The 137,747-nt window shown below is 35.0% G+C and overlaps 8 protein-coding genes, 1 long non-coding RNA gene and 1 pseudogene across 14 annotated transcripts in view; 5 read left to right on the top strand and 5 right to left on the bottom strand.

The window, feature by feature from the left end:
- The window catches only part of LOC145123929 (uncharacterized), a 5,441-nt gene extending 3,720 nt beyond the window's left edge, over nt 1-1,721 (bottom strand). The window contains exon 1 of the long non-coding RNA XR_013715413.1: nt 1,468-1,721. This is a non-coding gene — a long non-coding RNA (uncharacterized LOC145123929). The remainder of the gene's footprint in view (nt 1-1,467) is intronic.
- A 16,348-nt stretch (nt 1,722-18,069) lies between these two features.
- Nucleotides 18,070-21,191, top strand: LOC145126721 (uncharacterized). Its single transcript, XM_079062031.1, has 5 exons — nt 18,070-18,321; nt 18,385-19,440; nt 19,933-20,332; nt 20,412-20,415; nt 20,507-21,191. The coding sequence occupies exons 1-5, from the start codon at nt 18,070-18,072 to the stop codon at nt 21,189-21,191; spliced, it is 2,397 nt and encodes a 798-aa protein (XP_078918157.1).
- A 12,846-nt stretch (nt 21,192-34,037) lies between these two features.
- LOC145123807 (mitochondrial ATP-independent inner membrane protease subunit 1a-like) lies at nt 34,038-36,325 on the top strand. 3 transcript variants are annotated; one of them, XM_079059015.1, is made up of 6 exons: nt 34,038-34,159; nt 34,709-34,863; nt 35,003-35,227; nt 35,311-35,421; nt 35,497-35,562; nt 36,106-36,325. In XM_079059015.1, the coding sequence occupies exons 2-6, from the start codon at nt 34,744-34,746 to the stop codon at nt 36,118-36,120; spliced, it is 537 nt and encodes a 178-aa protein (XP_078915141.1). In that variant the 5' UTR covers nt 34,038-34,159; nt 34,709-34,743; the 3' UTR covers nt 36,121-36,325. The 3 variants fall into 3 exon arrangements, with proteins under 3 accessions (XP_078915141.1, XP_078915139.1, XP_078915140.1); XM_079059013.1 differs by lacking the exon at nt 36,106-36,325 and having other exon boundaries at nt 35,497-35,834; XM_079059014.1 differs by lacking the exons at nt 34,038-34,159; nt 36,106-36,325 and adding an exon at nt 34,177-34,225 and having other exon boundaries at nt 35,497-35,839.
- Nucleotides 36,326-36,655: 330 nt separating this feature from the next.
- LOC145123591 (tobamovirus multiplication protein 1-like) lies at nt 36,656-40,395 on the bottom strand. Its single transcript, XM_079058799.1, has 13 exons — nt 40,031-40,395; nt 39,372-39,422; nt 39,142-39,175; nt 38,964-39,050; nt 38,801-38,852; nt 38,547-38,724; nt 38,362-38,457; nt 38,206-38,266; nt 37,870-37,934; nt 37,432-37,506; nt 37,265-37,340; nt 36,972-37,138; nt 36,656-36,888 (listed from the first exon to the last, which is right to left on the bottom strand). Exons 1-12 carry the CDS (start codon nt 40,196-40,198, stop codon nt 37,005-37,007), a joined length of 1,077 nt encoding a protein of 358 aa, XP_078914925.1. The 5' UTR covers nt 40,199-40,395; the 3' UTR covers nt 36,656-36,888; nt 36,972-37,004.
- A 2,028-nt stretch (nt 40,396-42,423) lies between these two features.
- On the top strand, nt 42,424-45,917 carry LOC145124383 (LRR receptor-like serine/threonine-protein kinase FLS2). 2 transcript variants are annotated; one of them, XM_079059707.1, is made up of 3 exons: nt 42,424-44,171; nt 44,255-45,054; nt 45,151-45,917. In XM_079059707.1, exons 1-2 carry the CDS (start codon nt 43,002-43,004, stop codon nt 44,276-44,278), a joined length of 1,194 nt encoding a protein of 397 aa, XP_078915833.1. In that variant the 5' UTR covers nt 42,424-43,001; the 3' UTR covers nt 44,279-45,054; nt 45,151-45,917. The 2 variants fall into 2 exon arrangements, with proteins under 2 accessions (XP_078915833.1, XP_078915832.1); XM_079059706.1 differs by having other exon boundaries at nt 42,424-45,054.
- Nucleotides 45,918-55,916: 9,999 nt separating this feature from the next.
- LOC145124385 (mitochondrial ATP-independent inner membrane protease subunit 1a-like) lies at nt 55,917-58,204 on the top strand. 3 transcript variants are annotated; one of them, XM_079059711.1, is made up of 6 exons: nt 55,917-56,038; nt 56,588-56,742; nt 56,882-57,106; nt 57,190-57,300; nt 57,376-57,441; nt 57,985-58,204. In XM_079059711.1, the coding sequence occupies exons 2-6, from the start codon at nt 56,623-56,625 to the stop codon at nt 57,997-57,999; spliced, it is 537 nt and encodes a 178-aa protein (XP_078915837.1). In that variant the 5' UTR covers nt 55,917-56,038; nt 56,588-56,622; the 3' UTR covers nt 58,000-58,204. The 3 variants fall into 3 exon arrangements, with proteins under 3 accessions (XP_078915837.1, XP_078915835.1, XP_078915836.1); XM_079059709.1 differs by lacking the exon at nt 57,985-58,204 and having other exon boundaries at nt 57,376-57,713; XM_079059710.1 differs by lacking the exons at nt 55,917-56,038; nt 57,985-58,204 and adding an exon at nt 56,056-56,104 and having other exon boundaries at nt 57,376-57,718.
- Nucleotides 58,205-58,534: 330 nt separating this feature from the next.
- LOC145124384 (tobamovirus multiplication protein 1-like) lies at nt 58,535-62,274 on the bottom strand. Its single transcript, XM_079059708.1, has 13 exons — nt 61,910-62,274; nt 61,251-61,301; nt 61,021-61,054; nt 60,843-60,929; nt 60,680-60,731; nt 60,426-60,603; nt 60,241-60,336; nt 60,085-60,145; nt 59,749-59,813; nt 59,311-59,385; nt 59,144-59,219; nt 58,851-59,017; nt 58,535-58,767 (listed from the first exon to the last, which is right to left on the bottom strand). Exons 1-12 carry the CDS (start codon nt 62,075-62,077, stop codon nt 58,884-58,886), a joined length of 1,077 nt encoding a protein of 358 aa, XP_078915834.1. The 5' UTR covers nt 62,078-62,274; the 3' UTR covers nt 58,535-58,767; nt 58,851-58,883.
- Nucleotides 62,275-64,302: 2,028 nt separating this feature from the next.
- Nucleotides 64,303-67,676, top strand: LOC145124386 (LRR receptor-like serine/threonine-protein kinase FLS2; annotated as a pseudogene).
- An 8,508-nt stretch (nt 67,677-76,184) lies between these two features.
- Nucleotides 76,185-76,880, bottom strand: LOC145126720 (uncharacterized). The gene has a single exon (XM_079062030.1). It carries the CDS (start codon nt 76,878-76,880, stop codon nt 76,185-76,187), a length of 696 nt encoding a protein of 231 aa, XP_078918156.1.
- A 1,608-nt stretch (nt 76,881-78,488) lies between these two features.
- LOC145126719 (uncharacterized) lies at nt 78,489-80,661 on the bottom strand. The gene is made up of 7 exons (XM_079062028.1): nt 80,490-80,661; nt 80,296-80,392; nt 79,666-79,804; nt 79,371-79,450; nt 79,143-79,263; nt 78,791-79,018; nt 78,489-78,677 (listed from the first exon to the last, which is right to left on the bottom strand). Exons 1-7 carry the CDS (start codon nt 80,659-80,661, stop codon nt 78,489-78,491), a joined length of 1,026 nt encoding a protein of 341 aa, XP_078918154.1.
- Between the last annotated feature and the right edge of the window lie 57,086 nt (nt 80,662-137,747).

Genomic DNA, 137,747 nt, shown 5'->3' with positions numbered 1-137,747 from the left:
ATTTAATTGCTTATAATACTTTATGTTGTCATAACTTGTTAAAAAAATATATAATAATTATGATATGTAACTAACTATTATTTAATTGGTTGTAATACTTTATGTTGTCATGTTAAAATAAATATAACAAAAATTAAATATGTATTAAATTTTTAATAAAGGAAAATTGAATAATCTAACCACTTTTTGGTGTATTTTTGAAAAAAAACATATTTAAATCGTTTTTTGCAAAATAATCTTTCTATCCAGAATGGGCCGTTCTGGAAACAATTTTGGACTCCATATATGTTTGGTCGGCCCATCAAGTATCCTCCAGAATACCCATTCCGGAGTAACAGTACATATCCCAGACTTCCATTTTCAAATTCATTTTCCGGAATATATTCCGAAAAAATCTGGATCTCGATTTCATTTTGGATCTCGATTTACAAACGCATTCTGACTTTCCGATTCCGATCTCCGACACGCTCTCCGGCATTCCGACACACTTCGACTTTCCGATTCCGATCTCACGCATTCTGATACACTCCGAATTTCCAATTCCGATCTCCGATACGCATTCCGATGTGAACACGCATTCCAGAACATATGCAATAAAACCCGACGTCGTCAAGACTTCTGAAGTTGGCATTGTAGACTTCCGATCACCGACGTTTGGGGGGTGTTCATTTCAGTGATGTCGGGTGGGGTAAGTAAGAAATCAAGAGTGAAATCTGATGATTGATGGAATAAACCAAACCTTTACAGAAAAAAGTATCGAGAGTTTCATGTTGGGAAGAAATTCCACGTAAACCCTAATGTTTTTCCTTCTTTGTTACTATTTTTCTTGATTCCATTCTTTTGAGTAACGTGTGGCGTGTTTGTGATCATCTTGGTAAAAATTTTAACGTGTTTATTTCGAATAATAGGTATGGGGAAACGTTTTGGATTTATCATATTCACAGGTGTTTGTAATAATGATTATATAGTTAAGTAATTGTGTGAGGTTTGGTTTGGGTATTATAAGTTGTTTGCATCTGTTCCAAGATTCTTTAAAAATTATACCACTTTGTCTCATAATCATGCGGTTCCATCCAAAGTGGAAAGATTGATACCTCGTTAAACTCTTATGTTGGCGTTGTTATGGGCCCTCCTATATTCAATCATCGTAATGAAGTTGTTGAGGAAGTCTTGGATCTTCCTTCCGAGGATTTTTTAGTGGAGAAATGAAAATGTGCATGGCTTGTTAAAGCTAGGGACTTATGTACGTTGGATAATCTCCTAATTCTTTGTTTTGATGAAGGGTGTGATGATTTTGACATTCGCTATGTGGGAGGTTTATGGGTAATGTTTGAATTTAAAAGTGAAAATGCATGCAAGAATTTTATGTCTAGTAATGTGATGAATCATTGGATTTTGGAAAAATATGGATTAGATAGAAATTTTGTTCCTTTGGAAAGCTTGTTTGGGTTGATGTTGAAGGCTTACCGGTGCGTTCTTGGAGCAAAGATGCATTTAGGAAAATCATTGCCAAATGGGGATGTATTGCACACCTTGAGGATGATCTAGGGGAGAATGTCTATAAGAACCACCTTTGCATCTTATTTTCTTTTCAAGGAATCATATCAGATGTTGTTAAGGCTCGGGTTGATGATGTTCTGTTTTCGGTTAGAATTAAAGAAGCCTTCGGTTGGACCTCCTTGTTTTCTTCTGAGTTTCCTAAATCTACTTTCGATAATCATGTTGCTCATGATGCTTTTGAAGAGGAAGGCATCCTTCACTTTACGCATAATAAGGAATATATCTCGGAAGACACGTTTGGTATATATGAAACTATGGAAAAAATAGGGAGTGATGAGGAGGAAAATAAGGTTACGAGTGGGTATAAAGGTGATGATGCATGAAAACAGTTTTAGGAAGGTTATGAAGAGATGGAGGGGCATTTTTGGAATACATATTCTAAAAAACAAAAATAATAGCTCTACTTAGAAGGTTGTTGTGGATGTTGTTGTTACCTTCTCTCTAGCACATGTTATTGTACAAGTGGAAGACACGGCTCTTGTCTCTATCACCGCAGCTTCACCGGCTTCTGGTGAGAGTCTTCCAAGAGCAATAGTTGCTGCCACTGCTTCAACCGCAGCGAATAAGCTGCTTGCTGCTTCTGTGTGCTTGGTAGCTTCACAAATGGGTACACATGCTATCATCAATAATGATGGTGGTGCACCTGCTGGGTTTTTGGTGGTTTTGGACATATGTTGGGTATGGTATTTCGAAGGATAACTTGTCTCACTCCCCGGGTTTTTTTAATTGTATGGGTGAGGGTGGATTTTAAGAAGGGTCATTTAACGTAACAACCCGTTCTTTTCAAGTCAATAAAAGTCAATAAAAGTCAAACTTGCTAAATAAAAGTCAATTTGTCAATTGGTTAAATTTATAAGGTTTAAATATAATTTAATATCTAGAAATTTTTTTATTTATTATAATGTTTCAAGTATTTGGGAATAAAATCACTTAGACCAAAAACCCTAAACGAATCCATGCGAACCGAAAACCCTCGCATGGGCCACCCTCTTCGGACCGAAAACAGATTTCGGTTAGCACCGAAATCTCTCTCTTTTGGGCTACTTTTCGACCGAAAACCTCACCTATATATATATATATATATATATATATATATATATATATATATATATATATATATATATATATATTCAGCCGCAAACATACTTCATTTCTCATTTTCCAAACCAAAATCACCCTCAATTTGCTCTCAAAACTCATCCAAAATTCTCTCAACTATCATACAAAATCATCATATCTTCAAGGGATTTTACCCAGATCTTTTTAATTTCCCCAAGAACACCAAGAACACCAAAAACAATCTTCAAATCTTCAAGCTTACACCGAAAACACCCAAGCACACCGAAAACGCCTAGAATACCTTCAAATAATTCCTAAGACTTTTTGTAAGTATTTCTTACATAATTAAGTGTTTTTTTAACACTTTAAATTATTATTTATTATTTAAATTAATATCTTATTAATTTAAATACGATATCGTGTATAATTATTATTAGGATACAACTACTCACACGGGTTCTAACCCGAGGATCATCGCTACCACTTCTCATCCAAACACGAACATACATTGAGGTGAGTTCATATCCCTACGTTTTCACTATTTTCCATGTTTTTAGGGGGGGATACAAGTACAATACAATTAAATTTTGTGTTAACATCCAAATGATATCTTACAATTTCAGACGTTTCAAACTATTTCAAACTGTTTCAAGCTATTCTAAATTATTTCAACTGTATAAACTATTGTTTTTACCAAAACACACACACACACACACACACACACATATATATATATATATATATATATATATATATATATATGAGATTCAACAGGCTTAGGACTGGTGTCTTCGCATTAACTCCTGTTCCTTGTTTGGTTGTGGGCTTAGGAAAAATTCACTTGTCCGACTGTCTTTTTAATTTTAATTATATATGCCCTATATATATGAGTACAAACCGTTAAACCTTTGTAACATGTTGCGCAAAGGAGAATTTTCAGAAATATTTTCATTACAAATGGAACACACTTATAAACTATAATAAGTATAATTTATGGAACATCCTTACTACTCTACTAATTCAAGAAACGATAGAAGTGTTGGATTAGGTGTCTAAGCCCATAACTATAATTGGTATGTACTTGAATTGATAGCAGCACAGTCCTTTTGGGTTGCCCTCAACCTAGCAACTGGACAAGGAAATTATGAAAGGAGAGATATTAATTTATAAGATTAATAAATTAATATATATATATATATATATAAATGATTTATTAATATGTTAATGGATTAATATATTAATTAGAAATCATTATGTTTAATTAATTGTTTAGCCAGAAATTAATCAGAATTGATTTTGGGGTTAAAAGAATTAATTATAAGGTGCAGGGACTAGTTTGCAATTATCTAATAGTTGAGTGGAAGGCTCTAGAACCCCCTTGGAAGAGGGTGGACGAAATCTTTAGGGGAAACCCTAATAATTTCGTCCATAGGGGCTTGGATAAGGCCTTTGGGTTTGCTTAGGCCCTAAGCAAAGGATAACTAGGGTTTCCCTTAAACCCTAGATCCCTCAGCTATATAAGGAGCCTCCTGGTTCATGTTTTTGGTGACTCTTTCTTTTGAAGAAACCCTAAGGCCGAGATTTTGCATACTCCCTCTCTCCTCTCTCTTCTTCTACTTTCCTTCTTGCTAGTCATTGGGTGTGATTCCATTAGAGGCATTACACTTGTGGTGCTAAAGCTTCCAAGAAGATCAAGATCAAGATCAAGGGAATATCAATTGTTTGCTATAACAATTGAAAGGTATGTAAACCCTAAACCCTAGTTTGTTAATTTCGAAATTAGCCTCTCTCCTCTAGGGTTCTTGTTTAGCAATTCAAAGTTGTATGTTCAATAGTTAAAACATAGATCCAAAGTAGGTTGCATGTGAACTTAGGAATTGTTTTCTAGTTTATTTGTTGTACCTAAAACCCATCAGTGGTATCAGAGCCATTGTTGTTTTAAATTGAATTGCTACAATTGTTGAATTGCAAATTAGGGTTTATAGCTATTAAACCCTAAAGGCCAAATTTTCGATTTCTAGGGTTTTGGATCAAAGGGTTTTTTCGAAAACCCTAGCCTCCAAAGAACCCTAATCGAAATTAGGGTTAGGGTTTTGAAAACCCTAGCCTCCTCCCTTATGAATTTCGAAATATGCTAGAGGATAACTAGGGTTTCTTGTTTTTGGATAATTGTTACTTAATTAGATTAATTGGATAATTATCCTTACCCTATTTTTCGAAATTTAGAGGGATAAGGATTAGGATTAAATTAATGGATTAATTTAATTAGATAATCCTTACAAGATTTAATAATTTGATTAATAGTTAATTAAAAGATAAATATTAAATCTAGTTAATTGGTTTATTTAAATTTAAATTTAATAGCTTAAATTTCGAAATTTATAAACCCTTGAAGTTTTAAAATGTTTTAAAACACACCTTATATATATATTATAATTAAAAGTTTAATATTATATATGTATAAGAATATGGTCAGTCAAATCGCTAGTATGCCTCATTCACGAAGCTAATCTATAAGGGGGGTATAAGGAAACTGCCTATAAAATGGTAGTTGAATGGGTGTCCACTCTCACCCACCGCTTCCTTGATTAGTGGAGGGTCGTTAGCAGAACGGATTTGATAGGACAACTACTTCTCATTAAAAGTATAATGATATTAAAAGTACTAGAACATTATTTTCAAAAATCCCAACTCTAGTTACTTTAGGAAAAATGTGAAAAGTATGCTAATCCATGAAATTGCACATTATGCTTTATTAGTCGTTAGTGGAGCGTGTGTGGTTAACCAGCACACTAAAAGGCACTAATAAAGAGTAGTAATGGGTATCTCATAATTGTCATTTTGATGGAGCGTGTGTGGTTTACCAGCACATCAATAGTTAATGATAAAGACAATGAGGTTACCAAGCACATTTGCATGGTTATTCACATCTTGTTTGTGATCCTCGGCATCCCAGTCACAAATAGAAGAGCATAATCTGAGATTAAAACATGCCATTGAATAGTTTCAATGTATCTCAAAAGAATTAGGAATTTCACTTCGTTTGTTTCGTCTAATGGTGGAATTGGTGAATCGTCATTCACCTACCTTTATGAAATTTGCACTTGGATCTCGGCATCCCATTTCTGAGTTGTGAATCTTCATAGTTGGATCCTAACCTTGATATTATATCTTTGGGTTATTCTATTAAGGTATCTTGAAATCTAACTAAAACTTTCTTTCTTTTCAGATGTCTACTCCTGGAAACTCTTATGCTTCGTCCTCCTCCAACCAAAACTTCTCTTTGCTCAATATTTGCTCCAAAGTCGTTATGGATGGCTCAAACTATAACGATTGGATGCGCAACATCAAGATGGCTCTTCGTTTCGAGAACAAAGAATATGTTCTTGAAAAGGAGCTAAAAGAGCTTGATGAGAATGAAGCTACTCCTGAAGATCTTGCTGCCTACAAGAAACATTACGATGATGCTACCAAAGTGGCATGCATCATGGTGGCAACTATGTCCCCAGAACTGCAGAGGTACTATGAGGACTACTGGCCTTTCGAGATGAACAAGGACCTTATGGAAAAGTACCATAAGCGAGCTCGTCAAGAAAAGTTCGAAGTAGTCAAGTCACTCATGGCTTGCAAGATGAAAGATGGGGAGTCGGTTGTCTCACATGTGCAAAGAATGCAACGCTACATAGAGCGTTTGGTCAAGCTCAATATTCACTTTGATGAGGAATTGGCCATTGACATGGTCTTGAACTCACTTCCTGAATGTTATGGTCAGTTTATTCTAACTTACCATTTGAACAATACTGAGCAGACCTTGGCCCAATTGCACAACTTGTTGCAGACAGCTGAGGCAGGGATGAAGGGTAAAAGTATACCCTCCACACCTACGAGTGCCCCTGTTTTGGCTATTGGACAGGGAAAGGGGAAAAAGAGGAAAGGTCCTCCCAAGCAAAACTGGAAGAGCAAGGCTCAAGCTGGGTCATCTAGTAATGGCCCAAAGGCTAAGCCCAATGGTTCCACTCCCCATGTTTCTGATCCAAAAGAGGCAGTTTGCTTTTACTGCAACCAAAAGGGGCATTGGAAGAGATCTTGCCCACAATATCTGCAAGATATCAAGGATGGCAAAGTGAAGCCATCTTCGGCAGGTATTTACACTATTTCTACTAATAACTCATTATCTTCTCGTTCATGGGTCCTTGATACAGGATGTGGTTTTCATATCTGTTCTGATTTGCAGGGTCTAAAGGAAAGTGAGGAGATAGAGCGAGGAAGGATAAACCTGATCATGGGAAACAGAAAGTCTTCACCAGTAACCAAGATCGGAGTTTATCAGCTTCTGCTTAGTAATGATGTTAGATTAGATTTAATAAATTGTTGCTATTCGTCTGAGATGACGAGAAACATTATTTCATTTCATGCATTGTTCAGACAAGGTTTTACATATTCTTTTAATGATTTGAATGGTTCAATTTCTGTTTATAAGAATGGTGTTTTTATGTTTGAAGCTTTGCCTTGTAATGGTGTGTATGAAACAGTGACTTGTGTTGATAGCTTAGGAAATAGTGTACTTAATATTGACTTGTCTAATAGTGTAGACAAGGCATGCTTGTGGCATTGTCGTCTTGGACACATTAACAAGAAACGCATAGCCCAACTCCAAAAGGATGGAGTGTTGGAATCATTTGACCTAAAGTCAGATGATATGTGTGAGTCTTGTCTTTTGGGAAAGATGACAAAATCACCATTCACAGGGTCTTGTGAAAGAGGTGAAGGTCTGTTGGATCTCATACACACGGATGTGTGTGGGCCCTTCAGATCAACTACAAGAGATGCTAATCGATTCTATGTGACTTTCACTGACGATTATAGCAGATATGGATATATCTACTTGATCAAGCATAAGTCAGAAACTTTTGAAAAGTTCAAAGAGTTTAAGCATGAAGTCGAAAATCAATTGGGCAGAAAGATAAAGATACTTAGATCCGATAGAGGCGGGGAGTATCTTAGTATCGAGTTTAACGACTATCTGAAAGAATGTGGGATAGTCTCACAATTGACTCCTCCTAGGACACCACAGTTAAATGGTGTAGCTGAGAGGCGCAATCAAACCTTGTTAGACATGGTTCGTTCTATGATGAGTCGGGCTTCGCTTCCTATTCACTTCTGGGGGTATGCCTTAGAGACAGCCGCCCACATCCTCAATCTTGTCCCTACAAAGAAGGTTGCCAAAACACCTCACGAAATGTGGACAGGGAAAGTTCCCTCGTTAGCACATATTAAAGTCTGGGGTTGTGAAGCTTTCGTAAGATGAGAGACTCACGACAAGCTAGCAGCTAGAAGTGAGAAATGTGTTTTCATTGGTTACCCAAAGCAGTCTTTTGGATATTTGTTCTACAGGCCTAGTGAGAACGTGGTCTTTGTAGCACGAAGAGGAGTCTTTCTTGAAAGAGAGCTCATATTCAAAGAGGACAGTGGGAGCACTATTGACCTTGAAGAAATTCAAGAGTCAGCCAATGAAGGAACCTTAGATGACACTAGCACTCAACCAGAGGAAACAGTTCCTGTTGAACCAATTGATAACTCATTACCTCTTAGAAGATCCACTAGGGTGAGTGTGCCACCTGAGTTGTATGGTTTTCATATTACTTCAGATGGTGACACATTCATAAGTGACAGAACACTGGTAAACTTAGATGAACCAGTCACTTATAAGGAAGCAATGGCAGGCCCAGAGGCTTCCAAGTGGAAAGAGGCAATGGACAGCGAGATTAAGTCCATGTATGACAACCAAGTTTGGAATTTGGTTGATAGTGCACCAGGTCGCAAGACAGTTGGGTGCAAATGGATCTTCAAGAAGAAGACAGACATGGATGGGAATGTGCATACATTCAAGGCTCGACTGGTTGCAAAAGGTTTTACTCAAACCCCAGGGGTTGACTATGATGAGACTTTTTCGCCAGTGGCTAAGATTAAATCTATTAGGATATTGCTCGCCATAGCTGCCTTTCATGATTATGAAATCTGGCAGATGGATGTCAAAACTGCTTTCCTTAATGGGAAGTTGGCTGAAGATGTTTACATGAGTCAGCCAGAGGGTTTTGTTGATGCAAAGTTTCCCAATAGAGTGTGCAAGCTTGAGAAATCCATTTATGGATTGAAACAAGCATCTCGCAGTTGGAATCTTTGCTTCCATGAGAAAGTCAAAGAGTTTGGTTTCTCTAGAAGTGAAGATGAGTTTTGTGTGTATATCAAGGCTAGTGGGAGTATAGTAACTTTTCTGGTGTTATATGTCGATGACATATTACTCATTGGTAACGACGTTCCAACCTTGAAAGAGGTTAAGTCTTGGCTTGGAAAGTGTTTTGCAATGAAAGACTTTGGAGAAACTGCCTATATTCTTGGGATTAGAATATTGAGAGATAGAAAGAAGAGACTAATTGGACTTAGTCAGAGCACATACTTGGATAAGGTACTAAAGAGGTTTAGTATGGAAAATTCCAAGAAGGGAGAGCTACCTATCCAGAGCAATACCAAATTGAGTAAGACTCAATGCCCGAGTACAGATGTTGAAATAGATGACATGAGTCGTGTACCTTATGCTTCCGCTGTCGGATCGATCATGTACGCTATGACATGTACTCGCCCTGATGTGGCATTTGCTTTGAGCATGGTCAGTCGCTATCAGGGAAACCCAGGTAGAGCTCATTGGATAGCAGTTAAGAATATACTCAAGTATTTGCGAAGGACAAAGGACTGGGTCCTTGTGCTTGGTGGCAGTGATACTTTGAGAGTAGATGGTTACAGTGATGCCAGCTTTCAGACGGATAAAGATAACTTCCGTTCTCAGTCAGGCTGGGTGTTTTTACTGAATGGAGGAGCAGTTACTTGGAAGAGTTCCAAGCAAAATACGATGGCTGATTCTACTTGTGAATCAGAGTACATAGCAGCAAGTGAAGCGTCGAAAGAAGCAGCTTGGTTGAGGAACTTCATCGGGGATCTCGGAGTTGTTCCAACCATCCAGGAGCCTATGGAACTGTTCTGCGATAATGAAGGAGCGGTTGCCTTGACAAAGGAACCGAGAGATCATGGTAAGACCAGACATATCGACAGAAAGTACCATTTCATCAGACATAGAGTTGAAGAAGGCCATCTTATAGTAAAGAGGGTGTCATCTGAAGATAACCCAGCAGATCCCCTCACAAAGGGTCTGAGTAGGGCTAAGCATATTCAGCATGCTCGGAGCATAGGACTGAAAGATGATATTAGTTTTAGTAGTTAGATTAGTTTTTGAAACTTGTAACAAAGTAAATGTAATTGACCTTTGGTGATTAAATAATAAAGTATTATTTATAAGTTTGGCTACTACCTTTTGTCGATTGTTTATTATTGTGTTTCATTTTTGCATGTTTTACTTCCTGAATAATGAGATTATTCAAACTCCACAGTCGCTCGTACTCTTGGAAGTAAGTAGTGAATTAAGACTGTCATGAATTGGATTGCAAATTGTCTAAGGATAGACATGGCAATAGAATTGCTGCAACGTTCATGAGTACTCAGAAATTGAGATTTGAGTATTGGATAAACCCTCGCTCAGAGTATTACTTCATGGAATTCATCACGAGTAATACTGAGACGATAATATCTTATAATCTTGAAACGAAGATATATGAGTTGTAATTTACAAGTCGGTTGTGCATTGGTGATACGAAAACGCATCAGTAACTTGGTGTTATAAAACGTATTGTCATGCATAATTTGATGAGTAAAAGATACAAGCATATGAGTCAACGTTTATTCGTTCCTTTTGCCCTAACAGGAAAAGCGATATCTGTGGGCCCCTCGATGATTTGGTGTTGACTTATGTGCTGGGCCCAGCCAGGACTAAATTGATGTGTTCGATTAGAAGTCCTACATCATCACAAATCAGGAATCGGGAAACATAGATTCTGGACAAACAGATTGATTACATTCCATGCCTTTTGTCTGGGGATATCAAGCAGAACGAAGGGTTATATGATCACTTATCTTAGGACACGTAACTGACTGGGTCAGAGTTCGGCAGCAACTTTTTGGAAGCTACAATTTGCTGGTCAAATTTAGAAGGCATACTAGCAATTATAGTTACAGACTTATCCAAGTGGGAGACTGTTGGATTAGGTGTCTAAGCCCATAACTATAATTGGTATGTACTTGAATTGATAGCAGCACAGTTCTTTTGGGTTGCCCTCAACCTAGCAACTGGACAAGGAAATTATGAAAGGAGATATATTAATTTATAAGATTAATAAATTAATATATATATATATATATATAAATGATTTATTAATATGTTAATGGATTAATATATTAATTAGAAATCATTATGTTTAATTAATTGTTTAGCCAGAAATTAATCAGAATTGATTTTGGGGTTAAAAGAATTAATTATAAGGTGCAGGGACTAGTTTGCAATTATCTAATAGTTGAGTGGAAGGCTCTAGAACCCCCTTGGAAGAGGGTGGACGAAATCTTTAGGGGAAACCCTAATAATTTCGTCCATAGGGGCTTGGATAAGGCCTTTGGGTTTGCTTAGGCCCTAAGCAAAGGATAACTAGGGTTTCCCTTAAACCCTAGATCCCTCAGCTATATAAGGAGCCTCCTGGTTCATGTTTTTGGTGACTCTTTCTTTTGAAGAAACCCTAAGGCCGAGATTTTGCATACTCCCTCTCTCCTCTCTCTTCTTCTACTTTCCTTCTTGCTAGTCATTGGGTGTGATTCCATTAGAGGCATTACACTTGTGGTGCTAAAGCTTCCAAGAAGATCAAGATCAAGATCAAGGGAATATCAATTGTTTGCTATAACAATTGAAAGGTATGTAAACCCTAAACCCTAGTTTGTTAATTTCGAAATTAGCCTCTCTCCTCTAGGGTTCTTGTTTAGCAATTCAAAGTTGTATGTTCAATAGTTAAAACATAGATCCAAAGTAGGTTGCATGTGAACTTAGGAATTGTTTTCTAGTTTATTTGTTGTACCTAAAACCCATCAAGAAGAACATACTTATAAACTATAATAGGTATAGTTTATGGAACACTTATATCATTGTTACTAAATTCAGAGATACAATACAAACGAACATATAAACTATAATTGGTAGTTTATGGAACATAGGTACTATTTTTACCAAGTTCAGATTTCATTACATTAACAAACATATAAATTATATTAGGTATAGTTTATGGAACATGCATACAGTTATTCATTACAAAGTGATTTTCAATTATTCTACACGTAACCGTCAATATAGCTTTGTGAGACACACTTCAAGTACTTACCTAAGTACCAACCAAGCCCTGAAATTATAATCAGAGTCTCCTGGAGGGAGAGCGTGAATTTGTGTATAGATCTATACGGGACTGATAATCTCGCACCTTAACTGTTAGCTATGGTTAGGCCGGCTGGCCTGGGGTGACATGTCATAACTATTCCGACGCCTGAAGAATGTAGTTTCAGTCCATCTTAGGTCAACAAGTATGGTTATAATAACTCACAATTTGGTATTGAACAATAAGATTAGTGTAAGAATACATAAACAACTTCAAGTAGTTTTATTAAATAATGGAACTACAATACAATATTTTACATTACAGCTGGTGGAATCCAGGCACATACACTTACAAAGTTTTCATACAAGAACATTACAGTATACCATTTTCAGTACAGAGAAACTTACATTCCAGAGAAACATTCGATTATACTTAGTTTTATTTAAATAATAAGACTACGATATACTATCACTGAGTACAATAACACTTACATATTTTGGTTTTATGGTATTAAGACTACTATTCACTTACAACAGAAAATATAGGATTTTCAGGGAGAACATACTTACATTTTCAAAGAACAATAGACTGATTTCAAATACAAACATGCTTATGAACTCACCAACTTAAATGTTGATACACTTTCAAAATCACTTGTATTCTCAGGGAACCAGTAGACAGGTACACTACATGTTTTTGAGAAGACGGAGCATTCATGGTGTCACATCTTATAGTTTTTGCCATACACCTTTGATGTCATACAAACTATGTTATGAACAGATGTAAACACTATACTTTATCAATGCAATTTGTGTGTTTACTTTGACTACTATTATACAGTTGTTGTGATACTGTACATGACGTCCTCCGCCCCGAACGTTTCCGCGTTCCGGTTTGGGGGTGTGACATTTAATAATCAATATTTTTTGAATGAAATTCAAAAAACTTTGGACATCGAAAGATCTTTGGGATATAATATAGATGGGTACTTCGATCAGGTAAAAGAGATTGTTGAAGGTCACGAGGGTAGACAAGTTTTTCAATGAATTGTCTCTCCATTAATATCCAAGGAGTGGGTTCTAGTGATAAGTGGGGGTGGGTTAGAAACTTATATAATGAACATAAGGTGAATTTCTTAGCTATTCAAGAAACAAAGTTGGAAATTATTGATTTGGGTATGGTTCGTTCTTTTTTGTGGAAATGTATCGTTTTCTCACACTTTCTCTCCTTCTCATGGGGCCTCAGGTGGTATTCTCCTAATTTGGGATCCGAATAGATTTTCCCAAAGATGGTTATTTATTTCTGAATATTTTGTAGCGGTTGAGGGAGTGTGGTTGATTTATGGTTTAGAAATTTTGGTTATTTCGGTGTATGCTCCTTAAGAAGTTGAGTGTAAGAGGCAACTTTGGTTACAACTTCTTCACATGATTACTTCCTTTACAACAGATCATGTTTTGATGGGAGACTATAATGTATTTCAGGATGAATCAGAGAGAATGGGGTATCAGTTCCACTCGGTACCAGCTAGTATTTTCAATCACTTTATTGATCATGTTGATTTGATTGATATTCCTATGGGATGTCCTCAATTTACTTGGAGTGATAAGTGGGGTTCTAAATTTAGTAATTTGGATAGAGTTTTTCTATCACGAATGGCTTTCTAGATTCTTTTCTGTTGAGAAGTGTTATTTTTATATTTGTTACAAACCTAAACATTAATTATAGATTATTGGGTAAGTATTGTATATTTGTATATTTGTGGGGGTGTATTGTGTTATATTTGTGCAGGTTGACGGGTTTACCCGCGGGTTAGTGATCATACCCGATGGAGTTATGACCCGGTGTATATGAAGCTTAGTCTCAGCCTCATTTGTCGTTAGAGTGTAGATATTTTTAGTGTGTGAGACTGTTCATTCTCTCTACGCTTCAGTTTAGGGTTTCAGTTTATACATCGTGTTCTTGAGTAATCTGTAATAGATTACGAAAGTGAGAGTGAGTAATTCTGTAGTGAGGTTTGATTTGTATTTGTTGATGTAAACCATCTGTTTCATAGTGAATGAAATGATGATGTTGGGAAGATTTTGTGTTGATTCAGTTTCTTTAGATGGTATCAGAGCATAGGCCTCTTGTTCCTGTAACGATCATTGAGTTCTTGTTGTTCCTGTGATGATCGTTGAGTTCCGCCTCTTTCTCGATCGATTAGGTAACTTCTGAATCTCTCTTTCTTCCCGTTTTTTTATCTAATTTACACAGTTTTTGGTTACTTGGAGTGTTCTTCTGAAATCTATTTACGCTATAAACTGTGTTCTTCTTGGTATTTGGTTCGGTTTATTGAAGAAAAACCCTAAATCAAAACAAATACCTGTTTTGGTTCTTTTTGTTTCTAGATCTTGGCACTGCGAGTGTGTTTGTGATCTTGCAGGTTCTGCTGTGTGATTATCGATTGCAATACTGCTCTTCGGTTGGAAACCATAAACTTCGATCGATCGATCTCTTGTCTGAAATAACTCTCTATGGGTCGGATTTTATCACCGATAAACCCTAGTAGAGAACGGACTAAGAGAGTCGATTCCTTGTTATCTCCTCTAAAATCTCTGTGAGGTTTTCTCATTCTTTATCCTTTTCTATATCTATTCTGGGAGATCTTGGTGTCTTGTGTACCCCAGTTATTGTGTTCTTTTGCTAAGTTGTCTGTTGTTTTTCTATTGTTCTATTATTCTCTCTGTACAGATTGTCTTGGGCCCCGACATACGTGGTGACCATCTGGACATAAGATCTGTATAGGGACTTGTTTTCTTGCTGTTTTTTGTTGCTCTTGATTTGTCACACCCCCGAACCAGACGCCGGAAACGTCCGAGGGCTCGTGTGACTTAAATTGAAATATCATCACAATGAATATACATGAAACCTAACATAAACATCACCATGCATTAATACATTACAACCGTCATTTTTCACATCAAGTACATTGTTTACATTACATAATCCCAAAACATAAATTGTTTATCAAATGACATCATAAAAGACATTCAGACACAAGCTTGATAATTCTTCATTCTAACGGTTACCTGAGAACACAAGTTATTTTGAAAACGATCAACATATATAATGTTGGTGAGTTCATAAGCAGGTTTGATATGAAAATGTTTTGTATTGTTTGTAAAACCCAGAAAATCCGATATTTTCTGAAACAGAAATTGTTTACGAAAAAGGTGTGATGATCCATAAGTATACGTGTAAATGATTTCAAGACATGGAAAAGTGAAATGTTTTTCATAATAATTTCGTGTATTATAGTTGTTGTAAGTAAAAGTGAATAATGTTGTTTCCCCGGAAAACCCGATGTTTTTCGATATAAATAGCATGATAGTTTTGTATTATTGTATCGTCACAGCATATGAACATGATTTCCCAATGATTACTTAGATGGTAATGAATCTCTATGTGAGTCGTTATAACCATGCATAATAATGACTAATTCGCCTGTCTTGGCATTCTAGTGAATGCCAGTATTGAATTAAGATTTTTTTGTCACCCTAGACTGGCCGAGTCTAACTGTAGCGAACAACTTAGGTGTGGGGGAGTCACCCCCGTATAGATCTATACACAAACTCTCGCTCTCCCTCCAGGAGACTTTGATTATAACTACAGACTACGACCGACACTTATTAGTGTCGCCCGTTATTTCTCACTAATCCAAAAGAAATTGTATAACATTGTTTCACGACCCGATTTATGTTTACTTGAATAAAGGTAAGCCTAACAAACGAAGAGAAGAGAACTACGGAGGCCCACTAACTTTGTATGTTATTACAGACTGTCGAGTATGCTACGGACACGTTATAGCCCATTAAACATATTATAAAGGTTTAAGGTCTTATTAGCAATACAAGTGGACCATTAAAGTCCAATAGTATTTTGAAGCTAATAAAGGCCCACTGGGTATGTAATTGGGTCACCGGAAGCCCAATAAACATGTGTGATTATATTGGGCCCAATAATCAGGATATTGGGCCATAAAGGCCCAATAGCACGAATATAAGATATTTGAGCCCAACCATTGAATCATTTATAATTTATTGATCTTAAGTTCGTAATGTAGCTGTTTGTTGTAAGTGAGATGTTTATTCGAAGTGTTAAAATGTTTTGACGTTTGATTTATAACGAAGCTTGGTTATACGTATATATATATATATATATATATATATATATATATATATATATATATATATATATATATATATATATATATTTTAAAACCATGCGTTATAAACTTAATATTTTTAGCCCAATAATTTAATATTTGTCTACTTGGCCCAAAAACATTTAGTTTGACCATTTCAGCACCTTTTATGAAAATTGACATTTTTGGTCCTTAAACCGTTTTTCTTGACATTTTAGACCCAAACTTTATTTAAATAATAATTTCAGCCCAAAACTATTGTATTTGCCATTTCCAGCCTTTGAAAAGTTTACACTTTTGGCTCAAATTTCGTAAGTTTTACAATTTTGACCCCAAAATCAAAAACTTTGCATTTTTAGTCCAATTTTTGCATCAAAGTCATTTTCAGCCCCTAAAAATAGTTTATTCACGTTTTATAGTCATAGTTTGTTAAGTTTTCCAATTCAGCCCCTCAACATCTCATTTTTTCGCAACTTTGGGCCCAAAAACTCGCGAGGCCCAAATTAAAGCCCAATAAACTAAAATTTATGTTTTTGACCCCTAGAAAAGTGTTATTTTCATAAAAGTTATATTTCTATGTAATTAATACCATTTTGTCCTTATAAAACCGAAAATTTCATATTTTATCCAAACTTTGATTATTTTTGCAAAAATGACACTTAAAAGGACTTTGACTTTGTTTTCACTTCTTAAGCCTAAAGATCCTTAGATCTTTGAAGTAAATTGTTTATTATGTACTTTGTTTATGTATTCTTCACACTTTAGCCACAGATTTCAAGATTTAGCAAATAACATCATATTTTCACAACATAAACCAAAGAAATCACATATAACAACATACACACATAGATCAACACATAGTACTTGTATTCTCCCCCCCCCCCCCCCAAAAAAAACAAGTAAAAACCGAAAACAAGGGGGTATGAACTCACCTTGGGTTTGTTATTTTGGTTTTTGTGAAGAAAAGATGGAGGTTTCGGCCTTGATCACTTCTTGAAGAGAGTTTCGAATCCAAGATGATCTTTTGAAGCTTAAATCACGAATGAGAGTGGTTTAAAGAGAGATTTCTAGACTATATTTGAATCAAAAGTATTGGAGTTACATAATAACTTACCAAAGATTGGAAATACTTGATGAAGATCCTTAGAACTCTAGCAAAATTTTGAGATATTGGAAGAAGAAGAGAATGATCTTTGAGAGTGTTTGGAGAGGATTTGGATGGATGTGTGTGTGTGTGTTTACTTCTTATTCTCGGCCGAAGGAAGAAAAGAGAGGGAAGAAGAGAGAGATGTGAGTTGATGGGTGCATGGGGAAGTGTAAGCCTTGCATGGATGTATGGTGGACATTAGGGAGGTGACACCTCCTAAGTCAACCCTTATCACCATCCTCTTTTTCCTTTTTTTTTTGATGTTGGGCCGAGTTGGGCTTGGTAAAAGAAACATGGATTAATTTGGCCCACTTCTAGCCTAAGTTCGAAACTATGAGATTCATAAAGGAGGTTTTCGGCCCATTGGGCTTCTTTGGATGGTTCACGGCCCATTTAGCATAATAGAATAGGTTTGTGGCCCATCAGGGCTAATTAGATTAGTCATGGACCAATAAGGCTTATTGGAGTAGTTTATTCCATTTTAGGCTCAATATGGCCCAAAATGTTAAATCTCATGAAAGTGGGTTGAATTAGAGCCCAATTAAGAGTTCTAAGCCCAAAATAGTCAAATTGGAAGCTTATCGTCCCATTAGGCCCAATAAGAAAATCCTAGCCCATATTGGACTTAAACCGGGATTTTTAGGGTTTCCAATCTTTTGTTGACTATTTAAAGTGTTTGCATAGAGTGATTGATGGAACTCTGGTGTTATTGAATAAACATCATGCATACTTTCAAGTTTTAGTGACAAATGTTATCATTGTTAATGTTTACAAAAGCATTAGAATTCCTAGTTGTGACACGATTGTTTCTATTTGCATCTATGGTGGGTGGTTCAACTGATCCACCTAGTGGAAGTGGAAAGGATGATCAAATTAATTTTGATGATCCTCTCTACATTCACCCTTCTGATAATGCTGTTACTTCTATTATTACAACCAAGTTAACTGGTAATGAAAATTTTAGATTATGGAGAAGTTCCATTTCTAGGGCTCTTAAGGCAAGAAACAAATTAGGATTTGTTGATGGTTATTATAAAAGAAGTAATGTAGATGAGTCTAAGAAAACTAAATGGGTTAGGGCAAATGTTGTTGTTTGTTCTTGATTGTTATCTTCTATTTCTGACTCCATTTATCAGAGTCAGGCTTATTCTGAAGTTGCAGAGGATATTTGGGAAAATCTTTTTGAAACTTACAATAAATCTGATGGGTCCGTTGTTTTTAACATTCATCAGCAGATTAATTCTCTTAAACAAAATGGTATTTCTCTGTCTGATTACTTCAATAAGCTTGATTCCTTATGGAAAGAGTTTGATGGTCTTACTAGTTTAACTGAATGTACATGTGATGCCTCTATCAAATTGAAGGATCACTCTAATCTCATGAAACTTATGCAGTTTTTGTCTGGTCTTGATGATTCATATGGTCAAGTTAAAAGTCATATTTTGTTGATGGACCATTTACCTAGTGTAAAAACTGCTTTCTCTATTGTGTCAAGAGAAGAGTCACTTCAAAGAAATGGTTCTTTGACTTCTCTCCAGTCATCTCAGTCTGTGACTAAATCTCAGTCTTATGCTTTTAATAGCAGGTTTAATAATAGAAATAATAAGAATAAGAATAAGAGTCAAATAGTTCAATGTAAGAACTGTGGTGTGAAAGGTCATACCATAGAAAAATGTTTCAAGTTAATTGGATATCCTAAGGATTTTAAGTCAAGAAGTGAAACAAATAATCAAAATAATTTTGTTAAATTTTTTTCTGCAAACTCAACTACTACTTCTCCTGGAAGTACTGGCATAAATAATTTTTCTGACTCCATTGGGGATTCTGAGTTTCATCAACTCACTAAGGATCAATATGTCAAACTTTTACAACTTATTGGTGATAGGCAAGTCAATAAGGAAGCTTCTGCTAGTGCAAATATGGCAGGTACTTGTTTGTTTAAAGCTTTTAATGCTTCTGTTAATAGTCAAAAATGGATAGTTGACTTAGGAGCTAATCAGCACATGATTGCTTCTGAGTCACTACTTCATGACATTGTGGATGTGTCTAAGTTAGATTTACTTGTCAGTCATCTTAATGGTACATCATATAAAATTGATAAAATTGGTAATATGAATTTGTCTAGTTCTTTGACTCTATTTGATGTTTTTGCTGTTCCTAACTTCAATTTTAATTTGTTATCTGTGCATAAGGTTTGCAAAGACATAATTGTAAAATTCAGGATTTACAATCAAAGGTGATGGTGGGGAATGGTAGAGAGTCTGGAGGTCTCTATTACAGTGTACCTTCAAGTAATATATCTAGTTCTTCTATTTCCTCTTCTGTTTGTTATGTGTCTAAACTAACTTGGCACAATAGACTTGGTCATCCTTCTGATCAAGCCTTAAGTTCCTTAAGGAACAAACTAAAAATTGGAAATGAAAATCTTCCACCATGTGATGTTTGTCATAAAGCTAAACAGACCAGAGAACCCTTTCCCATTAGTCAACATACTACTTCTAAACTTGGTGAGTTAATTCATTTAGATGTATAGGGTCCCTATAGAGTGACAACTACAGAAGGATTTAGATATTTTTTTGACAATTGTGGATGACTATACTAGGGCAACTTGGGTTTATCTGTTGAAGTCCAAAGATGAAGTTTATAATTGTGTTCTTATTTTCTTTAATATTTTACTTAATCAGTTTTCTGTTAAAATCAAGGTTGTGAGATCTGATAATGGTACTGAATTTTTAAATAGTAGGATGAGACAATTGATTGAGTCCAAAGGAATTTTACATCAAATATCTTGTGTTCACACTCCACAACAGAATGGTGTTGTGGAGAGGAAACACATACATATTTTAAATGTTGCTAGGTCATTAATGTTTCAGTCTGGTATACCAATCAAGTACTGGGGAGATGCTGTCTTAACCTCTATTTTCCTGATTAATAGGACTCCTACTTCTGTTTTAAATGGTGCTTCTCCCTATGAACTTGTTTATAATAGTACACCAGTTTTTGATAAACTTAGAGTTTTTGGGTGTTTATGTTTTGCCACCAAGTTAAATAATTTAGATAAGTTTTCTGAAAGGGCTGATAAATGTATTTTTCTTCGTTATTCTTCTGATAAAAAGGGTTATAAAGTGCTTAGTCTTGATTCCAATTTTGTTTTTGTTTCCAGGGATGTAAAATTTTATGAGTCAGTGTTTCCTTTCGAGCTTAAATCCTCATCTACAACATGCTTAGTCTTGATTCCAATTTTGTTTTTGTTTCCAGGGATGTAAAATTTTATGAGTCAGTGTTTCCTTTCAAGCTTAAAACCCCATCTTTGACAGATAAATCTGTTGTCACAGTAGACTCAAATGACCTGTTTTCCTATGATGACTCAATTGACTCTAGTTTTGTTCTAGATAACACTAGCATAGAAAGCTTGATAAGTGACCATCAGTTGGATGGTGCTAATGCAGACCATAACCTGGATGAGACTTGTCCCTATAATGTATGCAACCAGAATGGTAAGGCATATGTGCCTCCTTCTGGTAAGATGCTTCCAAGCTCTTCTGCATTGTCTGAGGAAAATGTTTCACTTAATTCTGGTCCTTCTGATAGTTTGTCAACTAGGGTTACTAGATCTGGTCGGAATGTTAACATGCCAGTTAAATTTAGTGACTATGTTGTAGAGGGTAAGCATAAACATGGAACTGAAAGATCTGTTAACTATTCAACTCTTAATAAGGATAATTTTTGCTTTGTTTCTCGTCTAAATAAAACTGTTGAACCAAAATCCTATAGTGATGCTGCCTTGGATCCTAATTGGATCAAGGCCATGAATGAGGAAATGGAGGCTCTCTATAGAAATAATACCTGGGAAATAACTAACCTTCCTAAAGGAAGAAAAGCCATTGGATGTAGATGGATTTATAAAATCAAGTATAAATCCAATGGTGATATAGAAAGATAAAAGGCCAGACTTGTTGCTAAAGGTTATAACCAAAGATAGGGTATAGATTATGAAGAGACTTTTTTCTCATGTAGCTAAAATAGTAACAGTTCGTGTTGTTATTTCTATGGTTGTTAATAATTCTTGGCCTCTTTATCAGTTGGATATTAACAATGCGTTTTTATATGGAAATTTGTCTGAGTGTGTATATATGAGTCAACCTGAAGGTTATCATTCTAAGGATGATGTCAGAGTTTGTAGGTTATTAAAATCTCTTTATGGACTTAAACAAGCTCCAAGAAAGTGGAATGAGAAGTTATGTTCTTCTCTTTCCAGTTTTGGGTTTAAACAGAGCATAAATGATTATTCCTTATTTGTTAAAAATTTTCAAGATACATTTGTTGTTCTCCTTGTCTATGTGGATGATATTATTTTAACTGGTAATAATGAAATTGAATTGAATAATGTTAAGAGTTTCCTTAAGTCTCAGTTTTTAATCAAGGACTTAGGTGATCTGAAATATTTCTTAGGTATTGAGGTATTAAAAACTGAGAATGGGATTTGTCTTAGTCAAAGAAAGTATTGTATGGAATTACTTCATGAATTTGGAATGCTTACTTGTAAACCTGTTAAAACACCACTTGAGCCTAATTTGGTCATTAAAAGAGAGTATGATTTGGAAAAGTCTGATTATTTGGTCAATATCACTGAATATCAGAAACTTATTGGGAAATTGAGTCAATACATGCATAAGCCATACAAATCTCATGTTAATATTGCATTCAGACTACTGAGGTATTTGAAAAATAGTCCAGGTATGGAAATTCATTTGACAAAGTCTAGTTCTTTTACTTTGGTTGGTTTTGTTGATGCAGACTGGGCTAAATGTCTGATTAGTCGAAGGTCTGTATCAGGTTATCTAGTGTACTTAGGAGGATCTCTTGTTTCATGGAAGAGCAAGAAACAGAGTACTGTTTCTCACTCCTCTACTGAATCTGAATAAAAGGCTTTAGGTAGTGTAACTTGTGAGATAATATGGATTTTAAAGTTGCTTTATGATTTGGGTATAAAATCAAACTTACATGTGAATGTTTTTTGTGACAATGAGTCTGCAATCAAATTAGCTCTAAATCCTGTTTTTCATGAAAAAACAAAGCATTTTGAAGTTGATCTTCATTTTGTTAGGGAAAAAATTGAAAATGGAATTTTAAAAGTGGATAAAATTGTGTCTTCAAATCAAAATGCAGATATACTTACAAAATCTCTTGGTAGTATTCAGCATGGGTATATTATGAGTCGGCTTAATATGATTGATGTGTTTAAAAATGATGGTTAAGTACATGTTTTCTCAAATTAATGTTTAGTTATAGGGGGCATGTTGAGAAGTGTTATTTTTATATTTGTTACAAACCTAAACATTAATTATAGATTATTGGGTAAGTATTGTATATTTGTATATTTGTGGGGGTGTATTATGTTATATTTGTGCAGGTTGATGGGTTTTCCCGCGGGTTAGTGATCATACCCGATGGAGTTATGACCCGGTGTATATGAAGCTTAGTCTCAGCCTCATTTTTCATTAGAGTGTAGATATTTTTAGTGTGTGAGACTGTTCATTCTCTCTACGCTTCAGTTTAGGGTTTCAGTGTATACATCGTGTTCTTGAGTAATCTGTAATAGATTAGGAAAGTGAGAGTGAGTGATTCTGTAGTGAGGTTTGAGTTGTATTTGTTGATGTAAACCATTTGTTTCATAGTGAATGAAATGATGATGTTGGGAAGATTTTGTGTTGATTCAGTTTTTTTAGATTTTCCACATCTTACTGGTTTGGTTTTGAAAAAAAAATACCCCTAATCACTGTCTGATTCTTCTTTTGGAACATAGAGTCGACTATGTTCCATATTCGTTTCGTTTATTCCATTCATAGTTCGATATAGACGCTTTTGATGATGTGGTTCGGGATTATTGGTCGCAATTACCTTTGGGGGTGGTTGGTGATAATATGTCGGTTATTTTTAAGAAAAAACTGTAATTTCTTAAAGCTAATCTTTGAATCTAGAACGCTAATAGCCGAGGTTGGGTGGGTTCCAATATACTTGAGTTGCAAGAGTTTCTTGAGTTAATTGATGCTCGTCTCATGGCTAATGGTGGTTCATCTATTCTACGTAAACAAAGGATTACGATTCAGAAGAAGCTTACGTATTTAGATCATATTTCTCAAGTGGATTTAGGATTTAGATTAGAAGGCAAATATACGGTAGGGTATTGAGGGTGTCGAGAATTCAGGTTTCTTCCATGGTACAATTAATAGAAAGAGGTGGCATTTGGCTATACGTGGTGTGTTTAGGGATGGAGTATGGGTTGATGAGCCAAGTTTGGTCAAAGAAGAATTTCGACTGTATTATTAGACTCTTTTTCCAAACAGAGAGGGACTCGCCTTAAGACTGAAGGAAGCCATTTCTTTACTTTATAGGATTCACAAGTCCGACTTATTCAAGCTCCTTTTTTCAGAGACAAAATTAAAAAGGCGGTTTGGGATTGTGGTTCGTTTAAGGCGCAGAGTCCAGATGGTTTTTCCTTTGGGTTTATTAAGCGTTATTGAAATCTTATTGAGGATGTTGTGGTCGCTTTTGTCACGCATTTTTTTAGTCACTCGTCTATTCCAATGGGGTGAAATGCTTCTTTCTTATAGTTATTCCGAAAGTCAGAGACCTGAAGATTGTTAGAGATTTTAGGCCTATTAGCCTAATCGGTTGCCAATTTAAGATTATTGGTAAACTTTTAGCTAATAGGTTAGCTTATGTTATTGATTCTTTTGTGAGTTTGGAGCAATCTACTTTTATTAAAGGCAAACATATTTTAGATGACCCGTTCCTTCTTAATGAGGTTATAGCTTGGTGCAAGGCTTCTAAAAATCCTCTGTTTTTTTTAAAGGGGATTTTGAAAGAGCCTATGATTCTCTTTAGTGGGAATACCTTCTTGAAATCATGCTGATTATGAGGTTTGGTTCGAAGTGGTGTTGTTGGATTTTGTAGATGCTCCGTTCCGCAAGAGCTTCGGTTTTGGATAATGGGTCCCCTACACAGGGATTTTAGATTTATATAGGTTTGAGACAGGGAGATCCTCTTTCTCTGTTTCTTTTTATTTCGGGGATGGATGGATTACATGTTGCCTTGGTGAGGGCTCAACTCGCTAATGTCTACATGGGGATTTCTACAAGTGGCATTGAGATATTGCATCTTTTTTATGTTGAAGATGTTGTTTACTTTCTCCTTGGGACTTGGAGAATGATATTCATATTGCTCGTATTCTTCACTGCTTCATCTTGTCTTTGAGTCTTAAAATCAATTTGCATAAAAAAAATTGTTTGGGGTTGGAGTTCCTTATTCACAGGTGGTGGTTGTTGTTGAGCATATGGGTGTGCCTTGGATTCTCTCTTTTTTTCTCACCTTGGTGTTTCGGTGGGTCAAAATATATCTCAGGTCAATGCTTGGTCTTCTATTGTGGATGTATTTCGGAGCATATTGGTAGGTTGGAAGGCTAAATGCCTTCCGTTCAATAGTCGCGTTACTTTGGTTAAGTCAGTTTTGGGTTCTTTAGGTAGTTATTTGACGTCGATGTTTCCTACGGTTCTTAGAGTTCTAGAATCCATGAGGGCTAGGTTTTTTTGGGGAGCGAATTTAGATGATAGATGCATGCATTAGGTCAGGTGAGATAAAGTTTTGGCTTCTAAAAGCAATGGAGGGTTGGGAGAGGGGAGTTTGTTTTCTTTTAATTAGGAGATGAATTTTCGATGACGATGGAGATTTTGTCATTCTACAACTTTAATTTGGGTGCGGGTTGTAAAAGCTATTTATGGTACCGATGGGGGGGGGGGGTTGTGGTGCTTTGAATTCATCGAGATCTCGGACGGGTCCTTAGAATAGTATTATCCGGATGCCGGCTCATCTTCGTGATTATGGGATTGATTTTCACTCTCTTTATCCGATTCGGGTGGGTGATGAGGCTTCTACTTCTTTTTGGCAGGATGTTTGGAATTGAGATATTCTTCTTGCAGTGACGTTTCACAGGATTTTTATCTGGATAATCACACGCATGTTTCTGAGATCGGGTACGTTTCGGCTGGGGTGATGATAATTACAAGTGTTTACCTAGGGGTGGTATTGAGACTCAGTGGGACGAATTCATGGTGTTGATGTAAAATCTTGAGTTGCAGCCTAGACCAGATAGATTGGGGTGGATTTATGATGCTTCGGACATTTATATTGTTTCTTCACCTCGTTTTTCTTGACAGTAGTTTCCTTTTAGCAGGTGGTATCGAGACCAGATCGAATAATTGGGTTCCTATTAAACTCAATATTCTTATGTAACATCCCAAAAATACAACCCAAAAATTTTCGTTTGAAAACTTTACTAAATCATCACATCAAATATTAAAAGATAAATCCATGGATCATGTGTCTCAAAATGTCATAATAAGTTTCTCAAATCAACTGATGTCAAAACATATCAAAATATCTGAATAAAACTCCCAGGATAAACTGAAGCTGTGGTGTGTGCATGCCATCATCCCGAGCTCTTCCCCTTACTAGCGGAAGTACCTGAAACCAAAAAACTGAAACTGTAAGCACAAAGCTTAGTGAGCTCCCCCAAACTACCACATACCATACAATAACATATAAAGCAACTACTGGGCCTTGCCCACTGCATCGGACCAAAGTCCAGAAACTGCATCGGACCGAAGTCCGGAACTAACCATGGCCTTGCCCTCTGCATCAGACCGAAGTCCGGAAACTGCATCGGACCGAAGTCCTGAACTAACCAGGGGCTTGCCCTTTGCATCGGACCGAAGTCCGGAACTGACTGAACATAGCATAGCATAATCATAACTACTCGCATAAACACATATACTGCATACTGCATCAGACCAAAGTCCGGAACACATAACACAAAGACATGCTCGAATCACAAAGACATCAAGCACAATGAACTACTGCATCATACCGAAGCCCGAAACTACTGCTAACTAAATGGGCCAGCATTGTGGCTGTAGACCCGTTCCTACTGGAAGGAAACTCACCTCGTAACGCTGGCTGCTGAGGTGCTAAATCTGGAACTGTCTGACTGCTGCTTCGGAACTCCCCGGCTACAAATCCCATAAACACTAAATCAGATACTGATAACTAATCTCAGGGTAAAATGACTATTTTACCCCTGGTCCAAGTCAACTTCCTGGTCAAAGTCCACTTTCCAGTTGACCGGACTCGCCGAGTTGGGCCGCCAACTCGTCGAGTCCCTGTTCTCATATCTAATTCTCTGCCCGCTACTACTCGTCGAGTTTAGCATAGGCTCGACGAGTTCCACTTCGATGCTAATAACCAGTCCATCTTCAACTGACTCACCGAGTTGTATGAACAACTCGCCGAGTCAGGGCGCAGACTCGCCGAGTCCCTTCATTACTAGATCTACGTCTCAACTCACTGAGTCCAATTCCCACTCACTGATTCCACTCGCAAACTCTCAAAGGGGAAATATCGGGGACTCGCGACTCGACTCGTCGAGTCTGAAGGACAACTCGCCGAGTCCCAAGCATGCCATTACTATACAGTCGATTTCTCTCGATTCCAATGCATCCAATTCGTAGATCTAGGTTCCTAGGACTGATTTCACACGTAAAGTATCTAACTTTACGTTCATGCATGCTCAAGATAAGCTAAAATGCCCAAAAAGGAGTTAAAAGAGGAGATCTAGGTTTGGAATGGGAGCTTAGCTCAATAAAGGTGGCAACCTTGAGCTTAAGGAGTCCTGAAATGCTTAGATCTGAAACCCATTCGACTTAACTACTCAAAAATCGACCTCAAAGTCTAGAAAAGGCTCAAAAACCACACTAGCAAGCTTTTAAGGAGATCTACATGATGACAAGCCAAGATTCAAGCTTTATACCTTAATGGAAGCTGGAATGACACAATAAACTCAGATCTTCTTTGCTTCTCTTGAGAACTCCTCTTCTCCCTTCTTCTTCTAACTTCAAAATGCACCAAAATCCTCCACAAAATGAGAAATATCCCAAGAATGCTTAAAGGAAGGCTAGGGTTTAGTAAGGGACGTTCTGAGGGTGATGGAGGCTGGTTTGGGGCGCATAATAACGTTTAAATAGAGTGCAAACCCTTGAAATTAGGGTTTCATCCAGACTGGCAGACTCGCCGAGTCCGAGGATATGGACTCGTCAAGTTGCCAACTTAAACCGCGTGCAAATCCCGTCTCTACTCGACGAGTCGGGCTACAGACTCGTCGAGTACCCCTTTAAGAAATGAAAATTACTTTAATTAAATCACATACCAGAAATGGGGCGTTACATCTTATTTAGAGGCTGTCTTTTGCAGAGTGTTCCCACTCGAGAGAGATTATCGTATATAGGTATTGAGGTGGAGTCGAATATCTGCCCAATATGTCATACTGTTGTGGAGACAATATATCATCTCTTTGTTGGTTGTAGTGAGTTGCTTGATCTGTGGTCCCATATTGCTATTTGGTGGGATGTGCATCTTCCTGATCAGATTTCTGTTCAATCCTTACTTTCTTGGTCAGACGTTGTTTCGTTGAGGGGAGGTCAACGAAAGGCTTTTGATGCAGTGGTTTTAACTTGTTTTTTGTGTCTTTGGAATTTTCGAAATTCCACTATTTTTGTAAAGGTTTTATCAAGGAAATCTCTTATTTTTTATAATGTCATAGATATAGATATGACGTATTTTTGGATTTTTAATAGGTGTAGTAAAGCTAAGATTGGTTGGAGTGTCTTGCTTTACAAACCTGCTTTAGCTTCTACTTTGTTGTAGTAGGTTATTTCTAGCTTCTTGCTAGTTTTTTTATAATACATCCGTCGTTCCAGCAAAAATAATAATTTTAATATCATTTAATATTATTAAAAGGTTATCAAAAACCAACTATGTAGAAAGTTTTAAAACTACTTATTATTATTCATTATAAAACATTTTATTACTATTTATTATTATTGTTAACTAATTTTAAAAGTTATAATTATATGTCTAGATGGAAAATTTTATTCTCTTTGACTTATTTAACAGTAATTAAGCGAAAAAAAATCATTATTTTTTTTGCACTTATAGAGTTTAAATTTTGAAAAATTCATGTTATTTAAATTATCATTGACATTAACTAAAACATAATTAATTTTACACTAAACTGATGTATAAAATTATAACTATTTTGAATGATATCTATTAAAATTACAGCAATCAATGATCTCTAACTGCGAGCGAGTTGTGTGTGAAAAACTAAACATATTTCTTCACCCTAAAATATGGTTTCAAATAAAATGATAACAACACCCCTTGACATTTTTCACATCAAGTTGGCTCAGTGTAAACAACATCATCACCAAGTATTTTGAGTTTCTCTTTTGCTTCATCTCACATGGGGCTCATTCTATATGTACTACATCTTAGAATATATTTGTTTATTTTTATTCTGTACTTAAACTGAAGTTAAAAGATTAACCTATTTTGATATTCCTTTTAGTGAGGTCGAGAGAGTATATGGGTTCTATATAATTTATATTGTCATGTTACTCGCTCCATATGAAAGTAAATTAGTGAGTACTATGCTTAAAATTAAAAGTTAAGAATATATTTTATGGGTTGGTAAGTAATTTACTACAAGCTACCACTAATATATCATTTACAAGAACCATAATCATTTCGTCAACAAGTATTCAAAGTTGTTATGTTTTCTCAATTAGAAATGGCACGCCCAAGTAGTAAGCATAGAGGTGAAGATGATTGTTGAGTCTGCTATCTATTATCTAAAACAGCTTATTTGATTCCTAAACAGTTAGATACCATAAGCCAAAATAGATTATCAAGACACGAAAAATTAACTAATTAGATAATCCTCGTAAATATGCTAAAAAGATGATGTCTAATTGAAATCATGTGCTATGGCACCTTCTGATACTAAACAACTTTTCGTTGTATGAAGAAGTAAGGCCTTAAGCTTCTCCCTACAAGAACAAGAAATGGCTAAAATGCAAGAAAGAGCAACATACTTTTATTTATTGTTTATTATAGCATCATACTTATATTTTTTACAATTACAAAATTCTTTTGTTGAAAGATCAACCCAATTATGGCAATGTCATCCAAAATTCCAAATACAAAGATTTTCCACTTTTCTAATTAGTAGATCTTTCAAAGTACATTCTCCTAATAAGAAAAATAAGTTGAAAGTGTAATGTTATGATTGGGTGGATATGGAATTTTCAAAGTACAAGGTCATAATAAGAAAAATAATTTGGAAGTGCAATGTTGTAGTACGAACAAATAGAAGTATGATGCTATAATAAACAAATAAATGGAAGTATATATAATTAGGTAAAATAGCAGGAAGCTACTTGTCATTAGATGCACCGATGTCGATTGCCTATATGACAACATAGAAGTTGTAAATTGGATGAGAACACATAAGTTATAAATTGAAGATGGTAATGGACTTGAGACACTTTGTACGTGATGAGGAACCAATAAAAAAATGTTAGGTTGAAACCCGATGCTCCAAAATCTCCCTTACATATAAAAATACTCGTAATTGTGTTCATGTGTTTATTTTATTCTTAGTATGTTCTCCTGCAACATATATATAAATTAATTTGACACTACCAAATATGAATATAAAAGAAAGAAATAGGTAAAAATTATCATACTATACCTTCTATGATTTAGGATTATGATAATGGGGAAATTACTAGACTTGCAAGTTTTCTAAAATGTGAACATGCATCTTTCCCTTTTATTTGTTTTGGCTTACCTATTGGCTCAAAAATGAAACTTGCTAAGAATTGGGAGTCGATTGTGTATAAATTCAAGACAAAGGTTGAGTAATTGGATCATTTGGTGGAAGGTTAACTTTAGTTAAATTGGTGTTGGGTAGCCTTTCCATTATATTATTTTTCACTCTTCAAAAGCCCCAACAAAGATCATTGATGTTCTTGAAGGTTTAAGAAGAAGATTTCTTTAGGGTATGTGGGGATGAGAATAGAAAATAGATGTGTCGGGTTGCATGGCAAAACAATAATTATGAGGCCTACAAAATATGGTGACCTTGGGGTTGTAAGTCTTAGATTGTGCAACTTAGCCTTACTTACGAAATGTTTATGGAGATTAAAGATCAAAGGTAATATGCTACGGTCGAGGTGCTTTGAAAATAAAAATAAAAATTGATAATGATCGTGATTGAATTATTTGGAAAAAATAGTGTTTTTAGGGAAAAAAACAAGCAGCATGTGATAATTTTTACATTGAGATTGTTTAACTTTATAAATGATTTGCTATAGAACAAAAATACAATGATTAGACTTAATATTAGTCAAACTATAATAGCTTTTATGTTAGTCTCCCTTAAAATTATTTGTTGTTCTTGTTTGTGGGTCTTATGGACCAACACACATCCTTTTTTCTTTTTTTTCGTTTTCATATGTTGAAATTTGGATTGTGGCATAATGTCCCATGATGTTCTTGTGGTCTGTCCCATTATGTTCTTGTGGTCTCATGTAGACACAAAAGTAGATGAGCATCACATGGGTAGATTACTAACTTTATTATTTGCATTTAAGTTTGTCGTCTCTATTTTGAAGGGTCTTATTTAAGAATCATTACTTTCATACTTTCATTAAAGGAGGCGTTGCTACAACCAACATTATTACGTTATAGTTCAAATACAATTATAATTTGATAATATGATAAACTTCATTAACTCGAAATAGTTAAAAACATTACATAGAAAGTAAAATGACACTAAAACATAACAATACTTAAAAAAAGCATAGTTAATATAACTTTTTTTTTTTTTTTTTCTGATTTCGGCTTTCATCCATAAAATAATATCGAGTTATTCTCCAGAAAGATGGTTGATGTTTTGTATCAAAAAAATTCATATATTTGAGACTTTTTTTTAACTCGCTAGTTTTTTGTTTATCTTCGCATGAGTTTTGCTTTTTTCTTCGCATGATTTTTTTCTTTGCCAATCTATATTCCTCAAATTGCAATCGCTCGTTAAAAATTAAATTTCTATTGTTTGAAGTTAACTGGCATCTTTAGTTTTTTCTCCGCTTAATCCCGATGCATTTGACGAAGATGATTTCTTTTTCGTTGTATCCCTACCTATTGGGCACATTATTTCTTCGAGTTCAATTTCTTCATCGTTGTTCAGGTCTAACCCGATACGAGCATCCAAAGAAATTGTGTAACTTGTCTCATATGTTTTGTTCTTTTTGAAGCAACATTTTCCTTCTCTACCTTCAATCATTTTGTGCTACACGATACAACTTTCTATAGCTCGACATATTAGAGCGGTTGCCCTTTATTTTGAGATTGATGTATTTCTAGCATGTCGCAAAAATATTTTCATAAGTTTATCCACTTTTATGTTATGTTTTTAAGTTGTTGTACAACTCGTTGAACTTTGTAACTACCTTGTTCATTCATGATACTTGCTCGTCAAATGGTGTTTTGTATGGTATTAACCCGACCCATTTTCGATGTGAAAATGTATGGTAACATGTCTCCAAAGAATGATCATTCTCTTACGCATTTCCGATCTTCGGGTCCTATAATAAGTCAACCTATGAACAAGCTTATGTTTTATGGCTTATGGCTTATGGCTTATGGCTTATTGTTTATGGCTTATGGCTTATGGCCTATGGCTTATGGTCTATGGCTCATGGCTTATGTTTTATGGTTTATGGTTTGTGGTTTATGGTTTATGGCTTAGAGCTTATGGCTTTTGCAAATGGCTTAGGGATTTTAGCTTATGGCTTATGTTTTAGGGATTAGAGCTTATAGCCTAATGCTTGAGGCTTAAGGCTTATGACTTGTGACTTATGACTTATAACTTATGGTTGATAGTGTATGATCTATGGCTTATGTCATAGGACTTAGGGCTTAAGGCTTAAGACTTAGCGCTTATGGCTTATAGTCTATGGTTTATGACATATGGTATATAACTTATAATATATGGTCAATGACTTATGGCTTAGGGCTTATAGATTATGGTTATGGCTAAAGGATTATAACTTATGGTTATGGCTAAGGGATTATAGGCTTAGAATTTAAGGTTAAGGGATTAGGGCTTAGGGGATTGTAGCAGTTGAAGACTAACGATGAAGATGAATGATATATGTTGACTTTGGCATTTTCGATTCTTGTTGGCAAAATTCATAGTAATTCTCATGTTCGATTCTTGTTGAAAAAATAGATAATAATTCACATGTCTTATTCTTGTTGATAAAATGCATATAAAAATCTATTTACATGATGTTTATAGATTATAGCAGGTGAAGACCAATAATTCAAACTGGCTTGACATTTTATCTTGTTTTAAGAATCAAACATAAATATAACTTTTGAACTTCAAACGGTCTAAAATACCAAGTCAACTTAGATCATTGTTCTTTACATTCTACAATCACCGAGCATCTTGGAAATATATTTTTGATATGTATTTTGCCAACAAAAATTGGACATGACATCCTTTCTTTTTGTTTTTGATTAAAAAGAATAAATGTTTCATTTTAAATTTTAATATTGAAAACTATCAAGAACATCATAAGCAACAACAAGATTAAAAATAAAAGAATTACGAGCTAAAACAAAAAAGTTGGTATAACAAAAAATTTGCAAAATTTGAGAGCTTTTTTCGAGAAAAAAAAAGAAGAGTTTTTTTTTTCAAAAAGAATTATATAAAACTAAAAGATTAATAAATCTATTAAAACGGTCAAATCAAAAACAAAATAAAGCATGCAAGGGATTTTCAAAAAAGTAAAAATAAATTTGATGTTTAATCGTGAAAAAACTCAATATCTAATGTTTTTATGTGGTTTTAATGTAGTTATCATCAAATGTTTTTATAGAGTATTATGTCTTTAATAAAAAAAATTAAAGTTTAGTGTTTAAATCATAAAATCTAATAAAATATTATGATTTTTTTTTTGTACTTAGCCTTATAAATTATTAGGATTTATTTTTGAACTTCTAAATTTTTTTTAATGCAAATCTAATTTATATACTATATTAACTGGTCACTAGAAATAGTATATTTTGTGTGTTTTAAGATTTTTCCACAATACATCTTATAATTTGACAGTTTTAGTCCATATTTTATATGCTTCAAGATTTTGCCACAATATTTTGTATAGTTTGACAATTTAGTCACTTAGATGTTGTAATTAGAGATTGATTCATGCCTTTTAATATTTGTCACTTTAAGTCCCACTATTTTGTATGCTTCAACATTTTGCCACAATATTTTCTATAGTTTGACAATTTTAATCATTGGTATGTTGTAATTAGAGATTGACCACTTGTCTATTAATATTTGTCACTTTAAGTCCCTTTGACCATTTTGGCGTTCTTTTTGTCTTTTTTTTCGTATTACTACTTATATTTCATTACAAATTGGCCATTTTGTCTTTTTTTCCTATTACTACTTATATTTCATTACAAATTGGCCACAAGTGTTTTAATATTTCTCACTTTCAATCCCTTTAACCATTTTTGACATTCATTTTGTCCATTTTCCGTCTATCGACTTGTGCTTCTGTTTTGGGTTTCGTTTTCTCATCGTCATTCTTTATGAATAGAACAAAACACATCTCATTGCCACAAAGGTGACCCGTGGTTCACCACAGGCCCACCCACTAGTTTATTTCTAAATTATTATGAATTATTAGTGTTTTCTTTTCTTCTTCTTCTTCTTCTTCTTTTTTTTTTTTTTTTTTTTTTTTTTTTTTTTTTTTTTTTTTTAAATAAAGCTCATGAAAGTGTACCGGGTCATTTTTGCATTTTATAAAAACGATCGGGTTTTATTTAAACATTCAGACCCAACTTCATCGGGGTTTTTAAGCTTCCCCAAATTTCCACAATACGACGACGCTTCTCTCGCCGTCGCCGGCGACAAACACTTCCATCTTGTATAAGGTAGGTCTAATCACTCCATTTATATCGCCTCACTTCTATCAGTTTAAGTTTTATCTTTGAGCCTTGGTAAGATACTTAAAATAAGTTTATTTCTCTAAAGTTTCACTTTGATCATATCTCTATAGTGATCACCCCCTCCCCTGAAATTACAACCTCGGTGTATCAATTTTGTAATTTCTCTGGCACTGTGAATTTGATATCTTGATCTCCTGTTTCTATAATTTTGTAACTGTTTTAGGAAAAGGAGTATTGCCTATATAAATATGTCGTTTATTGCTTATTCTTTTAGAAATTTGGTAGATTCATTAGTTTAATACTTTGCTAAGCTTAATACAATGTTAGATGTTGTAAGTGAGTTGCTTTCTTTCTTTATTTGACTTCAGTTATATCTCTGTGTGATGCTCTTATACTCATATTGCATTCTGGATGATCTTTTTTATCAAAATTTCTACTTCAAGATTCGCCTACAACCTGCTCGATGAAATGCTTAAGAGAAACTTATGGTTGCTTCTTTATCAATATTAATATCATTATTATTTGTTAATTTAGGTACAATTTTCCGGAAATATTTTCAAGAGAGAGAGATGAGCTTGTTTCAAAGATGGGCTTACATAGTAAAAGAAGCACTTGACAAAAGCTTTTCAGTTGCCAAATTCTTCTGTGCAATTCATGTCACCAATACCTACCTCTTCTCCACTGCTATGGTAAACTCTAAAGGATCCTTTTGATTGGATGGCATGGAATGAGTCATTCCATTCCATCAAACAAAACAAATATCTTCATTCTATTCCTTATGTGATTCCATCATACCAAACACTACCTAAAACAATCGTCTACATGCAGGTCCAAGGTCCTAGCATGCTCCCCACTTTCAACCTCAACGGTGAGATTGTCCTACTTGACAGAATCTCAACCCGTTATGGCAAAGTGGGCCCCGGTGATGTCATCATAGTCCGGTCACCTGAAAATCCAAGAAATGTTGTCACCAAGAGAATTATTGGCATGGAAGGTGACAGTATCACCTACATTGTGGACCCCACACATAGCGATAGAACCGAAACCATAGTTGTATGATTAATCTTTTTTTTTTATTAAATTGTGTGCTGTATAAATAAATAAATAATAATGTTTTGGTATTTTTATATGTATAGGTTCCAAAAGGACATGTTTGGGTTGAAGGGGATAACATTTATAATACTTATGATTCAAGGAATTTTGGACCTGTTCCTTATGGACTTCTTCAAGGCAAGGTTTTTTGGAAGGTAATTATTTATTTATTTATTTTGGGTATAGGGTTTAGGGTTTAAGAAAAATGCTTATTTTTATAAATGTTACAGATATGGCCTACAAGTGCATTTGGATCAATTGGGAGGAGACCACAAATTGGTAACCCTGCCTTTAAGGTACTTTCTGTAAGGCTTTGTTTGTTACACGGGACATGATGACTAACAAGCTTTCTAGAGCTATTTTTGGTTATGAGGATTAGGAGGGCATTTTCGTCTTTTGCACGACTGGAGATTGAGAATTATTACCTCTCCATACATAAGCTTTAAGCCTTGATTTCAATAATCAAATACTTATCCTTATCTATTTGAAATATGTTATACCCCTCCCCACTATTTGTTGTTTTTAAGAACACATTATAATTGATATTGATATTATTTTTGTAAAACTATGTAGTTATAAAAAAGGCAAATTTGATAAAAAAAAAGTATAGTACTTTTTTTTTTTTTTCAAAAAGTCACTACATAAAACTTTGAATTCTAAAAAAAAAACACTATAGTGATTTTTATGGAATTTTACCTTATAAAAATATAATATTTTTAATATTTAATAAATTAGATTAATTAGTCAGAAATTAACAAAAGTTAAATATAAAGTATGATTAAAAGATTTTTTTTTTCTAGTTTTTCTTGAATTTTATGTGGTATGTGTTTTGGTTACAGGTTGTGGAGCAGTGACACATTTTTGACTTGTAAAATGATGAAATCTTATTGAACAAGGCAGTTTTTTTTTGTTTTGTTTTTTTTTTTTTTTTGAGCTACAAATGGAACATCATTTGTTTGTCGTGGGGGCATATTTATTTATTATAGCACTCTTCATGTTTGGGAATAATACGATTTGGGCTTATGAATGTAGACAAGGACATTTATGTCTTTTGCACAACATTGAGAGTGAGTAGATTGTTACTTTTTTTAGGTAGGATAAAAAGATTATAATTTTTATCTCATTAACGTTAACTCCTGTTTGCTATGATAATGAAGAATCAAAGGACTTTGAGTTTGAGCTTACATGTAGTCTGTTTCTATAGTGCATAAGCGTAGAAATAAAACAAGATGGAGATGAATATCATAACATTTAATTTTCACTTTTATTGGGTTAACGCCCTAAATGGATAATGGAGATGAATATCATAACAAGATTATAATTTTTATTTATTTTCCTGCAACACCGTTGGTTGGATATGATAACAAGAAAAGAAATTATAGTATAATGTTACAAAATATAATATAATAATTTAATAAAAACATAAAAATGTACAATGTTGTAACAGAAAAAAAATACATATCAAAGAAAAAAAAAAGAGATTGTATTTATATATACAAAAAACCTAAACTATCAAAATCCCTCCACTTTTGTTTTCACCTTTGTTGACTCGACTCGAGCAAGTAAGAAGTTGTTAAATATCGTTTGGTCAACTTGAGTCATATCGGACTTGCCCTTGATCCCTACATTAAAAAAAAAACAATTGTTCTAGATTCTTCCGGAACATTAACATAAAGATTAAAAAATAAATAAAAAGCATTCGAACCTGATTTTGTGCAGTTGTAATACTAGTCCAATGTTATGGTTGTGTTGTAGTAGCCGGATAGTCACTTACATAAGCAAGTGTTCTAGATTCTTCCGGAACATTAACCACAACCAAAGGTGGCAATTCTCTCATTACCCACAACACAAAACCTGAAGGTACGGATGAACCTGGACAAACATGGTATCCAAAAAGAGTTAAATGCAAGAAATAGCAATGTACTTTCATTGACTTTTTCAAAGTACAATGTTGTAATAAGTAAAAAATGAAAGTAGGATGCTAGTTTTTGCATATACCTATGAAGTAGTAGACAATGAGTAAAAGAGAAGCATACAGGCCTCCGATTCCCCCCCAATCACAATGATAGAGAACCTGTGAAAATCAATGACGTGGGCCCCACCTACTACATTAAATTAAGACATTGAGGAAAATGGCTGAATGAATTAAGCAGAAAAATACTCACGGGTATATTTGTAAATATAGCAACAACTGAACTTGAGGTGAAACAAACAGCAGAAACTATCGCAAGTCCAGCAACCTGAAAAACAGAAAAAATGTAAACTATAATAAAGACATAATTACACTTTTGGTCCTTGTGTAATTGTAATTTTTGTAATATCGATTCTTTTTGGATATTTTTTTGCATTTTTCGACCCTATATACTATTTTGGTCCGTGACTTGCACAATGTTTAGAAATGGGTGTTAAGCACGTGTAAAATTACCATTTTGCCCTTCAAATTTTGTACTTTTTTATTGATTATGATTATTATTATTTTGGCGGAGCAAAGGACTTTTGGGGTTCTAGTTAGGGATTTGGAGAGGGGGACGAATGAGTATGAGGGGCAAAATGGTCATTTTCATAAAATTAACGAATCGGCTGTTAATTAAATGACCACATACCTTCCATATTTCGGAAGAAGCCCTCTCAGATCTCACTTTACTCATTTTTGATACCAGCACATATCCTGTACATTTTTTTATAAAAGCAGATGAATTCAAATAAACAATAAATCAAAGAAATAAATACAAAAAAAAAAAAAATGGAAAAGTACAATGTTATAATAATAAGAAAAAAAATCAAATGTACAATGTTGTAATAGAAAGAAACAGAATAATACACAAATACGTTGCTATTTCTTGCATAAAGAGAAGAAATTTGTAGCATTAAAATATTTAAAACTAAAAAAATTAAAAATAAAAATAAAAATAAAAGTAGCAGATACCAAAGATGCTGACCATAGTATGCTAATGCGCCACCTAGGACAAGCATTACAACAGCAAAAGTATCTACATACACCTGCAAGCTTATAAGAAAAAATAGCATCATACTTTGAAATTTATTAATAAAAAATAAAAAAAAGTAAATATTAAATAAAAACCAATAATTTATACCCTTGCCACAACTGAGGAATCAATAGGATTCTTTCCAAGGCCAATCCAAATAAGCACAGCTGATGTCAGCATTAACACAAGTATCAACAAAGTCACCTGTTAAAAGAAAGACGAAAATACCCCTGGGTTAAAAAAAAGGACAAATTGTAGATAGGGGAGGGGCAAAATAGTAATTATGAATATACCAATATGACAATTTGTTGACGGATGCCAACAGGGAAGACTCTAATATTGCAACATCTTCTGCGAGTGTAATTAATAACCTTCAAATTCGGCTTATTTACTTTCTCTACCAAAGCTTCATGAAAACTACCTTCTGATTCATCTTCATCTTCATCATTTGCTTGATGACAAAGGTCAACCCTACGATTGTTGACCATGAATTTTAAAAGGGATAAATCTATCAAGATTTTCATAAATTTCACACACTGAAACATACCAGAAAGATAGAAGAAGAAGAAAAGCTGCAAGAAATAGAATCTTGGGCAATGCTACAAAACAAAATATGAAAATACTTTTTTTTTTTTTTTATAATTATCCAAGATGTGTAGTTGTAAATTTTATAATATAAGAATTTCTTGAGTTATAATATAACAACATACCCATAACAACAAAACCACATGAATTTGACCAACAGATCCACTTCTTACAAGCAGCAACAAGAGTTAATATAAAATAAACACCATAACCTGTCACAAAAAAAAAAAAAAAGTTTGTTGGAAATATAAGGAAATTTAATGTCTTAAAATTAATACAAAGAAAAAGTCTTAAGTATCATACCAGTGTTGGAAAAACCAATCATTAGATGAAACACCTGAAATTAGATTTTTAAATGAGTTAGTATAAGTTACATTTGATGACATTGTAAAGTAGAAAAATTTATGTAACAAATAAAATATATATTGCGCATATTGGTAGCAAAATAACAATTTATAAATGTGTTGCTATTATAGAATGAATTCTCATGAAAATCAGTGACAAATAAAAGATATTTAAAGGGTATTACTTACTTTCTGTCGAGTCCAACCCCTTTGTGGATTCCTAGAATGAATTCTTATCAACTGACGCAAGAAAGTACAAAATATTAGTATTAAAGAAAAAATCTTAATTAGAATTTAAGTATTGAAATTTAAATAAAAGAACATCAATCAGAAACTTTTTGATTTACGACTATGCAGTGAGTTTATATTAGAAAGAACTACAAAAAGTCAGAATGGCATATTCTCATTTCTGATTCTGATTCTCATTTTTTTTAAAAACAAACACTCCCATTAACTCCTGAAGAATCAGCATCTTAATGTACTAAATAGTTACAGAAGAATGCTTTCTTATGCAGCTCTAGCTACTAGTTACTTCCACAACGATATAGGAACTACATCTTACAGCATTATGAAGTGAAGTTAATTCTTCATTTCTTCATTAAGGGTAAGCAAACAAATCCCATTGTCAACCAATTCACGAAAAGAAGAACTCGTTAACTCAGAGGCGATTAAAGCAATTTACCCTATTGTGAAAATTGGCATTACGTTTGACATATTGGAAGTGAATTTTCGATTTCTTCAATCCAAACAACAAATCATTTGAGAAATGGAGAGTTATAGCAAACCTAATAACCCAATTTGAAAAGTCAAAATGTAGAGATTGATTGAAATTTGAAAAGAGAAGAGACCTGGTAAAATGCAAGGAGGGCAATAGCGACATCGAGAAAAGCAAGAGCAAGATTGACAGCCACTAAGGGCTTTGAGTAACAACCAGGCTCTGTTAACTCCCCTATCATCATCTCGCTCCTCAAGCATGCGGACCCCATTATTCGAGAGCCTTCTTTGTATTCATACATGAAGAATTGGAGTCTCAGCCTCTCAGGGCTTGGGTTGATGGAGAGTGTAGGGTTAGAATTTGAAAAACAAAAATCTTGTTGTTGCTGCTGTTGCTGAGGTATCTATCAATGGCGGATCTGCTAATTGATAACCGTCTTCTTTATATACCACTACTTAGCTGTCTCTGTAAAATGAAATGTCTTTGGTAGTGAGTGCATCTTCCGTATATTTGCACACGTATGTAATGATGTGACGTTGTCTGTCGTCATATTTTGAACCGTTTGGTTTTATGAAATCCTCAGGCCTTCCGTACCCGGTTTTCATCCAACCCGGTTCATGTATTTTATTAAAGGGATATTCTCTAAAAAAAAAAAAAACAACTGTTTTTTTGGATGTTATATTTTGGCCTTATTCTTAAAATTTTATAGTTTTTTTATACATATTTTAAAAATTCTTTTTAACTATGTTTGAAATGTCAATTTTCGAAGTGTGGAACATTATCTTACTAATATTAGACAACTCTGTATGGTATATATTTTTCATTTATTATTTTGTTTAATTTTTTAGTTTGTTGTAATAAAAGAAGTTTTTTTTTCTTCAAAATTCCATAATCGTTCGTCGGATTTCATACTTATTCTTGAAATTCCGAAGTTTCTTCAAACTCAATACAAAACACATAGATTTGAGCGGGTAAGAGTTTATTAAATGAAATTTTTAATTAAATGAAAGTTCTATAATCTTTATTAAAAAAATAATAAGTTATAAAAAAAACTTTAAAATGATATTTTGGTCCTATTACATAATTTACTTTCCAATTCATTTGACAAATTTGCAAACCAAGCAGAAAACATATTTTATTTCATGTCAACTAAACACATTACATATCCTAATTCTTTTGATAGATTTCATTTCTTCCAAAAAAACATTCTACAAACGACACGTTCCCTTAAAGTTTTGGATGATCATTTGAGACTTTGAAAAAAAAGAGAGAAATTATGTGAAATATTGAGGGCATTAATGTCGGGGAACACTTATTTTCAAATTGAGAATCATTAAGAAGTGTCCAATCATATTGGACTAACTATCGAGCATTGAAGATATTAACAAAAATTCCTTAACTTCATCGCTGAATTTAAACTCGTTCATGTGATCCGTAACCGGCATATCTTCCTGCATCTTCATATTCACCAGAGATGGAATCAAGAAAATTTTATTAGTTGTAGAGGGTTTTTTTTGTACATATTGGATAACGTCGTGATTAGGCCAAACAGTGTCTTCTTGTTAATGAAAACCTAACCATCCCAAGTGTATGTCGATCTAACAATACCTGATCCTCTTGCTTTATCGATTCATGTTTATTTTCTGATAATGGTTGATCAGTGGCGGATCCATAACTAAATATAAGTGGGGTCCATTTTCATAAAAAATATATATAAAAAGATAAAATTCAAATTTTTTTTTTGGTTTTTCAGGTAAATGAAATGTCAATTGGTGCATTTTAATGTACAAATAGGTGTTAAGGAGGGTGTTTTTAGTAAAAATATGATTTTTGAAGGGTTTATTAGTAATAAAAATGGTGGGACCCACTTCTAAGTGGGGTCCATGCACCCCACTAAACGGGGTTGCATCCGCCACTGTGGTTGATGCATATAGTTTTTTCTTGTAGAGATAGTCTTCTGCATCTTCCAAAAGCCAAATAAAAATGCAAAAACATGACAAAAGAATTACGTGATTCACATTATTAGTATAATTGTGTTATGTCTACCGACAAAATAAAGATATTTATTATTAATATCAAGTGGAAGTTTACGATTACATTGAGACTATACACAAAGCGAGGTATAGACAAATAAAAATACATGTACACAATATGGGACACTTGACAAATGTCACCCTTGGTTTGCTATTCATATCCTTCACATTCACCATTTACAATATTTTGCCAAAAGCAATGAGTCTCCACATCTCAACAATAAATATGCAATATTAGTATCTATTCAATATATTTTGACAAATTTTTTTAAACACAATAATACGTTAAAGTTAATGTATAGTCAGCTATATATTATAACATCTATAATCAGTGCAATAAAATAATAAAATCATAAAATAAAGTTACATATATAATATAACATCTATAATTTGATAGGTTATATATAAATGGAGGGGAGTATAATTGACGGTTGACAAGTATCAGATTGATATTGTACACTGATATTTTATCTTCGAGACTAAGTGGCACTATTCCAATTTCCACGTCAAATGCAAGACTTCCAGCTTGTGGAATTTATGTAATGGGAAAGCACTTACAATAATCGACCTCTGATTGAGTAATATATAACCAACTTCATGCTCATGTGACTAAACCCACTTAAAAATCAACAATGGTGTTCAGAACCTTTGTCCTTGTATTTTTCCTAGTACTTGGTGTTCTATCTGCAGATTCTAGCTTAAAAGATGAAGTTGATGCTTTGAAACATTTCAAGAACTCAATCACAGATGACCCAACCGGTGCACTCCTGGATTGGAATGCTGATTCCATCCACCACTGTAACTGGACCGGAATCCAATGTGATGATGTCTCACAACGTGTAGTTTCCTTTTCTATTCAGCAAACACAGCTCAAAGGCCAAATCTCTCCTTTTCTTGGAAACCTTTCCAGCCTCCAGGTTGGTCAATTTGACGTACTTAAGTATTAGCTTAAACTCCATCACAGGTGTAATTCCTTCAAGCATCGGGTCGCTTCATAATCTGCTAGATTTGTCTCTTAGTAATAATCTTCTTGAAGGGTCTATTCCATCAAGCATCACAAACTGCACTAATATGCGTTGGATAGATTTTGCTAGAAATAGGATGACAGGAGAAATGCCTCAGGGTTTAGGGAAGTTGTCAAATCTTACATATCTAGTTGTTAGTGACAACAAAATGCCAGGAAGAATCCCGGATGATATCTTCAATTGTTCAAGTCTTGTGATCTTAGATATCGCACATAACAATTTCAGTGGGTTGTTAAAACCGGGTACCGGTAGACTTTCTAATCTCCAAATTCTGCAAATTCATGACAATTCCTTTTCAGCCCCCCTCCCAGGTGAAATCGGAAACCTAACTAATTTGATGTTGTTAAACTTGGGACAAAACCATTTTTCGGGTACGATTCCTGTAGAATTCTCAAACATTTCTTCCCTTCAAAGCCTTTTGCTTGGTAACAATAATCTTCAAGGAGAGATTCCAGATGAAATCTTTGAGCTCAAACAGCTTACAGAACTGTACTTGATGAACAACAAATTTGTGGGTTCTATTCTGAATTCTCTTTCAAAGCTAGAGCAGCTTTCTCGGTTGGATCTAAGTGGAAACAGGTTTAACGGATCAATCCCTGATAGTTTAAGAAAACTTAACAAGTTGATTTCCATAGACCTCTCACACAACTTGCTCACAGGGTCGATTTCAGGGTCCGTGATTGCAGATATGAAAAATACACAGATCTTTCTCAACTTCTCCAACAATTTTCTTACAGGAAACATCCCAAATGAATTAGGCGAGCTGGAGATGATACAAGCCATTGACATCTCAAAAAATAATCTGTCAGGAAGGATTCCGGTGACGCTTCAAAGATGCAGAAACTTGAGAAGTCTTGATGTGTCTGGAAATCAGCTTTCAGGTCGTGTTCCAGAAGAAATATTCCCTCCTCTCGATCTGCTTTCCAGCATAAACTTTTCAAAAAATCAGTTCGATGGAGAGATCCATGGAACTATGGGGAATTTGACCTATCTTACCTCTATTGATCTTTCACGCAACAAATTCAAGGGTTTGATTCCGGAAAGTTTAGGCAACATTTTGGATTTGAAAAAACTCGACATTTCTTTCAATCAATTAGAAGGTCGTGTTCCCCATAGTGGTATTTTCAGAAACATAAGCGCAGTTGCATTAGAGGGAAACCCATCTCTGTGCGTTGCCAACAACACCAAATTATGTGCCACCCAAACTCGATCAAAGGTTGTGTTGATGTTTTCAATACTCGGATCAGTTGCATTGCTTATTGTATTCATTTTTGTAACACTATGTTGTGGCCATGTTAGAAAAACGAAAGTCAAAGCGCCTGACTACACCCCAGGGTTGACTCTCAGAAGATTTGATAGAAAAGAACTGGAAGATGCTACCGACAACTTCAGTGAAGGAAACATTTTGGGTACAACTAGTTTAAGCACTGTGTACAAGGGTAGACTATAAGATGGGAGGATGATAGCTGTAAAGATTTTGAACATCGCCCAGTTTTCAGCTGAATCTGACAAGAGCTTTAACAAAGAAATGAACACATTGGGGAAACTGAGGCATAGAAATCTAGTGAAGGTACTTGGCTATGCATGGGAGAATGGGAAGCTAAAGGCTTTGGTTCTTGAATACATGGAAAACGGTAATTTGGATAGGATTATACACGACTCTGGGATTGATAGATCAAGACGGGATTTGTCTGAAAGAGTAGATGTTTTGGTGTCTGTAGCCAGAGGATTGGTGTACTTACACTCGGGATATGATTTCCCGATAGTTCATTGTGATTTGAAGCCTTCTAACATACTTCTGGATGAAAAGTGGGATGCTCATGTAAGTGATTTTGGCAAAGCTCGAATTCTTGGGATTTGTCTGAAAGAGTAGATGTTTTGGTGTCTGTAGCCAGAGGATTGGTGTACTTACACTCGGGATATGATTTCCCGATAGTTCATTGTGATTTGAAGCCTTCTAACATACTTCTGGATGAAAAGTGGGATGCTCATGTAAGTGATTTTGGCAAAGCTCGAATTCTTGGAGTTCATCAACAGGATGAAAGCAACATCTCTTATGCTTCCACATTTCAAAGGCACCATTGGTTACTTAGCACCAGGTAACACATTCTAAATTTCTAACTTGTAAGTATCTACAACTGTATTATTACCTTTCACCTTGAATGTCACACTAATGCACTTCTGTTTTTAACCAGAGTTTGTATATATGACAAAACTTACAACAAAAGTGGACGTATTTAGCTTTGGAATAATAGTGATGGAATTTATGACAAGAAAAAGACCGACATATGTCCTTACTGAAGAGGAGGGGATTTGGCTATACGTGGTGGAATTTATGACAAGAAAAAGACCGACATATGTCCCATAGTCGAGAATTCAGGTTTCTTCCATGGTACAATTAATAGAAAGAGGTGGCATTTGGCTATACGTGGTGTGTTTAGGGATGGAGTATGGGTTGATGAGCCAAGTTTGGTCAAAGAAGAATTTCGACTGTATTATTAGACTCTTTTTCCAAACAGAGAGGGACTCGCCTTAAGACTGAAGGAAGCCATTTCTTTACTTTATAGGATTCACAAGTCCGACTTATTCAAGCTCCTTTTTTCAGAGACAAAATTAAAAAGGCGGTTTGGGATTGTGGTTCGTTTAAGGCGCAGAGTCCAGATGGTTTTTCCTTTGGGTTTATTAAGCGTTATTGAAATCTTATTGAGGATGTTGTGGTCGCTTTTGTCACGCATTTTTTTAGTCACTCGTCTATTCCAATGGGGTGAAATGCTTCTTTCTTATAGTTATTCCGAAAGTCAGAGACCTGAAGATTGTTAGAGATTTTAGGCCTATTAGCCTAATCGGTTGCCAATTTAAGATTATTGGTAAACTTTTAGCTAATAGGTTAGCTTATGTTATTGATTCTTTTGTGAGTTTGGAGCAATCTACTTTTATTAAAGGCAAACATATTTTAGATGACCCGTTCCTTCTTAATGAGGTTATAGCTTGGTGCAAGGCTTCTAAAAATCCTCTGTTTTTTTTAAAGGGGATTTTGAAAGAGCCTATGATTCTCTTTAGTGGGAATACCTTCTTGAAATCATGCTGATTATGAGGTTTGGTTCGAAGTGGTGTTGTTGGATTTTGTAGATGCTCCGTTCCGCAAGAGCTTCGGTTTTGGATAATGGGTCCCCTACACAGGGATTTTAGATTTATATAGGTTTGAGACAGGGAGATCCTCTTTCTCTGTTTCTTTTTATTTCGGGGATGGATGGATTACATGTTGCCTTGGTGAGGGCTCAACTCGCTAATGTCTACATGGGGATTTCTACAAGTGGCATTGAGATATTGCATCTTTTTTATGTTGAAGATGTTGTTTACTTTCTCCTTGGGACTTGGAGAATGATATTCATATTGCTCGTATTCTTCACTGCTTCATCTTGTCTTTGAGTCTTAAAATCAATTTGCATAAAAAAAATTGTTTGGGGTTGGAGTTCCTTATTCACAGGTGGTGGTTGTTGTTGAGCATATGGGTGTGCCTTGGATTCTCTCTTTTTTTCTCACCTTGGTGTTTCGGTGGGTCAAAATATATCTCAGGTCAATGCTTGGTCTTCTATTGTGGATGTATTTCGGAGCATATTGGTAGGTTGGAAGGCTAAATGCCTTCCGTTCAATAGTCGCGTTACTTTGGTTAAGTCAGTTTTGGGTTCTTTAGGTAGTTATTTGACGTCGATGTTTCCTACGGTTCTTAGAGTTCTAGAATCCATGAGGGCTAGGTTTTTTTGGGGAGCGAATTTAGATGATAGATGCATGCATTAGGTCAGGTGAGATAAAGTTTTGGCTTCTAAAAGCAATGGAGGGTTGGGAGAGGGGAGTTTGTTTTCTTTTAATTAGGAGATGAATTTTCGATGACGATGGAGATTTTGTCATTCTACAACTTTAATTTGGGTGCGGGTTGTAAAAGCTATTTATGGTACCGATGGGGGGGGGGGGTTGTGGTGCTTTGAATTCATCGAGATCTCGGACGGGTCCTTAGAATAGTATTATCCGGATGCCGGCTCATCTTCGTGATTATGGGATTGATTTTCACTCTCTTTATCCGATTCGGGTGGGTGATGAGGCTTCTACTTCTTTTTGGCAGGATGTTTGGAATTGAGATATTCTTCTTGCAGTGACGTTTCACAGGATTTTTATCTGGATAATCACACGCATGTTTCTGAGATCGGGTACGTTTCGGCTGGGGTGATGATAATTACAAGTGTTTACCTAGGGGTGGTATTGAGACTCAGTGGGACGAATTCATGGTGTTGATGTAAAATCTTGAGTTGCAGCCTAGACCAGATAGATTGGGGTGGATTTATGATGCTTCGGACATTTATATTGTTTCTTCACCTCGTTTTTCTTGACAGTAGTTTCCTTTTAGCAGGTGGTATCGAGACCAGATCGAATAATTGGGTTCCTATTAAACTCAATATTCTTATGTAACATCCCAAAAATACAACCCAAAAATTTTCGTTTGAAAACTTTACTAAATCATCACATCAAATATTAAAAGATAAATCCATGGATCATGTGTCTCAAAATGTCATAATAAGTTTCTCAAATCAACTGATGTCAAAACATATCAAAATATCTGAATAAAACTCCCAGGATAAACTGAAGCTGTGGTGTGTGCATGCCATCATCCCGAGCTCTTCCCCTTACTAGCGGAAGTACCTGAAACCAAAAAACTGAAACTGTAAGCACAAAGCTTAGTGAGCTCCCCCAAACTACCACATACCATACAATAACATATAAAGCAACTACTGGGCCTTGCCCACTGCATCGGACCAAAGTCCAGAAACTGCATCGGACCGAAGTCCGGAACTAACCATGGCCTTGCCCTCTGCATCAGACCGAAGTCCGGAAACTGCATCGGACCGAAGTCCTGAACTAACCAGGGGCTTGCCCTTTGCATCGGACCGAAGTCCGGAACTGACTGAACATAGCATAGCATAATCATAACTACTCGCATAAACACATATACTGCATACTGCATCAGACCAAAGTCCGGAACACATAACACAAAGACATGCTCGAATCACAAAGACATCAAGCACAATGAACTACTGCATCATACCGAAGCCCGAAACTACTGCTAACTAAATGGGCCAGCATTGTGGCTGTAGACCCGTTCCTACTGGAAGGAAACTCACCTCGTAACGCTGGCTGCTGAGGTGCTAAATCTGGAACTGTCTGACTGCTGCTTCGGAACTCCCCGGCTACAAATCCCATAAACACTAAATCAGATACTGATAACTAATCTCAGGGTAAAATGACTATTTTACCCCTGGTCCAAGTCAACTTCCTGGTCAAAGTCCACTTTCCAGTTGACCGGACTCGCCGAGTTGGGCCGCCAACTCGTCGAGTCCCTGTTCTCATATCTAATTCTCTGCCCGCTACTACTCGTCGAGTTTAGCATAGGCTCGACGAGTTCCACTTCGATGCTAATAACCAGTCCATCTTCAACTGACTCACCGAGTTGTATGAACAACTCGCCGAGTCAGGGCGCAGACTCGCCGAGTCCCTTCATTACTAGATCTACGTCTCAACTCACTGAGTCCAATTCCCACTCACTGATTCCACTCGCAAACTCTCAAAGGGGAAATATCGGGGACTCGCGACTCGACTCGTCGAGTCTGAAGGACAACTCGCCGAGTCCCAAGCATGCCATTACTATACAGTCGATTTCTCTCGATTCCAATGCATCCAATTCGTAGATCTAGGTTCCTAGGACTGATTTCACACGTAAAGTATCTAACTTTACGTTCATGCATGCTCAAGATAAGCTAAAATGCCCAAAAAGGAGTTAAAAGAGGAGATCTAGGTTTGGAATGGGAGCTTAGCTCAATAAAGGTGGCAACCTTGAGCTTAAGGAGTCCTGAAATGCTTAGATCTGAAACCCATTCGACTTAACTACTCAAAAATCGACCTCAAAGTCTAGAAAAGGCTCAAAAACCACACTAGCAAGCTTTTAAGGAGATCTACATGATGACAAGCCAAGATTCAAGCTTTATACCTTAATGGAAGCTGGAATGACACAATAAACTCAGATCTTCTTTGCTTCTCTTGAGAACTCCTCTTCTCCCTTCTTCTTCTAACTTCAAAATGCACCAAAATCCTCCACAAAATGAGAAATATCCCAAGAATGCTTAAAGGAAGGCTAGGGTTTAGTAAGGGACGTTCTGAGGGTGATGGAGGCTGGTTTGGGGCGCATAATAACGTTTAAATAGAGTGCAAACCCTTGAAATTAGGGTTTCATCCAGACTGGCAGACTCGCCGAGTCCGAGGATATGGACTCGTCAAGTTGCCAACTTAAACCGCGTGCAAATCCCGTCTCTACTCGACGAGTCGGGCTACAGACTCGTCGAGTACCCCTTTAAGAAATGAAAATTACTTTAATTAAATCACATACCAGAAATGGGGCGTTACATCTTATTTAGAGGCTGTCTTTTGCAGAGTGTTCCCACTCGAGAGAGATTATCGTATATAGGTATTGAGGTGGAGTCGAATATCTGCCCAATATGTCATACTGTTGTGGAGACAATATATCATCTCTTTGTTGGTTGTAGTGAGTTGCTTGATCTGTGGTCCCATATTGCTATTTGGTGGGATGTGCATCTTCCTGATCAGATTTCTGTTCAATCCTTACTTTCTTGGTCAGACGTTGTTTCGTTGAGGGGAGGTCAACGAAAGGCTTTTGATGCAGTGGTTTTAACTTGTTTTTTGTGTCTTTGGAATTTTCGAAATTCCACTATTTTTGTAAAGGTTTTATCAAGGAAATCTCTTATTTTTTATAATGTCATAGATATAGATATGACGTATTTTTGGATTTTTAATAGGTGTAGTAAAGCTAAGATTGGTTGGAGTGTCTTGCTTTACAAACCTGCTTTAGCTTCTACTTTGTTGTAGTAGGTTATTTCTAGCTTCTTGCTAGTTTTTTTATAATACATCCGTCGTTCCAGCAAAAATAATAATTTTAATATCATTTAATATTATTAAAAGGTTATCAAAAACCAACTATGTAGAAAGTTTTAAAACTACTTATTATTATTCATTATAAAACATTTTATTACTATTTATTATTATTGTTAACTAATTTTAAAAGTTATAATTATATGTCTAGATGGAAAATTTTATTCTCTTTGACTTATTTAACAGTAATTAAGCGAAAAAAAATCATTATTTTTTTTGCACTTATAGAGTTTAAATTTTGAAAAATTCATGTTATTTAAATTATCATTGACATTAACTAAAACATAATTAATTTTACACTAAACTGATGTATAAAATTATAACTATTTTGAATGATATCTATTAAAATTACAGCAATCAATGATCTCTAACTGCGAGCGAGTTGTGTGTGAAAAACTAAACATATTTCTTCACCCTAAAATATGGTTTCAAATAAAATGATAACAACACCCCTTGACATTTTTCACATCAAGTTGGCTCAGTGTAAACAACATCATCACCAAGTATTTTGAGTTTCTCTTTTGCTTCATCTCACATGGGGCTCATTCTATATGTACTACATCTTAGAATATATTTGTTTATTTTTATTCTGTACTTAAACTGAAGTTAAAAGATTAACCTATTTTGATATTCCTTTTAGTGAGGTCGAGAGAGTATATGGGTTCTATATAATTTATATTGTCATGTTACTCGCTCCATATGAAAGTAAATTAGTGAGTACTATGCTTAAAATTAAAAGTTAAGAATATATTTTATGGGTTGGTAAGTAATTTACTACAAGCTACCACTAATATATCATTTACAAGAACCATAATCATTTCGTCAACAAGTATTCAAAGTTGTTATGTTTTCTCAATTAGAAATGGCACGCCCAAGTAGTAAGCATAGAGGTGAAGATGATTGTTGAGTCTGCTATCTATTATCTAAAACAGCTTATTTGATTCCTAAACAGTTAGATACCATAAGCCAAAATAGATTATCAAGACACGAAAAATTAACTAATTAGATAATCCTCGTAAATATGCTAAAAAGATGATGTCTAATTGAAATCATGTGCTATGGCACCTTCTGATACTAAACAACTTTTCGTTGTATGAAGAAGTAAGGCCTTAAGCTTCTCCCTACAAGAACAAGAAATGGCTAAAATGCAAGAAAGAGCAACATACTTTTATTTATTGTTTATTATAGCATCATACTTATATTTTTTACAATTACAAAATTCTTTTGTTGAAAGATCAACCCAATTATGGCAATGTCATCCAAAATTCCAAATACAAAGATTTTCCACTTTTCTAATTAGTAGATCTTTCAAAGTACATTCTCCTAATAAGAAAAATAAGTTGAAAGTGTAATGTTATGATTGGGTGGATATGGAATTTTCAAAGTACAAGGTCATAATAAGAAAAATAATTTGGAAGTGCAATGTTGTAGTACGAACAAATAGAAGTATGATGCTATAATAAACAAATAAATGGAAGTATATATAATTAGGTAAAATAGCAGGAAGCTACTTGTCATTAGATGCACCGATGTCGATTGCCTATATGACAACATAGAAGTTGTAAATTGGATGAGAACACATAAGTTATAAATTGAAGATGGTAATGGACTTGAGACACTTTGTACGTGATGAGGAACCAATAAAAAAATGTTAGGTTGAAACCCGATGCTCCAAAATCTCCCTTACATATAAAAATACTCGTAATTGTGTTCATGTGTTTATTTTATTCTTAGTATGTTCTCCTGCAACATATATATAAATTAATTTGACACTACCAAATATGAATATAAAAGAAAGAAATAGGTAAAAATTATCATACTATACCTTCTATGATTTAGGATTATGATAATGGGGAAATTACTAGACTTGCAAGTTTTCTAAAATGTGAACATGCATCTTTCCCTTTTATTTGTTTTGGCTTACCTATTGGCTCAAAAATGAAACTTGCTAAGAATTGGGAGTCGATTGTGTATAAATTCAAGACAAAGGTTGAGTAATTGGATCATTTGGTGGAAGGTTAACTTTAGTTAAATTGGTGTTGGGTAGCCTTTCCATTATATTATTTTTCACTCTTCAAAAGCCCCAACAAAGATCATTGATGTTCTTGAAGGTTTAAGAAGAAGATTTCTTTAGGGTATGTGGGGATGAGAATAGAAAATAGATGTGTCGGGTTGCATGGCAAAACAATAATTATGAGGCCTACAAAATATGGTGACCTTGGGGTTGTAAGTCTTAGATTGTGCAACTTAGCCTTACTTACGAAATGTTTATGGAGATTAAAGATCAAAGGTAATATGCTACGGTCGAGGTGCTTTGAAAATAAAAATAAAAATTGATAATGATCGTGATTGAATTATTTGGAAAAAATAGTGTTTTTAGGGAAAAAAACAAGCAGCATGTGATAATTTTTACATTGAGATTGTTTAACTTTATAAATGATTTGCTATAGAACAAAAATACAATGATTAGACTTAATATTAGTCAAACTATAATAGCTTTTATGTTAGTCTCCCTTAAAATTATTTGTTGTTCTTGTTTGTGGGTCTTATGGACCAACACACATCCTTTTTTCTTTTTTTTCGTTTTCATATGTTGAAATTTGGATTGTGGCATAATGTCCCATGATGTTCTTGTGGTCTGTCCCATTATGTTCTTGTGGTCTCATGTAGACACAAAAGTAGATGAGCATCACATGGGTAGATTACTAACTTTATTATTTGCATTTAAGTTTGTCGTCTCTATTTTGAAGGGTCTTATTTAAGAATCATTACTTTCATACTTTCATTAAAGGAGGCGTTGCTACAACCAACATTATTACGTTATAGTTCAAATACAATTATAATTTGATAATATGATAAACTTCATTAACTCGAAATAGTTAAAAACATTACATAGAAAGTAAAATGACACTAAAACATAACAATACTTAAAAAAAGCATAGTTAATATAACTTTTTTTTTTTTTTTTTCTGATTTCGGCTTTCATCCATAAAATAATATCGAGTTATTCTCCAGAAAGATGGTTGATGTTTTGTATCAAAAAAATTCATATATTTGAGACTTTTTTTTAACTCGCTAGTTTTTTGTTTATCTTCGCATGAGTTTTGCTTTTTTCTTCGCATGATTTTTTTCTTTGCCAATCTATATTCCTCAAATTGCAATCGCTCGTTAAAAATTAAATTTCTATTGTTTGAAGTTAACTGGCATCTTTAGTTTTTTCTCCGCTTAATCCCGATGCATTTGACGAAGATGATTTCTTTTTCGTTGTATCCCTACCTATTGGGCACATTATTTCTTCGAGTTCAATTTCTTCATCGTTGTTCAGGTCTAACCCGATACGAGCATCCAAAGAAATTGTGTAACTTGTCTCATATGTTTTGTTCTTTTTGAAGCAACATTTTCCTTCTCTACCTTCAATCATTTTGTGCTACACGATACAACTTTCTATAGCTCGACATATTAGAGCGGTTGCCCTTTATTTTGAGATTGATGTATTTCTAGCATGTCGCAAAAATATTTTCATAAGTTTATCCACTTTTATGTTATGTTTTTAAGTTGTTGTACAACTCGTTGAACTTTGTAACTACCTTGTTCATTCATGATACTTGCTCGTCAAATGGTGTTTTGTATGGTATTAACCCGACCCATTTTCGATGTGAAAATGTATGGTAACATGTCTCCAAAGAATGATCATTCTCTTACGCATTTCCGATCTTCGGGTCCTATAATAAGTCAACCTATGAACAAGCTTATGTTTTATGGCTTATGGCTTATGGCTTATGGCTTATTGTTTATGGCTTATGGCTTATGGCCTATGGCTTATGGTCTATGGCTCATGGCTTATGTTTTATGGTTTATGGTTTGTGGTTTATGGTTTATGGCTTAGAGCTTATGGCTTTTGCAAATGGCTTAGGGATTTTAGCTTATGGCTTATGTTTTAGGGATTAGAGCTTATAGCCTAATGCTTGAGGCTTAAGGCTTATGACTTGTGACTTATGACTTATAACTTATGGTTGATAGTGTATGATCTATGGCTTATGTCATAGGACTTAGGGCTTAAGGCTTAAGACTTAGCGCTTATGGCTTATAGTCTATGGTTTATGACATATGGTATATAACTTATAATATATGGTCAATGACTTATGGCTTAGGGCTTATAGATTATGGTTATGGCTAAAGGATTATAACTTATGGTTATGGCTAAGGGATTATAGGCTTAGAATTTAAGGTTAAGGGATTAGGGCTTAGGGGATTGTAGCAGTTGAAGACTAACGATGAAGATGAATGATATATGTTGACTTTGGCATTTTCGATTCTTGTTGGCAAAATTCATAGTAATTCTCATGTTCGATTCTTGTTGAAAAAATAGATAATAATTCACATGTCTTATTCTTGTTGATAAAATGCATATAAAAATCTATTTACATGATGTTTATAGATTATAGCAGGTGAAGACCAATAATTCAAACTGGCTTGACATTTTATCTTGTTTTAAGAATCAAACATAAATATAACTTTTGAACTTCAAACGGTCTAAAATACCAAGTCAACTTAGATCATTGTTCTTTACATTCTACAATCACCGAGCATCTTGGAAATATATTTTTGATATGTATTTTGCCAACAAAAATTGGACATGACATCCTTTCTTTTTGTTTTTGATTAAAAAGAATAAATGTTTCATTTTAAATTTTAATATTGAAAACTATCAAGAACATCATAAGCAACAACAAGATTAAAAATAAAAGAATTACGAGCTAAAACAAAAAAGTTGGTATAACAAAAAATTTGCAAAATTTGAGAGCTTTTTTCGAGAAAAAAAAAGAAGAGTTTTTTTTTTCAAAAAGAATTATATAAAACTAAAAGATTAATAAATCTATTAAAACGGTCAAATCAAAAACAAAATAAAGCATGCAAGGGATTTTCAAAAAAGTAAAAATAAATTTGATGTTTAATCGTGAAAAAACTCAATATCTAATGTTTTTATGTGGTTTTAATGTAGTTATCATCAAATGTTTTTATAGAGTATTATGTCTTTAATAAAAAAAATTAAAGTTTAGTGTTTAAATCATAAAATCTAATAAAATATTATGATTTTTTTTTTGTACTTAGCCTTATAAATTATTAGGATTTATTTTTGAACTTCTAAATTTTTTTTAATGCAAATCTAATTTATATACTATATTAACTGGTCACTAGAAATAGTATATTTTGTGTGTTTTAAGATTTTTCCACAATACATCTTATAATTTGACAGTTTTAGTCCATATTTTATATGCTTCAAGATTTTGCCACAATATTTTGTATAGTTTGACAATTTAGTCACTTAGATGTTGTAATTAGAGATTGATTCATGCCTTTTAATATTTGTCACTTTAAGTCCCACTATTTTGTATGCTTCAACATTTTGCCACAATATTTTCTATAGTTTGACAATTTTAATCATTGGTATGTTGTAATTAGAGATTGACCACTTGTCTATTAATATTTGTCACTTTAAGTCCCTTTGACCATTTTGGCGTTCTTTTTGTCTTTTTTTTCGTATTACTACTTATATTTCATTACAAATTGGCCATTTTGTCTTTTTTTCCTATTACTACTTATATTTCATTACAAATTGGCCACAAGTGTTTTAATATTTCTCACTTTCAATCCCTTTAACCATTTTTGACATTCATTTTGTCCATTTTCCGTCTATCGACTTGTGCTTCTGTTTTGGGTTTCGTTTTCTCATCGTCATTCTTTATGAATAGAACAAAACACATCTCATTGCCACAAAGGTGACCCGTGGTTCACCACAGGCCCACCCACTAGTTTATTTCTAAATTATTATGAATTATTAGTGTTTTCTTTTCTTCTTCTTCTTCTTCTTCTTTTTTTTTTTTTTTTTTTTTTTTTTTTTTTTTTTTTTTTTTTAAATAAAGCTCATGAAAGTGTACCGGGTCATTTTTGCATTTTATAAAAACGATCGGGTTTTATTTAAACATTCAGACCCAACTTCATCGGGGTTTTTAAGCTTCCCCAAATTTCCACAATACGACGACGCTTCTCTCGCCGTCGCCGGCGACAAACACTTCCATCTTGTATAAGGTAGGTCTAATCACTCCATTTATATCGCCTCACTTCTATCAGTTTAAGTTTTATCTTTGAGCCTTGGTAAGATACTTAAAATAAGTTTATTTCTCTAAAGTTTCACTTTGATCATATCTCTATAGTGATCACCCCCTCCCCTGAAATTACAACCTCGGTGTATCAATTTTGTAATTTCTCTGGCACTGTGAATTTGATATCTTGATCTCCTGTTTCTATAATTTTGTAACTGTTTTAGGAAAAGGAGTATTGCCTATATAAATATGTCGTTTATTGCTTATTCTTTTAGAAATTTGGTAGATTCATTAGTTTAATACTTTGCTAAGCTTAATACAATGTTAGATGTTGTAAGTGAGTTGCTTTCTTTCTTTATTTGACTTCAGTTATATCTCTGTGTGATGCTCTTATACTCATATTGCATTCTGGATGATCTTTTTTATCAAAATTTCTACTTCAAGATTCGCCTACAACCTGCTCGATGAAATGCTTAAGAGAAACTTATGGTTGCTTCTTTATCAATATTAATATCATTATTATTTGTTAATTTAGGTACAATTTTCCGGAAATATTTTCAAGAGAGAGAGATGAGCTTGTTTCAAAGATGGGCTTACATAGTAAAAGAAGCACTTGACAAAAGCTTTTCAGTTGCCAAATTCTTCTGTGCAATTCATGTCACCAATACCTACCTCTTCTCCACTGCTATGGTAAACTCTAAAGGATCCTTTTGATTGGATGGCATGGAATGAGTCATTCCATTCCATCAAACAAAACAAATATCTTCATTCTATTCCTTATGTGATTCCATCATACCAAACACTACCTAAAACAATCGTCTACATGCAGGTCCAAGGTCCTAGCATGCTCCCCACTTTCAACCTCAACGGTGAGATTGTCCTACTTGACAGAATCTCAACCCGTTATGGCAAAGTGGGCCCCGGTGATGTCATCATAGTCCGGTCACCTGAAAATCCAAGAAATGTTGTCACCAAGAGAATTATTGGCATGGAAGGTGACAGTATCACCTACATTGTGGACCCCACACATAGCGATAGAACCGAAACCATAGTTGTATGATTAATCTTTTTTTTTTATTAAATTGTGTGCTGTATAAATAAATAAATAATAATGTTTTGGTATTTTTATATGTATAGGTTCCAAAAGGACATGTTTGGGTTGAAGGGGATAACATTTATAATACTTATGATTCAAGGAATTTTGGACCTGTTCCTTATGGACTTCTTCAAGGCAAGGTTTTTTGGAAGGTAATTATTTATTTATTTATTTTGGGTATAGGGTTTAGGGTTTAAGAAAAATGCTTATTTTTATAAATGTTACAGATATGGCCTACAAGTGCATTTGGATCAATTGGGAGGAGACCACAAATTGGTAACCCTGCCTTTAAGGTACTTTCTGTAAGGCTTTGTTTGTTACACGGGACATGATGACTAACAAGCTTTCTAGAGCTATTTTTGGTTATGAGGATTAGGAGGGCATTTTCGTCTTTTGCACGACTGGAGATTGAGAATTATTACCTCTCCATACATAAGCTTTAAGCCTTGATTTCAATAATCAAATACTTATCCTTATCTATTTGAAATATGTTATACCCCTCCCCACTATTTGTTGTTTTTAAGAACACATTATAATTGATATTGATATTATTTTTGTAAAACTATGTAGTTATAAAAAAGGCAAATTTGATAAAAAAAAAGTATAGTACTTTTTTTTTTTTTTCAAAAAGTCACTACATAAAACTTTGAATTCTAAAAAAAAAACACTATAGTGATTTTTATGGAATTTTACCTTATAAAAATATAATATTTTTAATATTTAATAAATTAGATTAATTAGTCAGAAATTAACAAAAGTTAAATATAAAGTATGATTAAAAGATTTTTTTTTTCTAGTTTTTCTTGAATTTTATGTGGTATGTGTTTTGGTTACAGGTTGTGGAGCAGTGACACATTTTTGACTTGTAAAATGATGAAATCTTATTGAACAAGGCAGTTTTTTTTTGTTTTGTTTTTTTTTTTTTTTTGAGCTACAAATGGAACATCATTTGTTTGTCGTGGGGGCATATTTATTTATTATAGCACTCTTCATGTTTGGGAATAATACGATTTGGGCTTATGAATGTAGACAAGGACATTTATGTCTTTTGCACAACATTGAGAGTGAGTAGATTGTTACTTTTTTTAGGTAGGATAAAAAGATTATAATTTTTATCTCATTAACGTTAACTCCTGTTTGCTATGATAATGAAGAATCAAAGGACTTTGAGTTTGAGCTTACATGTAGTCTGTTTCTATAGTGCATAAGCGTAGAAATAAAACAAGATGGAGATGAATATCATAACATTTAATTTTCACTTTTATTGGGTTAACGCCCTAAATGGATAATGGAGATGAATATCATAACAAGATTATAATTTTTATTTATTTTCCTGCAACACCGTTGGTTGGATATGATAACAAGAAAAGAAATTATAGTATAATGTTACAAAATATAATATAATAATTTAATAAAAACATAAAAATGTACAATGTTGTAACAGAAAAAAAATACATATCAAAGAAAAAAAAAAGAGATTGTATTTATATATACAAAAAACCTAAACTATCAAAATCCCTCCACTTTTGTTTTCACCTTTGTTGACTCGACTCGAGCAAGTAAGAAGTTGTTAAATATCGTTTGGTCAACTTGAGTCATATCGGACTTGCCCTTGATCCCTACATTAAAAAAAAAACAATTGTTCTAGATTCTTCCGGAACATTAACATAAAGATTAAAAAATAAATAAAAAGCATTCGAACCTGATTTTGTGCAGTTGTAATACTAGTCCAATGTTATGGTTGTGTTGTAGTAGCCGGATAGTCACTTACATAAGCAAGTGTTCTAGATTCTTCCGGAACATTAACCACAACCAAAGGTGGCAATTCTCTCATTACCCACAACACAAAACCTGAAGGTACGGATGAACCTGGACAAACATGGTATCCAAAAAGAGTTAAATGCAAGAAATAGCAATGTACTTTCATTGACTTTTTCAAAGTACAATGTTGTAATAAGTAAAAAATGAAAGTAGGATGCTAGTTTTTGCATATACCTATGAAGTAGTAGACAATGAGTAAAAGAGAAGCATACAGGCCTCCGATTCCCCCCCAATCACAATGATAGAGAACCTGTGAAAATCAATGACGTGGGCCCCACCTACTACATTAAATTAAGACATTGAGGAAAATGGCTGAATGAATTAAGCAGAAAAATACTCACGGGTATATTTGTAAATATAGCAACAACTGAACTTGAGGTGAAACAAACAGCAGAAACTATCGCAAGTCCAGCAACCTGAAAAACAGAAAAAATGTAAACTATAATAAAGACATAATTACACTTTTGGTCCTTGTGTAATTGTAATTTTTGTAATATCGATTCTTTTTGGATATTTTTTTGCATTTTTCGACCCTATATACTATTTTGGTCCGTGACTTGCACAATGTTTAGAAATGGGTGTTAAGCACGTGTAAAATTACCATTTTGCCCTTCAAATTTTGTACTTTTTTATTGATTATGATTATTATTATTTTGGCGGAGCAAAGGACTTTTGGGGTTCTAGTTAGGGATTTGGAGAGGGGGACGAATGAGTATGAGGGGCAAAATGGTCATTTTCATAAAATTAACGAATCGGCTGTTAATTAAATGACCACATACCTTCCATATTTCGGAAGAAGCCCTCTCAGATCTCACTTTACTCATTTTTGATACCAGCACATATCCTGTACATTTTTTTATAAAAGCAGATGAATTCAAATAAACAATAAATCAAAGAAATAAATACAAAAAAAAAAAAAATGGAAAAGTACAATGTTATAATAATAAGAAAAAAAATCAAATGTACAATGTTGTAATAGAAAGAAACAGAATAATACACAAATACGTTGCTATTTCTTGCATAAAGAGAAGAAATTTGTAGCATTAAAATATTTAAAACTAAAAAAATTAAAAATAAAAATAAAAATAAAAGTAGCAGATACCAAAGATGCTGACCATAGTATGCTAATGCGCCACCTAGGACAAGCATTACAACAGCAAAAGTATCTACATACACCTGCAAGCTTATAAGAAAAAATAGCATCATACTTTGAAATTTATTAATAAAAAATAAAAAAAAGTAAATATTAAATAAAAACCAATAATTTATACCCTTGCCACAACTGAGGAATCAATAGGATTCTTTCCAAGGCCAATCCAAATAAGCACAGCTGATGTCAGCATTAACACAAGTATCAACAAAGTCACCTGTTAAAAGAAAGACGAAAATACCCCTGGGTTAAAAAAAAGGACAAATTGTAGATAGGGGAGGGGCAAAATAGTAATTATGAATATACCAATATGACAATTTGTTGACGGATGCCAACAGGGAAGACTCTAATATTGCAACATCTTCTGCGAGTGTAATTAATAACCTTCAAATTCGGCTTATTTACTTTCTCTACCAAAGCTTCATGAAAACTACCTTCTGATTCATCTTCATCTTCATCATTTGCTTGATGACAAAGGTCAACCCTACGATTGTTGACCATGAATTTTAAAAGGGATAAATCTATCAAGATTTTCATAAATTTCACACACTGAAACATACCAGAAAGATAGAAGAAGAAGAAAAGCTGCAAGAAATAGAATCTTGGGCAATGCTACAAAACAAAATATGAAAATACTTTTTTTTTTTTTTTATAATTATCCAAGATGTGTAGTTGTAAATTTTATAATATAAGAATTTCTTGAGTTATAATATAACAACATACCCATAACAACAAAACCACATGAATTTGACCAACAGATCCACTTCTTACAAGCAGCAACAAGAGTTAATATAAAATAAACACCATAACCTGTCACAAAAAAAAAAAAAAAGTTTGTTGGAAATATAAGGAAATTTAATGTCTTAAAATTAATACAAAGAAAAAGTCTTAAGTATCATACCAGTGTTGGAAAAACCAATCATTAGATGAAACACCTGAAATTAGATTTTTAAATGAGTTAGTATAAGTTACATTTGATGACATTGTAAAGTAGAAAAATTTATGTAACAAATAAAATATATATTGCGCATATTGGTAGCAAAATAACAATTTATAAATGTGTTGCTATTATAGAATGAATTCTCATGAAAATCAGTGACAAATAAAAGATATTTAAAGGGTATTACTTACTTTCTGTCGAGTCCAACCCCTTTGTGGATTCCTAGAATGAATTCTTATCAACTGACGCAAGAAAGTACAAAATATTAGTATTAAAGAAAAAATCTTAATTAGAATTTAAGTATTGAAATTTAAATAAAAGAACATCAATCAGAAACTTTTTGATTTACGACTATGCAGTGAGTTTATATTAGAAAGAACTACAAAAAGTCAGAATGGCATATTCTCATTTCTGATTCTGATTCTCATTTTTTTTAAAAACAAACACTCCCATTAACTCCTGAAGAATCAGCATCTTAATGTACTAAATAGTTACAGAAGAATGCTTTCTTATGCAGCTCTAGCTACTAGTTACTTCCACAACGATATAGGAACTACATCTTACAGCATTATGAAGTGAAGTTAATTCTTCATTTCTTCATTAAGGGTAAGCAAACAAATCCCATTGTCAACCAATTCACGAAAAGAAGAACTCGTTAACTCAGAGGCGATTAAAGCAATTTACCCTATTGTGAAAATTGGCATTACGTTTGACATATTGGAAGTGAATTTTCGATTTCTTCAATCCAAACAACAAATCATTTGAGAAATGGAGAGTTATAGCAAACCTAATAACCCAATTTGAAAAGTCAAAATGTAGAGATTGATTGAAATTTGAAAAGAGAAGAGACCTGGTAAAATGCAAGGAGGGCAATAGCGACATCGAGAAAAGCAAGAGCAAGATTGACAGCCACTAAGGGCTTTGAGTAACAACCAGGCTCTGTTAACTCCCCTATCATCATCTCGCTCCTCAAGCATGCGGACCCCATTATTCGAGAGCCTTCTTTGTATTCATACATGAAGAATTGGAGTCTCAGCCTCTCAGGGCTTGGGTTGATGGAGAGTGTAGGGTTAGAATTTGAAAAACAAAAATCTTGTTGTTGCTGCTGTTGCTGAGGTATCTATCAATGGCGGATCTGCTAATTGATAACCGTCTTCTTTATATACCACTACTTAGCTGTCTCTGTAAAATGAAATGTCTTTGGTAGTGAGTGCATCTTCCGTATATTTGCACACGTATGTAATGATGTGACGTTGTCTGTCGTCATATTTTGAACCGTTTGGTTTTATGAAATCCTCAGGCCTTCCGTACCCGGTTTTCATCCAACCCGGTTCATGTATTTTATTAAAGGGATATTCTCTAAAAAAAAAAAAAACAACTGTTTTTTTGGATGTTATATTTTGGCCTTATTCTTAAAATTTTATAGTTTTTTTATACATATTTTAAAAATTCTTTTTAACTATGTTTGAAATGTCAATTTTCGAAGTGTGGAACATTATCTTACTAATATTAGACAACTCTGTATGGTATATATTTTTCATTTATTATTTTGTTTAATTTTTTAGTTTGTTGTAATAAAAGAAGTTTTTTTTTCTTCAAAATTCCATAATCGTTCGTCGGATTTCATACTTATTCTTGAAATTCCGAAGTTTCTTCAAACTCAATACAAAACACATAGATTTGAGCGGGTAAGAGTTTATTAAATGAAATTTTTAATTAAATGAAAGTTCTATAATCTTTATTAAAAAAATAATAAGTTATAAAAAAAACTTTAAAATGATATTTTGGTCCTATTACATAATTTACTTTCCAATTCATTTGACAAATTTGCAAACCAAGCAGAAAACATATTTTATTTCATGTCAACTAAACACATTACATATCCTAATTCTTTTGATAGATTTCATTTCTTCCAAAAAAACATTCTACAAACGACACGTTCCCTTAAAGTTTTGGATGATCATTTGAGACTTTGAAAAAAAAGAGAGAAATTATGTGAAATATTGAGGGCATTAATGTCGGGGAACACTTATTTTCAAATTGAGAATCATTAAGAAGTGTCCAATCATATTGGACTAACTATCGAGCATTGAAGATATTAACAAAAATTCCTTAACTTCATCGCTGAATTTAAACTCGTTCATGTGATCCGTAACCGGCATATCTTCCTGCATCTTCATATTCACCAGAGATGGAATCAAGAAAATTTTATTAGTTGTAGAGGGTTTTTTTTGTACATATTGGATAACGTCGTGATTAGGCCAAACAGTGTCTTCTTGTTAATGAAAACCTAACCATCCCAAGTGTATGTCGATCTAACAATACCTGATCCTCTTGCTTTATCGATTCATGTTTATTTTCTGATAATGGTTGATCAGTGGCGGATCCATAACTAAATATAAGTGGGGTCCATTTTCATAAAAAATATATATAAAAAGATAAAATTCAAATTTTTTTTTTGGTTTTTCAGGTAAATGAAATGTCAATTGGTGCATTTTAATGTACAAATAGGTGTTAAGGAGGGTGTTTTTAGTAAAAATATGATTTTTGAAGGGTTTATTAGTAATAAAAATGGTGGGACCCACTTCTAAGTGGGGTCCATGCACCCCACTAAACGGGGTTGCATCCGCCACTGTGGTTGATGCATATAGTTTTTTCTTGTAGAGATAGTCTTCTGCATCTTCCAAAAGCCAAATAAAAATGCAAAAACATGACAAAAGAATTACGTGATTCACATTATTAGTATAATTGTGTTATGTCTACCGACAAAATAAAGATATTTATTATTAATATCAAGTGGAAGTTTACGATTACATTGAGACTATACACAAAGCGAGGTATAGACAAATAAAAATACATGTACACAATATGGGACACTTGACAAATGTCACCCTTGGTTTGCTATTCATATCCTTCACATTCACCATTTACAATATTTTGCCAAAAGCAATGAGTCTCCACATCTCAACAATAAATATGCAATATTAGTATCTATTCAATATATTTTGACAAATTTTTTTAAACACAATAATACGTTAAAGTTAATGTATAGTCAGCTATATATTATAACATCTATAATCAGTGCAATAAAATAATAAAATCATAAAATAAAGTTACATATATAATATAACATCTATAATTTGATAGGTTATATATAAATGGAGGGGAGTATAATTGACGGTTGACAAGTATCAGATTGATATTGTACACTGATATTTTATCTTCGAGACTAAGTGGCACTATTCCAATTTCCACGTCAAATGCAAGACTTCCAGCTTGTGGAATTTATGTAATGGGAAAGCACTTACAATAATCGACCTCTGATTGAGTAATATATAACCAACTTCATGCTCATGTGACTAAACCCACTTAAAAATCAACAATGGTGTTCAGAACCTTTGTCCTTGTATTTTTCCTAGTACTTGGTGTTCTATCTGCAGATTCTAGCTTAAAAGATGAAGTTGATGCTTTGAAACATTTCAAGAACTCAATCACAGATGACCCAACCGGTGCACTCCTGGATTGGAATGCTGATTCCATCCACCACTGTAACTGGACCGGAATCCAATGTGATGATGTCTCACAACGTGTAGTTTCCTTTTCTATTCAGCAAACACAGCTCAAAGGCCAAATCTCTCCTTTTCTTGGAAACCTTTCCAGCCTCCAGGTTGGTCAATTTGACGTACTTAAGTATTAGCTTAAACTCCATCACAGGTGTAATTCCTTCAAGCATCGGGTCGCTTCATAATCTGCTAGATTTGTCTCTTAGTAATAATCTTCTTGAAGGGTCTATTCCATCAAGCATCACAAACTGCACTAATATGCGTTGGATAGATTTTGCTAGAAATAGGATGACAGGAGAAATGCCTCAGGGTTTAGGGAAGTTGTCAAATCTTACATATCTAGTTGTTAGTGACAACAAAATGCCAGGAAGAATCCCGGATGATATCTTCAATTGTTCAAGTCTTGTGATCTTAGATATCGCACATAACAATTTCAGTGGGTTGTTAAAACCGGGTACCGGTAGACTTTCTAATCTCCAAATTCTGCAAATTCATGACAATTCCTTTTCAGCCCCCCTCCCAGGTGAAATCGGAAACCTAACTAATTTGATGTTGTTAAACTTGGGACAAAACCATTTTTCGGGTACGATTCCTGTAGAATTCTCAAACATTTCTTCCCTTCAAAGCCTTTTGCTTGGTAACAATAATCTTCAAGGAGAGATTCCAGATGAAATCTTTGAGCTCAAACAGCTTACAGAACTGTACTTGATGAACAACAAATTTGTGGGTTCTATTCTGAATTCTCTTTCAAAGCTAGAGCAGCTTTCTCGGTTGGATCTAAGTGGAAACAGGTTTAACGGATCAATCCCTGATAGTTTAAGAAAACTTAACAAGTTGATTTCCATAGACCTCTCACACAACTTGCTCACAGGGTCGATTTCAGGGTCCGTGATTGCAGATATGAAAAATACACAGATCTTTCTCAACTTCTCCAACAATTTTCTTACAGGAAACATCCCAAATGAATTAGGCGAGCTGGAGATGATACAAGCCATTGACATCTCAAAAAATAATCTGTCAGGAAGGATTCCGGTGACGCTTCAAAGATGCAGAAACTTGAGAAGTCTTGATGTGTCTGGAAATCAGCTTTCAGGTCGTGTTCCAGAAGAAATATTCCCTCCTCTCGATCTGCTTTCCAGCATAAACTTTTCAAAAAATCAGTTCGATGGAGAGATCCATGGAACTATGGGGAATTTGACCTATCTTACCTCTATTGATCTTTCACGCAACAAATTCAAGGGTTTGATTCCGGAAAGTTTAGGCAACATTTTGGATTTGAAAAAACTCGACATTTCTTTCAATCAATTAGAAGGTCGTGTTCCCCATAGTGGTATTTTCAGAAACATAAGCGCAGTTGCATTAGAGGGAAACCCATCTCTGTGCGTTGCCAACAACACCAAATTATGTGCCACCCAAACTCGATCAAAGGTTGTGTTGATGTTTTCAATACTCGGATCAGTTGCATTGCTTATTGTATTCATTTTTGTAACACTATGTTGTGGCCATGTTAGAAAAACGAAAGTCAAAGCGCCTGACTACACCCCAGGGTTGACTCTCAGAAGATTTGATAGAAAAGAACTGGAAGATGCTACCGACAACTTCAGTGAAGGAAACATTTTGGGTACAACTAGTTTAAGCACTGTGTACAAGGGTAGACTATAAGATGGGAGGATGATAGCTGTAAAGATTTTGAACATCGCCCAGTTTTCAGCTGAATCTGACAAGAGCTTTAACAAAGAAATGAACACATTGGGGAAACTGAGGCATAGAAATCTAGTGAAGGTACTTGGCTATGCATGGGAGAATGGGAAGCTAAAGGCTTTGGTTCTTGAATACATGGAAAACGGTAATTTGGATAGGATTATACACGACTCTGGGATTGATAGATCAAGACGGGATTTGTCTGAAAGAGTAGATGTTTTGGTGTCTGTAGCCAGAGGATTGGTGTACTTACACTCGGGATATGATTTCCCGATAGTTCATTGTGATTTGAAGCCTTCTAACATACTTCTGGATGAAAAGTGGGATGCTCATGTAAGTGATTTTGGCAAAGCTCGAATTCTTGGGATTTGTCTGAAAGAGTAGATGTTTTGGTGTCTGTAGCCAGAGGATTGGTGTACTTACACTCGGGATATGATTTCCCGATAGTTCATTGTGATTTGAAGCCTTCTAACATACTTCTGGATGAAAAGTGGGATGCTCATGTAAGTGATTTTGGCAAAGCTCGAATTCTTGGAGTTCATCAACAGGATGAAAGCAACATCTCTTATGCTTCCACATTTCAAAGGCACCATTGGTTACTTAGCACCAGGTAACACATTCTAAATTTCTAACTTGTAAGTATCTACAACTGTATTATTACCTTTCACCTTGAATGTCACACTAATGCACTTCTGTTTTTAACCAGAGTTTGTATATATGACAAAACTTACAACAAAAGTGGACGTATTTAGCTTTGGAATAATAGTGATGGAATTTATGACAAGAAAAAGACCGACATATGTCCTTACTGAAGAGGAGGGGATCCAAATGATCAGTTTGCCACAACTAGTAGATCGAGCACTTTCAAATGGAGTGAAAGATTTGATTGAAATTGTAGACCCTGATTTGGGTTCTAATTTCTCAATGAATCAGGGTGTCATAATCATAGAGCAGCTACTTAAGTTAGCTTTATCTTGCACCATAATGGATCCAAAAGATCGACCTGACATGAATGAAGTCTTATTTTCTCTTTCAAAGATCAGTAAGAATGTCTAAAAACATTGCACTCAGATCCTTCTGTGGATTCCTGGAATGAATCCTCATCAACTGACACAAGAAGGGTGCAAAATATCACGTGTCATGATTCATGAGGATCGAATTTTAATGAAATAACATGAATCGAAAACTTTGTGATTTACTATTATGCAACATGATATAGTTCTGTTGTTCATAGTAGAAAGAGTTACAAAAATGCATATTCTCATTTCTAATTTTGATTCTATATATATCATGGTGATATATAATGTTAAGAAAACATGAATATTAATTAAAAATTGTATATTGTATGTTTCATTCTACAAGTCAAACTAGTCAACCCTACCGAGTCAACTCAGCCAAATCGACCCAGAGTGAGTACGCAAGGCGTACACCGAAGGTACGCTGGGCATACTCACGTCCTCGCATGTTGACCACCATCGGGGTGGTTGACCTCGTACGCAGGGTGTACTCCTAGTACGCGGGACGTACTCCCAGAAACCCAAAACTTCCATTAAGAGCTTAATGGCTAAAGCTCTTATGTCCATATTGCAGATCCATGGCTAAAACACTCCTAGGAGTCATAAAGTCTTCGACTTTATCACTTACCATGTCCAATAAGTGCTTAACTCAATATCTTAATCCATTGAGACCTTCTACATGATGCATGGAGTAAAACAAACCATTTGGAACCCAATTTTATGATTCAAGACCCTTCCAAAGGTCTAAAGGACGACTTAATGGGTCAAGAACATGCTTTGTTCAAAAATCATCATTTTGGGACCAAAAAGAGACTTTAAAGAGAAAAAACCTAGATCTACAAGATGGAGTGGAAAAGATGCAAGCTTTATACCTTTCTGTGGTTGCAAACAAGCTAGAAATCCTAGATCTACAATGTACTCCACTCCAAGGTCTTTACACCAACTTCTTCTTTCTTCAAAACCACACCAAACTCTCTTAAAGGCTCCAAAATTGGCTTCCTTTTGCTCTAGGGTTGCTTGAGGGTCAAAATCTCTGAAATAGGCTGGATAAGAATAGGGTTTATGTCCATAAAGATGCTTAAATACGAGTCAAGTCCCCGAAATTAGGGTTTGCAAGCCACCCTCATACGCCCAGCGTACTAAGGCGCGCCTTAGTATGCTTTGCGTACATACACGTATGCATGGCGTACTCATCCGACCCAAAATCCACCAAGAACCACTTTGGGCCCCTTCTCACCATTTCTTAACTTATGGACCAAAATGCAATATACTAAAATCATAAAGCCCAAGATTAGAAGTACCTTCACACCGGGATGTTACACATAATAAATTAATAAATCAACTGTCTATTTCCAATTAATATAATAATCATATAATATACCATAATTTCCAATTCGTTTATTAATCATATAATAATTAATAAATCATCATTCTCTCTATAGATGTCATTCTAATCAAGTTCTAGTATGAGGGCAACCCAAAAAGGATTTTGCTCATAATTCAAGAATATACCAATTTAGTTACTGGCTTAGATGCCTTAATCAAACAATCTCCCACTTGGATAAGTCTGTAACTATAATTGTATAATACCTCGATTTTCAAAAATTAAATTTTAACCACTGGAGTGAGAATTGTTTGCAAAAGGGGGAGGGGGTCCCAAGTGGCGAGTTAGGAAGAGGTGTGCCTGCATGAGTATGATGGGCGTACTCCTATGGTACGATGGGCGTACTCCGACCAGGCCAAACCCTAATCATTTAGGGTTTGAGCATTATATATTCATCTTTATGGCTCAAGACCCCTTCCCCTCCCCAGCCTCCATCTGGAAAATAGTCAAGTGTGAAGATGTTTGGTGGACTACTTAATCACCCCTTTTAGGCATTAATGGGTCTAACATTAATAATACATTTATGCATTACCCAATCGTCATCTGTGAAATAAGTTGTAACAATATATAGTTAACCTTTTACATGAAGATGTCCAAGTATCTATAGTGAAGTGAACATGTTTGTTGGACTACTTAAATAAGCCAATAACTCATTTTCATTTATTTAATATTCCTGTCATCCCTATATACTTTGTGACATGATAGAAAAGTAATCTCCCCATTTAAAGCACTAGTGCATTCAATAAAAGCCTTATCACCGACAACAAACAAGTTTAGTAAGGCTATCAGGAGTGGGTGTGAACCCACACATGAGTTTCCTATGTGGAACACTAACCCACCGGTGAACTCCGCCCCATGGACCGGTGGTTTGGGTGTGGAGTGGCTTCTAGTGGTTGTGAAGACGGAACAAGATGAACCTTCTGATTGGTCCATTCATTTTCCCTCATATTTTCTCTCCTCCTTTTTGCCCCTTCACTATCAACCTACCAGTGAACACCATTTCCACAACCTAGTGGGTTGATTGTAGAATGGTAAAATACCTACGTGGCGCTGAGTTGGCCGGTGGTTTGACTGTGACCACTCTCCACAACCTAATGTTTTTTTATCCTAGCCTCAAAAGATACGGTGGTTTGGTCCAACAATAAATACTTCATTTAGACCTTCATATTCAAAGGTTTTTTTTTTTTTTTTTTTTTTTGGAATTTCAACATCATTCTAGCTTTTATTTTATTATGTTTTTATGTATATTGCATGAAATAAAGGATTTCTGTTGGTCATTAGCTATATTAGGAAGTGAATATTAGCTATATAAGATCTAATTTCAATTTCTGGATTTTATTTTGTGACCTTGACATTTATGAAAAATATATAACTTTTCTCTAAAGCATTTTGGGGTGATTAGCATTGCTTATTTCAAATGATTATTAACTTATTGCAGACATTAATAATAAGATATTTTAAGTGTTTGGATAGGATTAACAGTACTTATTAACTCAAATAATGAGTATTTAAGTTACTTTCTCCTTACTTGTTGATAATGAGTTTTTGATATGTTAATCGTAATTACACATATAAGCATATTTTGCCAAACACTAAAATGTAACTTATGAGCTTATTATTTTTTGGTAACGGATAATAATCCAAACGCTTTTTCATAAACGTTATTTTCGAACTGGATAAGTTGATAAGCACTTTAAGAAATAAGTATAAGTTGTTTTAAATAAGAAATCTCAAACGCTTGTAAATGGGTGTTTATGATTTCTTATTCGAAGTATTTATTAACTTATTGCAGGTTGACACCGATAATAAGCTATTTTAAGTGCTTGGATAGATATATATTAAACACTTATTGAATTAAATAATGAGTATTTGATAAATTACTTATTCATTACTTATTGACATAAATAAAGAGTTTTTGATAAGTTACTTCCTAATTGCAAGTATAAGTAGACTTTTCCAAACATTGAAAAATAACCTATCAAATTATTATTTTAGTACATGATAAACTAATCCAAACATTTTTTTATTAAACTTCATTTTGTCACCGCATAACCTAATAAGTATTTTAGAAAAAAGCATAAGTTTTTTTTAACAGCAGGGTTAGTGGTTAGAAGTTAGTTTCACGAAATTGCCAATGCACGGATTATAACTCGAGATCTCCAATCTAAAAGACAAAACCTCTACCAAGTGAACTAGTCCCACATTGGCAAACATAAATTACTTATTGACTTAAATAAAGAGTTTGTGATAAGTTACTTCCTAATTACAAATATAAGTAGACTTTTCCAAACATTGAAAAATAACCTATCAACTTATAGTATTATTGTAGTACCTCATAAACTAATCCAAACATTTTTTATTAAACTTTATTTTGTCACCGCATAACCTAATAAGTATTTTAGAAATAAGCATGAGTTGTTTTTTTTTAACGGCATGGTTAGTGGTTAGAAGTTAGTTTCACGAAATTGCCAATGTCCGGATTAGAACTCGAGACCTCTAATCTAAGAGACAAAGTCTCTACCAAGTGAATTAGTCCCACATTGGCAAGCATAAGTTGTTTTAAATAAGAAATCACCGCACAAGAACTTCTTTGATTCTAATTCACACTCTTTCATTCATTTCTTAAACTTTGTAATTATGTGGGTGGACGGTCTTATGCATTGCCTTAAGTTTTTATAAATGAATGTTTTCCTAGCTTAAAAATGGTATTAGCTAATACATTTGTTTTTATTAGGTCAAGATCATTCGACCCTATGATCCTTAACATCTAACTATCTACATGCATAAACATACATGCATAGTAAATAAGTAAACATATAAAACTTACTTGAAAATCTTCAATAGAGGTAGCGAAGCAACAACGATCTTGGAGGCTGCCGGCTAGAAAATCTGGAACTGTATCACACCATTTACAAATATTCGGTTTGGTTTTGGTGTGGGTTCGATCCGGGATCAGAAAGTGGTGCTTCTTGCCCACCACTAAGGTAAACCAAATTCATGTACCAAACATCTTGTTATTCAGTACCTATAATGAAAATAACAATCGATTGTCTTGTCGATGGGAGCAATACATAGTCATTGTGGAAGTGGCTTTGAGAAGTCATAGATTTTGAAGCGGTCATCGGGATAATTAGCATCCTAACTATAGTGTAAAATCGTTAGATGTGCCAATTTTGATTAACAAGTCTGAAGATAAAAGTATTATTCAACTTTTATGTATGCCTAGCGCCAATAGGGTCGGTGCTTGTTAGATTTGTAATAACATGTGAAGAGTGTGAGCTTAAAGCCATAGACTCTACGTGGATTGCAGGAAAGGATGAAGGAATGTCTTACCATTCACAATGGATTGCAGGAGATCTCTTTTGTTAAACGAATTGTCTTGGATTTGTCTTGATTTCATAACCTCAAGAAATCCTAAGGGAGGAGGGAGTGATTCCCTCCCAACCCACCGAACCCACTGCCACATCAATTTTTCTCTTTTATTTTTTTTCATCTTTCCGAACCCACAACACACGGAAATTCTATCTTTTTTAACCCACTCAATTAAAAAAAATACAAAACAACTAAGGTACAAGTTTTAAAACACATGGTACAAGAGAAAATAAGAAAGAGAAAGTAGAGAAAGATGATGAAATGGGTTAGTGAAACCAATCAACTCACTCGTTGAAGCGGGAGTTCAAAAAGATAACTCTATTTGATTGTTTTGTATTTTTTTTTAATTGAGTGAGTTCAAAAAGATAGGATTTCCGTGTGTTGTGGGTTCGGAAAAATGAAGAAAAATAAAAGAGAACAAGTGATGTGACAGTGGGTTCAATGGGTTGGGAGGAAATCACTCCCTCCTCCCTAATTGAATTCAATAATGAAGGGTGAATTTTTACCACCAATTGCAACTGGTATTGCTGGTCAAGAACTTTTTAAACGACACTCCTAGTTATTAATTGTCAATCCGTTCGAGAACATCATATGGCTTGATTTTAATTATTAGGTTATTACACTTTTTTCGATTTTTATTTGAACTTGACTCATAACCAATTAATCTTATCTATTTGGTAATATTATCTCATCGGTCAAACTAACAAACCGAGGTTATCTACTCGATCAAATGTACGAAGTGCACAAAGGTTATCTATTTAAACAAATAGGCAAATGTTTCCATAGGAAGTACCGAATATATGTTTTACATGCCTTGATAAAATCCTCAAAAGAATATTTTTATAGGTCTTATGTCTTTAAGTAAGGTCATTTCAGCTTTACTATTGACTTTCTTCTCTTTGCCTTCCTCCATAAGTATTTGGGCTCTTCAAGTCGTATTCTCACATCTTAACTTATTGAAAAATTCAAAAGTAAATATTATATGAATACTTGTTTATTTGTGCAAAAACTTAGAAAAATGTGAAATAAACTTAACCATTGGTAAAAACACAAAACAAAAAAAACTATAAATGTGAGTAATTATAGATAAAGATAATGGTATCATTTAACCACTAAACTTCCAGTATCTTTACTATTATTTTTCAGCCCTGTAAATCAAAGAAGAAGGGAAAGAAATTGTAAAATTTCATGATTTATACAAAAAAAAAAAAAAAAAACAACTTAATTCATTTTCCGGTCTTTACATGACGTAAATATATTCCCAAAAAGAATAAACAAATAAGGCAATACTTCTGGTTCCTCAAAAACCATAATCAACAATTCTTGTGCTTCTTGAAACCTCCATGGATACAATTCATCATTTTCATCAATGAGTATCAATATTAGTATCTGACTCGATTAAACCGATGACATATGGTTAACAAATCAGATATGGCATCCACAACAAAGGTAGAAGAAAACAAGTGTGGATACCAAAACAACTGCTTCTACACCCGAAAGAATCTTGAAAAGAAAACGATCAACAAACCATCGATGCACATTGAACTTGCTCTTCCATCGAAGCCCTGAGTTCCCCAATCTCTTCCATATTCCCTTTCGATTCTTCCCTTGCAACCTCTTAAAACCGAACATAAATAAAGGCTTTTTTTCTTCCATTTTTTTAGCCTTTATGTACGTTCTTATATTTGTAGTTGTTATATAATGTTTGGAAGGTGGATGCACCTTTAGAGGTATTTATATTGGTTTGGTAGGGTAACTCGAAGAAGAGCCGTTGAAGGTTACAAAAATGGATGAATTGACGATTATGCCCCTTGGGTTTTTGGTTATGTTATGGTTATAGTCCTTGAGTTTCTGAGATGTCATGACATGTTTGTTGATCAAGTCCTAAATGTTAGGTAGCTAAAGTTGACCATGATTATTTCTTTGGTTTTTTAAAAAAATAAATATTTTTATTCTTGAGTCATTTATTGAAAAAACCGTGACATTTTCTTATTAATTATGTTTATCACCAACATGCCTTATTTATTCCTAATATATTCAAATTTTATTTATAAGAAATATCATTCATCCTAAAATCATGGAAATTACTTGCAACACCAAGATTTTTAACTCAAATATCGGCATTCACCATATCTTTTTTTTTTTTTTTAAATCTATTTCTAAGTTTTTATCTGGATTTAATTTTTCACGCTTTAATGAGATCCGTTTGAAATTGAAAAAATAACAAGAAAATATATGCATGATAAAAGAGCAAAAGGATTACCTAAATTAACCTTAAAACTTTATTATTGTACCATTTTTTCATTAAAAAGAAACGAAATGTTAATTTAGAAAATTGTAGGGGGTATTAGTGAATATTTGAAAAAGATATGTTGAGGGCAATTACGGTACCGCGTCTTCTTGGGTCAATGATTGCAGAAGTGGGTCCTCGTGAAGCTGGTTCATTTCCAGGAAGACTGCCCTTTTATAGTTTTACAAAACCACCCCCTAGACTAAGTCATATGTGTAAAGTTTAGTAGTAACAAAGTTTAACTTTCTAAATTGAGCAATGATCGATTTTTGTTAAAAAATAATTAGTGTTTGATGCTATTTTTTTAGTTAACATTGTTGAAGATAGCAAATCTTATGCACCTACTGGACCTTATTGTTATCAGAAGCATATCTACATAACCTAATTTGTAGGTAGTATTACATCAACATTCAACACTTTATAACATGATCATTAAAAAAATATTTGGCTATGTTACTTGTTATTAACGTTTTTTATTAATTAAAAAGAAACAAGAGAGTACTTTGCAAATTACACTTAAACATGCATCTCCATGTTCGAACTTTGTCTTTGGTGAAACAATAGGAATGGATAAGAGTTGAAAACTTTAGAAAAATGGTGTGTCATGTTATATAATAAAAAATAAATAAATATATAACAAGTAATTTTCTTAGAAACAAAAGAAGAATAAACAAATGAAATACAAATGCATACATCTTGCTAAAAATAAGTTCTGAGTTAATTTTCATATAACATCTACAATTATATTTTACAAAAATAAAGATATAAGAATCAATATAACATATTAATATTCTTTTTTATATAATATGGGTATTAGAATTATGATTTACTTTCCAACATTCATCACAAGATTATGAGACCATTTATTGGAATGTATTTACATTTTTCTACTCACCATATATGTATTGCAAATGATTTTGAAAGAAATTTGATTAACATTAACAAAGAAAAATGATCATTTTATTAATAAGACTTTTATATGTGGTAGAAAATGAAAGTTTGAAGAGTTTGGGGGTCAAACTTTGTAAGAATACGAGAATTGTGTTGGAGCCGTTGAAACCAGTGGGTCCTATGTGGTATTGATTTAGAGCTGTTGAGATTGATTGTGGGGCCAGGTGTGGAAAAGCAGGCGTAGTCCAACGTTCAAAGTGGAAGTGGAAAGGGTCGGATACTCGGATTGTCGGAATCTGCCAGTTGCCACATTCCCTTTCACGATTCCATTCTTCTTCCTTCCAAGTCTTCGTTTGTTTCTGTGTTTGATACCCTTTATTTATTTAGACAAAATTGCAAAAATGTTCCTTGTGGTATGTATTTTTTTGAGGTTTCAGTTCAAACCTGGACTTTTTTGGATCATGGTCTTTTTGGCCTAGTTTGTACGTAGAATTGGTCCCCCGACTTAACTTCCGTTAAGTTGTTGTTGTTAACCCCTCATGTGCAAGGGTATATTTGTCTTTTCACTTATAAACTAAATTATAACCCACGTTAAACGCGAGGGGAACGTATTAAAAAAATTATCAAAACATTTATATATATTGCATAATAATTATAAAAGAAAGTTTATAGCTATTGGTATTATTGAAAGGTGAAGAAGAAAAACTGAAATCGATAAATAACTATAAACATTTCAGGACCTCTTTGTAGACAACGTTTTTTGTTTTCTTAGTTGAACGACCTTCCTCGTCACATATGAGTACCTTCAAACCTTTTTTGCTTGTTACACGAGAAATAGCTACATATAACTGATCATGGGTAAAGACAGGTCTACGCAAGTATAATCCAACATTTGATAATGACTGTCCTTAACTTTTGTTAATGGTCATAGCGAAACAAAATGCTATTTGGAATTGCCTACGTTGAAAACGGAATGAAATTTTTTTATCGGATGGGGTCAACTTCATGCGAGGTATATAAGTAGTCTCGTTAAAAAATCTACCAGATATGATTCGTGCTTCAATGACGTGTCTTCCAAGCCTTACGATTTGTAATCTAGTTCCATTGCATAGTCCTCTAGTTTGGTCGATATTACGAAGCAACATGGCCGTAACACCTTTTTTTTGTATAAGTTTATGGTTGGGAATTCTAGAGGCCTTAAAAGCGTTCAACACATCCGGAGAGGATACTGATACCTCAAAAGAATCTTCTGTCTCGGTCTCACATAAGGAATCTGAACTCAGATATGTTTTCCCTTCATCTTTCATCAATTCTAACATGTAATCGTTGATAGCATCAACTTCTTCATTAGTAGGGACCAAAATAGCTTTATCTTGAAAATACGATGGATCATCAAGATGGTTCTGAAAAGATGAATAAATGCAGGATACAATTGAATGAATATGGTCACCCGTAGAGGGAACGATCACATCTTCTGGAAATTCAACTTCAACTTCACCATCATTAGGACCACCGATAGTACCTTCACTAATTTTAAGAATCCAATCAGCAAAGGATTTTGTCTCTTCGAAATCATTGTTTGGACAACCGAACTGAAACCTCATGTTTACAGTCAAACGTAAAATTGTACATTCACACCATAATAAATGTTGGTACTCATATATGTTGTATACTGTAAAATGTAAGATGAAGTACATAAAGTTGGAGAGAAGAGTAAATTCATAAATGAATATCATAACATACCATAAAAAATGATTATACAAAGAATGGAATTAAAGGATATTGGTGAAGAAAATAACGAATTAAAGTTGGTTAACAAATATAGATAGTTTACAATTTTTTTTTTCAAGTATGAATTATGGACTTTGTTTAAGTATGTGGACTTGCATTATTTTTGTATTTTTGGTTTATAATGAACTTTTATATATTTGTTTTTTGTTAGTTTTTTATATGCGTTTTGTTGACACAAATCTATTTAAATGAACACAATTACACTTTTGAATGTAAATAAAATAAACCTAATTAAAAGCTATAAATCATGGAAAAATAAGTATAAACAATGAAATGCGTACCTTTTGCCTTTGATTAACCAAGTTAACAATTGTTTACTGTTATAGAGGGCTGTAGAAAGGAAGAAATATTGATTTAGTATCGTGAATATCAATATAAATGAAGAGGTAAAAACATAGATAAAACACAATAAAAACCCACTTTTTGCAGGAGCGTGGAAGGAAAAATAAAAATGGGTCTTGACGGAATATGTCATATATATGTATTGAATCCAAGTTGGTTTTGGAGGGATAAGATAAAAGTCATTTTTATCTTATCTCTTAAATGTTGAATTTCAAAATGTAGTTAGGATAGATAACGTAGAACATTTTAGAATTATTTTTTAAAATTTAAAATTAGGTTAATGTTGATGGTTATTTTGGAAAGAATGATAACGTTTATAACAGCCCAAGAATATATTATTTACCAAATCGGCTCCATGACTTTACATTTAATACCAAACAGCCCCTACTACATATTGTGCCCAAGAATATATTATTTACCAAATCGGCTCCATGACTTTACATTTAATACCAAACAGCCTCTACTACATATTGTTTATTATGTAAGCATTTTACTTTGAAAAGTGTACAAATTAAGACATTGTATTTTCATTTTCTTATTAAAGACACATTTCATTTGGAAAAGTCATGTACTTTATTCAATTATTTGTTTGTCATTCCAGGTATGCTATTTTTGTTTTTTTATAGAATTGTATGTCAACATAGTTTGTTACGAACAATAAAAAAATTATTGTTATAAAATCTTGTTTGTGGAATAACAAACTCAGTGGCTAAAGCCAAAGATTAAGGATATTAGCTTTAAACTTAAAACAAATTCACAATAATAGACTTGGTCAACATAGTTTGTTATTTAAACTTAAAACAAATTGACAATAATAGACTTGGTCAACATAGTTTGTAACATTAGTTGAGGCGAAAATATATCAAAACATGTAAAAGTTAAATTTCATAAAAAGAATTCAACATAATTATGAACTTGTCTCAAATAACACGACTACTATCGTGTTATAATTAAATGAAAACAAACATAATCTTCAAAATGAAAACAACTCGTACTTGTCAAAGAAATCCTTAAGCAAATAATAAAAACTCAAAGAAAAATTGTCAATGATAAATGTCAAATAATCATAACTGCTAAATTTATTCAAGTTTTTCCATTTTTGGAATCTTAAGGGTACGAGGAGCAACACCATCTTTTGAGGAAGACCATTCAAACGATTCAGTGGTGGTAATAATCTCAATAGGGCGTTTCAGTGAAGTACTTGTCGGTGTCACCGCATCAAGATCAACAACATTAATATTGTCACCTTCAATAGAAACACTCTTTTCCTGTATCAAATTAATAAAACAATGTTAATTAACAACATTAATATTGTCACCGCATCAAGAATAAATGTTTATTAACAATGTTAAAATGCTAAATTATATGAATTTAACTTTACCTTATTAGACTTGTTGATAGGAGTACCATCAGAATGAATATTGTTTTCTTCGTATGCAGATGTATGTTTGAAAACTGCACCAACTACAAGTTCATCATTAGTCATTGAATGAACGGTGTAGGCGTGATAACTGTTCTCGAGATTAAACTTTGAAATCTGAACTTTAAAAACAAACTTCCTATTAAGCATCGTATTGAACTCATCGGGGATCTTTTGGCGTCCTTGATCCTAAAGAATATTATAATAAAACATGTGAGTAGTTAATAAATCCCGATTAAAATAAAATGCATTAACAGTATACAGTTAACTTGTCGTGTGTACAAATTAATAGAATAGTATAATATAACGCTACCTTTGATATCTTTTCCATCAACGAATGATTACCGCGGTGAATAAGATCTTTAACATGACGGTCAAACAATACAAAAGAAGCAGACACAGTTTCATCTTGAACACGTATTACGACCATTACCCTAAATATTATTGTATGACACGTTAATGGACAATGAAATAAAAATTGAAACATTCTAATAAAGATTCATGAGACAAGAAGTTTACAAATGTAAAATTATGAACTTACTTACCGAATACATCAGAAACTCCTCCGCAACCATTACAATTAAATGGTTCACCATCACTATCATCACCATTTTTAGTTACCTTTTTTGAACAGTCACGACAATAAAAAGAATACCATCCTTCCTCCAAATCGAAACCGATTATAGTAGCAATGGTAGACAAACCAATTTCCTGATTGGTAAAAATACATATATATATATATATATATATATATATATATATATATATATATATATACACACACATTAAAAAAATTGTTATATATAATGGAAAAATATGAATAATATTAAGTATACATCATTGTAATCTGGAATATCATCAATGTTTTTGATTTGAAAACGGAGGTAGTAATCTTCTGGCTTGGCCACAACAGTTTCTGTGTTAAGTTGTGTAGTATTAATAGAAGACTTAACATTCAAATTGATATCAACAATGCTACATATAAGAAGGAAAAATGAAGAAGATCAACAATAATAATAATTACTGATTAAGAATAAGTAAAAATAAAACAGTAAATAATTATATCCTAGTCATCAAATACATACGCCCTTTTAAATTATGAAATATGATGCATATCATCATTAATATGCAATCTCGACCCAAATAAACAGTTACCGACTTGTGACTGACCTATAAATAGCAATTGAAGTAATAGATTATTTCATATTATAAATAAAATATTAATGTAATGAGCATAGACATCTAAAAATAATTATTTTTACCACCCCAAGTCTTGAGCTTTGCCATACGTAGGAGGATGATCACAGGAGCATTTTCATTTTGATGTTCAGATATGTAGCTGTTCAACTTCAATGCAAAACCATCCCACAAAGCAACTTACATTTTCCTACCACTATAATTGATTGTTTGGATTATATGAATAAAATTTTAAACATGATAAATTAATGAAAAATAAAGAAAAGTACATCAGATCTTGTGCAACAATACTCATTAGCCTTGTTTCCCTTGCATTCTCCTTAATCACTCTCATGGGTTCAGTAGATACAACTTGACCAATAAAATCTACAAAAAGTAAATTTGAATCAATTATTATAATATAAATTGGTTAAAAAATATATAATATAATAAATGCAAAACTGTTAAGGGAAAAAAAACTCACCAAATGCAACACGAGTGTCAAAATTTCTGGCTGTCAGATCATAAAAACTCACAAAAATAAAAGGATCGATCTTATCAACAAAAGGAGTTGATACACGAATTGTGGTTGTTTTGTAGAAATTTATCTTATGCTTGTGAGCAACCAACATGTAATCTCCTTCGTTTCTGGTCATACCAAAGTTAGTGATTTGCCTTACAGCTCCTTCTTCCAGGAGGGCTTGAAATGCATTTATGAGATTTTTTTGATTGTTGCATGTATTCTAGTGCCCTGTAGGTGATAAAGAATATTATTATATGAAACAAAAATAAAACATTTGTTTTTTTTTTCATATTATTTGAATCTTACCTCCTGGTCCATTAAAATCATGTCCAAGCTGCTGACCATGTTTAGGTTGTTTTTCTATGTCTGTTTTCAAATCATGACAACTTGAACACGAATATTTCATGATTCTTTGGAGGCATCTATGTCAGCCAGCTTATCAATGACGATTTCACTGTCACTGTTATGTGTCATTTCACTTGTGCTATGAGAAATAGAAAAGTATTAGAGATAATTATGAGATATAGTGAAAAAAGTAATTCAAAGACTCACAAGGTTTTTGTGTAATGTAAATATGATGTTTTTTCAATTAACATAGACATTCTTGGTTGGCATACTTAACCATGAAAAAAACAAAAATAAACATTAATTGTATTTTGCAAAATAATAGTTGGCTGCAATTATGGATTAATGGAAGTAGGATGGTATCAAATCAAAACATACATAGTATGTTGATATATTTCATAGAAAACAACAAAGCTAAAAAAAATGAGTATGAACACTTATCATATAAAAGGTTGTAGAAGGCTGTAGAAAGGAAGAAGTATTGATAAACAATGAAATGCGTACCTTTTTGCCTTTGATTAACCAAGCTAACAATTGTTTACTGCTATAGAAGGCTGTAGAAAGGAAGACGTATTGATTTAGTATCGTGAATATCAATATAAATGAAGAGGTAAAAACATAGATAAAACACAATAAAAACCCTCTTTTTGCAGGAGCGTGGAAGGAAAAATAAAAATGGGTTTTGGCGGAATATGTCATATATATGTATTGAACCCAAATTGGTTTTGGAGGGATAAGATAAAAGTCATTTTTATCTTATTCCTTAAATGTTGAATTTCAAAATGTAGTTAGGATAGATAATGTAGAACATTTTAGTATTATTTTTTAAAATTTAAAATTAGAATTATGTTGATGGTTAGTTAAGTTCTCGTCTTTGGTGGCTGATTTTTCGATTTGAATATGGGAAGTAATTATGATAGACGGAAATAAATAGTGAATTGTTTTGTTAGTATGACATCACCAGAAATATTAAGAACGATATAAGGGTTGAAATCAATCAAAAAAATTCAATGAATTGTTCTGATTGTTGAAGGTGACATCATCAGGTTTCTGTTTTAATATATATAAAGATGATCATTTTTGCACCTAAAAATATATATCCTCATTTAAAAAAAAATTAATACCTATTTATTTATTTTAATAATTAAAAAATAAAAAAGCTCTATCTCCCCCCCCCCCCACACACACACACCATTGACATAAGATTTATGGGTTTTCAAGAACTCAAGAACAAACACTTTTTCATTTCTGGAGCAACCTACCACACTCCTTCTCCACCAACGCATTAGAAAACATCTAGATATTAGCTTCGTTGAAGCCGGTGGCAGAGATGAAATCCGTTATTTCTTTTCAGAGCCATAGAGCCACATCACTACCATGATCGTTCATCAGAGGCTATAGATCTGCATGACGGTCGACTATTGTTGCACCTTGGTCCTTCCGGTTTGCTACTTCCGGCGATGAGGAGTAGAACCACAAAGGGGTTCTCCAAAGATCGGTTGTCCCCTACACCTTTTCCTGTCGACACCACAACAAAACACCCCCTGAAAGTCGCCGATCTGCCTTGCCTCTTCCCCTTTCGTGTTTTCTACTGATCGGACCAGAAAAAAACAGCCAAAAGGCCGCCGGAGCAGATGGATTCACGTCTCCACCTTGCTTCTTAAATCTTCGCCGCCAGGAACATCATCTCCATTGTGTATATGAAATCGTCGTTGTTGTAGATTAGTATAATTTATTCTTAAATCATGTTTTATGCATCTGGAATCGATTCAACCCATCATCACTGTGACATCCCCATTTTCACGGCCAGAAAAGACCGATTTTGTTTATGCTTTATAAAAATCAGAGTACTTCTTTTAATAAAAATGTTGCGGAATTAGTTCCCAGTAAAACATGATAAATACATTATCAAAGCATTTCCGAATAAATGTATTTTTATTCATTTTAAAACATTTGGGATGTCATCGTCAATACAGAAACATAAGCATAAACAGAACTTACATTCATATACACTAGTGATCTACATCTCTTTTAAATCTCTCAGTGTAAAGTAGCTTCATATTGACATCTGTGATACAAATAAGCTTAAGTGGGTCAGGTTGGGAAACCTGGTGAGTACATAGGGTTTTCAACCCACAATAATATAATTATTATGTTTAAACATCAAACAATCAACCCAATTACCCATCCCTGTTATCTTCTTTACTCTTAAGGATCTACCCTAAGAATCAACTATTTCTCGTTCATTCATTCCTAAGGATCATCCTAAGGAATCGGCACGAAGTCCATCGTCACCGGGGTTTAGGCACTAAGTCTGCATAGTCGCCAGGATTTATACAATAGGCACTAAGTCCGCATAGTCACCAGGGTTTAGGCACTAAGTCTGCATAGTCGCCAGGGTTTATACAACAGGCACTAAGTCCGCATAGTCGCCAGGGTTTTGGCACCAAGTCTGCATGATCGCCAAGGTTTAGGCACCAAGTCTGCATGATCGCCAGGGTTTAGAGTACACCGGGTGAACACATCGTTCACAACACCTACAGGTTGCGAGCCTGCTAGCGTTCCACTGGACTGTCTAGAATAGTCCATGGTTGTCATCCATACTCTGCTAGATGACGGGGACATGATTCGGGAAAAAGGCTTCTCACATCGTCCACCTCTCACCCTTACCTCATGGTCTAACTCATCATCCAACTCACATGTCATCTACCCATGTTTTACCCAACATATTATGTAGATATAAATACATATACAGTTTAAATCATATAAAACTTGTATAAAATCGTTCCCCCAGCATAGATAGCAAGTATACAGATAATATGCACACATAGCACGTAATTTATATAAAATACTTCATATCTATGTGTAAGATGAAAGTAACTATGCACTCACCTGATAAGGTGGTGATTCCGAACTCATACAGCGCTTCGTTTCTTAAAAAAATAATTTCCTTCGACGAAACCTAGTATTATTACCACTAGAGTTTAGTCTATTATTCGCCGAGACTAATTAATAGTCTAGCTATTATTACTATTATATAAGCGTTAGATAATACTTATATAACCCATAATAATAGCCCAAGTACTTATTATAAGTTCCTAATAACGTTACTATAATTAAATAAAAGCTATATTAAAAATAGCGTAGGCGTAGCTCACTTACAGCGGGTTTTATAGAAAACCGGGCTTTGCTTGGAGCAGCGTTCCCGAGCCGAAAATCTCTTCTTCTCGGAGCCGTCGAGCACTCCGGGGCTTCCGCCTCGTGCTAGGGTGATTCCCTAGGCTTTTCGGGGGGTTTCGGGGCTAGAGAGAGGTTCTAGAGAGAGAGAGAGAGAGTAAAGAGAAGAAAGAATGGGAAAGGTGTGAAGAAAATGAGGGTGGGAGAGGTTCTATTTATAGGGTGAAAAATGGCTGAACTTAGTGCCACATGTCACAATCTAGTGGCAAGACTTGGGGAGAAAGCAATGGCCAAGATTGTGCCACATCACCCATTTTCGCACAGCACACTTCCGACTTCTAAAATCCGTAACTTTCACATACGATCTCCGTTTTTAACGTTCTTTATATCCACGCGTAGGTAAAAATAAGATCTACAACTTTCATTTTGACTCCATCGGCTAATTCTCGACCGATCTTAAATTTAACAATACGAGGAGACTATACTGTTAAATGTCCACGTAAAATTCATAACTTCTACATACGAACTCTGTTTTCGTCTGTCTTTTTACCGTTGAGTTCCTATTAATGAGATATTAAAATTCTCATTTAGGTCGCGTAGGCCAAAAACCGCTCGATCTAAAATTCGAGTTTCGGGTTGTGCACTGCTAAGCCAAATCTTAGAAAATTCATAACTTCCTCATACGAAGTCAAATTTGGGCGTTCGTTTTTTTGTATGTTCTCGGTTTAACGTATACTACAACTTTTGTTTAGATTTCTAAGGCTAAAAAGTCCTACATCGTAAATTCACTATTTACGTCTCCCGGTGTCGTGCCGGTTTTGCCATAAAACTTCGACGGACCATAACTTCTTCATTATAACTCGGATTTCAACGTTCTTTATATGTACGGAACCCTTGAGACGTATTCTACAACTTGGTTAAGATTATTTATTCTAAATAATCTTTTGTCAAAAAGTCATTTTCGACCCCTATTATCTCTAAATTGACTAGCCCGGATCTACGGGCGTTACAATTATCTCCCCCTTAGGATGATTACGTCCCGGAATCATCAACGAAACAGGGCTCACATGATGACTCCATAAGTTATCTCTTCATCCTAAGTAATAACCGTAACTTTGATGTTTCTTCGAACGAATATCTAACTCTAAGACTTCCTGATTGCAGGCGGTGCTCGATCTTGCACTTGCTCCCTATCTCACGTTAGACTCCAAATTATGACCTTCAAGTCACAATATCGTTCCTTACTGGAGACTGCTTCTTCTTCCTAAGATAAGTTGTTTTATTACTAAAATGGAACGATGTGTCATATTCCAATGACCTATCATCGTATGCTGCAATGCTTAGACTCAGGTCTCTTAGAGTCTTCCAGAACAGACTATACTTTCCTTCATGTTCTAATCTCATCTTAAAAGGTATCATTTCTAGCTACAGGCAACTTTTCGCGATACCTCTACTGATCGCTTTTTATTTCAATCTTCTGTTTTAAGTCAGATGCTACATCGAACTTGATTCTCTGAACCACATAACATACTCAGCGTAGTTGGACTCAATTTGATATGACCACTAGGGTCGGAATAACAATCATCTTCTTAGTCATTACCGAAACGATGGTAACGACATACTTGAATAAAACGAAATCGATTTCTAGCTCATTGGTAACCTTGTGACTTTCCCTGATCCAAGTGTGAGTCCTGTGCTTCCGGTAGTATAGGCCTCTACTACCATTCACACCTACTCATACTCGTCCCAAGTATTGTCTCGCAGTTTTCCAAGTCACCGTACAAGAAGATCACATAACAATTTAACACACCAGATAACAAAACGAAGGTTTTATTTTATTCCTTGAAACGATTACATAGGTGTTCAAGTTCACCCTAGACTATGCCTCTAATAGGCTACATCATACGATACTATGGCTACTGCATAACTCGATCTTCGGATACGAACTCCTCATCCTCGATTTCTCGCGTCGTTTTCTGCCTCGTCAAGGATCATGTGGAATGCCCTTGGCCTTGGTGGCGTTTCTGGCCTTGCTGCCTCGTTTTTCTTCGGGCAGTCTTTAGAAACATGCCCTTCTTTGTTACATCTGTAGCACACCCTCTTATTGGATGTACACTTGCTGGCGTAATGCCCTGTCTTTCCACATTTGTAGCAAGTCACCTCCTCGCTACATTTCCCAAAGTGTTTCTTTTTACACTTCTTGCACCACTTAACTTCACCTCCTCCTCCTCCTTCAGTCTTTGAGAATTTCCTTTCTTTGTTGGATTTTGAAGATCCTTCATACTTCCTTTTCTCGACAACTTCAGCTCTCTCCAGACCTTTTTCCCTAATCTGGGTCTCAACATTCCTGGCTGCTCTAACGGCTGTCTTTAAAGTAGTTGCCATTTTAACCGTTGGGCCAAAGTCTATTGGCAGTCCGTTAGCAAACCTATCTATCTTGGAGAGTTCAGTAGGCACCAAGTAGGGAAACAGCTTCATCCTCTCGGTGAATGTGGTGGCATACTCATCGACACTCATATTCCCTTTCTCCAGGTTCTGAAACTTGTTGTTTAGGTCTATCAGATCTATCTCTGAGCAGTACTGCATTTTCAACTGTTCCACGAATGCTTCCCAAGACATTCGCATGGCTTCTCCTCGTGGCATTGTATCTGCCAAGAACTTCCACCAACTTAGCACTCCAGTCTTTAGTTGTCTGACTGCAAAGACGGTCTTTTGCTTGTCACTACAGTCACAGCTCTCGAACACCATCTCCATTTCGGAGATCCAGTCCATAATCTCAACCGGCTTCGGGCTTCCAGAAAGGCTTGGTGGCTTGGCACCCAAGAAGTTCTTATACATTCGTCCATCCTTGTTGTTTCCCCTCTCCGGGCCATTCCTTCGTTCTCCTTGAGTCCCAACTTGACTCACAGGGCGGCTATAGTTCCCTTCCTCCGATTGCTCGGGAATCAGCTCAGGTTGCTCAATGGGCATGGTAGGTTCGTCCCTATTTTCATGCAACATCCTCCTCATTTCTTCCCTTTGTTCAGCTAACATAGCCCGAATCATGGCTTGTACTCCAGCCATGGTGAATGGTTCAGGTGCAGCTTCTACTACAACATGTATTTGCTCAATCATTGGGGGTTGATTCCTGTTTGCGTTTGCATTCTCGACTCCGCTTCGGGTTCTTGCCATTTCGATCTATACACCAAATCAGACATTCAGTGTGTAGTGACAAGAATTAAGATAGGAAAGATTCGACGTGTAATTCTCCCTATCACTCCGAAAAGTTACATGCCAGTTCTAATATCGTAATCAAACGTTTAGAAATCTGAACACATAAAATTTCCAGATCCGGTCGGCAACAGACCATAGATCCGATCAGACATTTAGCATCATAAAGCATCATAAATCATTTAGCACATAAAAGCATGTTAGGCATTTTCCCTAAATTAGCTAGTGTTTGTGTCTATTCAGGTGTATTACCTAAATTTTATTAGACACACTCCTCACAATCATTACTTAGCATTCTAAGTTTAAGTCTAGAAATAAATCCATATTCCTAGTTCGCTTAAACTAATGCTCTGATACCAACTGTGACATCCCCATTTTCACGGCCATAAAAGACCGATTTTGTTTATGCTTTATAAAAATCAGAGTACTTCATTTAATAAAAATGTTGCGGAATTAGTTCCCAGTAAAACATGATAAATACATTATCAAAGCATTTCCGAAGAAATGTATTTTTATTCATTTTAAACATTTGGGATGTCATCGTCAATACAGAAACATAAGCATAAACAGAACTTACATTCATTTACACTAGTGATCTACATCTCTTTTAAATCTCTCAGTGTAAAGTAGCTTCATATTGACACCTGTGATACAAATAAGCTTGAGTGGGTCAGGTTGGAAAACCTGGTGAGTACATAGGGTTTTCAACCCACAATAATATAATTATTATGTTTAAACATCAAACAATCAACCCAATTACCCATCCCCATTATCTTCTTTACTCTTAAGGATCTACCCTAAGAATCAACTATTTCTCGCTCATTCATTCCTAATGATCATCCTAAGGAATCGACACGAAGTCCATCGTCACCGGGGTTTAGGCACTAAGTCTGCATAGTCGCCAGGATTTATACAATAGGCACTAAGTCCGCATAGTCACCAGGGTTTAGGCACTAAGTTTGCATAGTCGCCAGGGTTTATACAACAGGCACTAAGTCCGCATAGTCGCCAGGGTTTTGGCACCAAGTCTGCATGATCGCCAAGGTTTAGGCACCAAGTCTGCATGATCGCCAGGGTTTAGAGTACACCGGGTGAACACATCGTTCACAACACCTACAGGTTGCGAGCCTGCTAGCGTTCCACTGGACTGTCTAGAATAGTCCATGGTTGTCATCCATACTCTGCTAGATGACGGGGACATGATTCGGGAAAAAGGCTTCTCACATCGTCCACCTCTCACCCTTACCTCATGGTCTAACTCATCATCCAACTCACATGTCATCTACCCATGTTTTACCCAACATATTATGTAGATATAAATACATATACAGTTTATTGTCATCTACCCATGCTTCTCACATCGTCCACCTCTCACCTCTCACCCTTACCTCATGTTTTACCTAACTCATCATATAAAACTTGTATAAAATCGTTCCCCCAGCATAGATAGCAAGTATACAGATAATATGCACACATAGCACGTAATTTATATAAAATACTTCATATCTATGTGTAAGATGAAAGTAACTATGCACTCACCTGATAAGGTGGTGATTCCGAACTCATACAGCGCTTCGCTTCTTAAAAAAATAATTTCCTTCGACGAAACCTAGTATTATTATCACTAGAGTTTAGTCTATTATTCGCCGAGACTAATTAATAGTCTAGCTATTATTACTATTATATAAGCGTTAAACAATACTTATATAACCCATAATAATAGCCCAAGTACTTATTATAAGTTCCTAATAACGTTACTATAATTAAATAAAAGCTATATTAAAAATAGCGTAGGCGTAGCTCACTTACAGCGGGTTTTATAGAAAACCGGGCTTTGCTTGGAGCAGCGTTCCCGAGCCGAAAAGCTCTTCTTCTCGGAGCCGTCGAGCACTCCGGGACTTCCGCCTCGTGCTAGGGAGGTTCCCTAGGCTTGTCGGGGGGTTTCGGAGCTAGAAAGAGGTTCTAGAGAGAGAGAGAGAGTAAAGAGAAGAAAGAAGGGGAAATGTGTGAACAAAATGAGGGTGGGAGAGGTTCTATTTATAGGGTGAAAAATGGCTGAACTTAGTGCCACATGTCACAATCTAGTGGCAAGACTTGGGGAGAAAGCAATGGCCAAGATTGTGTCACATCACCCATTTTCGCACAGCACACTTCCGACTTCTAAAATCCGTAACTTTCACATACGACCTCCGTTTTTAACGTTCTTTATATCCACGCGTAGGTAAAAATAAGATCTACAACTTTCATTTTGACTCCATCGGCTAATTCTCGACCGATCTTAAATTTAACAATACGAGGAGACTATACTGTTAAATGTCCACGTAAAATTCATAACTTCTACATACGAACTCTGTTTTCGTCTGTCTTTTTACCGTTGAGTTCCTATTAATGAGATATTAAATTCTCATTTAGGTCGCGTAGGCCAAAAACCGCTCGATCTAAAATTCGAGTTTCGGGTTGTGCACTGCTAAGCCAAATCTTAGAAAATTCATAACTTCCTCATACGAAGTCAAATTTGGGCGTTCGTTTTTTTGTATGTTCTCGGTTTAACGTATACTACAACTTTTGTTTAGATTTATAAGGCTAAAAAGTCCTACATCGTAAATTCACTATTTACGTCTCCCGGTGTCGTGCCGGTTTTGCCATAAAACTTCGATGGACCATAACTTCTTCATTATAACTCGGATTTCAACGTTCTTTATATGTACGGAACCCTTGAGACGTATTCTACAACTTGGTTAAGATTATTTATTCTAAATAATCTTTTGTCAAAAAGTCGTTTTCGACCCCTATTATCTCTAAATTGACTAGCCCGGATCTACGGGCGTTACAATCACCATTATGTAACCGAAGTTGCAGGATCATCTCCCTGTTTGATTTCACCTTCTACCATCTATTCACAACAACAGGTCTTATAAGATTATGTTATTTTTGTTTTACAGTTGCTTGAATTTAGCGAACATAAGATTGTCATTTATGTAATTGTGTACTAGAAATCGCACACAGTTAGGGTACATAGTCGAAATAAGTGTGTGTGTGTGTGTGTGTTCATAACATCTGATACAAGGAATAACAATGGTGAATTGTTGGTTGGAGGCTCATGTTTGGGATTAGGTGCAACAATGGCAACATCACCATTGTTAACTTTCAAAGATAGAGCTCACAGGTTCAATTTCCCCTGAGTTTTCTGCTTTGAAATTGCTTCAAATACTTGTTCTTGTTAACAACAATCTCACTTGAACTATTCCAGAAGAGTGCACCACTCTGCCTGCTGTTATGGAATCAGATCTCGCCTCAACAAGAAAAAAAGGGAGTATGTATGTATATGTTCTTGACTGTGTTTTGGAGAGAGAGAGAGAGAGAGAGAGAGAGAGAGAGAGAGAGAGCTTTTTTATTTTTTAATTATTAAAATAAATAAATAGGTATTAATTTTTTTTTTAAAATTGGGATATATTTTTTTAGGTGCAAAAATGGTCATTTATAAGTGAAAAGACAAATATACCCTCACACATGAGGGGTTAACAGCAACAACTTAACGGAAGTTAAGTCGGGGGACCAAAATGACCATGAATCCAAAAAAGTTCAGGTTTCGACCGAAACCCCAAAAAAATACATACCACAGGAACATTTTTGCGATTTTGTCATTTATTTATTTGTTGATTTATTTATTCAAGTTAGATAGAATGGTGCCATTTTTATCATAACACCACGGGTTTAATGTTTTTTTTTTCTCCGTATTATTTTGGCTTCAATGGTTGTTATGTTTGTGTATATGGAAGATTTACATTAGAACCTACAAGCGCTGGAGTTACTTTCCACATATATGGTGGATGAGAAGCAAGAATGGGCCAATTTTGAGGTTATTCCTGTCATATGATATTGGTTGGTAAATGTTGAATTGTTTGTTTCTTTTTCCGATTAAGATGTTTTTTACTTTTTTCCCCAAACAGTACAAGCTTGCGTATCCTCAAAATTGAATCCAATCCAAATTTAGTAATGCTCGAATTACATCCAAGTGAAACCACACCTTACTAAAATCTCAACCGTACTACAAAACCGAATGGTATTTTTAATAAATCAAGTAAATCTTGATCCATTTTTTTATCAAATTGATGGAATCTTTAAGTAGTCCGGATCAAAATGATGCAACCTCACCTAACTATCTTCACCACCATTTGAAAAACTACATTACATAAGAAAGAAAAAAAAAACAATAAGCATATATATTGAATAAGATGTTTAAACCAATAATTAAATTTGTATATTCTTATAATTAGAAACAAAATCATTTTTGGGTTGCCCTCATAACTAGAACTTGATTAGAATGAAATTTATAGAGGGGATGATTTATTGAATTATTATATGATTAGTAAACTAATTGGAAATTATGAGGAAATAATTTGTTGATATATTATGTGATTAATATATATTAATTGGAAATAGAAAATTGGTTTATTAATTTATTATGTGAAATCCATTAAAATTAATTAATTATTAATCAAAATTAATCTGAAATTAATTCGAGATTAATTGGAATTAATTAAATGTCTAATGGTTGAATTGTAATTGTTCATAATTGAGCAAATAAAGAAAATTCTAGAACCCATATAGGGTGAACGAAATTAGGAGGGTTTCTAAGGTTTCCAGAAGCCTCCTGGTTGTAAATACGGAAAAGATTTGAATTGAGATTAAATCTATTATTTAATCATTTAAATCTTGATTTGTCCTTAACTTATCTAAACTATAAATAGGACCCCAATACTTTTAATTTTAATTCATACTCTTCCTTGGAAGATACCTTGGCCGAAAATATCCTCTCTCCATTCTCCTCTTGTCTTTTAGTTCTAGGGTTTAGGTGTGATCCATTAGAGACGTCATACTTTTGGTGCTAAGCTTTCCAAGACCAACACTACAAGGAGATCGAATTGATTTGTTTACTACAACAAATCAAAGGTATGTAACCATAATCCCATGATTTTGATTTATACTAGGGTTATGCATGTTTAGTTGTTTACTGTATGTTGCTATCAAGGTGTATGACATAGATCTTTTATAGGATGTGTGTACTCTATTAAATGTTAATTGTTTTCCGCATTGTATAAATTTTGTTTCCTATAAAACCCAGCAGCGGTATCAGAGCCTAGATTTGTCAAACATTGATTTCACATAAGTTGAATTGAACAAACAAAAAAAAATTGTCAGACTAATCTCACGACGTGAGCTATAGCTCTCACGGCATGAGCACAGTAAAATCCAAAATTTCAAGATTTCTTGCCTAATTTGATGATGTGATTGTTATTTGGGAACTATTTGTTTAGAAAGCAGTTAAAATCCGATTTGTCATGTTTTGGATGATTAAATAAAATCCCTAAATATTAAGAAATATCCTTACTTGATAATTGTTTAATTGTTTAATTATTTGATTAATATTAAATTGAATTATCTCTTATGAATTTAATAGTAATGTAATTAATAGATAATTATAAATTCATAATATGTTAATGATAATCTAAATAATTAATATTTAAACATCGTATTTTGAAAAGATTTAAAATACACCTTATAATATATATGATTAAAAGTTTAATATATTATATGTATAAGACAAGTCATTCAAATCAATAGTAGGCCTCATTCACAAAGTCATACTCTAAGGTGGTATAAGGAAACGACTTATAAAATGACCGTCATTGGGCGTCCACTCTCACCCACCGCTACCTTTTATGGTAGAGGGTCGTTAGCCGAACGGGTTTGATAAGACATAACCTCTAAAAGTATGATACTACAAAGTAGCTAAACCTTTTATAAATCTCACTCTAGTTACTTTAGGAAAAAAATGAAATTGTATGCAAATCGATGAAAACGCACATCGTTTCCTTATGAGTCGTTAGTGGAGCGTGTGTTGTTAACCGACACACTAATTTGTGACTATAAAGGTGAAATAATGAAACAACTTGTGTTTATGATTGTTAATGGACCGTGTTTGGTTAACCAGCACATCAATGAGAGATTATAAATCGATTGAGGGTGTTTGAGCGGGTTTGCATGATTATTCACATCTTAATTGTGATCCTTGGTGTGACATCCCGAAATTTAGGTCACAGACTGTGAAAGGTCAAGTTCACAGTAAATCTTTTTGTCATTTTATTCATTGAGTTTTAGTTCATATAATATAAAATAAATGAGTTATTTCAACTATTATAAGATACCATATGATATCTTACTTCCAAATATGTAATTTAGCAAACAAATCAAACAGCTCAAACGACAACTGTATAATTGTGTCTGGAAAACTGAAATTTCGTAATAAGTCATTATGAGAAAAACAAACACTCTAGCCTCGTAGTACGTGTTTCCGTGATTCCAAAAATATAAAGAACGTCCAAAACAGAGTTCGTATGCAAAAGATATGATCGTTTTAAGAATCAAAAAACCAGTATAATATTGATTTTCTTAAAACCAGTAAAATCATTTCTATCCGTTGAGGGACTTACACACATCAAATGGAAATTCTGAAAGCATTTTTGGACTCATGATATAACCTAATATTTAATTTCATATTTGAAATATTTTTAATAAAAATATTTATAAAAGTAAAAAATTAGACGTTTTTCAGATTTATAAATCGCGAAACCTTGAATTATTGACTTCAATTCAATTTCAATTATTGGTAGTATATAAATCCAATCCGGTTGATGAAAATTTTGAAGGTGGAAATGACACAATACTTCTAAATTCATGTATATATTCATATGTAGGGAAACATATTTTTATAACAATTAAAGATGTAATTGGTTATGGTCTTTATAAAATATACATGTATGGTTAAGAAAACATCAAATAACCGCAATGTATATATGTATAAAATTATAATATGGTAACAACACTACATATATACATGATTGAAATGTATAAATATGTATCTAAAGACAAGAGTGGTCAACTCTTCCACTATACTTTACCATCCATAGATAAACTAGTGCAATATATTAATACATACAATAAAAATGTATATTAAATCTATTAAAAATATACGTCCATACCAATCAATAAAAACATATCATCCATACCGGTCAATAAAAACATACCTCAGTGCACACATTACATAGATAATGACAGAGGCGGAACACGAACATCAAAATTGGAGGGGTCGAAACTAATACTTCGAAAAAATCATATAAACAATTTAAAAAAAAAACAAAAAAAACCGGTTAATAATTGATTGTTTATTCATACTAATATACATATACATATACATTACATAATAAAGTTAACTAAAAATTAAGAAGCAATAAATAAAATAATAATTAACAAATACATTTTGCAAACAGTTGATTATTTTTTACATTTTAGCGATTTTGTTTTACAAAAGGTGATTATGCTAACAAACAATTAACAATTAACCAATGTTAAAATGAAATAACAATTAGTAAACACAATCTTATCGAACAAAATCACTATAATCTTCTATTTAAACCTTGTTTAATGTTCTTGATTTAAAAAAATGACCACAACAAAAATAAATAAGTTAAGAAATAATAAATTAAAAAATAATTTGTCAGTCTACTTTAACTTTTCAGACTTCATATCTTTCAAAACTACTATTCACCCTTACATTGATATAAAGTGAAGTAAAAGAAAAAGATTGAGATAGAAAAAATTAAAGAGAACTTACAAGTTTTTAATCCGAAGGAGAAAAGAAGATGTGCACAGAGGTCGCCGGTTGGATAAGGTGACGGGTACGGCAAACGTTGGAGAGCATATAGAGATAGCGCACTCTGGTGAGCGCAGAAAGGGAGGATGGCAACAGCCGAACAACATGGATGAACACTCCGGCAACAATGATCTTTTCGGTGAGCCTTGACAGTTTTTTTCGGATGGAAACACATATTTTTAGGGTTTTTTATTTTCTTAAACACGGAGCTGATACTGTAACACTCAGTTTTGAAAGTACTTGGTTGTGGTCTCGGAGGCCAAAGGGTAGGGGCGATTCGGTCTTTTATGGGTCTCAAGTTTATTCAGAAGGTTTTAGGCTTGGGGTCTGGCTAAGAGCGTAGGGTTTCCCGCCACCTTTTTGTGGATATAAAGTTCGTCGGAAACGGACTTAGAACGAAGAAGTTATAGCACTTTGGAGATATTGGCATAAATGGTCCCTAATGGAAATGATTGGCAAGTAAGCCCCATGCATGCAAATGATGCATGCACGTGTCCGGCTGGGTACGCCCAGCGTAAACTGGGTTACGCCCAGCATATAAGTGAGAATGGTCGCGGGTGAGGAGAGGCTTACGCCCAGCGTACGAGAAGTACGCCCAACGTACGCTCAGAGTCACTAAACCCTAATTTTAGGGCTATGTCACTATAAAAGGAATAATGTGCCTCATGGGTCAGCCTCCCTCTCATCTTTAGACAGCCACCACGAAACCCTAAACCACCTTTGAGTGTCCTTGGAGCTTTGGAGGCCATTAGAGAGCATTTTGGAGTAGTAAAGCCACTTTCCAAGCAAGTGAAGAGCATAGCAAGGTGGGGGATCAAAGGAGAAGATATAGATCTGGGGTTATCGCTTTATTTCAGACTTGCTTGAGGTATAAAGTCTTGAACTTGTCTCTTGAATGCTTAGATCTATTATGATGGAGTTTTGGACCTTTTTGGTCCCAAGGATGAAGTTTTTGTTGGATTAGTGTCTAAGTCCATAACTATAATTGGTATATTCTTGACCCGACCCGACATGGTCCATTTGGGTTGCATGACATCATGCATTTGGATAGACTAAAATGAGAGAAATAACACTTAAGGTTTATTAATATATTATAAGTTCTAATATATTAATAAGATTATTTAATTAGTATTGATCAAGAATTAATCTAGAATTAATTAAGTGATCAAAAGAAGACTAATTAAATATATGGGTTGATTGTGTAAATCATCCATACTTATATAGTGGGCTAATGCTCCATGGATTATCAAGTTGGGCTAAAACCCACGGGATGCTCCATGGTGTATTTGAACCCATGGATCCAAGGAAATGGAAAGCCATGACAATTAGGGTTTACCCTAATTGTGACAAACTATATAAGCATCTTATTCTTGTAAAAATCGGCCACCATGTATGCATGAAGATGGCAAACCGATTTCATGAAGTGTTCTACTTTCTCTCAAGTTATTCCAAGTGTTCATGATGTTGTGTGAACCATTTGAGGTGTCACACTTGGGGCACTAGGCTCTTGAGCTCCATGGAATCAAGCACCAAACAAGAGGTATGTAATTCTACTAGAATTTATATTATGTGTACTTTATATTATGCTAGTTAGAACAATACCTTGGAAAATTGATATTTGCATGTATAATAGAGAAAACATAGATCCAAGGTATTTAGGCTTGCATGTACACCATAGGAGTTTTAGAATGCTCAAAACCCAACAGTGGTATCAGAGACAAGGCTTGTTTTCAATTATACTTGATGCTATTTGCAAGGAAAATCGAAGTTTTGTGTTGTCTGGACAGGGGACTCGACGAGTCCAAGGCAAAATGCATCCAACTCGTCGAGTTTGTTCATGCACTTGACAAGTTGGACCCCCAAACAGCATATCTTCGAGTTTTAGTGTTGGAATTGGTCTAGAATCATTACCTCTGACTGTTTTGGACTTATAAAACCTATTTTTTAAGTGGTAATGATTATGCTAAACCAATTTCAATGCTATAATCAAAGTTTCAAGTTTTATATGTGTTTATGTAATTCTTGAAAATTGTTGATTATGAATGTTCATGCTTATGAGTTTTGGTAGATCATAGGAATTATGTGCAAATTGTTTGTTAGTATAATTCTTGATCTCAATGAAATTGTATGGAGTCCATAACTTGTCCTCAAATTATGGATTACCAAGAGTTTTATGTTTCCTTGATTTATGAGTTAGTTTAGAGTAATGAAAAAAATTTGTGTTTTAGTTGTTTTCAATCCAAATTAATCTAAAAGAAGTTCATAAAATATGTTTTTGTAACTTGTCTTCAAGTTATATGAAAAGTCATATTTATGAATCTTAAAAATCATAAAAGTGCCATAGGTTACATAAAAATGAAGAGTATTTTTCATTTAATTATTTTATGACTTCATAACTTGTCTTCAAGTTATGGATGTTTAAGAGTCACTTCTTTAAAAGTGTTATTAAAGAATAAGAGGTTACATAAAAATGAAGAGTCTTCATTTTAATGAACCATTAAACTCATAAGTTATGAAATGAAAGGTTTTGAATAGTTTCAAAACTTGCCCTCAAGTTTTGGAATTTGTAAAGTCTCACACACATTAATGCTTTAATTCCAAACTCTACAATTTTAAAAGTTAAAATTCAAACTTTATGGACTTCATTAAATTAATTAAAGTGTTTAATTAAAAGAGTTAATAATTCCATAAAGACATGGTTTAAGTTTAATTAAATTAAGAGTATAGTTTAATTAATAGATTAAACCACCAAGTATTTTAAATGTTTAAAATACACCCTTATACTATTATTATAATTTTAATTATATAGATATGTATAAGATAAAGTCAATCTTACCGTTAGTAGGCCTCATTCACGAAGCCGGTCTATAAGGGGGGTATAAGGTTACTGCCTATAAAATGACAGTTTAATGGGTGTCCACTCTCACCCACCGCTTCCTTAACTAGTGGAGGGTCGTTAGCTGAACGGGTAAGAAAGGACTATAATTCTCCCTTCATTAAAAGTATAATGATAAATACTAAGTAACTAAACACTTATTAATTCCCAATCTTAGTTACTTAGGAAAATGTGATATAGGTGCTAACCCATGAAATTACACTTTGTACCTTACCAAGTCGTTAGTGGAGCGTGTGTGGTTAACCGGCACACTAATAAGGACTAGTAAGAGTGGCAAAGGGTAACTTGACTTTATTATAGATCGGTGGAGCGTGTATGGTTAACCGGCACATCGATTAGGTGATAAAGTTAAGGGTACCAAGTCAATTTGCATGGTTATTCACACCTTGTTTGTGATCCTCGGCATCCCAGTCACAAACTTGAGAGGGCATAATCGAGATTCAAACATGCCATTGAAAGTTCAATGTATCTCAAAGGAACTAGGAGTTTCAAATCCAATTAAAACTTAATTATATTTCGTTTTTCATGGTGGAAATTGGTAAATCGTCATTTACCTACCTTCAACTATTTTATAACTCGGATTACGGCATCCCTCTTCCAGTTATAAATAGATTGTTGGATCCTAGCCTTAATATTTCATATTGGGTGTTATATTAAGGACTTTAAATCAACTAACTTGAATTTCTCCCTTATAGATGTCTCCTTCAGACAACTATGGTCTTCCCAAATCTTTAGGAACAAGCTTTTCTAATGAAGATGATATCCCAAATGGCAATCAAGGTGAAAGATCAATCCCTTTGTTGTACATTAGTGGGACTGGAAATCATACTTCACTTCCTCCACCTCCTCCAATAAATCTCCCTATCCCACAAGTTTCAAGACTTGATAAGTTCTAAGTCACTCAATCCCTATTGGCAAACAAAGTCTATATGTGATTAGGTCTTGGAGATTAAGTCACATATTGACAAGCCGGGAGAGTCGGGTGTCGAAGTCTCGAGGTAGCTGGCTGTTGACTTGGTTCTTCAGTCACTCCCTGATGACAGATCACGACATGACCCTTTAATGATCTTATCTATTTGCTTGGTGCTGCTGAATCAGCAATGATTTGGAACACTGGTAAAGCAAATTTGATTAGAAGATCGACTTCCCAAAACTTCATGGACATTGACAATGGTGACACTGGAAATCCAGAAAAACTTTCTCTTCCCAATGGAAAGGGATCGGCCATAGTCAACTCGGTTGACCAAATGGTAAAGAGAAAGGCTAAGTCTGAGATAGTCCCATGTACCATTCCCAAAGAGTCCATATGTGCCTATTGCCAAAGGAAAGGGGCATTGGTTGCGAAGCTGCCGAATTTACCTGAAACCTCATAAGGATGGTAAAGTCAAAAGTTTGACTCTACTTCAGGTAAAGTCCGTTATCTAACTCTATTAAGTCTCTTTCGGAGATTCTTAATACATGATGTAATGTAATTACATTTTGATGTTTTTGAAGAATCAAAGGAAGCTTAAAGAAAAAGTGTGTTGATTCTGATCGCATGGTTCGATGACCAGAATTTTGAGCCACTGCATAAGAGTTATGAGATATTGCTTAGGAATAGATAACAACAAAGTTTTCATATGAATTTGCATTGTAAGGATAAGTTTTTCCGCAAGTTTTAAAATAAAAGAAAAGTTTTGATTTTATTTATTTTAAGTATCCTTACAAAAGGCATTTGTGAAAAATTGTTGTTTATATGTTTCCAATGATAAGCAATATTGGAAAATGAATTTGATTCTTTCGTTTGTGGTAGTGTCATAATTTATCAAATAAGGAAAGACTCTCATCACCCAAGTTTCAGTTGGATAGAAACTTGGAATCATGCAAGTTGTATTGTGTGATGAATGAGATTTTTCATCTTTGGTAAATTAAGACTAATTCCTTGTTCACATTCGCATGTGAGTCAAGCAAAGGACTAAAGGATCGGGTACATTAGGTTGTGCACTAGTCAGGTCCACCACAAAGGTTGGTAAGATTATTCGTTATGATTTACTAAAGTTTAGTAAATATGATTATGCTTACAAGTTTAAGTGTAATTCTGAAACATTGGAAAAGTTTCAATATATGGCAGAATGAATAAGAAGAATCAAATAAGGCATAAAGATAAAAGTTTCTCCAATCTGAAGAGATGGGAGAGTACTTGTGTATTTTGTTTTATGATTATCTTAGTGATTATGGAACCATATCACAATTGATCCTCTAAGGACACCTTAGTGCATTTGTTGGCTAAGGAGAGGAATCGTTAATTGTGGAAATGGTTAAATCAAAAGATAAATCATACTTCATTCCAAAATAAAATCTTATAGTCATACTCCAAGATTGAGCCTTGAGTGACATAATCTTAAGAAAGGTTTAAAACACTTGTCAAATGTAGAGTAAAATGTTTTCTTACTCTTGTACATTTGAAATTGGTAAGTTGTGATGTTTTGGATAAAACAAAGATCAACTAAGGCCAATTGTGTGAAGTGTTTGTAAATGAATCCGCACTATCTCTTGAATATTGGGCAAGAGAGTCTTATATGTTAAGAGGACAGTGGGAGTTTAAAAGATCCTGAAATAGTTTCAAGAACTAATCAAGAGTTTTGTTAATCACTAGCCCACGACTTGAGGTGTGTAACCTATCATGTTGATATATTCTTATTTCTGTGTCTATTCCAGTTAAAAGTTGACTATGCTTGTGAGTTCTATGATTTCTCAATTGTTTGCATGACAACCTGGAAGCAATGGTAGGTCCTTGTACTGCCGGGTGGCAAGAAATTAAGATTGAACAAGTTCAGTCCATATGTGTTTGGATTTGCCACTAACCTTGTCTTGTGATTATGGTTATGACAAATTCACATGGATAGGAACACTTACACCATAAAAAATCTAAGTGTCATAAGGTTTCTCTTCGATTCATGAAAATGATGGTGAGGAAACGCTTTCACTAAATGGATTTTAAGTAGATAGCAGTTGTGATATTTGCACTCTCATGTCGTTAGTGGAGCGTGTGTGGTTAACCGGCACACTAACTAGTGAGAATTGCAAAAGGTCTAGACAAACATGTGAGCTATCTAAGGAAAGTTGTATGATTTTGATAAAGTATTATCAAAGCAATCTCGTATCAGAAATCTGAACTTTGGTAAGAAAGTCAATAAAGTGTTGGTTTCTAAAAGTCCAGGTGATCTCTGGATACATGTCAAAGCTAGTGGGAGCATAAGTGTTATGCTAGTAAGATAATAATCATTATGCTAGTAGGAGCATGATTATTATGTTAAGTGTTGCAAGTTAGCAATATTAATTATAGAAAACAAAAGTTTTAATTCGCCTTGAAAAAGTTGTTTTGCTATAATTAAGGGAGAGGATTTTATACTTCATTCCAATTCTACAAGCTTAGATTGAGATTTTACTCTACTTTAGTCAAGGATATATAAGAATGTTATGTTGGAATGGTTCAACATAAGGAAATTCTATATATGTTGCGTTCTCAAAATTCGATTATGATTACGGCATACCTCTTCATAGTTCGAATTGTGAGAATATGGAAAATAAAAATTTATAGCATGAATCGTGTCCTATACGCTTCGGGTATAGGATCGATTACATGAGCTATAATAGTTATCCTTCTAAATTTTCCTAATGCTTAGGGCATTAAGAAGGGAAAAGGGATTAGAACTGGATATGACTAAAATGATTAAGCAATTTTCGAGAACAATTTGAGGTTTGCCAAAGATTGGTTACTCATGGACAATTGGAAGTATAGAGTAAGGACCATATTGACATATTTTGAAAAGAGGCAACTCTTGTTCAAAAGTGATGGTCAAAATGGGAATGTGGAATTGTTTCCATAGGTGGAAGTTATTCTTTGAATCTGTGTAAGATTATAGAACTTAATGCAAGAAGGATGTTCAAAGGAATGTACTTTGAATTTGAGACTTCGTTTCCTTGGAATTGATCTCCATTGGAATACTTTGTAATGTCTATTGCCAAGTCTTTGTGAATTGTGTGCATATTCATTACAAGAGGACCATTGCATATAAGTTTAGAATCTAACAAGATTATGGTAAATGACAAGAGGTTTGGGATTGTGAAATGAGCATCATTGAAATATTGTCAATCGATCTGTTTCACAAAGAGAGGACCACATGTAAACATAGTGGGCATACTTCGAGTATGGCATAGCTATTGTTTGGACGAACATAGTGTGCATGCTTGGAGCATGGCATGACTATTGTTTCAATTCAAGTATTAAGTTGATTAATCGAAACATGAATAATGAGTAATCAATATGGTGCTTAGATAAAAGATGTTTTTATTTACACTCAAAGTGTTGGGGCCATACAGGATTAGTATTATTTTTGTGTTTCACTTTGCATGTTTTGACTTCCAGAATAACTAAGTCGCTCTTCCTGAATGATTAAGTTATTCAAACCATCCACAATCGGTCATATGTTGGAAGTAGATATGAATCAAGACTGTCATGAATTTGGCTTGTATGATTTGTCTAATGTGCATTAGACATAGCAATGGTTGCTACAATATTCATGAGTGCTCATAAGTTCTGAGTATTGGATTCAACCCACGCTCATTTGAATCACTTCATGGATTTTATCACGAGTGAATCATGAGACGATAATATCTTATATTCTTCAAACCTAGAGATATGAGTTGTTGACTATGAGTTGGTTATACATTGATTGCACGAAAACGCATTGGTAACTTGATGTTATAAAACGTGCCTTTGTGTATGATTCAACAAGTAGTCAGTACAAGCATATGAGTCGAAGTTTATCCATTCCTTTTACCCTCAAAGGGATAAAAGTGATATCTATGGGCCCCTCGATGATTTAGTGATGACAAAATGTAAGTGCTCGGTCGGGCCTGGACTGATTTGATTTGTTCAATTAGTCAGTCGTCATAAATCAGAAATCGGGAAACAACAAATGGACAGAGAGAATGATTATAATCCATGTCTCAGTCCATATGTTATCTAGAATGGAGGAATATATGATCACTTATCTAATGGACGCGTCATTGATTTGTTCAAAGTTCGGCAGCAGCTTTTAAGAGCTACGATTATTGGTCAGGTTATGAAGGCGTACTTGCAATAATAGTTATTAGACTTATCCAAGTGGGAGACTGTTGGATTAGTGTCCAAGTCCATAACTATAATTGGTATATTCTTGACCCGACCCGACATGGTCCATTTGGGTTGCATGGCATCATGCATTTGGATAGACTAAAATAAGAGAAATAACACTTAAGGTTTACTAATATATTATAAGTTCTAATATATTAATAAGATTATTTAATTAGTATTGATCAAGAATTAATCTAGAATTAATTAAGTGATCAAAAGAAGACTAATTAAATATATGGGTTGATTGTGTAAATCATCCATACTTATATAGTGGGATAATGCTCCATGGATTATCAAGTTGGGCTAAAACCCATGGGATGCTCGATGGATGCTCCATGGTGTATTTGAACCCATGGATCCAAGGAAATGGAAAGCCATGCCAATTAGGGTTTACCCTAATTGTGACAAACTATATAAGCATCTTATTCTTGTAAAAATCGGCCACCATGTATGCATGAAGAGGGAAAACCGATTTCATGAAGTGTTCTACTTTCTCTCAAGTTATTCCAAGTGTTCATGATGTTGTGTGAACCATTTGAGGTGTCACACTTGGGGCACTAGGCTCTTGAGCTCCATGGAATCAAGCACCAAACAAGAGGTATGTAATTCTACTAGAATTTATATTATGTGTACTTTATATTATGCTAGTTAGAACAATACCTTGGAAAATTGATATTTGCATGTATAATAGAGAAAACATAGATCCAAGGTATTTAGGGTTGCATGTACACCATAGGAGTGTTAGAATGCTCAAAACCCAACAGCTTTATGGTCCAAATCTGATTCCTAGACTAAGGGTTGCCACCCTTGGTGCTAAATGACTCCCTAAGACAGAAAGTTGTCATCTTGGTGGTCTTAATGGGCTCATGCAAGAGTTAAGACCATTTTCATGGAAGTAGAATACCATTTTTGGAGTTTGGACATGTTTGGGACATGTAAAGTCACTAAGTCAGTGACTTTATGGATTCAGACGTTAAGAGGAACTTAGATCTATGATTTGGACCACTGGATAGAAGCATTAAGTGCTTAATAGAAGAAAGGGATAAACAAGGGAGTACGCTGGGCGTACAAGCTGGTACGCAGCGTACAGGCCACCAGCCCAGTACGCCCTACGTACAGCTAAGTACGCCTCACATACTTAGTCAAAGTGGGCTTTGTGTTATTGGACCTCGGATTGGGCCATTCATTGGATTTTAGTTCTTTGGGCCTTAGTGGGCCATCAGGAGTCAGATAATTTGGGCCAAGAATATGTTTGGGCTTAGGGTAAGGCCCATTAGAGGGATTGGGCCCAATTTAGCAAATTAGGCCATTAGTGGACTTTTAGTGGGCTATTAGTGGACTTAGAAAGAATAGATGGAATTGGGTTAGGGATATGGTCCAAATTAGAAGCAGAGGTAAAATGGTCATTTTACCCTAAGAAAGATGATTGGTTTTGGACTAAGTGTTATTTGGTTTTGATAGCTCGGGGAGCCGAAGAATTAGCAGTTCGGGAATTGCCAGTTAGCAGCCAGAGGATTACTTGCAAGTCTTCAGCAGTGTGAGGTGAGTTACCTTCCACTAGAAGTGGGTTTACGGCCACAATGCCGGCCCACTAGCAGGGATTGTTTGTCGAGTAGTTGTCTTTGTGATAATTACTTGGGTTTGTCACTATCTGATGTGTTTTATGAGCTAGCATGATATGATGTTATGTGATAGTGGTAGTAGGGGGAATAGTCCCCGGTTATCGGTCGATAGGGCCGAAGGGGGTAGTTTAGTACCCAGCTATGCTAGACAGATTATAATATATGTGATATGAGATTATGTGGTAGTAGTAGGGGTGAAATAGTCCCTGGTTACCGGTCAACAGGACCGAAGGGGTAGGTTGGGCACCCAGATATTCCTGACAAGGGTAGGTTGAGCATCCCAGTATGCTCAGCAGGGTAGGTCGGGCACCCAGATATGCCTGACATGGGGTAGGTCGGGCACCCCAGTATGCCTGAGAGTGTGTGATTTGTACGGTATGTGGTATGATGGGGGAACTTACTAAGCTTCGTGCTTACGGTTTACAGTTTTGGTTTCAGGTACTTGTTTTCAAAGGAAAGGAGTCAGCTTGATCGCAACCCATCACACTATGTTTTCCGCACATGAGATCTTTGGGATTACACTTTGATATGGTTTTATGATAATATATTTTGATTATTGACACTTTGGTTTTAACATGAGATATTATTTTGAATGTTTTTATACTGTTGGTTCTATATAATAAATTAATTAAAATGAAATTTTTTAGTCTTGAATTTTGGGATGTTACAAGTTGGTATCAGAGCCTTGGTTTGAGGGATTCGGGCATACTCTCGGGTGTGTCTGAACTCAAACTAAGGACTTGGTATGAAAATTTTCAAAAGTAAAATCATTTTATAAAAAGAAGTTTGAAAAGAATTTGAAAAGAAAAAAAGGAACCTTGAAAAAGAACAGAATGTGTGATGCGTGCAATCGGCCGAGCTTAAGTAAGTTGTTCCCAAAATACCAATACATGTTTGTTATGTGATATGATATGATTATGTGATTCGCATGCTAGATTAGAGTTAAGGATCTAGGAAGGATGCCTTATATGCCTCTTGTATGTGCTTGTAGACCTGCATGCTAGTATTGATTTGACAGAAGTAGAATAGTATGTTTAGGCTATGCCTGATTGGATGAGCTCAGAATCGCATGCTAGTATAGATTCCTGATATGTGTATAGAATTGCTTGATTTATGTGACTGGTTAGATTTTTTCGTCGGTCTGAATGCTGCTTGCTTTGTGCTTAGTGGGACTTTGAGAGATGGGAGTTAACTACTAGGTGAATACGTTAAGTCACATGTGACCAGGGTTGAATAATCTAAGAGTGTTGGATTTGACCCTATTGCGCAGCTCTCGTATGAGTCTAATCGTTGTAGGGATGATTCCTTTACTCGAAGGATTATTTGAGCCTCGTCACATGTGATGGTATTAATGTAGTGGTTAATTGGCATTATGAAGAGTCTTTCAGCAGCTGAGGACTGGGTTTGGGATTGGAGATTTCCCTAGGGTAAGCCTAGGATGAGATTAGTGTTGGGAGCAATAGTAGTAGTGGAAAGGGACTTGGTGGAGTCGAGGAAATTCTTGAGGAAAGTATGGATAGATGTGGAAGGTAGTAGGGGCCCATACTACTGAAAGCAGAGGATCCATAGTCGAGTCAAGGAGGGCTGAGATAAAACCAGGAAACTTGCAGAATGGTGACCCTACGTACTAGACCAGTTGGCAGTTCTGGCGCCGGTGAGGGATCAGGCTCGGGTTCAGGAGTCGGGCAGCTCGAGGAGCAGATGAGAGAGTTTATATCAGCTGAGATTACGCACAGTATATTGGATAAGACTCCTTTGATCTTCGGTACAGTCAAGGAGGGGATTTTGGAGCTTTTGGATAGCCGCCTCGAGGCCTTTCGGTCCGAGATCGCTACGAGGCAGTTAGGGGCTCCTTTGGGGCCCAGTGTTCATGGATCATCGGAAGGGAGGATCCCGTTATTAGCTCTTGTCATCGGGGATCGAAGGTGGGTTACACATCTGGTATTCAAGTGAGTCTGTTTCATGATTGTATTGTTGTGGAGGTTTTGCGATCCGTACGCGAGGGTTTACCCAACATTATTGAGAGTGTTACTGCCAGGTTAACCGCTAGGTTTTAGGGTCAGACAGCTACTGTTCAGACAGTTGATGGGGTAGATGGGGTAGCTCGGGAGCAGGAGATTGGTTTGGATGGACAGCTCGGAAAAAGGAAGCATACACCTATCTCGGGACGATTGGAAGGAGGTGGAGGGTCCGACTCGGCTGACTTGGGTGTTGGAAATCAGGGAGGTGTTGAGGTGTGTGGCAAGTGTGGGGGAACCTGTAACGCCCGTATATCCGGGCTAGTCAATTTAGAGATAATAGGGGTCGAAAACGACTTTTTGACAAAAGATTATTTAGAATAAATAATCTTAACCAAGTTGTAGAATACGTCTCAAGGGTTCCGTACATATAAAGAACGTTGAAATCCGAGTTATAGAGAAGAAGTTATGGTCCGTCGAAGTTTTACGGCAAAACCGGCACGACACCGGGAGACGTAAATAGTGAATTTATGATGGAGGACTTTTATCCTTAGAAATTTAAACAAAAGTTTTAGTATACGTTAAACCGAGAACATACGAAAAACGAACGCCCAAATCTGACTTCGTATGAGGAAGTTATGAATTTTCTAAGATTTGGCTTAACAGTGCACAGCCCGAAACTCGAATTTTAGATCGAGCGGTTTTTGGCCTACGCGACCTAAATGAGAATTGAATATCTCATTAATAGGAACTCAACGGTAAAAAGACAGACGAAAACAGAGTCCGTATGTAGAAGCTATGAATTTTACGCGGACATTTAACAATATAATCTCCTCGTACTGTTAAATTTAAGATCGGTAGTGAATTAGCCGACGGAGTCAAAATGAAAGTTTTAGATCTTATTTTTACCTACGCGTGGATATAAAGAACGTCAGAAACGGAGGTCGTATGTGAAAGTTACAGATTTTAGAAGTCGGAAGTGTGCTGTGCGAAAATAGGTGATGTGGCACAATCTTGGCCATTGCTTTCTCCCTAAGTCTTGCCACTAGATGGTGACATGTGGCACCAAGTTCAGCCATTTTTCACCCTATAAATAGAACCTCTCCTACCCTCCTTTTCTTCACACCTTTCCCATTCTTTCTTCTCTTTACTCTCTCTCTCTCTCTAGAACCTCTATCTAGCCCTGAAACCCCCCGAAAAGCCTAGGGAACCTCCCTAGCACGAGGCGGAAGCCGCGGAGTGATCAACAGCTCCGAGAAGAAGAGCTTTTCGGCTCGGGAACGCTGCTCCAAGCAAAGCCCGGTTTTCTACAAAACAACCAATATGACGGAGTCGAGAGGAATGGATGCAAGTACAAGGATATTCTGACTTGCAAGCCATCGACTTTCACTGGAAAGGAAGATCCGATCGGCGTCATGGATTGGATCTCGGAGATGGAGTTACCTTTCATGACTTGTGGTTGCAGAGGCAAGTTACAGACCACCTTTGTGTTGGGTTTTGAGCATTCTAACACTCCTATGGTGTACATGCAACCCTAAATACCTTGGATATATGTTTTCTCTATTATACATGCAAATATCAATTTTCCAAGATATTGTTCTAACTAGCATAATATAAAGTACATATAATATAAAAACTAGTTGAATTACATACCTTTTGTTTGGTGCTTGATTCCATGGAGCTTAAGAGCCTAGTGCCCCAAGTGTGACACCTCAAATGGTTCACACAACACCATGAACATTTGGAATAACCATGAGAGAAGATATTAGTCTTATATCTCTATGAAATCGGCTTGCCCTCTATACAATACACTAGTGCCGATTTTACCAACTAATGGGGTCTTTATATAGTGGCATATTAGGGTTACACCATGTAACCCATGACTTAACCCATTCCTTATGCTCCATGGGTTTTAACCTCCATGGAGTATCCATGGGCCACCACATGGGTTAAACCCAACATAAGGAATCATGGATCATGAGCCCACATATATAAGAATCTATGATTTACACAATCAATCCCCATATATTTATTTAGTCTCTTTTGATCACTAAATTAATTCCAAATTAATTCTAGATCAATACTAATTAAATAATATGATTTCATATTAATATTTTAGAACTTATAATATATTAATATGTCACAAATATCTTCTTCTCATTAAAAGGTCTATCCAATTGTTCTGATGCCATGCAACCCAAATGGACCATGCCAGGTCGGTTCAAGTATATACCAATTATAGTTATGGACTTAGACACTAATCCAACAGTCTCCCACTTGGATAAGTCTAATAACTATTATTGCAAATACGCCTTCATAACCTGACCAGCAATCGTAGCTCTTAAAAGCTGCTGCCGAACTCTGAACAAATCAATAACGCGTCCATTAGATAAGTGATCATATATTCTTCCATTCTAGCTATCATATGGACTGAGACATGGATTATAATCATTCTCTCTGTCCATCTGTTGTTTCCTGATTTTCGATTTATGACGACTGACTAAATGAACAAATCAAATCAGTCCAGGCCCGACCGAGCACTTACGTTTTGTCATCACTAAATCATCGAGGGGCCCACAGATATCGCTTTTATCCCTTTGAGGGTAAAAGGAATGGATAAACTTCGACTCATATGCTTGTACTGACTACTTGTTGAATCATACACAAAGGCACGTTTTATAACATCAAGTTACCAATGCGTTTTCGTGCAATCAATGTATAACCAACTCATAGTCAACAACTCATATCTCTAGGTTTGAAGAATATAAGATATTATCGTCTCATGATTCACTCGTGATAAAATCCATGAAGTGATTCAAATGAGCGTGGGTTGAATCCAATACTCAGAACTTATGAGCACTCATGAATATTGTAGCAACCATTGCTATGTCTAATGCACATTAGACAAATCATACAAGCCAAATTCATGACAGTCTTGATTCATATCTACTTCCAACATATGACCGATTGTGGATGGTTTGAATAACTTAATCATTCAGGAAGAGCGACTTAGTTATTCTGGAAGTCAAAACATGCAAAGTGAAACACAAAAATAATACTAATCCTGTATGGCCCCAACACTTTGAGTGTAAATAAAAACATCTTTTATCTAAGCACCATATTGATTACTCATTATTCATGTTTCGATTAATCAACTTAATACTTGAATTGAAACAATAGTCATGCCATGCTCCAAGCATGCACACTATGTTCGTCCAAACAATAGCTATGCCATACTCGAAGTATGCCCACTATGTTTACATGTGGTCCTCTCTTTGTGAAACAGATCGATTGACAATATTTCAATGATGCTCATTTCACAATCCCAAATCCTTTACAATAAATGTAAGAACACCAAATTCTTGTCATTTACCGTAATCTTGTTAGATTTTAAACTTATATGCAATGATCCTCTCGTAATGAATATGCACACAAGTCACAAAGACTTGGCAACAGACATTACAAAGAATTCCAATGGAAAGCAATTCCATGGAAATGAAGTCTCAAATTCAAAGTACATTCCTTTGAACATCCTTCTTGCATTAAGTTCTCTAATCTTACACATATTCAAAGAATAACTTCTACCTATGGAAACAATTCCATATTACCATTTTGACCATCACTTCTGAACAAGAGTTGCCTCTTTTCAAAATATGTCAACATAGTTCTTCTAATTGTCCATGAGCAACCAATCTTTGGTAAACCTCAGTTTGTCCTCGACAATTTGCTTAATCATTTTAGTCATTTCCAGTTCTATTCCTTTTCCCCTCTTAATGCCCTAAGCATTAGGAAAATTTAGAATGGATGAATATTATAGCACATGCAATCGATCCTATATCCGAAGCATATGGGACACGATTCATGCTATAAAAATTTTTATTTGCCATGTTCTCATAATTTGAACTATGAAGAGGTATGTCATAATCATAATCGAAATTTTGAGAACGCAACATATACAGAATTTCCTTATGTTGAACCATTCCAACATAACATTCATATATATCCTTGACTAAAGTTGATTAAAATCTCAATCTAAGCTGGTAGAATTGGAATGAAGTATAAAATCCTCTCCCTTAATTATAGGGAAACAACTTTTCAAAGCGAATTGAAACTTTTGTTATCTATAATTAACATTGCTAACTTGCAACATAATCATCATGCTCCCACTAGCATAATGATTATTATCTTACTAGCATAACACTTATGCTCCCACTAGCTTTGACATGTACTCAGAAATCAGCTGGACTTCTAGGAAAAAACAATACTCTATTGACTTTCTTACCAAAGTTCAGATTTCTGATACGAGATGTTGTGATAAGACTTTATCAAAATCATACACCTTTCCTTAGATAGCTCACTTGTGTGTCTAAATAATTATGAAGAGGGATGTCGTAATCATAATGTTTAGACCTTTTGTCATTCTCACAATTGCTATCTACTTAAAATCTACTTAGTGAAAGAGTTTCCTCACCATCATTTTCATGAATCGGAGAGAAACCTTATGACACTTAGATTTTATGGTGTAAGTTTTCCTATCCATGTGAATTTTTCATAACCATAATCACAAGACAAGGTTAGTGGCAAATCCAATCACATATGGACTGAACTTGTTCAATCTTAATTTCTTGCCACCCGGCAGCACAAGGGCCTACCATTGCTTCCAGGTTGTTATGCAAACAATTGAGAACTCATAGAACTCACAAGCATGGTCAACTTTTAACTGTAATAGACACAAAAATAAGAATATGTCAACACGATAGGTTACAAACCTCAAGTCGTGGGCTAGTGATTAACAAAACTCTTAATTAGTTCTTGAAACTATCTCAAGACTCCCACTGTCCTCTTGACATATAAGACTCACTTGCCTAATATTCAAGAGATAGTGCGGATTCTTTTACAAACACTTCACACAATTGGCCTTAGTTGGTCTTTGTTTTATCAAAAACATCACAACTTACCAATTTCAAATGTACAAGAGTAAGAAAACATTTTACTCTACATTTGACAAGTGTTTTAAACCTTTCTTAATATTATGTCACTCAAGGCTCAATCTTGGAGTATGACTCTAAGATTTTATTTTGGAACGAAGTATGATTTATCCTTTGATTTAACCATTCCCACAATTCACGATTCCTCTCCTTAGCCACTAAATGCACTAAGGTGTCCTTAGAGGATCAATTGTGATATGGTTCCATAATCACTAAGATAATCATAAAACAAGATACATAAGTACTCTCCCATCTCTTCAGATTGCAGAAACTTTTATCTTTCTGCCTTATTTGATTCTTCTTATTCAACTTTTGTGGTGGACCTGACAAGTGCACAACCTAATGTACCCGATCCTTTAGTCCTTCGCTTGACTCACATGCGAATGTGAACAAGGAATTAGTCTTAATTTACCAAAGATGAAAAAAATCTCATTCATCACACAATACAACTTGCATGACTCCAAGTTTCTATCCGACTGAAACTTGGGTGATGAGAATCTTTCCTTATTTGATAAATTATGACACTACCACAAATGAAAGAATCAAATTCATTTTCCAATATTGCTTATCAACGGAAACATATAAACAACAATTTTTCACAAATGCCTTTGTAAGGATACTTAAAATAAATCAAAACTTTTCTTTTATTTTAAAACTTGCGGAAAAACTTATCCTTACAATGCAAATTCATATGAAAACTTTGTTGTTATCTATTCCTAAGCAATATCTCATAACTCTTATGTAGTGGCTCAAAATTCTGGTCATCGAACCATGCGATCAGAATCAGCACACCTTTTCTTTAAGCTTCCTTTGATTCTTCAAAAACATCAAAATGTAATTACATTACATCATGTATTAAGAATCTCCAAAAGAGACTTAATAGAGTTAGATAATGGACTTTACCTGAAGTTGAGTCAAACTTTTGACTTTACCATCCTTATGAGGTTTCAGGTAAATTCGGCAGCTTCGCAACCAATGCCCCTTTCCTTTGGCAATAGGCACATATGGACTCTTTGGGAATGGTACATGGGACTATCTCAGACTTAGCCTTTCTCTTTACCATTTGGTCAACCGAGTTGACTATGGCCGATCCCTTTCCATTGGGAAGAGAAAGTTTTTATGGATTTCCAGTGTTACCATTGTCAATGTCCATGAAGTTTTGGGAAGTCGATCTTCTAATCAAATTTGCTTTACCAGTGTTCCAAATCATTGCTGATTCAGCATCGCCACGCAAATAGATAAGATCATTAAAGGGTCATGTCGTGATCTGTCATCAGGGAGTGACTGAAGAACCAAGTCAACAGCCAGCTACCTCGAGACTTCGACATCCGACTCTCCCGGCTTGTCAATATGTGACTTAGTCTCCAAGACCTAAGCACATATAGACTTTGTCTGCCAATAGGGATTGAGTGACTTAGAACTTATCAAGTCTTGAAACTTATGGGATATGGAGATTTAGTGGAGGAGGTGGAGGATATGAAGTATGATTTCCAGTCCCATTAATGCTCAATAAAGGGATTAGTCTTTCACCTTGATTGCCTTTTGGGATATCATCTTCATTAGGAAGCTTGTTCCTGAAGATATGGGAAGACCATAGTTGTCTAAACTAGACATCTATAAGGGAGAAATTCAAGTTAGTTGATTTAAAGTCCTTAATATAACACCCAATATGAAATATTAAGGCTAGGATCCAACAACCTATTTATAATTGGAAGAGGGATGCCGTAATCCAAATTATAAAATAGTTGAAGGTAGGTAAATGACGATTTACCAATTTCCACCATGAAAAACGAAATATAATTAAGTTTTAATTGGATTTGAAACTCCTAGATCTTTTGAGATACATTGAACTTCCAATGGCATGTATGAATCTCGATTGTGCCCTCTCAAGTTTGTGACTGGGATGCCGAGGATCACAAACAAGGTGTGAATAACCATGCAAATTGACTTGGTACCCTTAACTTTATCACCTAATCGATGTGCCGGTTAACCACACACGCTCCACCGATCTATAATAAAGTCAAGTTACCCTTTGCCACTCTTACTAGTCCTTATTAGTGTGCCGTTTAACCACACACGCTCCACTACTTGACTTGGTAAGGTACAAAGTGTAATTTCATGGGTTAGCACCTATTTCACATTTTCCTAAGTAACTAAGATTGGGAATTTATAAGTGTTTAGTTACTTAGTATTTTTCATTATACCTTTAATGAAGGGAGAATTATAGTCCTTTCCTACCCGTTCGGCTAACGACCCTCCACCAGTCAAGGAAGCGGTGGGTGAGAGTGGACACCCATTAAACTGCCATTTTATAGGCAATAACCTTATACTCCCCTTATAGACCGGCTTCGTGAATGAGGCCTACTAATGGTAAGATTGACTTTATCTTATACATATCTATATAATTAAAATTATAATAATAGTATAAGGGTGTATTTTAAACATTTAAAATACTTGGTGGTTTAATCTATTAATTAAACTATACTCTTAATTTAATTAAACTTAAACTATGTCTTTATGGAATTATTAACTCTTTTAATTAAACACTTTAATTAATTTAATGAACTCCATAAAGTTTGAATTTTTGCTTTTAAAATTCTAAGGGTTCAATTTGGAATTAAAGTATACATGAAGAGTAACTTTACAAATTCCAAAACTTGAGGGCAAGTTTTGAAACTAGTCAAGACTTTTCATTTCATAACTTATGAGTTTAATGTACATTAAAATGAAGACTCTTCATTTTTTTATGTAACTCCTTATCTTTTAATGACATCTTTTAAAGAAGTGACTCTTTAACATCCATAACTTGAGGACAAGTTATGGAGTCATAATACTATTTAATGAAAAAGACTCTTCACTTTTATGTAACCTATGACACTTTTATGAGTTTTAAGATTCATAAATATGACTTTTCATATAACTTGAAGACAAGTTACAAAAACATATTTTATGAACTAACTCTAGATTAATTTTGATCAAAACAACTAAAACACAATTTTTTTTTCATTAATCTAAACTAACTCATAAATCAAGGAAACATAAAAAACTTTTGGTAATCCATAATTTGAGGACAAGTTATGGACTCCTTACAATTTCATTGAGATCAAGAATTATAATAACAAACAATTTGCACATAATTCCTATGATCTACCAAAACTTATAAGCATGAACATTCATAATCAACAATTTTCAAGAATTACATAAACATATATAAACTTGAAACTTCGATTATAGCATTGAAATTGGTTTAACACAATCATTACCACATTAAAAACAGGTTTTATAAATCCAAAACAGTCAAAGGTAATGATTCTAGACCAATTTCAGCACTAAAACTCGAAGATATGCTGTTTGGGGGTCCAACTCGTCGAGTGCACGAACCAACTCGGCGAGTTGGATGCATTTTGTCTTGGACTCGTCGAGTCCATCAGTGCACTCGGCGAGTCCACTATCCCATCAGCAAAAAACTTCGATTTTAAGCAGTTTGCATCAAGTATAAGTGAAAACAAACCTGGCTCTGATACCACTGTTGGGTTTTGAGCATTCTAACACTCCTATGGTGTACATGCAACCCTAAATACCTTGGATCTTGTTGGGTTATGAGCATTCTAACACTCCTAAGTGTACATGCAACCCTAAATACCTTGGATCTATGTTTTCTCTATTATACATACAATTATGAACATCCAAGGTATTATCCTAATCTAGCATACAAAATAATAAATATAACAAGATAGAATACATACCTCTTTGATGTAGAATGTCTTCATGAAGCTTGAGTGCCTAGTGCCCCAAGTGTGACACCTCAAATGGTTCACACAACACCAAATACACTTGGAATAACTTGAGAGAAACTTGAACACTCCTTGAAATCGTCTAGCCCTCACACTCACACATTAGTGCACGATTTCTTGAGCCATGGGATTCTTTTATATGGTGGCTATTAGGGTTACACCATGTAACTCATAACTTTACCCATTCCTTATGCTCCATGGATTTTAACCTCCATGGAGTATCCATGGGTCACCCCATGGACTTAGTCCAACATAAGGAATCTTGGATCACAAGCCCACATATATAAGAATGAATGATTTACACAATCAACCCATATATTTAATTAGTCTCCTTTTGATCACTTAATTAATTCCAAATTAATTCTTGATCAATACTAATTAAATAACCTTATTAATATATTAGAACTTATAATATATTAACCAACCTTAAGTGTTATTTCTCTCATTATAGTCTATCCAAATGCATGATGCCATGCAACCCAAATGGACCATGCCGGGTCGGGTCAAGTCTTACCAATTATAGTTATGGACTTAGACATTAATCCAACAGTCTCCCACTTGGATAAGTCTAAAACTATTATTGCGTATGACTTCAGGAACCGATCAGCAATCGTAGCTCTCAAAAGCTTCTGTCGAACTCTGACCTTGTCGATGAACTCTGACCTTTGTCAATGACTTGTCCATTAGATAAGGGATCATATATTCCTCCATTCTAGATATCATATGGACTGAGACATGGATTATCAATCATTCTCTTTGTCCATTTGTTGTTTCCCGATTTCCGATTCATGATGACTGACTGATTGAACAAATCAAATCAGTCCTGGCTTGGCCAAGCACTCACATGTATCATCTTTAAATCATCGAGGGGCCCACATATATCGCTTTTATCCCGAAGGTAAAAGGAATGGATAAACTTCGACTCATATGGCTTGTTCTACTACTTGTTGAATCATACACAAAGGCACGTTTTATAACATCGAGTTACCAATGCGTTTTCGTGCAATCAATGTATAACCAACTCATAGTAACAACTCATATCTCTAGGTTTGAAGAATATAAGATATTATCGTCTCATGATCACTCGTGATAAAATCCATGAAGTGATTCAAATGAGCGCGGGTTGAATCCAATACTCAGAACTTATGAGCACTCATGAGTGTTGTAGCACCACTTTGTACACCAACTTGGACCTCTACAAACCAACCCATGACAGTCTTGATTCATATCTACTTCCAACATATGACCGACTGTGGATGATTTGAATAACTTAATCATTCAGGAAGAGCGACTTAGTTATTCTGGAAGTCAAAACATGCAAAGTGAAACACAAGAATAAATTAATCAAATATGGTATCAAACCCTATGAATATAAATAAACACTTTTATTTATCACCATACTGATTACTCATTATTCATTGTTTCAGTTTTATCAACTTTATACTTGAATTTTAAACAATAGTTGTCCCATGCTCCAAGCATGTACACTATGTTTTCTAAACACTAGTCATGCCATACACCAAGTATGCATACTATGTTTGTCTATGATCTTTACTTTGTAAAATAGATCAATTGAACATCACTCCAATGATCCTCTTTTCACAGTCCCAAATCCTTACTACAAATGCAAGAATTCCAAATTCATGCCATTTACTGAAATCTGTTAGATTCTAAACTTATATGCATTGATCCTCTTAATGATTATGCACAAAGTCAGAAAGACTTGACAACAATCATTACAGAGCATTCCAAAGGAGATCAGCTCCTTGGAAACATCCTTCTTTCATTAAGTTTCCTAATCTTACACAGATTGAATAATTTCTAACTTTGAAACATTTCCATATTCCATTTTGACTATCACTTCTGAACAAGAGTTGCCTCCTTACAGATTATGTCAATATGGTCCTTCCAGAATTAACATTATACTTCCAACTGTCCTTGAGCAACCAACATATCCAATTCTAGACCTTTTCCCTTCATAATGCCCCAGGCATTTGGAAAATTTTAGAAAGGATGAATATAGCACATGTAATCGATCCTATATCCGAAGCATATGGGACACGATTCATGATGTCTCACATAAAGACTAAACCAGTCTTTTGCTATAATATTTCCATTTCAATTTGCCAAGTTCTCAAAATTCAGATTATGAAAAGGGATGCCGTAATCATAATCGAATTTTAGAACGCAAATAATGGACCCATATATAGAATTTCCTTATGTTGAGCCATTCCAACATGAAATTCATATATATATCCTTGATTAAATACGATTAAAATCTCAATCTAAGCTTTTAGAATTGAAATGAAGTATAATTTCCTCTCCCTTAATTATAGCAAAACAACTTTTTCAACCCCTGCAACCTCACGAATTGAAACTTTTGTTTTCTATAATTAACATTCATAACTTGCAACCTTTGTCATAATTATCATGCTCCCACTAACATGATGATTATTAGCATAACACTTATGCTCCCACTAGCTTTGACATGTACTCAGAAATCAGCTGACTTTCTTACCAAAGTTCAGATTTCTGATACTAGATTGTTTTGATAAAACTTTATCAAAATCATACACCTCTCTTAGATAGCTCACATGTGTGTCTAAACAATTTTAGAACTATGAAAAGGGATGTCGTAATCATAGTCTCAATTGTTTAGACCTTTGCCACTTCTCACAAGTCCATGTTAGTGTGCCGGTAAACCACACACGCTCCACTAACGACTTTGAGAATGCAAATATCACAATTGCTATCTAGCTAAAATCTACTTAGTGAAAGTGTTTCCTCACCATCATTTTCATGAATCGGAGAGAAACCTTATGACACTTAGATTTAATAGTGTATGTGTTCTTATCCATGTGAATTTGTCAAAACCATAATCACAAGACAAGGTTAGTGGCAAATCCAAACTCATATTGATTAAACTTGTGCAATCTTAAATTCTTTCCATTTGGCAGCTCAGGTGCCTGCCATTGCTTCCAAGTAGTTGTGCAACCAATTGAGAACTCTCAGAACTCCTATGCAAAGCCAACTTGAATAGGCACAAAAATTTCAACACGATAGGTTATTAACCTCAAGTCGTGTGCTAGTGAAGGACTTTAGGTTTTATTCTTGATTAAGTCTTGAAACTTTCAAGAGCTTTAAGACTCCCACTGTCCTCTTGACATATAAGACTCTCTTGTCAAATATTCAAGAGATAGTGCGGATTCTTTATCAAGACTAACACTTTACACAATTGGCCTAAGTTGGTCTCTGTTTTATCCAAAACATCACAACTTACCAATTTCAAATGTACAAGAGTAGATAACCTTTTACTCTTACATTTGACTAGTGTTAACAAACCCTCTTTAAGATATGTCACTCAAGTTACAATCTTGGAGTATGACTCTAAGAATTGTTTTGGAACGAATTATGACTCATCTTTTTGATTTAACCATTTCAACAATTCATGACTCCTCTTCTTGACTTTAGAGGACCAATTGTGATATGGTATCTTAATCATTAAGATGATCATAAACATGATACTAAAGTACTCTCCCATCTTTTCAGATTTGAGAAACTTTTATCTTTCTACCAAACTTTGATTCTTCTTATTCGTTCTGTCTCACATTGAAACTTCTCCAATGCTACAGACTTATACTTAAACTTATAAGTATAACCATATTTACTGAACTTAAGTAAATCATGACGAATAGTCTTCTTGATCTTTTGTGGTGGACTTGACCAGTGTACAAGAATGTGTACTCGATCCCTTAGTCCTTTCCTTATTCACATAAGGAATTAGTCTTAATTTTCCAAGCTGAAAGTTCTCATTCATCATACTATACAACTTGCATGATTCCAAGTTTCGGTCCAATTGAACCTTGGGTGATGAGAATCTTTCCTTATTTGGTAATATTAGACACTACCACAACCGAAAGAATCAAATCCATTTTTCCAATATTGCTATCAATGGAATCTTATAAGCAACAACTTTTCACAAATGCCATTGTAAGGATACTTAAAATAAATAAAATCAAAACCTTTTTTCTTTTATTTTAAAACTTTGCGGAAAAACTTATCCTTACAATCCATATGAAAACCTTGTTGTTATCTATTCCTAAGCAATATAAATATCATAACTCTTAAGTAATAGCCCAAAATTCTGATCACCGAACCATGCGATTGAAATCCATCTTCGCGATCAGAATCGGCATGTACTTAATAGAGTTAGACAATGGACTTTACCTGAAGTAGAGCCAAACTTATTGACTTTAACATCCTTAGGTAAATTTGGCAGCTTCGTAACCAATGCCCCTTCCTTTGGCAATAGTTACCTATGGATCCTTGATAATGGGACTATCTCAGACTTCGCCTCTCTCTTTACCATTGGGTCAACAGAGTTGACTATGGCCGATCCCTTTCCATTGGGAAGAGAGAGCTTTACTGGATATCCAATGGCATCATTGTCAATGTCCATAGCGTTTTAGGAAGTTGATCTTAGCAAATAGATAAGATCATTAAGGGTCTTGTCTTAGTCTGTTTCATAGGATTCCCAAAAGAACTCACTATGTGACTTAGAAAGTAGTTGAGCCACCAACTTTCTCAAGACTTTGACACCCAACTCTCCCGGCTTGTCAATATGTGACTACATCTCCAAGATGTGATCACACCTAGACCTTTCCTTGCCAATAGGGCTTGAGTGACCTTAAACTTTTTAGAAACTTGTGGGTTAGGGAGAATAATTGGAGGAGGTGAAAGAAGTATGATATCCATGGGACATCATCTTCATTTAGGAAAGCTTGTTTCAAGAGATTTGGGAAGATCATAAATGTCTAGACCATACATCTTTTTGGGAGATATTCAAGATAGTTGATTTAAAGTCCTTAATATGACACCCAATATGAAATATTAAGGCTAGGACCCAACAAACTATTTTATAACTTAGAAGAGGGATGCCGTAATCCAAGCTATAAAATATTTGAAGGTAGGTGAATGACGATTCACCAATTTCCACCATGAAAAACGAAATAATTTATTAGGTTTTAATTGGATTTGAAAGTCCTAGATCTTTGAGATTCATTGAACTGTTCAAAGGCATGTTTTAATCTCGAGTGTGCCCTTCAGGTTTTGTGACTGGGATGCCGAGGATCACAAAACAAGGTGTGAATAACCATGCAAATATACTTGGTACCCTTAATATTTACCCCTTAATCAGTGTGCCGGTTAACCACACACGCTCCACCGATACTATGATAAATATTAAGTTACCATTTGCCTACCTTGTTAAGTCCAGGTTAGTGTGTCGGTTAACCACACACGCTCCACTAACGACTTAAGCAAAGTGAAAAGTGTAATTTCATGGGTTAGCACCAAATTCACATTTTCCTAAGTAACTAAGATTGGGTATTAATAAGAGTTTAGTTACTTAGTATTTATCATTAATACTTTTAATGAAAGGAGAATTATAGTCCTTGTCCTACCCGTTCGGCTAACGACCCTCCACCAGTCAAGGAAGCGGTGGGTGAGAGTGGACACCCATTAAACTGCCATTTTATAGGCAGTAACCTTATACCCCCCTTATAGACCGGCTTCGTGAATGAGGCCTACTAACGGTAAGACTGACTTTACTCTTATACATATATATAAATATTATTAACTTATAATATTATAAAGTATAAGGGTTGAATTTTAACTTTTAAAATTCTAAGGGCTAACTTGGAATTAAAGTATTCATAAGTGAAAACTTTTCAAATTCCAAAACTTGAGGGCAAGTTTTGAAACTATTCAAAACTAATTAATTCCATAACTTATGAGTTTAAAGTAGTTTTAATTAAAAAAAACTCTTCAAGTTCCATAACTTGAGGACAAGTTATGGAAGACTTTAAACTAATTAATAAAAAAAATAACTTTTTTTTTATTGTAACTTATGGAACTAATTAAGGTTACACTTTTTTTTTTTTAATTTAATGAAGAGACTCTTGAACCTCCATAACTTGAGGACAAGTTATGGAGTCATAAAACCATTTAATTAGAACTAGACTCTTCATTTTGTAACCTTTGCCAACTTTTATGAGTTTTATGATTCTTAAATGTGACTTTTCATATAACTTGAGGACAAGTTACAAAAACACACTTTGGAATCAACTCTTAGATTAAAATGGATTAAAAACAACTATTTCACACAACTTTTCTATTAATCTAAGAACCTCATAAGAACAAGATAATTCAAATCATCAATCTTCAAGAAATTAGCATGAACATACAAACTAATACAAATCTTGAAATTATGACAATTATCTTAGAAATTGGATTAGCATGAACATTACCACATCAAAAACAAGTTTATAAGTCCAAAAACATCTTAGGGTAATGTTCCTAGTCCAATTTTAGCCAAAACAATCGAATATATGCATCCAACTCGATTTTTCAGCTACTTTTGCAAGTATAACAAGAAAACAAGCCTAGGCTCTGATACCACTGTTGGGTTATGAGCATTCTAACACTCCTAAGTGTACATGCAACCCTAAATACCTTGGATCTATGTTTTCTCTATTATACATATAATTATGAACATCCAAGGTATTATCCTAATCTAGCATACAAAAATAATAAATATAACAAGATAGAATACATACCTCTTTGATGTAGAATGTCTTCATGAAGCTTGAGTGCCTAGTGCCCCAAGTGTGACACCTCAAATGGTTCACACAACACCAAATACACTTGGAATAATTTGAGAGAAACTTGAACACTCCTTGAAATCGTCTAGCCCTCACACTCACACATTAGTGCACGATTTCTTGAGCCATGGGATTCTTTTATATGGTGGCTATTAGGGTTACACCATGTAACTCATAACTTTACCCATTCCTTATGCTCCATGGATTTTAACCTCCATGGAGTATCCATGGGTCACCCCATGGACTTAGTCCAACATAAGGAATCTTGGATCATAAGCCCACATATATAAGAATGAATGATTTACACAATCAACCCATATATTTAATTAGTCTCCTTTTGATCACTTAATTAATTCCAAATTAATTCTTGATCAATACTAATTAAATAACCTTATTAATATATTAGAACTTATAATATATTAACCAACCTTAAGTGTTATTTCTCTCATTATAGTCTATCCAAATGCATGATGCCATGCAACCCAAATGGACCATGCCGGGTCGGGTCAAGTCTTACCAATTATAGTTATGGACTTAGACATTAATCCAACAGATCTATGTTTTCTCAATTATACATGCAAATATAAATTTTCCAATGTATTGTTCTAACTAGCATAATATAATGTACATATAATATAAAAACTAGTTGAATTACATACCTTTTGTTTGGTGCTTGATTCCATGGAGCTTAAGAGCCTAGTGCCCCAAGTGTGACACCTCAAATGGTTCACACAACACCATGAACATTTGGAATAACCATGAGAGAAGATATTAGTCTTATATCTCTATGAAATCGGCTTGCCCTCTATACAATACACTAGTGCCGATTTTACCAACTAATGGGGTCTTTATATAGTGGCACATTAGGGTTACACCATGTAACCCATGACTTAACCCATTCCTTATGCTCCATGGGTTTTAACCTCCATGGAGTATCCATGGGCCACCACATGGGTTAAACCCAACATAAGGAATCATGGATCATGAGCCCACATATATAAGAATCTATGATTTACACAATCAATCCTCATATATTTATTTAGTCTCTTTTGATCACTAAATTAATTCCAAATTAATTCTAGATCAATACTAATTAAATAATATGATTACATATTAATATTTTAGAACTTATAATATATTAATATGTCACAAATATCTTCTTCTCATTAAAAGGTCTATCCAATTGTTCTGATGCCATGCAACCCAAATGGACCATGCCAGGTCGGTTCAAGTATATACCAATTATAGTTATGGACTTAGACACTAATCCAACACTTTGCAGTACGTCAATTCTGAGGAGGTGCTGTGCGCTGGTGGAATACCCTGGGGAAGACTCTGAGCCCCAGTGAGCCCCTGCAACTGACATGGGCAGACTTTTTGGTGCAGTTCAAACGCAAGTACTGCTCAGCCCAAAACCTGCTCGAGCTAGAGAACCAGTTCCTGACCTTGAAGAAAGGAAGCATGTCAATTGATGAATACACCAACAACTTCACAGAGAAGATGGAGTTCGCCTTGCGTCTTGTTCCGGATGAGCTGACGAAAATCGACAAGTACGCAAAGGGACTTCCATGGGAGTACGCGGTGCCAGTACGCCAGGCACCTACTCTGGAGGCAGCTATCTGGGATGCCAAGTCTGTGGAGGATATGATTAAGGGAAGAGCTGCCAACAAGATTGAGGTTGGCGAAAAGAGGAAGTTTGAGGGGTCTACGAGGCCCGATAAGAAGATCAAGTCTGGTTCAAATGAGTTTAGCGGAGGAGGAAACAAAGTGAAATGGTGCGAGAAGTGCAAGAAGAAGCACTTTGGGAAATGTAGTGAGGAAGTGACTTGCTACAAGTGTGGGAAGACCGGACATTACGCCAACGAGTGCACCGCCAGCAAAAGGGTGTGTTATGAATGCCGTGAAGAAGGGTACGTTGCTAAGGATTGCCCGAAGAAGAAAGAGGCGGCAAGACCAAACATTCCACCGAAACCGAAGGCAAGAGCGTTCCATATGATCCTTGACGAAGAATATGGAAATGAAAGGGATCAGGAATGAGGATCTATGAAGTAGTCGTGTAAATAGTACCACGTGGTGTAGCCTATTAGAGGCATAGTATAGGTTGAACTTGAACACCTATGTAATCGTTTCAAGAAATAATATAAAACCTTCGTTTTGTTATCTAAAGTGTCGAGTTGTTATGTGATTTTCTTGTATGGTGACTTGGGTGAACTGTGAGACAATACTTGGGACGAGTATGAGTAGGTGTGAAAGGTAGTAGACGCCTATACTACCGGAAGCACAGGACTCACGCTTGGATCAGGGAAAGTCACAAGGTTACCAAGAAGCTAGTAATTGATACCGTTTTATTCAAATATGTCGTTACCATCGTTTCGGTAATGACTAAGAGGATGATTGTTATTCCGACCCTAGTGGTCATATCGAATTGAGTCCGACTACGATAAGTATGTTACGTGGTTTAGAGAACCAAGTTTGATGTAACATCTGACTTAAGTCGGAAGGTTGAAATAAAAGATAATCAAAGCGATCGGTAGAGGTATCGCGATAGTTGCTTGTAGCTAGAAATGCTACCTTTTAAGATGTGATTAGAACATGTATAGTCTGTTCTGGAAGACTCTAAGAGACCTGAGTCTAAGCATGGGAACATACGATGATAAGTCATTAGAATATGACACATCGGTCCATTTTAGTAATAAAATAACTTATCTTAAGTTTTTTAAGAAGAAGAAGCAGTCTCCAGTAAGGATCGAGATTGTGACTTGAAGGTCATAATTTGGAGTCTAATGTGAGATAGGGAGCAAGTGCAAGATCGAGCACCGCCTGCAATCAGGAAGTCTTAGAGTTAGATATTCGTTCGAAGAAACATCAAAGTTACGGTTATTACTTAGGATGAAGAGATGACGTATGGAGTCATCATGTGAGCCATGTTTCGTTGATGATTCGGGGACGTAATCATCCTAAGGGGGAGATAATTGTAACGCCCGTAGATCCGGGCTAGTCAATTTAGAGATAATAGGAGTCGAAAACGACTTTTTGACAAAAGATTATTTAGAATAAATAATCTTAACCAAGTTGTAGAATACGTCTCAAGGGTTCCGTACATATAAAGAACGTTGAAATCCGAGTTATAACGAAGAAGTTATGGTCCGTCGAAGTTTTACGGCAAAACCGGCACGACATCGAGAGACGTAAATAGTGAATTTACGATGGAGGACTTTTAGCCTTAGAAATATAAACAAAAGTTGTAGTATACGTTAAACCGAGAACGTACAAAAAACGAACGCCCAAATCTGACTTCGTATGAGGAAGTTATGATTTTTTTAAGATTTGGCTTAACAGTACACAACCCGAAACTTGAATTTTAGATCGAGCGGTTTTTGGCCAACGCGACCTAAATGAGAATTGAAGATCTCATTAATAGGAACTCAACGGTAACAAGACAGACGAAAACAGAGTTCGTATGTAGAAGTTATGAATTTTACGCGGACATTTAACAGTATAATCTCCTCGTACTATTAAATTTAAGATCGGTCGAGAATTAGCCGACGGAGTCAAAATGAAAGTTGTAGATCTTATTTTTACCTACGCGTGGATATAAAGAACGTTAAAAATGGAGGTCGTACGTGAAAGTTACGGATTTTAGAAGTCGGAAGTGTGCTGTGCGAAAATGGGTGATGTGACACAATCTTGGCCATTGCTTTCTCCCCAAGTCTTGCCACTAGATGGTGACATGTGGCACCAAGTTCAGCCATTTTCACCCTATAAATAGAACCTCTCCCACCCTCATTTTCTTCACACCTTTCCCATTCTTTCTTCTCTTTACTCTCTCTCTCTAGAACCTCTCTCTAGCTCCGAAACCCCCGAAAAGCCTAGGAAACCTCCCTAGCACGAGGCGGAAGTCCCAGAGTGCTCGACGGCTCCGAGAAGAAGAGCTTTTCGGCTCGGGAATGCTGCTCCAAGCAAAGCCTGTTTTTCTATAAAACCCGTTGTAAGTGAGCTACGCCTACGCTATTTTTAATATAGCTTTTATTTAATTATAGTAACGTTATTAGGAACTTATAATAAGTACTTGGGCTATTATTATGGGTTATATAAGTATTGTTTAACTCTTATATAATAGTAATAATAGCTATACTATTAATTAGTCTCGGCGAATAATAAACTAAACTCTAGTGGTAATAATACTAGGTTTCGTCGAAGGAAATTATTTTTAAGAAGCGAAGCGATGTCTGAGTTCGGAATTACGTGCTTTGTGTGCATGGTCCCTTTCAGCTTACACATAGATATGAAGTATTTTATATAAATTACGTGCTTTGTGTGCATATTTTCTGTATACTTGCTATCTATGCTGGATGAACGATTTTATACATGTTTTAAATGATTTAAACTGTATATGTATTTTATATCTACAAAATGTGTTGGGTAAAACATGGGTAGATGAATAGTTGCTGTGTGACAAAATAAAATAATGAGAGGCCTCGATATAGATGTTATTGATGATCCAGTCATCTAGCGGAGTATAGATGACGACCACGGACTATTCTAGACAATCCAGTGGAACGCTAGCAGGCTCGCAACCTGTAGGTGTTTATTTAAACTGTGTGCTCACCAGCAGTACTCCATCCTCCACATGGTTGCCTTATTTGACATGAATTGCTGAGGAACCCCCGAAGCATGTGTTGTCACCCCGATGAAAGTCCTTAGACTATGTCCCTTGTGTTTGATGTTTCAGGGACGTAAAGTGAGGATAACGGGAACGGGTAATCGGGTTTGCTTGGTTTGATAAAGTTAATAAAATTATTTATTGTGGGTTGAAAACCCTATGTACTCACCAGGTTTCCCAACCTGACCCACTCAGTTTATTTATATCACAGGTGTTGATATGAAGTCACATTACACTGAGAGATTAAGGAGATATAAATCACTAGTGATAATGAATGTAAGTTCTGTTTATGCTTATGTTTCTGTATTGACGATGACATCCCAAATGTTTTAAAATGAATAAAAAATACTTTTCTTCGGAATGCTTTGATAACGTATTTATCATGTGTTACTGGGAACAAATTCCGCAACATTTTTATTAAAATAGGTACTCTGATTTTTATAAAGCATAAACAAAAAAATCGGTCTTTTCTGGTCGTGAAAATGGGGTCACAGAACCCATGGGTTTGCTTGTCACAAGTTTAGGTGTTTCAAGTATGGAGAAAGAGGGCATGTGCATCGGGATTGCAAGAAAGATCAGATATGTTTTCATTGTCACCAGCCGGGTCATTTCAAGTCCCGTTGTCCTATTTTGGAGGCGGAAAGAGTTCAGGTTCCAGCGCCCATCGTTCCGCAGGAAGTCAAGATTGAGCCGCACTAGATCGCTGATATGTAATTTGAATTCCCCTTTCTGTAATGAAATTATGGTGTAATTACTCTTAATCAGCAGTTGTATTTTCTTTGAAATCTCACTGAGTTTTGTGTAATTAAATCTATGGGTTTATTTCTCTACTTGCATTTTGATGATAATTTCAAGAAATATCATATGCCAATTGCATACCATGATTTCTTAATGGATTAGAAGAGGGTTACATCTCGCATAGAGAGTTCCAGGTATTTGGTTGTTATTTAGGGTTGAGGTCGAGACCGGCTCAGGGGTATTGAGTGGAAGGTATGTGGTTAGTTCCATTGGAATAGTTCCCCCGCAACGTTGGAGTATAGCGATTTCATCGTCTGTTCTGGTTCTACCGACGGTGGCTTATAGGAGAACATCTGGATTCTAGCACTACCATTGCTAGGAGAGGCGTGGTAGTAGAAGGATACTGGTGTTAGTCAGGGGTTGCGACCGGATAGAGTTCAGTGGTTCTACGAGAATGGAAGTTGGAGCGAGGATTGTCAGTCAGAGTAAAGGTCGAGGTTTCTAGTCGCGAGCATGGGAACTCAAGGAGTTGGTATAGTACCAGGGAAGGAGGATCGAGGTGTCGGGCTGGACCATATATCAAGAAAACTCTTCAAGATTTTGGAGGATGGGCGATCTTAAGGTTGGCTAGTAATCGATCATTAGCACTGGTAAGCGTTGGGTGTAATCAGTGGATTTCAGAAAGCGTTCATCTAGTCTTCAGAAATCGCGCGATCTTTAGTAGTGGGCTAGTAATGAATCACTATCAAGGTTAAGCGTTGTATAGGAATGGTTGTGAGCATTCAGGCTAGTTTGGAGTGACTACTGGTCCCATGAGAAGTATCCGAGATAAGTATCCACAAGAGAGTTCGAGGACGAAGTCTAGTTTAAGTGGGGGAGAGTTGTAACACCCATTTTTGAAAGTACTCGGTTATGGTCTCGGAGGCCAAAGGGTAGGGGCGATTCGGTCTTTTATGGGTCTCGAGTTTATTCAGAAGGTTTTAGGCTTGGGGGTGTGGCTAAGAGCGTAGGGTTTCCCACCACCTTTTTGTGGATATAAAGTTCGTCAGAAACGGACTTAGAACGAAGAAGTTATAGCACTTTGAAGATATTGGCATAAATGGTCCCTAATGGAAATGTTTGGCAAGTAAGCCCTATGCATGCAAAGGATGCGTTCACGTGTCCGGATGGGTACGCCCAACATAAATTGGGTTACACCCAGCGTATAAGTGAGAATGGTCGCGGGTGCGGAGAGGCGTACGCCCAGCATACGCTTAGAGTCACTAAACCCTAATTTTAGGGCTATGTCACTATAAAAGGAATAATATGCCTCATGGGTCAGCCTCCCTCTCATCTTTAGACAGCCACCACGAAACCCTAAACCATATTTGAGTGTCCTTGGAGCTTTGGAGGCCATTAGAGAGCATTTTGGAGTAGTAAAGCCACTTTCCAAGCAAGTGAAGAGCATAACAAGGTGGGGGATCAGAGGAGAAGATATAGATCTGGGGTTATTGCTTCATTTCAGACTTTCTTGAGGTATAAAGTCTTGAACTTGTCTCTTGAATGCTTAGATCTATTATGATGGAGTTTTGGACCTTTTTGGTTCCAGGGATGATGCTTTATGGTCCAAATCTGATTCCTAGACTAAGGGTTGCCACCCTTGGTGCTAAATGACTCCATAAGATAGAAATTTGTTATATTGGTGATCTTAATGGGCTCATGCAAGAGTTAACACCATTTTCATGGAAGTAGAATACCATTTTTGGAGTTTGGACATGTTTGGGACATGTAAAGTCACCAAGTCAGTGACTTTATGGATTCTGACGTTAAGAGGAACTTAGATCTATGATTTGGACCACTGGATGGAAGCATTAAGTACTTAATAAAAGAAAGGGATTAACAGGGGAGTACGTTGGGCGTACAAGCTGGTACGCGCAACTTACAGGCCACCAGCCCAGTACGCCCTGCGTACAGCTGAGTACTCCCCGCTTACTCAGTCAGAGTGAGCTTTGTATTATTGGACCTTTGATTGGGCCATGCATTGGATTTTAGTTCTTTGGGCCTTAGTGGGCCATCAGGAGACAGATAATTTGGGCCAAGAATATGTTTGGGCTTAGGGTATGGCCCATTAGAGGGATTGGGCCCAATTTAGCAAATTGGGCCATTAGTGGGCTTTTAATGGGCCATTAGTGGACTTAGAAAGATTAGATGGAATTGGGTCAGGGATATGGTCCAAATTAGAAGCAGGGGTAAAATGGTCATTTTACCCTAAGAAGGATTATTGGTTTTGGACTAAGTGTTATTTGGTATTGATAGCTCAGGGAGCCGAAGAATTAGCAGTTTGGGAATTGCCAGTTAGCAGCCAGAGGATTATCTGCAAGTCTTCAGTAGTGTGAGGTGAGTTACCTTCCAATAGAAGTGGGTCTACGGCCATAATGTCAGCCCACTAGTAGGGATTGTTTGTCGAGTAGTTGTCTTTGTGATAATTACTTGGGTTTGTCACTATCGGATGTGTTTTATGAGCTAGCATGATATGATGTTATGTGATAGTGGTAGTAGGGGGAATAGTCCCCGGTTACCGGTCGATAGGGCCGAAGGGGGTAGTTTAGTACCCAGCTATGCTAGACAGATGATGATATATGTGATATGAGATTATGTGGTAGTAATAGGGGTGAAATAGTTCCCGGTTACAGGTCGACAGGACCGAAGGGGTAGGTTGGGCACCCAGGTATACCTGACAGGGGTAAGTTGAGCACCCCGGTATGCTCAGCAGGCTAGGTCGGGCAACCAGATATTCCTGACATGGGGTAGGTCGGGCACCCCGGAATTCCTGACAGTGTGTGATTTGTATGGTATGTGGTATGATGGGGGAACTCATTAAGCTTCGTGCTTACGGTTTACAGTTTTGGTTTCAGATACTCGTTTTCAAAGGAAAGGAGCCGGCTTGATCGCAACGCATCACACTATGTTTTCCGCACATGAGATCTTTGGGATTACACTCTGATGTGGTTTTATGATAATATATTTTGATTATTGACACTTTGGTTTTGACATGAGATCTTTGGGATTAAACTGTTGGTTCTATATAATAAATTAATTAAAATGAAATTTTTGGTCTTGAATTTTGGGATGCTACAGATACGTTGTACATTTAAAAAGTTATTTGGTTTTCTATAGTTTTAGTTTCCTAATTGTAACGCCCGTAGATCCGGGCTAGTCAATTTAGAGACGATAAGCATAAAAGTGACTTTTTGATGGAAGATTATTTAGAAGGAGTAATCTTAACTAAGTTGTAGTATATGTTACAAGGATTTCGTACATATAAAGAACGCCGAAATCCGAGTTATAACGAAGAAGTTATGACCTGTCGAAGTTTCGCGACAGAACCGGCACGATGCTGAACGACGTAAATAGTGAATTTACGATAGAGCGATATTTAGCCTTAGCAATCTAAACGGAAGTCGTAGAACACGTTAAACCGAGAGCATGCATAAGAAGAACGTCTAAATCTGACTTCGTATGAGGAAGTTACGATTTTTCGAAGTTTCGACTTAGCAGTTTGCAACCCGAAACTCGAATATGAGATCGAGTGATTTTTAGCCGAAACAATCTAAACGAGAATCGAAGATCTCGTCGATAGTAGTCCAACGGTGAAAAGACAGACGAAAACGGACGTCGGATGAAGAAGTTATGAATTTCTAACAGAGTTTTCCTGTCCCGACCTACTAAAAATAATATAATAAAAATAAAGTCAAAATTGGCCGACAGAGTCTAAACAAAAGTTGTAGAGCATAATCTCACCTACGCGTGGATATAAAGAACGTCGAAAACGGAGATCGTATGCGAAAGTTACGAATTTCTGAAGTTCGAGGCGCGCATCCCAAAGGGGGAACGCCCCGCGTTCGGAGCCCAGAGCCTGTCTCGTCGCCTGTCAAGTCCGAAGTTCGTAAGCAATGACGCACGGCGGAACGCACTGCGTTCGTTTCGGGAATGCGTTACGTTCGGGAACGCACTGCGTTCGTTCAGGGAACGCGCTGCGTTCGGTGGGTCAGCCTCCCCCTATAAATAGAATGCAAGGTCTTCGGGATTTGTTGCTCATTTCTTATCTTTCTCTCCCATATTTTCCTCGTTTTGCGCGCAAGAGATACCTCGAAGCCCCGGTATTATTCCCGAGACCCGAAGCAAGTTTCGAAGCCCGAAGATCCCGAGAAGTGAAGTTTCCGAGCCGAAACTCTGCCCGCGAGAAGCCCGGTTTTCAAGAAAAACGTCCCGGTTTTATCGGAAAAGTTTACTTTAAGAGACGAGGTGTTGTCCGATCATTGTCTTATCAAGTGAGTGTATATTCGTTTTCTTCTAACACATAGAAATGAAGTATTCTTTATAAAAATACGTGCTATGTGTTTACATATTATTTGTTTATTTGAACTAGTTGTTGAATGGATGTTTTGTACAGGTTTTAAGCTGTATATAAATGTATATATTTTATCTACTAATATGTTGGGTAGAACATGGGTAGACAGTTGGTGTGTGAAGAAATAAAATGATGAGAGGCCTCGATGTCGTTGTTGATCTAGTCATCTAGCGGAGTATGGATGACGACCACAGACTCATTTTAGACAGTCTAGTGGAACACTAGCAGGCTCATAACCTGTAGGTGTTGTGGACGATGTGTTCACCGGTGTACTCTATCCCCCTCATGGTTGCCTTTAGGACATCTATTGCTAAGGAATCCCCTTTGCAGTAATGTCTGTCCCGATGAAAGTCCTAGATTAGGTCCCTTGTAATAGTTGTTGTTTTAGGGACATAAAGTGATGATAACGGGAATGGGTAATCGGGTTATTGTTGGTTGGTGAAATTAAATATAATTATTTATTGTGGGTTGAAAACCCTATATGCTCACCAGGCTCCCAAGCCTGACCCACTCAGTTTATTTGTATTACAGGTAGTGGCGCAAGGGCATAAGTTGGATGACATTGTCAAGATATTTTTGGATTATAGACCTGTAGTTATGTATAACTGTTGTAAGGTCTATTTTGTATTGTTTATGCTTTTGGTCTGTATCGGAACATGACATCCCGAGATTTTGTTATATAATGAAAATACATTTCTTTTTGAAATGCTTTGATAAATTCTTATCATATTTTGGTTTTGGGAACAAATTCCGCAACTCTTTTAATCAAGGGATTACTCTGATTTTATTTAAAAGCATAAATGAAACCAGTCTTTTCTGGTCGTGATTTTTGGGGATGTCACACTAATTAAGTGGAAATAAATAGGATTGGTTTTGATCTGTTCATTGGTTTTCGTTTGTTTAGTTTCGTAATCAGTCTTCTAATAAGATTGGTTTTTTGTGTTTTTTTTTGTTGTCGCATACATTGTATAAAAGCATGTAAAAATATGTACAGGGTCCATAAGATTGATTTGATTATTGTTTTTCTTTTTTTGGTTAGATGTATATACAAATACATGTATTTATAAGTCAAAAAGTAGGGGGGCCATGGCCCCCAGGCCTTCAAGTAGTTTCGCATCTGGATAATGAAATAAAATACAATATACAAAATACTATAAGAAATACAAAAAAAATGATCAAACTTATAAAAAATACAAATTATACCACCTATTTTACAGCTCATCACTTATTGTCCAAGTCTATCACTCATTTATTCAACTCTTTGCTTCCAAGTTTTATCGTAAACAAAACCACACGCAATGGCTTCTGCTCTCCTGTTTGTCCTTCCATGGAAGCCATTCCATCTATTGAACATTCATTAACACTCCAAGATTTCACATTTGCTGTTACAAGAAACACTCACAGATACAATACATACGAACCATATAAGATTATCACAATGGACTGCAAAATGATAACAGCTGCCTCATCATTCTTCATCCCGTTTCATCTTCTTCCTTTTGATTTCAATAAACAGCAACCTCTTAGTTCTAATTATTTCCCTGTCAAACAAAGAAACCCAATTTACCATATTGTAACAGATAAACTTAATATCATTTTTATGCGAAAATACAATAAATCTAGTTTATATAAATATTATTATTTAACAATTTACCATATTGTTACAGATAAACTAGTATAAACTTTTCGTATACGTATTATGGTTATTTTATCGTGAAATAACTAGTTCACACAACAAATACTACATGATATAAAATATATGATTTTTATGTGACATTGTATATTATAACAAACACGTTATAAAATATTGTAGTATTTCAAGAATTCAAACTATTACTATGCATGTTTATTTATATGTTCAAATACATAAAGTTTATACATATACATATGTTCATTACTTCGAAACAAACATATTTATAAAAGCGAGTACATTACACTTTTACATACAGATCAAGCATACTCGGCTTTTATAAACTTTATACAATGATATGATGGGTTTTATACAAACAAACAATCCTATGTGTGCATACAACCCAAATTTGAGGATCTATGCTTTCACTATTAGACATACAAGCATTGAACACAAAAACTAGAAACCCTAGGAGGCACATGTAATTTTCGAAATTAACATATAATTAGGGTTAGGATACATACCTTTATTGTTATATTGTAATAACAATCAAATCCTTGAAGATCTTGAACTTTGGTAGCAAGCGCCACAAGTGTCGCGCCTCTAATCGCTCACAAACAAACCTAGCAACCAAGGATTACTATGTAGAGAGAAGGGAAGTGGAAAATTCGGCCCTAGCCCCTCTTAGAGTTCCCTTAGACAAAATCCAACCCTATAAGGGTTTATATAGGTGATAAGGAAGGTTTAGGATAAGGCAGGTGTATCTTAGATAACCCTAATCCCTTAACTTCCTCCGTAAGGCTTCCAAGGCACCCTTAGAGCCCAAGGAAACCCTATGACACTCTAGATTTCGTTCCATCCCTCTTAGCGAGGTTCTAGAATGCTCAATGCTCAACTTTTGAACATTGTCACCTTTAGTCCCTACAGTTTCAATTAATTCCTTTAATCCCAAAATTAATTCCAAATTAATTTCTGATTAAATATTAATTACACAATATGATTTCTAATTAATATATTATATCCATAATACATTAATAAATTAATTTATTAACCAAGTAATAAATTAATAAATCATTCTTCTCTCTCCAACAATAATCCTATTCAATTGCCAGGTTTGAAGGCAACCGTTTGAAGGCAACCCAAAAGGATATTGCTACTATCAATTCAAGTACATACCAATTATAGTTATGGGCTTAGACACCTAATCCAACAGTCTCCCACTTGGATAAGTCTAATAACTATAGTTGTAAGTATAACTTCAAAATTGACTAGAAAATTTTAGCTACCAAAAGCCGATGTCGAACTCTGATCTTATCAGTGACGTGTCCTTAAGATAAGGGATCATATATTCCTCCATTTTAGATATCGTGTAGACTGAGACATGGATTTTAATCATTCTCTCTGTCTATGTGTTGTTTCCCGATTTCCGATTTATGACGACTGACAACAGACTACAATTGAACACATCAACTTAGTCCCGGCTTGGCCAAGCGCTTAGGGTGTCATCACTAAATCATCGAGGGGCCCACAGATATCGCTTTTATCCACTTTGGGTAAAAGGAATAGTTAAACTTCGACTCCAATGCTCGCTTGTATCTACTCATCAAATCACACACAACAATATGTTTTATAACACCAAGTTACTGGTGCGTTTACATATTATCAATGTACAACCGACTTGCAGAATACAACTCACACGTCTCGGTGTCAAGAATATAAGATATTATCGTCTCACCAATCACTCGTGATAAAATCCATGAAGCAATCCAAGTGAGAGTGGGTTTAAATCCAATACTCTAATCTTATAGCAGCACTCATGAACTCTGCAGCAAACTTGTGCTATGTCTAAACACTTTAGACAATCTACAGACGGATTCATGACGGTCTTCATTCATACCTACTTCCAAAGTATGAGCGACTGTGGAGGATTTGAATAATCTTATTATCCGGGAAGTCAAAACATGCAAAGTGAAACACACGAATAATACTAATCCTATATGGCCCCAAACCTTTGAGTATAAATAAAAGATTTTTTATTTAATCATCATATTGATTACTCATTATTTGTTGTTTCGGGTAATCAACTTCTTACTTGAATTATAACAACAGTTGTCCCATGCACCAAGCATGCACACTATGTTTACCTATGGTCCTTACTTCGTGAAATTGATCAAATGAACACATTTCCAATGATGATCATTTCACAATTCCTAATCCTAATCATTAGTGTAAGAATACAAAATTCTCGCCACTACTAGAATATGTTAGATTCTAACATTTTATGCAACAGTCCTTTCGTAATGTCACGACACAAAAGTCACCAAGACTCGGCCAATGAAATTACAAAGTGCTCTATTGTAGATTGTTACACGACAATCCCATAGATGTGAAGTCTCACATTCAAAGTACATTCTTTTGAACATCCTTCTTGCATAAAAGTTTCTAATCTAGACATAAATTCTTAACGTTCAACTCCCAATATGGAAACATTTCCATATTTTCCATATGACAACTCATTCTAAATAGAATATTGTCTATTCATAATAATGTTAATATGGTCCATCCATTAGTATACTTCCAACTGCTCACAAGTGACCAATCCTTGGCGAACCTTAGATTGTCATTCACAGTTGTTTAATTATTTTAGTCAAATCTGGTTCTAGTCCCTTTTTCCCTCTTAATGCCCTAGACATTTGGAAAATTTTAGAACAGTCAAATATTACAACATATGCAATCAATCCTATACGAGAAGCGTATGGGACATGATTCATAATGTCTTACATAAAAGCATGATACTTTATCAGCCATTTGCCATAATATTTCTATTTGCCACGTTCTCACAATTCGAACTATGAAGAGGGATGTTGTAATCATAATCGAATTTTGGGAATGCAGTTAATATATCCTTGACTAAATTTGATTAAAATTTCTCGATCTAAGCTTTTAGATTTGAAACGAAGTATAACATTCTCTCTCTTAATTATAGAAAAACAACTTTTCAACCCCTGCAACTTTGCAAAGTGAAACTTTTGTTTTCTATAATTAATATTGCCAACCTGCAACACTTAAAATAATAATCATGCTCCCACTATCATGATGATTATATCAATTCCAGCATAACATTTATGCTCCCACTAGCTTTAACACGTATTCAAAAATCAGTTAAACTTCTAGAAAACAATACTTATTGACTTCTAAAGTTCATCTTTTCTAATATGATATGCTTCGATAAGCCTTTATCTAAGCTTCTCAAACTCATACACCTTTCCTTAGATAGCTCACATGTGTGTCTAAACTAATTCAGAACTTATATTACTAAGTCCCAAACGTTCAGACTAATCACCAAATCTCACAATTCGAACTATGAAGAGGGATGTCGTAATCATAATCGAATTTGAGAATGCAATTTACATAATCGCTATCTCCTTAAAATCTATCTTAGTGAAATCGTTTCCTCACAATCATTTTCATGAAGGAGAGAAACTTTATGACACTTAGATTTTATGGTGTATGTGTTCCTATCCATGTGATTTTGTCATAACCATCATCGTAAGATAATGTTCGTGACAAATCCAAACTCATATGGACAGAACTTGTTCATACTTGATTTCTTGTCATCAAGGGTCCCACCATTGCTTCCAAGTTATTTAGCAGTTCACATATACTTATCAATGTTCTTTCATTGAACAAGGTGCTTGCCTTTATGCAGTCTATTGAGAACTCGTAGAACTCATATGCATAGTTTACTAAACTGGAATGGAACATAAACAAGGATATGTCAACACGATAGGTTACAAACCTCAAGTCGTGCGCAAGTGTTTAATAATAGGTTTACTCTTGATTAGTTCTTGAAACGTTTCAAGATCATTTAGACTCCCACTGACCTCTTGACATATAAGATTCTCCTGTCAAGAAACATTTCTTGACAAACAAATATTCAATAGTTAGTGTGGATTCTTATCAAGAGAAACACTACACACAATTGGTATTAGTTGATCTTTGTCTTATCCAAGACATCACAATTTACCAATTTCAAACGTGCAAGAGTAAGAAAAACAATTTTCTACTTCACATTTGAAGAGTGTGTTAGAACTTCTTAAGATGTGTCACTCAATTCACAATCTTGGAGTATGACTCTAAGACTTGATTTTGGAACGAAGTATGACTCATCCTTTTGATTTAACTATTTCAACAATTTTTTATTCCTCTTCTTAGCCATACTAGTGCACTAAGATGTCCTTAGAGGGTTAATTGTGATATGGTTTCATAATCAA

This window comes from Lactuca virosa, chromosome 7 (assembly GCF_052849685.1).
Source record: "Lactuca virosa cultivar CGN04683 chromosome 7, Lactuca_virosa_CGN04683_v6, whole genome shotgun sequence".
Lineage (NCBI taxonomy): Eukaryota > Viridiplantae > Streptophyta > Magnoliopsida > Asterales > Asteraceae > Lactuca > Lactuca virosa.
The sequence above is the reverse complement of the archived record's forward strand: the minus strand, read 5'-3'. Positions and strand labels throughout refer to the sequence as shown.

Excerpts from the sequence above, each read along its gene's own strand:
- LOC145126721 (XM_079062031.1), top strand. The coding sequence starts at position 18,070 with ATGGTGGGTGGTTCAACTGATCCACCTAGTGGAAGTGGAAAGGATGAT. Across the intron at positions 18,322-18,384 it reads AGTCTAAGAAAACTAAATGG|AGTCAGGCTTATTCTGAAGT; the intron begins GTTAGGGCAAAT and ends TCCATTTATCAG. Across the intron at positions 19,441-19,932 it reads ATTTGTTATCTGTGCATAAG|TTTTCTGTTAAAATCAAGGT; the intron begins GTTTGCAAAGAC and ends TTACTTAATCAG.
- LOC145123807 (XM_079059014.1), top strand. The coding sequence starts at position 34,744 with ATGAGCTTGTTTCAAAGATGGGCTTACATAGTAAAAGAAGCACTTGAC. Across the intron at positions 34,864-35,002 it reads ACCTCTTCTCCACTGCTATG|GTCCAAGGTCCTAGCATGCT; the intron begins GTAAACTCTAAA and ends GTCTACATGCAG. Across the intron at positions 35,228-35,310 it reads ATAGAACCGAAACCATAGTT|GTTCCAAAAGGACATGTTTG; the intron begins GTATGATTAATC and ends TTATATGTATAG.
- LOC145123591 (XM_079058799.1), bottom strand. The coding sequence starts at position 40,198 with ATGTATGAATACAAAGAAGGCTCTCGAATAATGGGGTCCGCATGCTTG. Across the intron at positions 39,176-39,371 it reads GGGGTTGGACTCGACAGAAA|GTGTTTCATCTAATGATTGG; the intron begins GTAAGTAATACC and ends ATCTAATTTCAG. Across the intron at positions 37,139-37,264 it reads CATTGTCTACTACTTCATAG|GTTCATCCGTACCTTCAGGT; the intron begins GTATATGCAAAA and ends ATGTTTGTCCAG.
- LOC145124383 (XM_079059706.1), top strand. The coding sequence starts at position 43,002 with ATGCGTTGGATAGATTTTGCTAGAAATAGGATGACAGGAGAAATGCCT.
- LOC145124385 (XM_079059710.1), top strand. The coding sequence starts at position 56,623 with ATGAGCTTGTTTCAAAGATGGGCTTACATAGTAAAAGAAGCACTTGAC. Across the intron at positions 57,107-57,189 it reads ATAGAACCGAAACCATAGTT|GTTCCAAAAGGACATGTTTG; the intron begins GTATGATTAATC and ends TTATATGTATAG. Across the intron at positions 57,301-57,375 it reads AAGGCAAGGTTTTTTGGAAG|ATATGGCCTACAAGTGCATT; the intron begins GTAATTATTTAT and ends TAAATGTTACAG.
- LOC145124384 (XM_079059708.1), bottom strand. The coding sequence starts at position 62,077 with ATGTATGAATACAAAGAAGGCTCTCGAATAATGGGGTCCGCATGCTTG. Across the intron at positions 61,055-61,250 it reads GGGGTTGGACTCGACAGAAA|GTGTTTCATCTAATGATTGG; the intron begins GTAAGTAATACC and ends ATCTAATTTCAG. Across the intron at positions 59,814-60,084 it reads TGGCGCATTAGCATACTATG|GATATGTGCTGGTATCAAAA; the intron begins GTCAGCATCTTT and ends AAAAATGTACAG.
- LOC145126720 (XM_079062030.1), bottom strand. The coding sequence starts at position 76,880 with ATGAGGTTTCAGTTCGGTTGTCCAAACAATGATTTCGAAGAGACAAAA.
- LOC145126719 (XM_079062028.1), bottom strand. The coding sequence starts at position 80,661 with ATGACCAGAAACGAAGGAGATTACATGTTGGTTGCTCACAAGCATAAG. Across the intron at positions 80,393-80,489 it reads TGACACTCGTGTTGCATTTG|ATTTTATTGGTCAAGTTGTA; the intron begins GTGAGTTTTTTT and ends TACTTTTTGTAG. Across the intron at positions 78,678-78,790 it reads CTATCAACAAGTCTAATAAG|GAAAAGAGTGTTTCTATTGA; the intron begins GTAAAGTTAAAT and ends AATTTGATACAG.